This window comes from Oryctolagus cuniculus, chromosome 5, assembly GCF_051225735.1.
Source record: "Oryctolagus cuniculus isolate XC-2025 breed Fujian yellow rabbit chromosome 5, ASM5122573v1, whole genome shotgun sequence".
NCBI lineage: Eukaryota > Metazoa > Chordata > Mammalia > Lagomorpha > Leporidae > Oryctolagus > Oryctolagus cuniculus.
Window position 1 is genome coordinate 36,392,813 of NC_142871.1, and position 135,842 is coordinate 36,528,654.

Consider the following 135,842-nt stretch of genomic DNA (forward strand, 5'->3'; position numbering starts at 1 on the left):
CTTACGACAACTCTGACTTCTCTTTTCTTAGAGCCCTGACTTTAGAAAAACTGTAGTTGTAAATTCTTTCTTTGTTCCTTTCAGATATAAATGTTTTTAAAAGCTTTCTGCCAGTTTTATAACCTGGATCAGTCTTTCTGAAGGACCTAGAAGCCAACCCTCTTAAATTTAATCATCCAGGAAGCTATCTCCCTATCTTCCAGTTTCTATAGGAAGGTAAGATCCTAACTTCTGAGGATGCTTTTCTCCATGTTAAAAGACTAGCTTCTGTCATGAAAATATGAGAAAGTTTACTTTAACTTCCTGTAAGACCAGTTAACAAATGCGGATGGCCTGGAATTACCTACTCTTCAGCTCTTAAAACCTCTTGAGCTCTTTGTTTCAGTACAGCTCAGCTCAAACTGAGTTCTGGCCTCTCTCCCCTGTTATGATAGTCTTGAATAAAGTCTTTCTTGTCTTTAACTTTTGTAATACTTTGTTGTTTTTTTCTTTTAAAGATTTATTTATTTATTTGAAAGGAAAAGCTATAGGGAGGCAAAGGCAGAGAAAAGAGAGAGAGAGAGAGAGAGAGAGAGAGAGAGAGTCTTCCATCCGCTGCTTCATTCCCAAATGGCCACAATGGCTGGAGATGGGCCAATCTGAAGCCAGAAGCCAGGAGCTTCCTCCAGGTTTCTCGTGCAGGTGCAGGGGCCCAAGGACTTGGGCTATCTTCCATTGTTTCCCTAGGCCACAGTAGAGAGCTGGATTGGAAGTGGAGCAACTGGGACTTGAACCAGAACCTACAAGGGATGCCAGTGCTACAGGCAGCAGCCTTACATGCTACACTACAGAGCCAGCCCCCAAGATTTTGATTTTGACACAAAAAGATAGTATAAGCCGGCGCCGTGGCTCAATAGGCTAATCCTCCACCTTGCGGCGCCGGCACACCGGGTTCTAGTCCCGGTCAGGGCGCCGGATTCTGTCCCGGTTGCCCCTCTTCCAGGCCAGCTCTCTGCTGTGGCCTGGGAGTGCAGTGGAGGATGACCCAAGTGCCTGGGCCCTGCACCCCGTGGGAGACCAGGAGAAGCACCTGGCTCCTGGCTCCTGCCATCGGATCAGCGCGGTGCGCCGGCTGCAGCGGCGGCCATTGGAGGGTGAACCAACGGCAAAGGAAGACCTTTCTCTCTCTGTCTCTCTCTCTCACTGTCCACTCTGCCTGTCAAAAATTAAAAAAAAAAAAAAGATAGTATAGTATTCATTAGGTAGCCATTTCATGTAGCTGTCACTACATTTAACATTGAGCACTTACTTCTCACACACGTGACCTGAAGCTGAGTTGGCTCTACTTAAGGCTGTGGTTACTGGGGAAGGGAAGAAGAGAACTCAAGTAACAATGCAACCCTTTGAGTGTTCTATTTTTTTAAAATATTTATTTATTTGAAAATCAGAGTTACACAGAGAGAGGAGAGGCAGAGAGAAAGAGAGGTCTTCCATCTGCTGGATCATGCCCCAATTGGCCACAACAGCTGGAGCTGTGCCCATCCGAAGCCAGAAGCTTCTTCCTGGTCTCCCAGGTGGGTGCAGGGACCCAAGGACTTCAGCTGTCTTCTATTGCTTTCTCAGGTCATAGCAGAGAGCTGGATCAGAAATGGAGCATCTGTGACTTGAGCTGGCACCCATATGGGATGCCGGCTCTGCAGAAGTGGCTTTACCCATTACGTCACAACGCCGGCCCCAAGCATCCTATTTTATGTCCTTATATTCATAAAATTTTTGTTACTATAACAAAATCCTTGAGATAAGCTACATATAAAGAATAGAGTCTCATGGTTCTGGAGTTTCACAGTCCATGGGTCATGTCCAGTTGGTTTCTACCTCAGATCGGGGCAGCTGATGCTAATGGAAGAATACCTATGGAGCTTGGATCATATGGTGGGCCAAGGAGAAGAGTGGCGGTCTGAGAATAAAAAATTTTATAACCAATACTTTGAGAATTACTTTCTGAGGGTTCACCATGGATGATCTAAGGACCTCTTTATAGGCCCACAACATCAACCTCTTAGTACCATGGTCACAGGACTTTGAGGTTTAAATAAATTCCTATATGACTTCAAGGGCCAAGTTGTGTACAAACCTGAACAGTCACATTGATTCTTCCATTGATGGTACTGTGCTGAATGAGCAGAGTAACTAACTGACATTTTGCAAACTGAAGTCCTTGGTAAGATATGTGTTTCCTAGGAGTTTTCAGATAAGCCCTCTGTAGGTGTGGGGCCCTTCACTTTATCAATTAGGGATATCCAATCTAAAATGAAACAAATGACATAATTTTGTATCTCTTGTACTGAAGAAGGAAACACGGTGTTTGGTAGAACTCTTCAGGATCTGATGGCGACACATTCGCACTTCATAATACCACACTGGTCCATGCACTGGGTGATAAAAAATTCTTCCAGTTTTGTGTGGCCCTGAATGAGAAGACTGCAGTGGGTCTGGGGTACAGGATAAATGCCACATAGTGTAGTGATTTTGTAATGAATAAATTTGTAGTGGAAGAAGATCTAGTGTAGATTTTATAGGTGGCTCCACTGGGAGAAACACAAGGCAGTCCTTTGGGGTTCTGGAGTAAGATTGTGCTATTTGAGGTTAAGACAACTCTTGAAAGATGGCTGTGGTATGGTACTGAGCCCAGATAGTGATAGGATACTAGACTGTGTAACATCAACTGATCATGTACCTGAAACTACTTATTATTATGAGTTTGTTATTACGAGTTAAGTCTCATTGAGTCCTCAGATAAAAGTGATACATCTGAGACTGAATGCTAGCCAAGCCAGGAGACACACATGACCTCCATGAACTCAGAGCCCCCTGTTACTTAGCTGCCCTATACCAGTATCCCCTCTGCCTCACACTCAAGGTAATTAGAAAGGTGGTTTTACAGAGATCCTGTCTCTGCATGTGTGTTAACCAAAGATGAATTTCAGTTACGTTATAAGCTCATTTCGTGTTGGCCTTGCACAACTTTGTAGAGGGAAAATCTTCCCAATTGGAGTGGATTTGGATTTACCTGATTGATATTAACAGAATGAGACTAGAAAATTGTCCCATCTTAATGAATCTTCCTTAAAATTCACTCATAGTATTTTATTATTTCTATAGATGATATTTTTCTTAACTTTTACAGTTTTTCTTGTATCTTCATCTGCTTCCAGCTCAGAAGGCAATCCTCCAGGAATGGTATGCTTATTGTTTATACTTTCATATAAACAATTTAATTCACTCAGCAAACATTTATTGTTTTGCAGCTCATAGTACTGGTTGGAAAGGACACAGCACAAGCAGATTGATCACAGCCTAGAACACAGGGGAGCTCCAAGGAGACAGCAGTAAGTAAGGACAGGGTATGTGGGGTAGTTTCAAGTGGATTTTTCTTGCTTCACAAATTTAACCAGGACAAAGTACACCAGGGATTTGTGTGTATTCTTATTTTTGAAAGGGTCTAGAATGGTCTACAATGCTTATCTTGGTATTTTCTTCAGTAAATGCTGAAACAGTACCTACTGGCCTTAGATGTGTATGTGTGCTGGGGACAGGGGGACAGCATGATATAAATATCTGCTCCTATGTCTTCTCTGGAAAGATAATCTATGACTCTTCATTTCTAAGACATGCTGTTGGAGGGCTGGCACTGTGGTGTAACGGGTAGAGCTGCTGCCTGCGGCACTGGCAGCCCACATAGGCAGCAGTTCAGGTCCTAGTTGCTCCACTTCTAATCCAGTTCCCATCCTCAGCAGCGGATGGTCCAGGTGCTTAGACCCCTATACCCATGTGGGAGATCCCAAGGAAGCTCCTGGCTCTCAGCTTTGGACTGGGCCAGCTCTGGCCATTGAGACCATTTCAGCAAGTAGAAGATCTGTCTCTGCCTCTCTCTCTCTCTCTCTCTCTCTCTCTCTCTGTCTTTCAAATTAAAAATAAATAAATAACAAGTGAAAAAAAAAAAAAAGGAATGCTGTTGGTTTTTCTGATTGATTCACAATGATGGTAAACATTGGCCATGAAGATAAGCATGAATCTAAATATCCCAGCTCTGGAATTTAGAGGATTCGCCTGTCCTGAGCTTGCTTCCTCATTGATAGATCTTCTTAATTACTAGTAACAAGAACAGAATATTAATTCTAAACACCCATGTGAAAGGAATGTAAAGAAGCAGTTTGTTCAAATGTCCTATTATTCTGTAGCAACAGGTAATCTTTAATCTGTGCATTTGGATTTCTGCTGTCTTTATTCTTAGGGAGACTGGAAGTGATCAGTTCTCTTCAGAAGTTTTCTTTTTAAATTTTTTGAATCAGCAAAATGGCTCTCACAACAGAACTCACAGCTCTTCCTGAGCCCTCATTTATAATTATAAAATAACATTTTTAATACTGTATACAATAGCTAAATGGTCTTTCTGGTTAACAGAATTGATGATATGACCAGAAAATCAATGTTTCAAGGGTCTGTTTTGAAAATGTCTCAAATAGAACAACCTTATAGAATCCTGTATACTGAGAACATTTAGAAAATATGAAACAAAAATATTTAGCTTATTTACTGGCTCCTTGGTCTTCAAAATTTGAATACTTAATCTGCAGATTTGTTTTACCTCATGGTCGGTACAGCATAAAATGTTAATGAGAATATTCCCTTATTATTGCCATCTTTGATGCAGATAACGCAGGACAAGAACGAAAATTTGCCTTGATTTCTGATGGGTTTGGGAGCACTCACATTTGGTTCCTAACCTATTGAGGCCCAGTAGGCCCTTCAAAGAGAAAGAGAAGGAAAGAAGATCATGAAATGGCCTTTACATTTGCATAAGGCTTTGCCATTTTCAGACTATATCTCTATGTATTTTCTCTTGATGTAAAACAACCCTGTAATATAGGCAGGAATGAGAAAAAAAAAGGCTTTCCAGAAAAAAAAAAAACCATGATATTTTCAGTGAACATTAAATTACTTGATTTATAAAGTGTAGGAATACAGGTACTTCAAGAAGTTTATGGAGCAGTGAGCATTTGGTACAGTGTTTAGTTGACACCGCTTGGGACATCCACATCCCATATCGGAGTGCTTGGCTTGAATTCTGGCTACCCAGCTTCCAGCCCTGCTTTCTGCTAATGTGCATTCTGGGAAGCAGCAGATGATGCCTAAAGTACCTGGGTCCCTGCCCAGCTGGAGTGCCGGCATCCCATATGGGCACCAGTTCAAGTCCCGGTTGTTCCACTACCAGTCTAGCGCCTTGCTATTTCACCTAGGAAAGCAGCGGAAGATGGCCCAAGTCCTTGGGCCCCTGCACCCATGTGGGAGACCCAGAAGAAACTCCTGGATCCTGGCTTCGGATTGTCTTAGCTTTGGCTGCTGTGGCCATTTGGGGAGAGAACCAGCAGATGGAAGATTCTCTTTCTCTCCTTTGCCTTTGTTGTAACTCTGCCTTTCAAATAAATAAATAAATCTTAAAAAAAAAAAAAAGATAAATCCTGGCTCTGCCTTTTATTAGCTGTGTAACCTTAGACAAATGACTTAACCTCAGGCTGATTTCCTCATCTGTGAAACAGATAATATTTCAGGGAAGTTCAATGGTGTTTGATATGTTAAAATTAATAAACACTTAAGATTACAATCTACACATAAAATCTGAAAACAGAATATTGATTACTAGAGACTTAGAAGGGTGAAGGGATAAAAAGAGTAAGATTCGAAAAAAAAAAAAGGAAACTACATGTGTTTCATGTACTGTGACAAAGGTGTTAATATGAGATGTTAATAGGGGATCTGGGGTGCGGGTTTATGGGAACTCATTATGGTACTACCTCATAATTTTTGTTTTATAAATTTAAAATTACTAATGAAATATTTTTAAGAGATAAATTTATTTTAGCTCCAAAAATCTCTTGAAATCTATGCATAGATTTTCATATTTGCATTTTCCACGAACTTTTGTGTATCTGTCTAAAGTTGAAGAATTTCTAAAAACCTGAAAAAAAATCTAAAATACTAATATCCCGTAAACAGATCTAGTTTAAAAATGCTTTGTAAAGTAAATGGGAGAAATGGGGAAAAGTAGATAAAAAAGACACAGAAAAGAAGATATGTAGGATCAACAAGTCTAGAGATCTAATGTTGGTAATAAAATTATATTGTATCAGAGATATTTGTTAAATAAGTACCCTTAGCTACTATTGTCATAAAAATAACTATATTGGACAATAGATATGTTCACTTCCTTCACACAGTAGCCATTTTACTATCTGTATGTATCCCATCATATCATGTTGTGAACCCAACATATACAATTAAATAAATAAATAATAAAAAAGAAAATATTATAAACATAATTAATATTCTGAATGTAAAATGGCATATATGTTGTCTTTAATACTGGCATCAAAATAATTTTATTTTCAAATTAATATTAATGCTTCTGCTTTTTTCAAATATAAATGCTGTGCTGAAGTGACTATTCTTTGATCTTTAAATAGGGTATGGTATACCAAAAAAAGAGTGAAAAAGCAAATCAAGGGTGTTTCAGCTGACAAAAACCAAGCATAGAATCTTTAAAAATTGTAAACACATGAGGGGTTCACGATTTCCAGTTATGCATCAATTATGACAACAGCAATAAATGAAAAAACTCTTCAATGGGAATATTCAGTTAAACTGGGAACCTAGATATTAAAGATGGTTTCTTCTGTGTTCATCCCATGTTACTGGCAGACTTTCACAGTCATGACTCTACTTGATAAAAGTGCTTTCCTCTTGACCACCCCTGAAGCAAACAATATCATTTGGTCTTTAATTTTTGATGTCTGAGAACTCTGTTTCAATATTTTTTAAAGATTTTATTTATCTGACAGGTAGAGTTGCAGAGGGAAGGAGAGAGCCAGAGAGAGAGGTCTTCCACTTCCTGATTCACTCCTCAAATGGCCGCAAAGTCCTGAGCTAAGCCAGTCTAAAGCCAGGAGCAAGAAGCTTCTTCTGGGTCTCCCATGTGCGTGCAGGGACCCAAGTACTTGGACCATCCTCTGCTGATTTCCCAGGCCATAAGCCAAGAGCTGGATAGAAAGATGAACAGCCAGGACATGAATTGGAGTCCATATTGTATGACAGTGCTGCAGGCAGAGGCTTAGCCTGCTACACCCAGTGCTGGCCCCTCCATTTCAATATTTTAAAAACTACGTGAAACTCCACACAATACAGCAGTTGTCTTTTCATGTCAAGTAACGGAAAAATGCATGAAGACAAAAGCAACTAGGTATTCAGCAATATTTGTAAATAAACATGTATTTTACTAATACCAATTAAGCGTGTATTTTAAATAATAGTACATATATGTGAGTGACAGCATTTATATGGCTACCACTTGGGGGCACAAATGAATTAAATTACCTTTTTTTTTTTTTCAAATGGACATTTTGAGATTCGATAATTGTTTACAGCTCCTGTCTCGAAAGTTGAGGATAGTGCCTTTTTTCTTCATTATTCACTATTTGTAGTATATTTAGTAGTGTAGGGTTAATCTTATGCATATAAAGCAAACTTGTAATGGATCTTGCAAAAAATAAGAGTGGGAATAGGAGAGGGAGGAGGAAGAAAAGTGGGAGTGTGGGCAGAAGGGAGGGTAGGGTAGGAAGGTATCACTATGTTCCTGAATCTGTATATATGAAATTTGTATACCTTAAATTAAAAAGAAAAGAGCCAAAAAATACTTCTTTATAATAGTTCTGCAGCTTTCCCTTGGCCAATGCAAACAATTTGCAGCCAAACATCAGCAGGATTCAGAGACCAAGCTCAGGAATTTGTTCTATTGTCAGATTTTATTTTTCAGAGTCTTGCAGAATGGAATCTACTTCCAAGCTTGGTGTGCCTTGTTCCAAATATATGTGTGGCTCTGCAGCAACTGTATACATAGATGGCAAAGGCATTCATAGCCTATTTGGATAAATAAATGAGGTGCAGAAGAGAGGAGTAGCATGGTACTAAAAATCTAGTTAGTTAGTTCTTTAGGGAAAAAATTAGGACTTTTTGATCAAAAGACTTCCTTTATGAAAGGTTACAGAAAGAGTAGAAAAACTAAACAAGAATATATTGGAAGGATATTTTCCATGTACTGTGGTAGATAAGTGCTTGAAAACATCACTGGACAGTGTTTATTTTTACAATCAGTTCATTCAAAGTTATACTTTACATAATTCAAGGGAATTGAATAGTATATGCTTTGTAAGTTCTCCTAAATTGCTTTTCTTGCCATTGGTGAGTGGCAATGTGAAGTTCACATTTGGAATCAAGAGAAGAAACACACATCTTTATGAAGACATTGCCAACTTTCCATCAAGGGGACAAAACCTTTGAGCTATTTTCTTAAGGAAAGAGACTAAGGGGACTTTACTGTGATTGTTTGAAAGGTGGTCGAGAGTTTTCCTGGAGACTATGACGTGATCCACAGTTTTTCTGCTATGAAGAATGTTATATTCCTTTCATCTTCTTTAACCTTTATATGTTTTCCTCCTAGCTATGTTCGGCACTATTTGAAAGGTATTAATGCACAAATATAAAAACAGCTCACTCTTAAGTTTTTCCTGTTTCATCCACAAAACATTTACTAAGTAATGCTTAGATAACTATTTTTACTTTATTATCTTTCCTTTGCCATTCATAAAACAATTTATCACAGATCATCTGTGAAAATCATCTACCAAAACAAAGACTCAAGGTAGTGATTCAGACTTGAAAATACAAATCATCCTGTCATTAGCTTATCCAAACTCCTGTACTGTGAAATATTCAACAAATATTTGAATTAAAATGAATTAAAACTCACACTGAGTTTAAAATGTTTATCAGATGAGAAAATTGAGGTTATTAGCAGAATTTATGTGGAGTCATCAAAAAAATCTATGATAAATGCATATTATGAAGAAAACCATATAAAGATTTAAAATATTTTGTATCAAAATAAATATCTTTTTGGCCGGCGCCGCGGCTCAGTAGGCTAATCCTCCGCCTGGCGGCGCCAGCACACCGGGTTCTAGTCCCGGTCGGGGCGCCGGATTCTGTCCTGGTTGCCCCTCTTCCAGGCCAGCTCTCTGCTGTGGCCAGGGAGTGCAGTGGAGGATGGCCCAAGTCCTTGGGCCCTGCACCCCATGGGAGACCAGGATAAGCACCTGGCTCCTGCCATCGGATCGGATCGGCGCGGTACGCCGGCCGCAGTGCGCCGGCCGCGGCGGCCATTGGAGGGTGAACCAACGGCAAAAGGAAGACCTTTCTCTCTGTCTCTCTCTCTCTCACTGTCCACTCTGCCTGTCAAAAAAAAATATCTTTTACTGCCATATTTTCATGAACTTTTTGAAGTACCCTCATATAATGCCAGTTTGAGTATTCGCTATTTTGCAACAATCATTGGTTATATTTGGATCACTCTATGCATTTGCAATGTCTAATACAGTATCTGGTACAGAATAAGAACTGTTGAGTGTTCAGCACATTGGGCTTCGGACACCATGTCCCATATCAGAGTGCCTGGGTTTGAGACTTAGCTCCACTCCCAATTACAAGTTCCTGCTAATGCATAACCTTGAGAGATAGCAGGTGATGGCTCAAGTACTTGGGCCCACCACCCACATAGGAGATTCAGATGTAGTTTCTGGCTTCTGGCTTTGGCCTAACTCAGTCTTGGCTGTTGCAACCATTTGGAGAGCAAAGGAGCAGATGGAAGATTCTCTCTTTCTCTCTCCCTCTCTTTCTCTCTCTACTCCCCCTTCTCTCTCCCTCTCTGTCACTTTCTCTTTCACTCTCTTTTAAATAAATGAAAATAAATAAACCTAAAAGTAAAAACTTAAAAGTGCAAAATGTTAACTTGTATTGATCTAATTTTTAAATTTTGATTCAAATTATTTAAAAAATCTACAAAAGCCATATTTTTGTTCACAAGCTTATTCTACAATAACAAATTACATTCTTCAAAACTATAATGTGGGGCCGGCATTGTGGCTCACTTGGTTAATCCTCCGCCTTGTGGTGCCAGCACACCGGGTTCTGTCCTGGTTGCCCCTCTTCCAGTCCAGCTCTCTGCTGTGGCCCAGGAGGGGAGTGGAGGATGGCCTAAGTACTTGGGCCCCTGCACCCACATGGGAGACCAGGAAGAAGCACCTGGTCCCTGGCTTTGGATCGGCACAGCTCCGACCATAGTGGCCATTTGGGGAGTGAACCAATGGAGGAAGACCTTTCTCTCTCTCTCTGTCTGTCTATAAATCTACCTGTCAAAAAAAAAAAAAAAAAAACCTATGATGTAATGTAAAACCATACCTGCACTAACCACATTCTTTGCAAGCATAATCTCTTAAATGGAGAGGAAGAAACTCTAGTATTTAGAAAACACACAAGCTAAAATCATCTTTCCAGATGATTTTCTTTTTCTTTTTTTAGAAAACTTTTATTTAATAAATATAAATTTTGAAAGTACAACTTTTGGAGTATAGCAGTTCTTCCCCCAATAAACACCCTCCCACCCGCAAACCATCCCATCTCCTACTCCCTCTCCCATCCCATTATTCATTAAGATTCATTTTCAATTATCAGATGACTTTCAATCACTAGAAAGTTCCACACTTCATCTCTCTATAAAACCTTTTCAGGGGCAGGTGCTATGGCATAGTGGGCTAAGCCTTGGCCTGCAGCGCTGATATCCCATATGGGCACTAGTTCGTGTCCTGGCTGCTCCTCTTCAATCCAACTCTCCGCTTATGGCCTGGGAAAGCAGTGGAACATAGCCTAAGTGCTTCAGTCCCTGCACCCACATGGAAAACCCAAAATAAGCTCCTGGCTCCTGGCTTCAGATAGGCTCAGCTCTGGCCTTGTAGCCATCTGGGGAGAGAACCAGCAAATGGAAGATCTCTCTCTCTCTGTGTCTCTCTCTCCATCTGTAACTTTTTTTATTAAAATATCCTTGTAGATTCAAAAAAGTTTCAAGAGAAAAATACTGTGTTTACAATGCAAGCAAAATATACATTAAGGGAGATTTTTTGTCCCCAGAAATCTGGTAAATTAGGCAGGAGCTTTTATTTTCTCCTTTGTGTATTTTAGACAATTGAACACTGATCTTCAGTGTGGCAGAAATGCCAAGGTTCAAATGATTTAAAGAAACAAGTAGGAATTTAAGGAAAGAAGGTAAAGGAATCAGAAAATCAGAAAAGGATACTAAATGGGAAGGATTCTACACATTTTATTCATTTATCACTAACTTCTAAAAGACAAATGCTTTAGAACGACTTGAATGTAGTACCCTCCTACTTGGGAAAAGATTATACTTGCCTCTCCAGATCCAAGTGTTTATTTTTTGCACTTGACCCTAATTCCAAGTTAGCTGTGAGATTCTTGAGTAATCTTTTTAATCTATATCTGCCTCTTCAGAGAATAAATTAGTTGTTGACAAATCACTCTTTAAGACTTTGCCAGTAATAATAAGTTTTACTGCCTTCCGAAACCATGGGTAAAAGAAAGCATATATCAAGGGGTTCATAGCTGAATTATAATAAACACACCACACTAAAATCTCATAAACATAAGGAGGAGTTATGAAATTCATGTAAGCATCGATCACTGCATCAATAATATATGGTAGCCAGGAGACCAGAAAAGCTGCCACAGCTATCCCCAATGTTTTGGCAGCCTTTCTCTCTCTTTTTGATACTCTTTCCTTGTAAGTCTCTGATGAGGACTCAGCTTGGCTGGCTGTACTCTCTATCTTCCTAGCCTGATGCTTAGCCACCAAAAATATCTTACCATACATAAACACCATGGCAACCGAGGGTACAAAGAACAGAAGAAAACAAAGAAGAACCCACTTTTGATTCAAGGGAGCCTGACAGCCTCCTACACAGGTGAGTGCGACTACTAATTCCTCAATCCCTTCTTCATTGGCTCCAGTGTAAAAGATGCAAAAGCTGTAGGTGACAGAAAAGAACCAAGAGAGAGCAATGCATATTCCTGAGACGGACGCTGTGAACTTGGTTGGGTAAGTCAGAGGATCAGTAACAGCAATGTATCTATCAACAGAGATACAGCATAAATGCAATAAAGAAGCAAAACAGAAGGAAGTATCAAAGCACGTGTGGAATTTACAATAGCTCTCTCCAAAGTACCAGCAGCTCTCCACCGACCTCACCGTGCTAAAGGGCATCACGGTGACTCCCACCAAGAAGTCAGCACAGGCCAGGGACGCGATGAGAAAGTGTGTAGGTGTGTGCAGCTGCTTGAAGAGAAGGACAGCGCTGATGACCAGCAGGTTTCCCAGAACAGCCAGCACAGCCCCCAGACCAAGGACTGCATAGAGCATTGCCCGAGGGCCTGGTGAATAAGGGGTTTTAATGCAGGATCCGTTTACATTCTCATAACAGAACTCCACAGCTGCCATCTCGGGGGTACCGTCCTCCATTGCCTTCTTTCAGCTATTTTCAAGTTCCAGTCTCAACACTTTAAAATAAGAAGCAGATGACAATTTCAAAAGTTTCTGAAAGGGAAAAAATAATTCTCTCATTACAACGCCAGTAACTTTGAGAACAATTTTTTTGCATAATATTTTCATTTTGGTCTTTCCAAAAATATTCCTAGGTTTTTAATGTATTAAGAGTGAGGATGTGTTGCAGAAAGACATTAAAATATAGTTAAATACATTACTAAATAAATGGCTAACAATGCACTAACTCTTGTATTAATATAAATGTAACATATATATAATAGAGTGTAACTTGCTAATCAAAGAAAAACCACTTTGTGTGTGTGTGTTGCCTTACCTTTCGAAAATCTCAATTGAGACTACCTGAGTTGAGAAATAATTAGGCTACCAAAAGCTGAGTTTTATGTACTAACTTATGTCCCCAGAGTAACCACTTCAGTGCTAATGACAAACTAGATTTCATTTTTTCAAGAAGGAAGAAAGACATTACATCTCCTTTAAATTATAATCTCAGAGTCCCTGGAGTCTAGAGTGTGAAGAATGAGGAAGTTTACTCAGAGTAACTTTCAGCATACTCTGATAATAGATTTCTTTCCATGTTGCTTATATTTTCAGAGTTTGTCTTTTTTACCTATTGTGTTTATTCATGGTTTGGACAAAGTCAAATGATTTGAAGAACTATTCTTATCTAATTGATACAAATATCTTCAGGATAAAAGTATTTTCCAGGCGAATAGCAAGTTGTAGGTATCTAAAATCAATGAGAATTCATTAAAATAAGTAATAGCACTTGACCTTCTAATCTTTAAAAAAAAAAAAAAAGGTAGTGTGTTTTTTTTAAAACATCCTACAGAGGTAGGCAACCACTCAGAAGACTGGCATGGTGTGTTCAAGTTATCCATGTCCTAAGGTTCAAGTAGAGATCAAGTTGCTTTCTCTTGGGTGTTGAGTCTACTCTTATACAAAGGCATATGGTCTTAAGAAGGTTTACAAGGCCTGGTATTACAGCACAGCAGGTTAAACTACTGTCTGCAATACCAGCATCCCATATCAAGTGCCAGTTTGAGTCCTGGCTACTCTGCTTCTGATCCAGCTTCTTGCTAACGCATCTGGGATGGTAGTAGAAAATGGCTTACAGAGACTAGGATGGAATTCCTGGCTTCAGCCCCTCCCAGGCCCACCTATTGTGGTCATTTGAGGAGTGAACCAGCAGATGGAAGGTTTCTCTCTATATATCTTTCTCTGTTGTTGTGCTTTTCAAACAAACACATAATTCTTTAAAAATAGAGGCTTACAGAATTCACCTAACAACTGGGGAAAAGTAATTTTTACTTCATATAATAATGAATAAGTCTCACCTTGCATTTAAATCTTAATCTTTGCACTAGGGACTAGACTCTTGTTATTACCATTTGTCCCATGCCCTAAGCCTGGGTTCTGTTGAAAGTACAAGAGCCTATAAAGAGTGATCTGCAGCTGGCACCACTGCTCGATAGGCTAATCCTCCACCTGCGGAGCCGGCACCCCAGGTTCTAGTCCCCGTCCGGGGCGCCAGATTCTGTTCCGGTTGCCCCTCTTCCAGGCCAGCTCTCTGCTATGGCCCAGGAGTGCAGTGGAGAATGGCCCAAGGACTTGGACTGTACCCGCATGGGAGACCAGGAGAAGCACCTGGCTCCTGGCTTCGGATCAGTGCAGTGCACCGGCCACAGCGCGCCAGCCGCAGTAGCCTAGCCGCTGTGGGGGGTGGGGGTGGGGGTATGAACCAACAGAAAAGGAAGACCTTTCTCTCTGTCTCTCACTGTCTACTCTGCCTGTCAAAAAAAAATAAAAGAGTTATCTGCATACCTGCATGCATATAATTTTATCTCTGTGTCTAGACTCTCAGCATAGCTAGTCTGAGTGCTGACTTCTTCGAGGATTTTACTCATATACGTTTTGGAAAGCATCAGTGATTTTACCATTCTTCCACCCAAGCTTTACCATATATTTGTTGTTTATTGCTGCTTCAATTTTCACAGAATTCATGTTGGTAAAATGAAGAGCTCTTTTCAATCTTATTTCTTATTGTCTCCAATTAGATCCTATTAAGGAATGTTTCAGCCAGTTTCACAATGGTTTATATTGTTGTAAAAAATATTGAAACCCATGCATAGTTTTTTCATCACTGGGGTTTTCCGCTAACTTTTGGAGTGCCTCTTCATATTTTCTTGGTTTTGATGGAAATGCATTTGTCAGTTAGATATAATTTAATTAAAAATACTATAAATTATTATGGCTAAAAATAAGATCCCTAAAACACTGGTGGGAAAACATGAAGGAGTTTGGGACATATTGCTCATAATTTTTCAGCATTTTCTTATACTTCATTGAAAGTATTGCCATTCTGTTTTAAGCGGCCCCCCCCCCTTAGTTTCCTGGACTCTGCTGCCCCTTTGTGGTCAATCTGTGCAACACTAAACTCATCAGACAAGTGAACTCCAAACCAAACAGGGAAGTGTCTGTATAAAAACAATCCCCACACAAACACTTTGAAAGCATGCCAGTTAGGTAACTATCTACTCTTCTGTCCAAGTTACCCACACCCTACAAAAATCACTCAAAGAAAGGTTTTTGAACTCATGTCTTTTTTTTTTTTTTCCCCAGTTGTTGAATCACAGGATGTGCTCTGTTAAGATTTTTATGTCCTTCACTTGTAAGTTTTCAAAATACGCTTTTGAAATCAAGCACCCCAAAAGATTCTAGCATCCCAAAGAGCACTTTTGGATGAACACTGATCCAGGAGAAGTAGTATGGTAATAAATGAAAGGACTAAAAACTTGGAGTTAGAAGTATCAGATGCGTTGGCGCTGCGGCTCACTAGGCTAATCCTCTGCCTTGCGGTGCCGGCACACCGGGTTCTAGTCCTGGTTGGGGCGCCGGATTCTGTCCCAGCTGCCCCTCTTCCAGGCCAGCTCTCTGCTGTGGCCAGGGAGTGCAGTGGAGGATGGCCCAAGTGCTTGGGCCCTGCAGCCCATGGGAGACCAGGATAAGTACCTGGCTCCTGCCATTGGATCAGCCTAGTGCGCCGGCCGCAGTGCGTCGGCCATGGCGGCCATTGGAGGGTGAACCAATGGCAAAAGGAAGATCTTTCTCTTTGTCTCTCTCTCTCACTGTCCACTCTGCCTGTCAAAAAAAAAAAAAAAAAAAGAAGTATCAGATGCATTGATTCTACTTAACAAACATCTGTAGCAAGTGCTGAGAATACAGATAAAATCCTGGCCTGAATAAGTTCAGAGTCTAGTGTGGGAGAGGCCAAGTAAACAATTGCAATGCTTTGAGATAAGCAGTCTGGAAAGAGAGAGGTAGAGCATACATAGGAGAAGAAAGGAGCAGTACAGGAAAGGCTTTGGGCAAGTCAGGCTAAAGACATTCACTGTGGAAAGTTCTCCAGGCAAAGAGTTTTTAAACTGAGTTAGTAAGGACAGGTGGCATTCAAGTTGCTAATTTGTGTGATCCTGCAGATATTGACAAATTTTCTGGGCTTCAATTTAACACTCACATAAGAAAAAAATAAGTCATATACAAGTCAATTCAAAGTTATTTGAGTCTTTATGATGCTTTTCACTTTTCCTTGACAGTATGTTTACAGTTTAAAGTTGTTAGAGTGCATTTGTAAGAGATAAAATAACCAGTCCCAAGATACCAAGTACTGCCAACCCAGTGCTTAATGGTCTTGTTTATATGTGTGATCCACACATCCTATGAAAAGCATTTTGCAAGTCTTCCAACTAAAAGAGAATCCTAACTGCCCATTGAATTTCACCTCATAATCATCAACCAAACAGAAATATATAATACACTTTTGTTTAGTCCTTTCATTGATCATGAAACTTCAGTTAACTTGTGGAAGGTGCAATAGGAAAATAGGATGAGCTAATGTGAACTTAGGGGAGACATATCTGTGGTGGTACAGTGAAAACAATCAGAAAACAAGGGACAGAGGGCATCTGAGAAAAAGAAGTGATTCTCCACCACCACAATCTACACATTTCAGTGATTCTTCTTCGGTGCCCAGGGACACAATGCCACCTCCTTCCTGTGGTCCTATGCAAAGCGACACCTGCATGCATGATTGGGGTTCTTATCTTGCCCATGAGTCTTGTGAAGATCAGTTAAGGCTTACTGAGCACTTAGCTGGGTACTGTAAAGCACACTTCATATTGTTAACTCATGGAATCATCACAAGTGTGTAAAATAACATTATAACCCCTACTTGACATGTGAAAACTGAGAACACACACTTTGAGCAATTTATTCAAAACCAGACTGTGAGTGGCAGAGGTAGAGTTCCAACCTGTGTCCTTGTCTTCTATCCTTACTGGAAGTGAACTGAAGGCATAGACATTTTAGCCCCTTCTTTTCATTAACCACCTCTATTCAGTGGTTTATGAAATGTGACACACACACACACACACACACACACACATACACACAGAGGTGTTAATGACTTAAAGGAAAAGAAGTTGGAAGGGGGAGTGGTTAGCAAGTGTTGAAGAGAATGTTAGCTGAGATTGTAACTAGAAATATTCTACCATCAGCGGTATATCTTCTAACTTTAGAGTTAAGGATTAGCTGATTATTGTACAAAGTGCTGCAATATTTTTATATCTATTCTTTTAAAAACTGCGCATCAGGGGTGGGCATTGTGGCATAGCACACTAAACTGCCACCTGGGATGCCTACATTCCACATCATGGTGCCTAGAATCAGTTACCACTTCCACTTTTGCTCCAGTTTCCTGCTGATGCACACCCCCGGAGGGAGCAAATGACCTACCAAGTGCTTGGGTCTCAGAGAAACTCAGATGGGGTTTCTGGCCCCTGGCTTCAGCCTCCTTCAACCCTGGAGGTGGAAGTTGTTTTTGTGTTTTTTGGGTCTTTTTTTCTGTCTCTTTCACTCCCTCCTTCTATCTCTCTCTATAACTTTCATCTCTATCTCAGTCTCTCTCTCTCTCTCTCTCTCTCTCTCTCTCTCTCTCTCCTGCTCTGCCTTTAAAATAAACTTAAAAAAGATTAACACTTTTAAATATAGAGTGTCAAAGCAATTCAATTAGTATTCAACAAATTAAAGAAAAACTTTAATCTTACCATAACAAATTGAATCTGAAATCATTCTCTCTTCAACTGCTCTGAACAGAGATTTATTTTATCTCAGGGCCGACTGACGTCCTGAGCTATGGCATTCCCACTCTCTGACTATCTACATATCTTTTATTTATTTTCACATAGGAGACAGCTCTATTTATTTTCCCTGTGTATTTTGTTAAAGCAAAAACATTGAACAGTTTAGAAGTACATAAAATAGTTACAAATTTACAGTTAGCATTCATACTCTTCAGGTGTTGCTTTTTCTATTTTTTTTTAAATTGTATCATGTCACATATCGATTTTTATCTGGATTTTTAGAAAATTTATTTATTTATTTTGAAAGAGAGAGAGCGAGAAAGAGGGAACTTCCATCTGCTGGTTCACTCTCCAAATGTCCACAACATTAGGAATGGGCCAGACTGAAGCCAAAGGCGAGGAGCTCCAGCTGTCTCTCGTGCAGGTGGTGGAGACCCAAGCACTTAGACCATCATCTGCTGCCTCCCAAGATGTGCATTAATAGGAAGCTGGATCAGAATTCAAACCCAGCTCCCTGATATGGAATATAGCATCTGAAGCTGCAGCGTAAGTATTAAATCACAACATCTGTCCTGCGGCAGAATTTTTACATTTAATATATACAGATACCTTTGGGTGACAATAACATAAATCTAGTAACAGTAGCTATGTGTCTTAGTCCATTTTCTGTTGCTAACAATGTAATGCCACAGACTGGGTAAATTATAAAATCTAAGTCTATAAAAATAAGTAAATAAAACATTTCCAACCATAAAGAATCTAAAAGCCTAGAAAATTTGGGCAGTATAAGCAGCTTTCCCTTATTTTCTCCTTAGGAAATAAATGTAAACAATATAGAAGGAAAATTAACATTGTTCTTTAAATATTGAGTCGTTCTAAAATGATAATCTTTGTCACAGAAGGAAGCACCATTATTTACTAGGATTATAAACCAATTAATTGGCTGACATTTTGCGGCTGACTGTGGATTGGCATTTGAAGAAAGAAGGCCATTTTTACCAACTGCAATTTTACAGTTTCACTTCATCCATTACCATTTTGTTTTAAACAATTTTTGTGCTTAAAAACAAGGTTCCAATGTGTTCAAGTCAAATTTTTTTCCACAGTCATATAGTTAAAAAATGACAAAATGGGTTCCGGCGCTGTGGCATAGAGAGTAAACCCACTTCCTACAGTATTGGCATCCTGTAAGAGCACCAGTTCGAGTCCCAGCTACTCCACTCCTTATCCAGCTCCTTGCTAATGCACCTAGGAAGGCAGTGGAAGGTGCCCCAAGTACTTGGACACCTGAATCCATGTGGGAGACCCGGATTAAACTCCTGGCTCCTGGCTTTGGACCAGCCCAGCTCAAGCCGTTGCGGCCATTTAAGGAGTGAACCAATAGATTAAAGATCTCTCATGCTCTCTCTCTAACTCTGCCTTTCAAATAAATAAAACTAAAATCTTAAAAAAAGTAGCAAAATAAAGTTTTAACCTAGTTTAGTCTGATTTCAAATCCTAACCTTTGCTGCCATGTAATTTATTTCTGTACTTCACTATAACTTTTAGTGTTTTGCTGACTGAAATCAAAGTTTGCTGAGTTTGATACAATTCCCATTGTTTTTCTGAAAGATATCAGTAAAAACTCTGTGATTAATTCTAAACTAATATTAGGCTGTTATAAATGCATGTAATAAACCCAAATCAACATGAATGTCTTTTTCCTGATCTCTTTTTCTTTTCCTTTCAATAAAAACTCACTCTATTAAAAAAAAAAAAGTTTTATTTTGGTGCACAGTTCTGGACCAAGGTTGAGGGTCCCAAGATAGCCTAGTACATCACATGGTATGAGACAGGGAATGTGCAAGAAATCTAGCTAAATTGGCTTTTATAGCAGACCCACTCCTGAGATAATCCATTGGCTCACTAATCCACTAATCAGATGAATAGGATAATCCATTCATTAGGGCAGAGTCCTAATCACCTCTTAAAGGTCCTACCTGTGCTCACCTTTTGATATCTAATAATGGGGATCAAACGTCAGCATGAGTTTCAGAGAAACAAATCATACTCAAACCATGACACCACACTACAAAGATAATCTAATATGCAAGGCACTATATACTTTATTTTCTAATATTTATTTATTTATTTGAAAGGCAGAGTTATACAGAAAGGAGAGGCAGAGAGAGAGAGAGAGAGAGGTCTTCCATCCACTGTTTCACTCCCTAGATGGCTGTGCCAATCCAAAGCCAGGAGCCAGGAGCTTCCACGCAGGTGCAGGGGCCCAGGGACTTGGGCCATCTTCTACTGCTTTCCCATGCAAGAACAGAGAGCTGGATCGGAAGTGGGACAGCCAGGACTTGAATAGGTGCCCATACGGGATGCCGGCACTGCAGGCGGCAGCTTTACCCACTATGACACAGCACTGGCCCTGGCACTGGCCCTGGCACTATATATATATATATATATATATATATATATATATATATATTTATATATGTTTAAGATTTATTTTATTTATTTGAAAGTCAGAGTTACACAGAGAGAGGAGAGGCAGAGAGAGAGAGACATCTTCCATCTGCTGCTTCACTCCCCAATTGGCTGCAATGACCAGAGCTGCGCCAATCCAAAGCCAGAATCCTGGAGCTTCTCCAGGTCTCCCATGCGGGTGCAGGGGCCCAAGGATTAGGCCATCTTCTACTGCTTTCCCAGGCCATAGCAGAGAGCTGGATAGGAAATGGAGCAGCCGGGTCTCGAACTGGTGCCCATATGGATGCCAGTGCTTCAAGCCAGGGTGTTAACCAGCTGTGCCTTAGCCACGGCCCCCTGCACTATATACTTTCATCTAATCATTTATCTAATCCTCCCATCAAGTCCATATGGTATAGATAGCTCTCTTTACCAGATAAGAAAACTGAGGCACAGAGACGTGAACTGCCCCAGATCACACATCTATAAGTGCTGGAGCCAGAGCTGGGACCCAGGCAGTCCAACTGGAAAGAGCACATTTTTAACCATCATGCTATGTTCTGTTATCTTCATAAATGGGCACATAATTCATTGTTGTGTATGCAAGTGTTATTCATGAATCCCATTGATTTTTTTAACTTTTATTTAGTAAATATAAATTTCCAAAGTACAGTTTATGGATTACAATGGCTTCCCCCCCATAACTTCCCTCCCACTCACACCCCTCCCATCTCCCGCTCCCTCTCCCATTCCATTCACATCAAGATTCATTTTCAATTATCTTTATATACAGAAGATCGATTTAGTATATATTAAGTAAAGATTTCATCAGTTTGCACCCATACAGAAACACAAAGTGTAAAATACTGTTTCAGTACTAGTTATAGCATTACTTCACATTGGACAACACATTAAGGACAGATCCCACATGAGGAGTAAGTACACAGTGACTCCTGTTGTTGACTTAACAATTTGACACTCTTGTTTATGGCGTCAGTAATCTCCCTAGGCTCTAGTCATGAGTTGCCAAGGCTATGGAAGGCTTTTGAGTTCGCCGACTTCGATCTTATTCTGACAGGGTCATAGTCAAAGTGGAAGTTCTCTCCTCCCTTCAGAGAAAGGTACCTCCTAGTCCAAGTGATCAATTTCAGTTCACAATTGATCACATTGATAGGTCTAAGAGTCAGAGGGATCACACAAACAAGACTAGTGTCTGCGAATACTAACTGATAGAATAAAAAAGGGAAAGAACAATCCAACATGGGAAGCGGGATACACAGCAGACTCATAGAATGGCAGATGTCCTAAACAGCACTCTGGCCTCAGAATCAGCCCTTAAGGCATTCGGATATGGCTGAAGAGCCCATGAGAGTATTTTAGGCATGGAAAGCCAAGACACTCTGGAAAAAAAAAAAACCTAAATGAAATATCTCTGCAAGTGAGATCCCAGTGGAAAGAACAGGGAATCCACTGATATTTACTATTTTCATGTGTTTGCTATTTAAAGCAATATGGTTTTGTGTCATTTCAGCACATTTGTTTATGCATTTCTGTTAGGTAGCAAGAGAGACATTCGTCTATGTATGTGAGGGGGCAGAAGGAAATGGGAATTTTTGTGCAGTGGAATGAGGGAAGAAATGGAGAAGCAAGCCTTGGAAGCCAAACACACACTTTTTATTTATGTTTTTCATTAATATGAGAATAGACTTAATGTGCTTCATACATACAATTCTAAGAATGATACTTCTCTCCTTCCCCACCCCTTCATTTCTTTTTCTTTTAATTTTGTGATAAAATAATTTAAATGTACATTATACTCAAAGGTTTAATGCACCACTAAATAAAGAGATAGATAATACAGAGAAGAGATGGAGGGGGGGAAGAGGGAGAGAGGGAGAGGGAGAGGGAGGGAGGGAGGGAGGGAGGGAGGGAGAGGGAGAGAGAGAGAGAGATCTTACATCTACTGTTCACCCCCCAAATAGTTGCAATGGCCAGGTCTGGGGTCATGCTAAACCCAGGAGCCTAGAACTCCATTTGGATCTCCCATGTGACCTCCAACTGCTTTCCCAAGCACACTAGCAGGGAGTGGGATTGGAAGTTGTGCAGCTGGGACTCGAGCCAACACCCTTGTGAAATTCCAGCATAGCAGACTGTGGCTTAACGTTCTGTGCCACAATGCACCCTCTCCCCCACCCCTACTTTTTTTTAACCCCGTGATTAGTTGATGGGCATCTAGCTTGATTTCATATCTTAGCTACTGTGAATTGAGCTGCCATAAACATGGGAGTACAGATAACTCATTACACTTATTCCATTTCCTTTGGGTATATTATCAGGAGTGGGATAGTTGGGTCGTATGTTAGATCTATTTTCAGTTTTCTGAGGAATCTGTATATTGTCTTTCATAGTGGTTGTACTGCTTACTTTCCCACCAACAGTGTATTAGGGTACTTTTTTCTCTACATCCTTTCTAGCAGTTGTAACTTTTTGATTTTTGGATGACAGCCATTCTAACTGGATTGAGGTGATACCTCATTGTGTTTTTCATTTACATTCCCCTATGACTAGTGACCTTTAGCATCTGTGTGTATGTGTGTGTGTGTGTGTGTGTGTATATGTGTGTCTGTTGACCATTTGTATTTCATCTTTTGAAAAGTGCCTGTTTGTGTCCTTCGCCCATTTCTTAACTGGATTGCTTGTTTTGCTGTTGCTGAGTTTCTTGACCTCCTTAAATATATGGATATTAATCATTTATCAGATGCATAGTTGCAAATATTTCTCCTATTCTGTTGATTGCCTCTTCACTTTGTTTAGTGTTTCCTTTGCTGTGCAAAAGCATATTAGCTTAGTGTAATCCCATTTGTCTATTTTTGCTTTTTATTGCCTGTGCTTCTGGGATTTTATCCAAGAAATCTTTGCCTATGCCAAATATCATGCCACATTTTCACCATATTTTCTTCTAGCAATTTAATGGTTTCAGGTTTAGGTTTAGATTGTTTATCCATTGTGAGCTGATTTTTGTATAAAGTATAAGGTAAGGGTCTTGTTTCATCTTTCTGCATTTTGAGATCCAATTTTCCCAACACCATTTATTCAAGACGCTGCAGACCAGTGTTTGCACATCAAAGTCTTACCCCTTGATATGAAAACCTTGTTAGGTGGGTCCTATCCACTCCATGGGGGTAGGGGTAAGGGTGGGGGTAGGGAGTCTTAGAGGAATCCTCTTTGCCATTTGCCAGGGAGCTATTAGGTCCAATTACACAGTGCTGGAAGGAATTTTAGAAGTTCCACACCAGAAAGCCCTTCCCACCCAGCATTATCTCAAAAGAGATATCCGGTCTAAAACAGATGAACTCTCAGTTCTTTCCTGAGATTTCTAGTCTCACATCTGAAATCCTTTTCTTGTCTGAAGATAAGGACCTCTGATATATCCATGACCTATAACAGTCTCAGTGTTGATTTCTGATGGTTGAGTCGATAGACTGAAGAGTCAGTCTACTACACTTAAAACTTTACAGAAAGATTGCATCAATTTACAGAGCTGCCATACTAAGAGTGTAATCCATACCCATATTCCTAATCCTTGTTAAAGCTGAGTATTATCATTGTCTCTCACATGAGTGGTTTCTGAGGTCTCATAATGCTGGATTTCACCAGATCCATGAAATTCTAGAAAACAGTGATGGTTAAAGAACCATCCCTCCCCACCAACCATGTTTTGTGGACTAGGAAAGACAAAGAATGGCCCTTCCCTACTGTTCTTACTCAGACAAGACTCATACTGTCTCTGCTTGCTTCTTTGTGACAGGGCCAGACGTAGATCCTCCAAATTTCCATTCTTGGCATCATAAAAGATTGGCTGAACTTCTGATCTCCACTGATCCATAAGAACAAAATGCTTATTAATGAAGTCTCTGCTAATCAAGTCCCTAAATTTTGGATTATTTTCAGCCAGAGCTAGAAAACAGTACACCCTTCTTAATAGCCCATGCTGAGAATTAGATGGGCCTGGGGTAAAATTTCTCTGATCTATTGTGTGTTATTTTCACTTCTGTTTATCCTGCATGCCCACACCCAATTCTTTCCATTCTTATTTTCTGTTCTCTATAGACGAGAAATACTTTTGCCTAGCCCGTGAGACCCTTGCAGATCCTTTTCAAAAAGACTTATTTTGTTTATTTGAAAGGCAAAGCAAAAGAGACAGGGAGAGACCTAGAGATAAAAAGATTGCCCATTTGTTGGTTAACTCCCAAAATGACCATTGGTGGAGCTGGGTCAGGCTGAAGCCAGGAGCTTTTAACTCCATCTGGGTCTTCCACATGGGTGATTAGGGTCCAAGCACTTGAGCCATCTTCTTTTGGTTTCTCAGTTGTTTTAGTAGGGAGCTGGATCTAAAACAAAGCAGCTGGGACTCAAACTGGTCCTCTTAACCTTCTGTGCCACAATGTTGGCCTCCATTTGCAGAGCTTATGTTAAAGGGTTCTCTATTGCAGTAGTTTCTTTCCCCGATTATGGTAAACTTTCTGATTAAGTCTTTCCTTATAAAATCCAGATATTTTTATTTGACAAAACAAAAACAACAAAACATTATGTTTTACTTTTATTTCACTTACATTTGTGGATTTTTGTTCTACTACTGTTGATCAATTCAAACTCAGACACTACAAAAGTAAAAGGACTTTATTTGGAGGGTCTTAGGAATCACAGCTTGAGAGACACAGACCCAGATAGCTCTACATCAGGAAGGCAGGAAAAGTGAGTGCTTGTGTGTTAAGGAGGAAAAGAGACTGTGGTACTGACAGAAGAAAGAGAAAAGGATGTGCAAATAGAGTGGAAACATCCATCAAACAAGTTTGATGGCCTCCAGACATGCATCCAGAGGAGCCTCTGGGCCCAGTGCAACTGTCTTAGGGTCTTGACTGTTAAAGATACTGGAGGTCAAAGGGTGGAAGTAACCAAAGTTCACATTTCAGGCAGCAGCTGGAATCCTGCATAAGCTCTTTTCTAATCCCCTTTCCGTTCCATTTTGAGATGCTCTTTCAATGTTATTTTCATTGTAATTTTCCTTCTATTTTCATCATATTCAACTGTAATTATTGGCTACTTTGATTCTTTCCTGTGCAGTTTATAAACCGCCCCAGATGTACTTAGTTCTAGGTGCCTCCATGACTGCAGTCATTTGTTCTCAGGAGACCTCAGTCAACAGAGATCTTGCCTAATTAACACTGCTGGATGTCTTTCCTGTCCCACTTTGAGTCTGAGTTTCTGTGAAGCCTCCACTGTGCGCTCCGAGAGGTAATCACAGCTCTAGCACACAGCTCCTCACCAATACAACTCACAGAGAGGCTATATTTTCTCCCCGACTGTCCATCTCCATCCAGCTCTCCCACATGGATGGCAGAGGCTCAAGTACTTAGAACATCTTCTGCTGCTTTCACAGGCACATTAGCAGGGAGCTGGATCACAAGTAGAGCAGCTGGGACTCGAACCAAAGCTCATGTGGGATGCCACCATTGCAGAAGGTGGCTTAACCTGCTGTGCTCCAACACCAGCCCTCACCTCTCATCTATCCCTATACTTGGTTCTACTTTGGATCTGACTTTGCAGAGAATCTGGATAACACAACCTGGAAGTGTAGAGCACTTAGTGTCCCCAGGGTAAATTTTGTTTCAGAAGAATTAATGAAGGAAATTCCTCTTTCTTCTCCCCTTTCCCTCATACTTCACCAAATTTTGTTCAAAGTCACAGTGGTTCTATAGGTTGGTCTGGAAGGTGTCCCAATTCACTGATCACAGTGACTAAGCCATGTTTTCTTGAAGATAAGCCATTGTGTGTTTGCTCTCCCTTCTTCCTGGTTTCCCTTCCCTTATACCTTGCTTCTGCTGCCCTAGGATTACTGTAAAGCCTTAGTGTCCTTAGATAAAAACCACAGGAGGCAATTGTTTGGCACTAAGCATTAGCACTGGGCCCCAACAGACCAGGTTAAAAATCAAAATGGTGCTAAAGTTCACTAAGCTACTTATCTAACTTCTGAGATATGAGGATTAGAAAGAAACCAACCAAATTTCCCAAACAGGCCATTTTCATTTGGCTTGACAATGAAGTTCCCTTTGCTTTACTCCTTATATAAAAGAAGCAACCTGAAATAACCAGATGGCAACCACCACTTTCTGGCTGTTCTGTCTCTGTGTCCCCTCCTTCCACAGAAAGTAACTTTAAAGGGATCAATCTGTTTTTTGGTCGTTTGTTTCTGCTTTCTTCAGTCTTTCTCTGCCTATAAAACTAAACTTCTTCTACTTAGCCCACAGGAATACTTATTCCATTTTATGGAAAGAAATGTTGTCCAATTCTAAAGATGAAAGTAAAGCCAATCGAAATGTTTACATCTAAACTGTAATTCCACCCTTCAACAGTATAAAAAACTTTGCTTTCAGCTCTATTTTTTAGGAACTTGGAGTAAGAAGTCTGTGAGTCATCTATGTTGAGCCTTTGTAATTTTTCTTTTTTTTAATAGAAAGCTTTTATTTAATAAATATAAATTTTGCAAGTATAATTTTTGAATTTTAGCAGTTGGAAGACACATTCTTTTTTTTAACTTTTATTTAGAAAATATAAATTTCCAAAGTACAACTTTTGGATTATAGTGGCTTTTTCCCCCCATAAGCACCCTCCCACCCGCAACCATCCCATCTCCCACTCCCTCTCCCATCCCATTCTTCATCAAGATTCATTTTCAATTATCTTTATGGTATCTTATGCTGGCTCCTCTAGAGGCAGATGCAGGAAAGAACAAGAGAATTTAGGAATACTCACAGGAGCAGGTGACTAAGGAAGTGGCATGCAATGACGAAATACTATGGATAGGGTCTTGGCCGACACCAGCTTCAGCTGGATCCCACGGGGGAGCTCTGGAGTGCGTGTTGCCCCACAGAAGTGGCTCCTCCATGAGTACATATGATGCTCCCATATTCAGTTGCATTTCACCTCCTATCCCACAGCCCAGAGTTCTAGCAAAGGAGACACAAGCATGGTTGGAAACAGCACTAGACATCATGAAGATGTAAGTACCTTGCACAACAGTTCCTTGAATGGTTGAAGTGCCTCTTCCTCAAGTTCCTCAATCACTTTCTAACTCTCAAGTCCAACATACAACTTTCAATTTACTTGAACTTTCTGTGACCCAAAACATCATAGCCTGTTCCTTTTTTTTTGAAATGTTTTCCTTCACTCTCTAGTTCACCTTTTTCTGGTTTATTTCTTATCTCTCCCACTCCTTTTCAGGGTTTTTCTTTTTCTGTCCCTGCTGTTTCTTCCACACAAATAGTCCATAATGCCCCACACTTAAAGTAAGTAAGCTTTTCTCTTCCCATAACTTCAACTGTAACTCTGCCCAGAACTGTAGATCACATTTTCAAATACCTGTAAGACATCAGACATCTCAAACGTAGATATTCAAGAGTCCCATAATCTTGAAAATAGCATGTCCAAAACTAACTTTCTTGTCACTTTGTTCCCTCTTCTCACCACCTCCATTCTCAAACTGCAATTGCTCTATAGCAATCTTAGCGATCAGAGAGCTACATCATGTACAGTGCAGCTTCCCACATCAGAAGATTAGGAATTACCTTGTTTACTCTACATCTCCAGTTAATTTCAAGTCTTCTTAAGTATTTCCATCTGAAGCTTCACTCCTCAAATGGCCACAACAGCCAGGGCTGGACCAGGCTGAAGCCAGGAACCTAGAATTTCATCTGGGTCTCAAACATATGTGGCAGATGCCCAAGCACTTGGGCCATCTTCCACATCTTTCCCAGGCACATCAGCAGGGATGCTGGATCAGAAGTGGAGCAGCCAGAACTTGAATAGGCACTATATGGGATGCTGACATCACAGGCAGTAGCTTAACCTCTGTGCCATACCAGCCCCCAGCAGTCTTCTTAAATATTTCTCAAGTTGGTTTTCCCATCTTCTCCAACGAATTGGTCTTAGTGTAGTCCTTCAATATCTCTGATATACAACAGCTTCCTAAGTGGTCTCTCTCATTGCCCCCAACCCCCTCCATTCTCAATGTTATTTTTCTTTCATTTCCTCTACTTCTCCAAAGTTCTCTTCATGGCATGGAATTATCCATACCTTACACCCTTGACTAAATCCTTTAATGGTTCAACTTTTATTAGGTTGCCACTCAACAGGACATAGAGGCTTTTTGTTACATGAATTCCACTTGCCTTTTCAGTCTCATTCCCACCCAATTTATCGACTATGCTTTCTGTAAATAAATTTATTCAGGCATCCTAGAAATTTACTCTTGCCTATGATGTTATGAAGCTTCATGTGTTCTTCCTTTCACCCACAATGTCCTTTCACATTTCATGTTCCAACAAACTCTCACACTTTTCAAATTCTGTTATCACTTCCTCTGCACAATAAGGCAACTCCATTTCTGGGTTTCCACCACACAATGAACAGATCTCTACCATAGCATATTTTATCTGTCCTGGGAAGGACCTCCACTCCTTAAGCTCCTTTGAAGAAAATACTATATCCTACTTACCTTGACATCTGCAGTACTTGGCACGTGGCAGGATCTCAATGAACATTTTCTGAATGAATGAAACAGTAGGAAAGATTCTAAATTCTGAATTAGGCTATCTGGACCTGTGCTGTTCATAATTTGTGATTTTCGTATTTCTTTGGGTTTCGGTTTCTTTAATCTATGAAATGAGGAAGTGGCACTAGATTTTCCACAAGGGTCTCTCCAGCTTCAGGGGCTGTCACTACTGCCTACTATTTGAGTTCAAACACATATTTTGTCTGATCAGAGAATGTTTCATAACAATTTGAGAATATCAAAAAAGAAGACTTCACATATCACACACACACACACACACACACAAATAGAATTTCCACTATATCCCGAAAAGCAGATAATTTGGCTTTATTGGCCAATATTCCCAAACATTCACAATGGTCATATCTGAATCACACTGCCTTTAGGTGAGGGTGTGCCCTCTACTTGGCCAGGAAGCCCATCTCTTTGTATTATTTCCATCTCACAGAGGTAAAGACTAGTCCTGATGTATTCAGGGATATACATGTACATGTATAACACCAAACAGCCTAGAATTTTCTAAGTAGTACTAATTCAAAACATTTTGTGCTTAGTGTTTTGTTTTGCTTTTCTAAGTTACCCTAAACTTCTCACTTAATCTTATGATCTTTTTGGAAAACAATGTTGCCTTGATAGGAGCAAAGGCCAAGCCATTGTATCTTCTAATTAGTTTAGTAAAGTATTTCTCTCACTTGAAGCAACTGATGCTTTTCAGGTAATACTTCCGATTGAATATTTATTATTGGAGCATTCTCTTCCAGTTTTAAAGTCCACGAAGATTGCTTCTTGCCTTTCAAGGATGTTCGGACTGACTTGCGTGATCAAGAAAAGCTAGTCCACTGAGAGTACCCGGGGTGTTCCCCTGTCCCTTCATTGTTCCTGCAAGGATGGCGTATCTGCGTTTGCATTTTCGAATGGAGCTGTGCATTCGGTCTACGGCGGAGTTAAAGGTTAGGAAAGGAGACAGGGAAGAGCCTAAGGCGGGGGCAGGGTGAAGGCACAAATCCAGGGGGTTGGCTTCATGGGATGAAGAAGACGAATACCCTCCATTTCCTCCTCTTTTCTTCTGTATGCAGGCTAAGGCTTCCACCATTTGTATGCCCGCCTTCAAAGAACTGCCCCCTGCAATTTTGCTGGCGCTTCCATTCCTTCGCTGTGAACCAGAGGGGGCGGGAGAGGTTCTCTGTCACTCAGTCCCTAAAGCCAATGGGTGAGGAGCTAGCCCCTCTGGCCTCGCCTTCTTCTCCGGGTTACACTGGGAGCATGCGCAGTGGGTGTTCCTGTGCCGCCGCCCATCAGCTGAGAGTTGCAGCTGGGGGCTGTGGGGCCCCGGGGTGACAGCGGCCGCTGGAGGAGGAGGAAGCCGAAGTGGTCAGGGTAAGAGAGGCGTGGGGCAGGGGGCTCTGGCTGGGCGGCCGGAGTCGCGGTGTCCCTGCAGCGTTGCCACCTGCTCTGTGCGCTTGGTCCGCCGGCCGCCGCCCTGCGCTCTGCGGCAGACTCGCGGGAGGCGAAGGGCGGGTGCTGCCCGTGCTCCCGGAGCGCCGGCCGTCCCCAAGCCCCCCGGGCCCGTCGCTGGACCTGCACTCGCGGCCGAGGTGAGGCGGCTCGGCCGGCCTCGCCAGCTCCGTCAGTCCGGCGCTTGCCGGGTGGCAGCCGCCTGGAGCCGCCCAGGGCTGCGCTCCCGAGGCTGGAGAGACCAGACAAGAGACCTCTTCCTCCTTTTAACTTACGGGTCGACAAACACATGCTTGAAACTTCTCTTCCCGAAAACAGGGGCAAATGCTTGTGGTAGACAAACCCTAGACGTGTGTTCAGCGGCCCTTTGTGTTTGGCTTTGGTGACTTTGACATGCCAACTTTCTTTTTATTACATTTTTAAGGCCTTTGAAATCACAATATTTTAAGAATTCCGAGCACCTCCAAACCCCTCTCTTTCTTTAAATTTAGACAGAATGGGTTAATAGGAACATTGCTTTTATGATCAAATGCCGTGTTTTCTCTCTCATATTTCTGACATTTGCTTGGTTCTCACAGTTGTGTATTCGTTTTTTGTACCTCCGATCACTGTATTCGACACAGTTATATATAATTTAAATCTTGCCCGGAATCTGGAAGAAAAGGAAGTAATTATGAAATGCTGTACTGTTTAGTAATGTCGGAGGTGGGTGTTCCTTCTGCTCTGAGCTGCACCTGGGCAGAGACTGGGGGAAAAAATGTTCCACTACATCTGGTGTTGTGGATCAGCCTCAGCCTTGTGACAAGTTAGAAACTGGGCTGTAGCTTGAAAGTGTCTAATGAGTATCATTCACTTCTACAAAGTTTATGTCATTTTTCCTTCAGATGTTTTACTTATGCTGCAGATAACAAGTCAATTCTAATTTTAGTTATGTTCCCAAACTTCAGCCAAGTACTGGTAGTTGAAAAATAAATTATATAAAATATCTGCAGTAAGTCTGAGTGAGGCTTTCCTGTGATTCCATGTAATTTGAAAACTTAATGTGGGAAAAGTGAAAACAAAGCCCTTGGTAATGTGAACTAAAACTGAGTAGTGTAATGGCTCATCCTGTGGAGGTGGTGGCTTGAGGAATGCCTCTGTTGAGCAGGTGTAGAGATTACTAAGCCGTAGTGAGCGCTCTCACTTTCATTGAGCATCTATTGTGCACCTGGTACTGCACGTACCACAAGATGACAACGTTGGATATCTGTTGTGTTCCAAAGATGAGGATAGACATAAGCATATGCCAATTAAATAATTAGATAGTGATGAGTGTTAGGGAGCACTGAGAGAGAATGACAGAGTGGCAGGAGTGGTGAATTCTCATATCAGGCCTGGCTTTCTCTAGCATGTGATAGATAACTCCTGGGAAAAGTAGCCTGTCCCGTGCAGATCACGGGAAAGAGCATTCCAACGTTGGGAAATGGCATCAGGCACAAGACAACCATAACCTTGGGGCATCCTTTTGGGATCTGAAAGAGGCTTTGGAATCCAGTGCTTTAGAAATGGAAGTGTGAATGTACATCAGAATGCTTATGTAGAAGTGGCAAGAAAAGATAAGTTTATTTTGGTGCAAAACATTTTTGAAATTCACACATAAATTTTTTGTGATAGGTATTTTCCATGAACTTTCTGAAGACCCCTTATATATACTCTCAGGGTGGGTCCAAGTCTCTCAGAAGTAGGGTCATTTTATTCATTCGTTCTACAAATATTAATTGAGCACCTATTATGTACCTGAATTCTGAAAATCAAACAGTCCACACACATACACACACACAAGTTATTACCCCCATGACTCCGGGAACTTATGTATTGGCGCACAACGTGCAAAGAAATTCAGTATTATATGCTGGTGCTGATGATTGAGAAAGTGAAACTGACCACTTCTTTGCCCAGCCTAGATTTAAAGAACACGAGATCTATGCTTACTGGAATCTTAAAGGTTCTGCAGCATGGCCACTGGTAAGTGAGGACAGTGTTTGTCACCCAGGGTTCCATTTTGAAATTCCCTTTGTTCCTTTAGAAGCAGTCTGAGAAGACTCGTTATGAGTGCTGCGCTTTGATCTACCCTGCCCCTTTTTCTCTTTGTAGTGCCCAGACCTCGTATATCTCCACAAAGATAATTACCGAGGTGAGATCAGCATCATCCTCGCAGAACTTTCTGCAAGCATGGAAGTGGACGGTCCAGGAGCTGTCTGGGCTTTGGACACTAGCCACATACAATCTTTGAACCCTTGAGAGGTTGCTGTTATGACTCAGGGCTGAATTTTTCTTTTGACTTAATTGTAGTTTTAATAGCTTATGGAGTTTGTGACTACTCTGTTAGACAGTGCAGGTCCAGATAATGTTATGTAATTGTCAGTCTGAGGAATGAAACTAGGAATTCTAAATGGACTTTGAAAGGGATTCCATAAGAGTGCTTTAGGCAGTAGCAGCTTGAGCTAGGTCCTGAAAACAGATGTGGAAAGCAAACATTTGAAAAACTTGGCAACAATTTAACCTGTATGCGAAGTTCATAACCTTTTAGGTCAGTTTACAGTTAACTGTCTATTTGTGTGTGCCTGTTTTAGAGTAAAGTCATCCTTTTGGTCCCTTATTTCTCATATTTTACTCCAGAAGAACCAACCATTGTTGCCTTTTATATATTGCTTATTAGTAGAATAGGAGAGGAGTATGCTATTCAGTTGTATTACTGTGGCTAACTCACCTACTTATACCAAACCTATTTCCTCATCTTTAGAGTGGGTATGGCAAAACTTCTTAGAGGGCCTGCAAAAAGGTGGTAAATTTGACTTTTCTAATTGAGTGGGTTCACCTGTCTGTAATTTTGTTTTATTGGAAAGCAATATTATTTAGTGTTTTAAAAAAAGTAAACTATATAAGGTTTAGTTTCAAGTATTGACTCTTTTGCTGATCTTCAGCAAGTTAGTCTCAATTTCTTAAATCACAGTAATAATTATACTTAGTTCAAAGGTTTAATGTAAGGATTAACTGAAAAGTTGCTGGCACTGTGGTGTAGTAGGCTAAGCCTCTGCCCTGTCCCAGTATTCCATGTAGGTGCCGGTTAGTGTCCCAGCTACCCCTCTTCCATTCTAGCTCTCTGCTTATGGCCTGGGAAAGCAGTGGAGGATGGCCCATGTGCTTGGACCCCTGCACCCGTGTGGGAGACCTGGAAGAAGCTCCTGGCTCTTGGCTTTGGATCAGCCTAGCTCCAGACATTGCAGCCATTTGGGGAGTAAACCAGCAGATGATAGACCTCTCTCTCTCTCTCCCTCTCTCTGTAACTCTGCATCTCAAATAAATAAATAAATCCTAAAAAGAATTAACTGCAAAAATAAATGTAAAAGCCCTAGGCACGAGGGTCAGTATTGTGGTACAGCGGGTTAAACTACTGCCTGCAATGCCGACATCCCATATCAGTGCTGGTTCAAGTCCTGGCTGCTCCACTTCTGATTCAGCTCCCTACTGATGCACCTTGGGAAACAGCAGAACAGATGTCCCAAGTATTTGGCCCCTGCCACCCATGTGGGAGGCCTGGATGGAGTTCCAGGCTTCTGGCTTCAGCCTGGCCCAGCCCCGGTTGTTGTGGCCATTTGGGGAGTGAACCAGCAGGTGGAAGATCCCTCTGTCTCCACCTCTCTGTGTAAATCTGCCTTTCAAATATATAAAATAAATCTTTAATGAAAAGAAAGTCCTAAACATCATGATTAAGAAATAGTAAGTCTTGGGTAAATGTTAGCCATTATTATTCTTCTTTAATTTTTATTTATCTTTCTCTTCTATAATTTACAAATTGCTTTTCATTTTTTGTTTTTGTTTTTTCATTTTTATTATTTTTTATGAAAGACACAGTTACAGAGAGAGGTAGAGCCAGAGAGAGAGAAAGAGGGGTCTTTCATTCCACTTTCACTCTGCAAATGACTGCAACAGCCAGAGCTGAGCTAATCCAAAGCCAGGAGCCAAGAGCTTCTTCTGAATCTCTTATGCGGGTGCAGGGGCCCAAGGACTTGTGCCATTTTCTACTGCTTTCCCAGGCCATAGCAGAGAGCTAGATGGAAAATGGAGCAGCCGGGACTCGAACTGGCACCCATATGGAATGCCAGCGCTACAGGCTGGGGCTTTAACCCACTGTGCCACCACGCCAACCCCCACAAATTGCTTTTCATTCTTCACTCAAGACTGAGCTAGAGTGATCACCCAGGTGCCCCTTCCCTAATTTCCACACAGACCAAGAATAGCAGCCTCTTGTATAAATGAAGCCTAATTCTATCAGTAGAAAGAACATTCTCAAGGTTAGTTGCTTGAATGAAAAGAAAAGGAAGATTTGATAAATCCCTGGAGAGGCAAAAAAAGATAGCTTCTAATGAGAACAGTGAGAAGCTATCTTACTACGCTCAAATTGAGAAGACTATGATTTACTGTCTTTGGGGGTAAAGTGGGTCTCGTAAAGTGGATTTCAGGTGACTGTGATCTCTGATACCGATGAGGTTGGCGTACTCTTGGCTGATGCTGCCCTGCATATGCAAGAGCAGACTAGACCATTCCTCCCTGTAAGTTGGAAAAGCACTTGTTCCCTGATTGTGCATTATCTCCTGTTAATCGTGGCAGCAGCCCAAGTGCTAAGTGTCTTGCCCAAGGTAGAGATTTCTGGTTGTCACTTCCACTGAACAGGGAGTTGGGGAGTTCATGTAGCTTCAAAGACATGGAGACAATAGACAGAGTTTAGAATATTACTTGGAGGTATGGATATGAAACTCAATATGTGTTTAAGTTAAAATGGAACCATATGGATATAGAAGCCCCCAAGGGAGTACATTAATAAGAAACAGCATTTTCTCATTCCTTGTGTTTGTGTTGGCTCTTAGATCTAGTTGATAGAGGGAAAGGAGACAGGAAGAGGTCATTGTGCCAATAGATTATTGTCTTTATACATACAGTGGAATAAAAAGTGGCAATAAAAGGAACGAAGTACTGAAACATACTACAATGTGAATGGCCCTTGAAAACATAGTTGAGAATGAAGCCAGTCACAAAGAATACATATTGTATGCTTCTGTTAATATGGACTGTCTAGAAAAGGCCAAGCAATAAAGACACAAAGCAGATCAACAGTTTCCCAGGCTGGGGAAATTGGGGAGGAATAGGGCGTAACCACAAATGGATATGGACTTTATTTTTAGTGTAATGAAAACACTTTCAAAGTAATGTGATGATGGTTACACAACTTTGTGAATATATTTTTTAAAAAATTAAATTGTGTACTTTAAATGTGTGATGTATATGGTATGTGAATTATATCTCAGTAAAGCCTTTATTATTTTTTGCAATTGAAGAATTTAGAGATCCATTTGGTGGTTTTTAGTAGGCTTGGTATAGTGGTGGTCTCAATGAATCACCAGTTCTTGTCTTGTTCTGTGTGGGCCCCAACACTTCATATAGCTGCAGGCCCAAGTTCAAGGCTTCTTGGATGGGGGTTTAACCTTGCCCTGCTACAGCAATTCAGTTGTCTCAGTTGAGGTTTGAATTTACACTTTAATGTAATTTGTTTTGTGTCTACTTATAGGATGTGTTGAGGCCCAAAGGGCCCAGAACAGGTAAATGGGACCTATGGAGCAGTGAAAGGTAGTGGAGTACCTATGAAAGCTCCCAGGACCTGCAGGGCAGCCAGGCACATTCCACCAGGCACCAGGGTTCTGGGCATGGAACCAGCACTGTTCTGCTGGTCTCAACAGTTTCCTAACAAAAAAGCTATGGATTTCATTGTGGTCTCTTTTCCCATACCAGGGATCTCCTGTGGTTTCTTATTGCGGTATATCCAAACTCAGCCTAGTATCCAGGGCTCTTCCTCTTCACTGGCATTTGTTCTGTGTTAACAAGCATGGGTAGCTTTGGAATCAGAACCCTGGAATTGACTCCCATCTCCACCTTCGGGTGAGCTCTGCTATCTTGGACCAGTTACTTAATTTTATTCTTTTCTTTCTTTTTTTCTTTCTTTCTTTATCCATGTCTCCAGTAAAAGTTTTACTGAAATTAGAACTACTTTTAAATGTCATTATTTTAACTGACGCATAGAATAATACATACTTGTGGGGTACCACATGATGTTTAGATTTAATATGCATTGTACAATGTCCAGATCTGGGAAAATCTGTTTCCTCAAACATTTATCATTTTTTAATGGTGAAAACATTCAAAACCCTTTCTTCTTTTTTTAAGAATAATTGTACAGTAGTACACCAGAACTTAACTTATATCTAATTATAACTTAGTACCCACTAATCAACCTCTCCCCATCCTTCCTACTCACTACTCTCCCCAGCCTCTAGCAACCAACTGAGATCGACTTTTTAGATTCTTCACATGAGTGAGATCATGTAGTACTTGCTTTTCTGTGTTTGGCTTATTTTATTTATTTATTATTTATTTAAGATTTATTTATTTATTTGAAAGAGAGAGAGGGAGAGACAGAGAGTGAAAGAGGCTTCCCTTCTGCTGATTCACTCCCCAGATGGCCACAATGGCTGGGACTGTACAGGGCTAAAGTTGGGAGCCTGGAGCTTCGTCTGGGTCTCTTACATGGGTGACAGGGTCCTGAGTATTTGGGCCATTCTTTGTTTCCTTCTCAGGCATGTTAGCAGAACGCTGGATCAGAAATGGAACATTTGGGACTCAGACTAACATGCATGGGATGCCAGCATTCACAGGCAGACTTAACTCACTATGCCACGATGCTGACCCCTTGCCTTATTTTATTTATCATAATGACCTCCAGTTCCACCCATGTTATTGTAAGTGACAATATTTCATCCTTGTTTAAGTGACTGAATAATACTCCATTGTATGTATATATGTATATATATATGCATACATATATATGCATATCGTATTTTCTATATCCACTCATCAGTGAATGGACACTTAGATTGTATCCATTTTTTTAGCTGTTGTGAATGGTGCTTCAATAAACATTGGAATGCAGATGTTTCTTCAACAAACTGATTTCATTTCTCTGGATATATCCAGTAGTGGGGTTGCAGGATTGTATGGTAGTTCTCTTTTTTTAGTTTTTTTTTTTTTTTGTGGAACTTCCATACTGTTTTCCACAATGGCTGTACTAGTTTAAATTCCTACCAAAAATGTACAAGCGTTCTCCACATCTTCACCAACATTTGTGATCATTTGTCTTTTTGATAATAAGCGATCTGACTGGAGTGGGGTGATATCTCCTTTCAGTTTTGATTTGAATTTCTCTGATAATTAGTGATTTTGAACATTTTTTTCATATACCTATTGGCAACTTATAAGTCTTTCTTTGAAAAATGTCTTTTTAGACCTACTATCCAATTATTTTCCCTTTTTTTGTTGTTTTGTTATTTGAAAGGCAGAGTGGCAGAGAGAGACAGAGAAAGATCTTCCATGTACTTGCTCACCCCCCAAGTGCCCATCAATAGCCAAGGCTGGATGAGGCTAAAGCCAGGAGCCCAGGATTCAATCTGAGTCTCTGACATGGGTGGCTAGCACCTTCACGTGCTGCCACCCATCCTATGCATCACAGGAAGCTGAATCAGAAATGGATGAGCCAGAAGTCAAACCAGGCTCTCTGATGTGGGAGGCTTCTCAGTTGATGACCTAACCACTGCACCCTGTGGCTACCCCCAACTGTCCATTTTTTAATTGGGTTATTTGAAGTGTCGCCCCCACCCCATATAGTTGTTTACATTCCTGATATATTCTGACTGATTCCTTGCAAATGTATAGCTTGCACATCTTTTCTTTTGTACAGTGTGTTGTATCTTCACTCTCTTAATTGTTTCCTTTGGTAGAAGCTCTTTAGTTACATGAAATACTCTTTGTCTGATTTTGCTTTTGTTTCTTGTGCTTTTGGGGTCTGAGTCAAAAAATCCTTGCCCGTTGCTGTGTCCTGAAGTGTTTTCCCTATATTTTCATCTGTTCCTGAGTTTCAGGTTTTACATTTAGATATAAATAATTAAGCTTTATAAGCCATAGTTTTCTCAACATTGAAACAAGAATAATGCCTCCTGAGAATTAAATTAGACAGCCTGTGTGAAATACTTTTCATTTCACAAATACACAGTGAATGTTAGTCATTACTCTCTTCCCCTTCTGCATTTCCTCCGCTTGTCCCAGCCCTGGATCATCTTGTGTTTGTGTGGCTGAACACCTCTGCTTCCTTGGCAGATTTCCAACTGTGTGCACCCTTTCCTCCTGTTCTGGATGTATCCACCAATGTTGCCATGTACTTGCTTTTATTGTTCTCCAAGCCATTCATATCCAGGTATCCAAATCTTATGTTTCTGTTTCATAAATTCCTTCTCAACAAAAGTGATAGTGATATTTCTTTTTTGTCATTCTTGCCTAACATATGACTTTTTATTGGTTTATATTGCTTTGTGTTGTTTTTCATTACCAGTATTATCCTTTCTCCTTCGTGAAAAACTTGATTTGAACAGAGACTTTATCTTTTTGTTTGTTTTGTTTGCATCTCCTAAACACCTCGTTTACTGCTGGGCATGTATAGGCTCTCAGTGGAGAGTTCGCTTCCAAATTGACCACCACCGGCTTTGCAATATTCCAGTGCATAGTTGGTAAAAATGGGTGTTAAGAGTAGTTGAAATGTTTTGCTGTTCACAGTTGTATACACAAGGACGCCCCTTCACAACCTTCTTTCCAAACCCTACGTAATGGAGAGTGGAGTGGAGTGGAGTGAGTGGAGTGGAGTGGAGTGGGGTGGAGGCGAGTGGGGTGGAGTGGAGTGGAAAAGGAAGGAGCTTTGTCTTCACTCCCTGCCACAACATCTGAGCTTTGCTTTCATCGTGAGAAGCAGACTGCTGGGAAAGAAGAGTGGTTTGTTCTCCATGCTCTGTCAGGAAGGTGTGATGGGCATTTTCCAGGACATTCTCTTGCTTCTTAGGACTTGGCTCTGCTATTTTAGCTTTTCCCCTTAACATTAGATACCTGTGAGTCAGAGGTTCCTGCACTGTGTTAAATTAGGTATCATGAGCTTTCTGGGGCTTTCATAGGTCTGAAGCTGTGTTCCTTTTAAGGTCTTTAAATGCGTCTTCTGTGCTAAGGGCTGATTTAAATGTTAGAGAAAGACACATAGCATGCAGGGCTGTCTTACAGCTGTTTAGTTCAGGAGGAAATATAAGTATTAGACAAACTGATGCACAGAGAAGGGATTTAATAATTCTGCCTTGGAGAGATCAAAGAAGTTTATGAAGGGAATGTGCAATGTGGCACGTTTTAACCGTTACACTTGTTTAACATGACTCTGTCCTTTGAAGTCAAGTTTTTTTGACAGACATTAGAGTTTTGCTGGTTAATGCATGAATTTGCCATGCATTTGCCATGTTTGGTTGATCAGGTTTGTATTTATAACCTCCCGGATTGTTAATTCAGAAAATGTAAGCCTAAATCACTTTAAAAATATAGCTATTTGACTCTCTTTTATGTTCTTTAGGTGACTGCTGTGAAATCTGCACAGCCCACCAACAGCTGATGAAATTAGTGAATCAGCCATGTCTTACACTCCAGGAATCGTTGGGGACCCCGCCCAGCTGGCCCAGCGCATCTCATCCAACATCCAGAAGATCACACAGTGTTGTGAGTTGAGTTTCATGTTGACTCTGCTGTTTTTAATTCTGAACTGAATTTGCTGGAGGTTCCCAAAGGGACAGCTGTGCTTGTAGGAAGGAGGAGCATTCCTTAAGAACAGCTTTCAGAATGACTAAGGAATAATTATATTAGGCCAGGTGACATGCACTGTATTTTTCTGTACAGGCCAGAGCCAGACACATAAGGTATTATTTCACGAATGAAATAAAGATGCAAAAGGATAACATATATTAACATTTTCCTTAAAATTATCTAGTTCTAGATGAGATTATGAGACTTGTTGGCTCAATCCCATAGTTTACAACTGGAGAACACTGTTAAGAACATAAGGAACAATGTTTATTAAAAATGAAATCTGCCTAGATCATTGATCAGGTTAATTTTACAAAGGCAAATGCTTGGTATGTTATTAAGGAGCATGGAAGAACTAAGGATGGAATTTTTTAATCTATTGAGACAGCTATAATAGTAGTGATCAGAGACAGAAAATCAATAGGCTGATCCAGTGTGGCAGTTTGCTGGTAGTTATTACTCCTCAGAATATAAAAATTTTAAAAAATCATAGTAGCAGATTTGAGCTTATAGATTTTTAAAAAATTTATATTTGTCCCTAAATCATAGCTAACAGCATTCTGTAGATTCTAGTCATCTTGCTGTGTTTGACTATTTGGGGCATTTACCTGAACCCTTCAGAGTACATTAATCCTGTTGTTTTCTTCAGCTTAGTTCCCTAAGGCTGCTCTCTTTACCTGAATGCTATCACATGCTGAAATACAGAATGTTTTCAAATTACCATGCTTGGTTTCTTTATTAAATCATTAACTTCCCAATAGACTTTACACAAATATTTTAAGGGAAATGCCAGTTTGTTGAGGTAAAGGGAATAAAATTAGATTGCAGATGATTCAAAAAATGTATCACCATGTAGAGTTGTGTGAAATAACCCTTATTCTGATTTGAGGCAGTTCTTGTTTTCTTTGGCCATTCTTAGAGGAGCAAGGAAGTGAACAGTGTTGAAGTTTGCTGTCCACGGTAGACAATGTAGGCATAGGACATCAAAGGATGGTCAGAGGCACCAGCATGGACTCTCCCTAGCTCCTCTAGCTTCAGGTCTGTTCTGGTAGGAGCCACAAAAGAGCTTTTCCTTCTTATGGCTTCCATGGTACTGGTTAGAAATACTGCTGACAGGGGCAGGCATTTTGGCACGGTGGGTTAAGCTGTCTTTTGTTACCTAACATCCCGTATCAGTGCACTGGTTCAAGCCCAGGCTATTCTGCTTCCAGCCCAGCTCCCTGCTGATGTGCCTGGGAAGCTGCAGATGATGGCTCAAGTGCTCGAGTCCCTGCCATCCATGTGGGAGAGCTGGATAGATTTCCTGGCTTCTGACTTTGGTCTGGCCTACACTGGCTCTTGAGGCCATTTGGAAAGTGAACCAGCAGATGAAAGCCATCTCTCTCAGTCTCTGTCACCCTGCTTTTCAAATAAATAAATCTTTAAAAAAAAATTAGACAAGAAAAGAAATGCTGCTATTCTGCCTCAGGTGAATCTGGTTATTTGTATGGAAATGAGGGGAGCTTATAATTTAAATTTATATGTGTGGAAAATCAAGACCTTTGTAAAAGAAAGAAGGCCAAAGTTCTTCCCAAAAGTAAGACAGGCATCTTGTGCTGGAAAAGCTAGATAATGTCAGAGTGTCAGGAACTCTAGGAAAAGTATACGGAATGACTGTACTGTACCAAGATTACAGAAGTAGTAAGTGCTAGGTGGTATGGAAGTTACATGGGTTGGAGATTGTGTGTGAACTTGAACTAGAAGGAGGTAATGGTTAACTTAAATCAGGCCAACTCTGTAAGAAAGGTTAATCCAGTTGGATGAAAAATGATAAATTGGGCCAAAGATGAATATTCACGGTATGTCTGATAGCTAAGTGTATAACTACACTGTGATCCCGTGAGAACTTGGGTTGTGGGAGGATGGTGCAATAGCCCCTAAAAGTTCTAAGTGAAGAACGGAGAGGAAGACTGGGACTAAAGCATTGTTGTGTGTGGAACAGAAGCCATGCATTCTGTACAACCATAGTGGCCTCAAGTGTATGGCAGCTCCAAGTAGTCACACTCCAACTTGAGAATGAGGAAGGGCTTTTGAATAGATTGTTAAGTAGGGAAATGCCTCTCTCAGGAGGAGGTCTCTGTTGCTGAGCGACCCAAGATGATGGTCACATGCTTCTCAGATCTCTAAGAGCATTAAACATTGGAATAATGGTTCACATCAAATGGCTTTCAATGTTGACTTCAGGCAAGAAATAATTTGAGCACCTGCTACTTGCTAGGCACTGTTTGAGACAGTCAGAATCTGAAAGTAAACACAATCTATAAGGACAAGCTCTCAATGTAGTTTACAGTGTAGGAAGGAGCAACAGGTGGTTAAAACACTTCTAAGCACTATAATTTCCTAAGAGAGTGTCGTGAGAGCAGGAACCAGGGAGGCAGCCTGAATGATGTTGAGGAGAGACTGACAGTAAGAAGACACAGGGAAAGTACATTTCAGAGAGGATAATAGCTAGTAGTAAAATCCTAAAGCACTCCATAATCCAGAGCTTCAGGTATATAGAAAATATGGGAAAAAAGAGCAATTCAGTGTGGCTTCATTCAGACAAGAGTAGCAGGAGGGGAACTAAGAGAGGAGGGCAGGGAAGGGCCTCTGGGGCCTGTTGGCCATTTGAGGAGTTTAGATTTCATTCTGAGAGGGAGAGGAAATCATTGGAAGCTTTTAGGCAATAGAGAGACACAATCATATCTACACTTTGAAAAGCTTAGAAAGTGGATGACGGGGGAGGAGCAAAGTGACATTTTGGTTATTGCAGAGGTCTGCTGAGAGAGATGTTGGCTTGTACCAAAGTGATACAGGTGGGGATGGAGAGAAGGGACAGGTGTATTTTGGAGGCAGAGCCAGTAGGACTGCTGATGAAAGTGGGTGGCGTGGGAGGGAGAGTGAAGTCAAAGAAGACAGCACAGTTTTTGCATCAAGCAGGTGAATGATTGGTGGCAAGCATGTCCGTGATGGTGCAGGATCACAGGTCAGGACAAGTAGGAGAGAGTTTTATTTCAGACAAGTAGATCTTGAGATGTCTGTTAAATATCTTAAGTGGAGATATCAAACATCTAGGTTAGATGAGTTCAAGGTGGCTTTAGAATATAAGTGGCATTTAAAAGCAGAATTTAAAATAGTCATGATGACTAAGGACAATTAAAAGGGTTGGAGAAAAACAAAATGGCAGGGAGGTGGTGTTGTGGCACAATGGATAAAGCTGCCACCTGTGATGCCAGCATCCCATATAGGAGCAGGTTTGAGTCCCAGCTTCTCCACTTCTGATCCAGCTCCATGCAATGACTTGGGAAAAACAGCAGCAGGTGGCTCAAGTGCTTGGGCCCCTGCTACCGATGTGGGAAACCCAGAAAGAGCTCCTTGCTCCTGGCTTCCACCTGACCCAGTCCTGGCCCTTGCAGCCATCTGGGGAATGAACCAGCGAATAGAAGATTTTCTCTCTCTCTCTCTCTCTCTCTCTCTCTCTCATGCTCTCTCTGTCCTTCTGATTTTCAAATAAGTAAATATATCTTTTAAAAAAAACATTGGTGGGCAGGACTAGAGTATTTAAAAATGTCCAAGTTAGGAGGCAGGGAGAAAAACAACATTAAAGTCTTCCAGAAGGAGTGATAGATGGCCAGAAATAAAAAAATAAAGTTTCCAGAATGAAACTGTTGGATTCAAGAATGAGTGAAGCATCATCTGTCTAATGCTGTTGAGAGACCAAGCAAATGCAGAAGATTTGATTTGGCAAACTGATGACTTTGAAAAGAGTGTTCTCATATCCATATTCCAAATGTAGAAGGTGGAAGAACGAGTTACTCTTCTCATTTTAAAGAAACTTTCCAGAGTCCTGATTACTTCTGCTTAGGTTATTGACCACAAGGCTGCACCTACTCAGAATGCTGAAAACGTGTGTCAGCCAGACTTCAGTGTACTCATTAAAATTGGGGTTACTCTGTTTCAGAAAGAACAGATGACTGAGTATTTCATAGGCAGCTAACAGACTGTGCTGTGGAAGTAGAAGAGGGTCAAAGAAAGTGTTGGCATTTTTCCACAACAAAAGAAAGATTCTAGTGAAAATATAATTGCAAAAGAAAAGTCTTTGAAGGTGAGAGGGAATGGGAAATGGACCACTATTGAGGGATTTGCCTTTTGTTCACTGTACAGAAGCCAGGCTAAGTGTGATATGAATGGAAGCATGGTGGATCTGTGTTTAAATGGAGTACAAGAAGTCGCTGGACAGAGAATGGGAGGGAAAGTGGTTCATGGAAAGAACAGGAAATGGGTTACTTATAGTTTTGGACAATTGATAGGATGGACATGCTGGGAGGTAGAGTCAGGGGAACTGGCAGGTTGAGTACACATTTGAGATTTGGGATCATGAATTTAGTCAAACCAGGTACCACTGCATACTTTTTTCTAATTCTGAAATTCTGAGTCTAAACAAATGGAAGTTTAGATGCAGATAGAGTAAGTTACTGTTAAAAGTCTAACCTAACATCCGGGATGCATTACTGATGAGAACTGTGCAGAAATCACGTGGAAGTGAAAGGCAGAAGTGTGAAATTTCAGTTCGCCTTTTCCCCCCGTCTGGTAAGGCTAATAATATTGGGTGTGATTGAAAAAACAGTGCTTTGTACCGCATTTTGGTTCTTCTCTTCATGCTACATTTGCATCTTTTGAATTTGTGTCAGTATTTACAAAAGAAATCTAAATAGACCATGGTGTAGGTAAGGTAAATACCTTTGTGGTCAGAAGATGGATATCTGTTCAGCTGAAGCTAAAGTCTTCCTCAGTACCCCTATGGGAAAAGTTTATTTTCATACTAATTTGATCAGGTAAATAAGAACTTATAAATTATTGAGTTGACTGGTTTAGTTTATACTAAAAAAGAAAATAATAATGAAAAATGATTATTAATTATTGAAAGTACAAATAGTAAAATTGAAATTTTGTTGTCTTTACTAGTATTATATTATAGCAGTTATATTTTGCAGAGTAAGATCAGTAATACAATGTTTTTATACTGACGCCATAAACAAGAGTGAGTGTCAATTTGTTAAGTCAACAACAGGAATCACTGTGCACTTACTCCTCATATAGGATCTCTGTCCTTAATGTGTTGTTCAATGTGAATTAATGTTATAACTAATACTCAAACAGTATTTTACACTTTATGTTCTGTGTGGGTGCAAACTGATGAAATCTTTACTTAATATATACTAAATTGATCTTCTATATATAAAGATAATTGAAAATGAATCTTGATGTGAATGGAATGGGAGAGGGAGTGGGAGTTGGGAGGGTTACAGATGGGAGGGAAGTTATGGAGGGGAAAAGCCATTGTAATCCATAAGCTGTACTTTGGAAATTTATATTTACTAAATAAAAGTTAAAAAAAAAAAACAATGTTTTTAAATGTAAGCATTTTTGGTTAACTTTTTTGGTTAAAAATAATCCATAATCTTATGAATTTGCTTCACTGGGAAAGCATTTAAACTATATTATAGTAATATCATATTAAACAAAATATTTAAGTACTGTGAATGCTTATATATAATAATAATATGATAACTAAAATAATACAATTTCATTAGAATAAGTTAAATAAATATAACAAAGTATAGAGCTTTATTACTGAATCTTATGTGAATTTCTCTGTTAGCATTAATATAATTAAAAAAAATTTTTGTCCATTGGGACAGTGTCCTTTTGACTCCTTAGCAGAGTCTGCAAGACACTTGTCCCAATGACTGCCCATGGAATAAACAGTTTTCTATCATTGGCCCAACATAGCAGCAAATCTCTCTCAGCTCAGGGCTCCAGGCAGCCATCCCAGGTAGACCAAAGTTGGCACTCAAATAGAACTATGCATTACCATAGGTTTGGAAGATCCTAGTATACCTAAGAAGTCTTTACATTTAGTTCTGGAACTTTGATTTTGCATATTCATAAGTAACACTTTATTAGCAACATCTGAGAATAAAGTAGATGTCCATTTACCTCTTTTCATTCTTATCACATTTTCTTTGAGATTAGATCCTACCTGTGTTTAGTATAAGGATATGGAAGCTTTGGGCATTGAAATAACTGAGCCTAACATATAGATAAGTCAGAGTAGCACGTTTTCACAGGGCCATTCATCCTTGCCCAAACACGAACAACACAGAGCACACACAGAACTCATGTTTTTAACGAAGCTGAATAAATATGGTAAAACACATTATATAAGCAAAGTTAGGATATTTTTCAAGCTTTTAAAAATAGAAATATTTTGCACATAAATTATTAGAGTATAATTAATGAATTAGCTTCAAGAAATAGGATATTACCATTTCTCTGTAGCCCTTTGCAGGCTTATACCCCCTCAGCACTGTTCTTACGATAAACAATATCCTGACTTTTAACAACACTGATCTATTTTCCTGGTTTTTAAACTTTATGTAATGGAATTAAGTAGTGTGTTTCATATCGTGTTAGGCTTCTTTCTCTTGTGTTTATGAGACTCATCTATGTAATTGTTCATTTGTTGTCATTACTATGCATCATTCCATACTCCAACATACCATATTTTATTTATTCCATCTACTATGTGATCTTTCCATTTTCTCCTAATAGTTTTTGTTATTTACTCTTACAAACAATGCTTCAATGAACTTTCTTGTATGTTTATTTGTTGCCCATGTGAATAGCTAGGATTTGTGTTGTTAGTTCATGGGTTATCTGTACATTGAGTTTTAGTAGGTGTAGTTAAACAGTTTCCTAAAGTGATTGTCCCAGGTTATAGTCCCACTAGACAGTGTATCATAGTTCTTACTGCTCAAAATCCTTGCCAACATTTGGCATTTACATTCTGTTAAATTTATTAGCCATATTTTTGTCTCATTGTGGTTTAATTTGCAATACTCCAATTAGAATCAGATTTTTAAAAATGTAGCTAAGATAGGGAAAATCAGTGAGGCAAAGGGGAAGATTTCTCATGAGGCAAGCCATTTGTACTTATGCATCCACTTCCTGAAATCATACCCAAATAGCACAGTGAGCTTGAGTAAACTACTTAACCTTCCAGTGCATGATTTTGCTATATATACTTTTTCATGAGATGAATTATGGTCTTTTCCAAATTTAATAGACTATAATTCTAAGTAAAGTTTTAAAAAGTCCAGAAAGCTCTGCTGACATATTCAGGATTGTTCTTTTTATTATTAGGAGACCAAACTGCTCGTTTAGACCCATAATATATGCTTATAAAATCCTGTAGTAACAGGAATTCACAAGACCAGCTAGAATTCTACCAGCACTTATGTGTTATTTCTAAGTATTAGAAGATGGGACAATTGTGGACATAAAGATTTCTGATGTGAATTGTGTCACAATTAACAAAATTATTAATAAATTAAGAAATAGAAATAAGAACAGCTGATCATGAAGCATAGTTCTTGGAATAACATTTTCCCTTATTTATGTATTATAGTAAGACTTATCTCTGGTACTAATGAATATTCTGGCATTGAGTATATTGTAATGAATAATCTGAAAAGAAATGGAAAATGGCTAAAAGTTGAGTTCCTTTCTCCTAGTTTTATTCTACCCATCTCTGGTTGTTGCAGGCATTTGAGGAATGAATTAGTAGATGGGAACTCTGACTCTGACTCTGTTTCTCTACCTTCCAAATATAATAATAATAATAATAATAATAATAATAAATACTGTTGTGTTACATGTGCTTCTATGTATATTTGTATGTTTTCCAGAAAATTTGGGAAGACAGAACTTTCTAGAGAGGCAGAAAATATGAACCTAAGGGTCCAGCATTGTGTCACAGCAGTTTAAGCTGCTGCCTGAAACATCAGTATACCATATAAGCACTGGTTTGAGTGCCAGCTGCTCCACTTTCCATCCTGCTCCCTGATAATGCCTCTGGGAAAGCAGCAGAACATGGCCCAAGGGCTTGGGCCCCAACCACCTGTGTAGGAGACCCAGATGGAGTTCTGTACTCCTGGCTTCAGTCTGTCCTAGCCCCAGCTGTTTAGGCCATTTGGGGAGTGAACCAGTGGATCGACATTTTCTCTCTCTCTCTCTGTCTTACTCTCTGTCACTATTTCTCTCTTTGTCTCTCTCTAACTCTGCCTATCAAGTAAATAAAATAAATTATTAAAAAAGTATGAACTTGTGCCTGTATTGTGAATGTTAATAGGAGGTGACTGAAAAAGTACTTCTGTGACTCATTTGCTTCATGTTTTATCATTCGTCTCCTGTTGATTGGAGCTGTTAATTCAGCACAGATTTGTTTGAAATTGAGCAAATGTTCTTGGTGTTTTGGTGCTCTAATTAACTTCTCATGTTGTGTGTGTACTTGCCTTGTTTAGTAAGAAGGACCAGGATATGGCTCTTGTCTCCATAAAGTTCCTAGGACTTTGAGATGAAATATAAAGTTCCTATCAAAATGAGAGCCCTTTTGGGAATGAGTAGTGTTCTTTCAACTTGGGTCTGGTGAAGGGGACACTTGTTGCCCCTTAACAGTGGCTGCAAATAAAGGGGAACTGATATCATCAACAGCCCTATTTTTGGTGCCAGAGTAGGCTAATCTTTAAAAAGAGAGGTCCAGTCATGAGAAATTATGAATTTATTGAAACTATGTATTTTCTCAGGAATGAGAAATGTTTCCTTTTTTTCTGGGGTGGACTTTTGGTGGGAGGGGAAGGCATGTTATAGAAGAAAGTTGAAAGCTTGTCTCCCCTCTCTCTGGAACAATGTTTGATATACCTGCTCCTGATGTCACACATCTGCGAATATTTGGTTGGAGTGTGGAGAAGAACTTCAGTAGCTTTGATTTCATGGTTGCAATTTTCTTAATCCTAAGATGTTGACATAAAACAGAGATAGTTATAGAACTTAATATCCAATATTTTAGCAGAGATTGACAGCTTTTCTTCTCATCACTGACTTTTCCTGATGAACAGGAAAGCTGTTTTTGACTGCATGTGAGTGAGCTCCTTTTGTTTGTTTTATGAATGAAATCTTTAAGCTATGGCTCCAGGGTGCGTCAGAGACCTTTCTGTGTCACTGTTCCTATCTGAACCATCTCATTCCTCTGCCCTGAATGTGAACTTTCTTACTATCCCATATCCAGTCTGAGTGCCGTCCTGTTGATGCTACCTGCTACGTTCATCCATTTCTCTCCATGTCCTCTGTCACCGCCTAGGTCCAAGCCACTGCCAGTCTCTGGATGACTGCAGCCTCCTGATTGTTCTCCCTGCTTCCATTCCTGCAGACCTATGGTCTTTTCCATGTAGTAGTTTATTTGAAAGGCAGAGCAGCAGAGAAAGGGAGATAAGGAGAGAGAGCTTTCACCTGCTGTTTCACTCCCCAGATGCCCACGAAGACAGGAACCAGCAACTCCATCCAAGTCTCCTGTATGGGTGGAAGGGATCCAAGTACTTGGGCCATCATCTGCTGCCTTCCAGGTTGTATATTAATGGGGAGCTGGATCTGAAGCAGAAGTGGGACTCAATGCTAGGCACTCTGATATGGAATATGAGTGTCTCAAGAAACAGCTTAACTCACTGCACCACAACACCTGCCGCTGCTTAGTGTCTACTAAAATATTTTCTACTAACCATAAGTTCCTGAGAAAAGGTGTTTAATATGTCTCAGGTACAGAAGTATTTGTAAATAATTGTAATCATTCTTTTTTTTTTTTTTTGTGAAAGTGAGATCATACTGCATGTATTTTTGTGGTTGATTAGCTTTTTCTTCTATACTTGCTGGATAATTCCCTATTGTATACATGTGTCATACATCATTTAACCAATCTCTATTAATGAACATGGTTTCCTAAGGTTATATATTTAAGAATTGAGGAACTTAGTGATTTATGTTACTTCCCCACATTAATATTCTGAATTCTATATAGATAATATGAGATGCTGACTATATGTTAAGAATCTTTATATGTATACTTCTGTAGTACATTTATTTAAAAGTTCTTAGTTTTTTCATAATAAATAGTATCTTTGATTAGTAATTATATAACAGAGTAGCTTCTTTTTTTATTAAAATATGACCTGTGGTTAGTTGTGTAACAACCACTCACTGTACTCCGAAGCTGCTCCTCTATACATTTTAGTTGACCTGTTCCTGATGTGGGAATCAGACAGCAGGGTTTAGGCTTGCTGCATTTAGTTTTGATTTCCTGTAATGCTTTTGATCATTGTTGTCCTCATCACTTTGGTCCCTTTTTGTTATCATCTCTAATTACTGAAAAGTATTGTTCATTAAATAGTGTCCTTTGAACTTAATCCAAACTGGATTTGTTTTTCTCTCTCTCTTTTTCAAAAGATTTATTTATTTATTTGAAAGGCAGAGTTACAGAGGTAGAGGGAGCAATAGAGAGAAGGGAATGTTCCATTTGCTGATTAACTCCTCAGATGGCCATAATGGCTGGCTGGGGCTGGGCCTGTCCAAAACCAGGCACCGGGAGATTCTTCTGAGTCTCCCACATCGTTGGCAGGGGCCCAAGGACTTGGGCCATCTTCCACTGCTTTGCAGGTGCATCAGCAGTGAACTGTATTGGAAGCAGAACAGCCACGATTTGAAATGGTGCTCAGTTTAATTTTCCCAGGCTTCTTTCTTGAAATAGTGTTGGTATGATCATTCTCTGAAGATACCACCAATGCCATAACCAAGTAATGACCTTGAGAATGACCACCTAGTTCTCTGGTGGTAGTTTGATTTTCATCCCATGTAAAGTGAAAGAATTCTCACAGACATCTCCGACATCCCTGCCAGCCCCTGCACTGCTGTTTTCCTATTTGGTTGTGTGAGATCCTTCAGCTAAAATCCACCTGAGATCTGCTTGTTTGTGAGCACTCAGAGCGCTGCCTTATACGGGTCTTGTGTGCTAAGAGGGACAGAATAGCCTAAATACATCCAGTGGTTGCAGTTGTGCAGTATTGCCTACACACCCTGATTATTCAGTAATTTCTTTCTGAAAGATAAATCTACAATACTTTAAAAGATTTTTTTCTGTTTACTTACTTATTTAAAAGTCAGACAGAAAGACAGACAAATAGAGTTCCCATTCACTGTTTCAATCTTCAGATACCTGCAACAATCAGGGCTGGGCCAGGCTGAAGGCAGGGGCCAGGAACTCAATCCAGGTCTTGAACATGAGTAGCAGGAACCCAAGCACTTGAGCTGTTGTCACCTGCTGTTTCCCAGGTCTACATTAGCAGGAAGCTAGAATCAGGCACCAAGCCAGGAGTGGAACCGAGGCAATCCAGTATGGGATGCAGGTGTCCAAAGTGGTATTTCAAACGCTAGGCCAAATGCCCACCCCTCGGCTAGTGCTTTTTAACTGTCTCTAATTAACCGTTTATGCTTTGTATTCAGTAGTTTATGTCGAGAGCAGGATACATAAGGATCACTAATGTGGCTTTTTTTAAAGATTTTTTTTTAAGATTTTTAAGGCATAATGACAGAGGGAGAGACAGAGAAAGAGAGAGCTGCATCCATGTCTCCCATGTGGGTGGCAGGGACACAGGTGTTTGAGCCATCATCTGCTGCCTTCCCAGGCACATCCAGGACGCACGTCCAAAGCAGAATACCCAGGCTCCAACAAGCACTCCAGTATTGGAGGTGGGCATCTCAAGTATTGGCTTATCCCACTGCATCACAATGTCTGCCCCAACATTTGTATAACCAAGAATTGAAATAACCGATAAATAAGGCAGGAGTCCTGGTGGGCAGAATGGCATTGATACAGGAGGAAGTGTGGCATCATGAACCAAAAATGACTAACACTACACTAGGTGGCAAGGAAGGAGTCTGAGACTTCCTGTGACTTTGCACTTTCTTATGCTCCTGATCATTTCATTGTCATCTTTCAATTTTGTTTCTCTTTCTTTCCTGAGCCTCTCTAGTTTGTACCTTAGCAGTGCCTATTATCTGTTCATCTCTTCAAGGAGTTCTTTTGTGATCTTTCTTCAAAACTGCCATTGCCTCATTCAGTTGTTTCTTTGTTTTAATTTGAGTTCTCATTTTCACCTTATCCTCTCTGGAACAGCATTTGTTCCTGCCGTGGGTTAATTGTAAGGAGCTTCACGTTTCTTTCCCAGATTGGGGTACCGTCTTGCGTGGTTACTGTACCGTTTCTTTTTGCTGTGCATTGGAATGAGTTTAACTTTCCTGGCAGGAGATTTCTAGGAAAGGTCAAAGCAAGTGCCTAGTTTCTCTGCTGAAGAGCTCCTTTTGCATGGCCCGTGCTGTGGCATAATGAGTACAGACACCATCCGTAGTGCGCCTGCAGTGCCAGCGTGAGTCCCAGCTGCTCCACTCCAACCCAGCTCCTTGCTAATGCACCTGGAAAAGCAGAGGAAGATGGTTCAAGTCTTTGGGCCCGTGCACCTACGTGAGACCCAGACGAAGCTCCTTGCTCCTAGCTTCAGATGTACCCAGCTTCAATCATTTTGCTGCCATTTGGGGAGTGAACCAGCGGATGGAAAATCTCTCTCTCTGTCTCTTTTTGTCTCTGCAACTCTGCCACTCAAATAAATAAATAAATATTTGAAAAACAACAAAAAAGAGCTCCTTTTCCTCCTGATTCTGCCATGAAGGAGTGTTCCTTTTTGCCTCTGCCTCCCTGTACCTGACCTGGGAGAGCTGAGTTTCCTCCTCCATCCTGCGTTCACACCAGAATGCCACAGGCCCCCAGATGTGCCGCACTTCCTTCCAAGGCTGTTCCCTCCCTCAGAGAAAGTGGACAGCCTAGGGGCTCCTGTGTAGGTGCTGAGCCCCCCTTTTCCAACACCCTCACCTCTAGCAATATGCTTAGGTCCTTTGTGGCACATTTTTTGGGGGGGAGGGTGGGGAGAAAAACAGTTTTATTTTAGCTCCAAGTTATGGTATAAGGTTGAAAGACCGCAAGTTCTAGATGGCAGAGTCCTGAAGCTGTGCAGGACATAACATGGACTTATAAAGTGCCTCTAGGAGACAACAAGCTAGTTTGACTTTTATTGCAGACCCCCTGAGAGAACCCACTTATGTGTGTCCTCGGTCATTCTTGAGGGAGAGACCTAGTGACCCCTTAAAGGGACCTCCTTTTAATTTCTGATAATGGGAATTACATTTTCACAAGAGATTCAGATGGGATGAAGCAGGTGTCTTCCCTGGGTTGGTACTTAACAAATTCTTTCAATTTCTGTTTGCTATGGAAGATCCTTATTTCTCCTTCTTTCATAAATGAGAGTTTTGCAGGGTACAGTAATCTGGATTGACAATTTCTTTCTCTTAGGACTTGGAGTATGTCTCACAATTCTCTCCTTGTCTGTAGGATTTGTGATGAGAAATCTGAGTGAGTTTAATCAGGTTTCCTCTTAATGTAATTTGGTGTTTCTCTCAGGCACGTTTTAGGATCTTTTCTTCATGTGTTACTGAGGAGAGCTTTGCCACTATGTGTCTAGATGAGGATCTATTTTGGTCGTGTCTATTGGGAGTTCTGTGTACTTCCTTTTTTTAAACTTTTATTTAATAAATATAAATTTCCAAAGCATAACTTTTGGATTATAGTGGCTTTTCCCCCCCATAACGTCCCTCCCACCCACAACCATCCCATCTCCCACTCCCTCTCCCATCCTATTCACATCAAGATTCATTTTCAATTATCTTTATATACAGAAGATCAATTCAGTATATACTAAGTAAAGATTTCAACAGTTTGCACCCACACAGAAACAAAAAGTGTAAAGTACTGTTTGAGTACTAGTTATGCCGTTACTTCACATAGTACAGCACATTAAGGGCAGAGATCCTACATGAGGAGTAAGTGCACAGTGACTCCTGTTGTTGATTTAACAATTGACACTCTTATGACAAGAGCCTTGGGTGATTACTGATGTCACAAATAAAAGTGCCAATTGTGGCACTTTTGAAATCCATGAATATGAGAGGCTCTTCAAAAAATTCATAGAAAATGCATATTTTAGAAAAATTGCATGGATTTGTAAAAAAAAAAAAGTCGTACCAAGATGAATTAATTCTTCAATGCTTCCATGAACTATATTTTTTAAAGTTTTATTTGATTTATTTGAAAGGCAGAGTGAGAGAGATTGAAAGAGAATGAGGTCCTCCTGCTGTTGATTTCACTCCCCAATGACCATAATGAATCCAGGAAACTGAAACTCCATCTTCCTTGTAGGGGCAGGGACCCAAGAACTTTGGCCATCCTCCACTGGTTTTCTCAGGAACATTAGCCAGGAGCTAGATCAGAACCAGAGCATCTAGGACTCTAAGAGGCACTCTGATATGAGATCTGGCATCACAGACTGTGGCTAACCCCCCTGTACCACAATGCCAGCCCTCCATGAATTTTTTTGAAGTACTCTTGTAGATAATGAGCTTTCTTGGGTGTGATACCCAAGTCTGAGCATGGAATTCATTTATATTCATATGTACCTTATACACATAGGCTGAAGGTGATTTTATATGGTGTTTTTAATAATTTTGTGCATGGGGGCCGGCACCATGGCACAGTAGGTTAATCCTCTGCCTGCAGCACCGGCATCCCATATGGGCGGCGGTTCTAGTCCCAGTTGCTCCTCTTCCAGTCCAGCTCTCTGCTGTGGCCCGGGAAGGCAGTGGAGGATGGCCCAAGTGCTTGGGCCCTGCACCCACATGGGAGACCAGGAGGAAGCACCTGGCTCCTGGGTTTGGATCAGCATAGTTCCGGCCATAGCAGCCATTTAGGGGGGTGAACCAATGGAAGGAAGACCTTTCTCTCTGTCTTTCTCTCTCATTGTCTAACTCTGTCAAATAAAAAAAAAAATTTTGTGCATGAACCAAAGTTCATGATATGGAGTTTTCCAATGTGGTGTCACATCAGTGTTCAAAGTTTTGGAGTTGGGAACATTTTGGATTTTCCAATGAGGGCTGCTCAAGGTGAAGTGAATATTTGCTGGTGCCCTTTGGAGCTCTGCCTCCTCTGCCTCCCTCTGCAGTCTTCCTTGTTCTCTGCCCCACCCATACAGCTTCCCACCCAGGAGCTGCTCATTTCTGTTGCTTTTGGCTATATTTATACATTTTTGAGAATCTTTGTGTTTTAATTTTTCTCCATATCATCTGTATGGGTTTTCTTCTTCTTTTCCCTCTCTGTTCTACATGTCTTGAGGAGGGAAAAAGAGGGAAAATTCAGAAATAAGCTTCTCCCACGTTCCTATAAGAAGCAGAAATCCAGTTTCAGAGTTTTAGAAATGTCTGAGTAGTGATATCTTAGCAGTTAGAGAAATTAGGAGAGGTAAAGGTTTGGAAATCACTGCCATATAAACTGGAGGTGAGCTTGTAACCTGGCTCATCCTCAGCTATGTTGGAGAATTATTGGGCCATCCAGTGAGTGACAGGAAGGAAGCAGGTGGAGATCGCAGGCCAAACAGGGCATCGGGAGGGCTAGAATACTCGCAGGTGCAGGACTGCACCACTGCTGGTTACTTACCTGTTTGCTTCTTGCCACATCACACTCTCAAGGGGCCAAGTCCTCCACGGGGCCCTATCACTTGTTTCCAGACTGCCTCAGAGCGGATCAACAGAGCAGGTGCATGTGATGAAATGTGAGGATTACCTTTGCTAAGAGACGGCTTGTAATGGCCCCGCCATCTAGAAAGCCAAGTTCAGTGTTTACACACAGTTTTCAAATGATTTGTTTTTCTACTTTGTTTAGTTTTTGTCTTCAGACTTAGCTCTTTATTACTCTACAGTAACTTTAAAATGCTCCAAATTTTATCTTTGTTCCTTCTTTTGAAGTATCTGGAAGTAAAAACAGTGAGAAACTTGAAATTAAGTCTGTTGTAAATTTGAGATTCCTCCCGGAAGCAGGATGGGCCTGCAGGACTATGTGCCAGGAGGGAGAGCTCAGTCCCTAGTACCCTTGGTCCTGGGTTGAAGGCTCCTCCTGAGCCTCAGAATTAGAAACATCTAATTATTCTTCTCCTTCTCCTCTTCCTCCTTCTCCTCCTCCTACTCCTTACCCCCTCCTTCTTTTTATTCTTGATTTATTTGAAAGATAGAATTAGAGAGAGAGAGAGAGAAATCTTTTGTCAGCTGGTTCACTCCTCAAATGGCCACAATGGCCAGGGCTGGACCAGGCCAAAGCCAAGAGCCAGAAGCTTCATCTGGGTCTCCCACATGAGTGGCAGGGGCCCAAGCACTTGGGCCATCTTCCACTGCTTTCCCAGGTGCATTAGCAAGGAACTGGATTGGAAGTGGAGCAGCCAGTACTTGAACAGGCACACATACGAGATGCCTGTGTCGCTGGTGGTGGCTTTACCCGCTATGACACAATGCACTCTTCTGTCCCCATCTGAGCTTCTTGGTTTGAGACTTAACGATTAGAAGAACCTTCTCCATCTCCCTCCCCCACCCTTGTGATCTCTACAATCTGTAAAGCTTTTACTTGCAGAAGATAAGCATCCTGTGAAGGTCACAAGATAGAGCATGGGACACAGAACTTGTTGAAACAAGCCAATTATGAGGGTACTGCGAGAACCATATGGGAAATGCATGTTATGAAAAAATTATGCATGGATTTTTAAAAATTTTGCATGAAAATAAACTCATTTTTTCATTCCATTTTCCACAACTTTTAAAGTACACTCATATTTTACTATCATTATGGTTTTTGACAGAGTTTTTCCACTTGTGATAGGCTTTTTTGATTCTAATATACTTTTCTTGCTTTTCTGGTTCTTTGTAGTGTACTTTTCTTGGTTTTTCTTGATAAATGAAACATAGCAAATTCACTTGATTTTTTTCTCAGAGCTTTCTGTGTTGATATTTACTTATTTTTTATAAAGTCTTTTCTTTGTTTAATATTTATTTATTTGAAAGGCAGAGTGACAGAGAGGCAGAGGCAGAGAGAGAAAGAAAGAAGTCTTCCATCCACTGGTTCCCTCCTCAGGTGGCTGCAATGGCTGGAGCTGTGCTGATCCAAAGCCAGAAGCCAGGAGCTTTCTATGGGTCTCCCACTCAGGCAGGGGCCCAAGGACTTGGGCCATCTTCCACAGCTTTCCCAGGCCATAGCAGAGAGCTGTATTGGAAGTGGAGCAGCTGGGACTCGAACCAGTGCCCATATAGGATGCTGGCACTGCAGGCGGCAGCTTTACCTGCTATGCCACAGTGCCGGTCATATATTTACTTATTATTTATTTATTTATTTGAAAGAGTTACACAGAGAGAGGAGAGGCAGAAAGAGAGTGAGAGAAAGGGCTTCCATCCGCTGGTTCACGCCTCAAATGAACACAGTGGCCAGAGCTGAGTTGATCCGAAGTCAGGAGCCAAGAGCCTCTTTGGGGTCTTCCACACAGGGTGCAGAGGCCCAAGGACTTGGGCCTTCTTCTACTGCTTTCCCAGGCCACAGCAGAGAGCTGGATCGGAAGTGGAGCATCCAGAACTCAAACCAGTGCCCATATGGGATGCCAGCTCTTCAGGCCAGGGCGTTAACCTGCTGTGCTACAGCATTGGCCCCAATATTTACTTATTTTTAATAAACCACTTGATGTAAATATTTTCTAATGATATATTCTCTGTGCACCTTGTATTTTATAATGTACTTGGATTCTAACTCAATATAGAAAACTTTCTGGTAACAGCATCTGTATTCTCAGAGATCTGTGCCATTTCCAAAATATTTCTCTTATTTTAAATTTTATTTATTTGAAAGTCAGAGTTACACAGAGAGAAGAGAGGCAGAGAGAGAGAGAGAGAGAGGTCTTCCATCCATTGGTTCACCCCCCAGATGACCGCAATGGCGCAGCTGTGCCGATCCAAAGCCAGGAGCCAGGAGCTTCTTCTGGGTCTCCCACGCGGGTGCAGGGGCCCAAGGATGTGGGCCTTCTTCTACTACTATTCCAGGCCATAGCAGAGGGCTGGATCAGAAGTGGAACAGCCGGGACTCGAACCAGCGCCCATATGGGATGCCGGCGCTTTAGGCCAGGGCTTTAACCCACTGAGCCACAGCCCCAGCCCCTCCAAAATATTTCATGTATATCTTTTTTTTTAAAAAAAAATTTGTTTATTTGAAAGGCAGAATGGCAGAGAGGAAGAGACAAAGAGAGCGATACCTTCCATCTGGTAATTCACTTCCCAGGTGGTTACAATAGCCAGGGCTGAGCCAGGCTGAAGCCAGGAGCCAGGAACTTTATCTGTATGTCCCACATGAGTACCAGGGAACCAAGCACTTGGGCCATCTTCCACTGCCTTCCCAAGTGCATTAGCGGGGAGCTGCATTAGAAGCAGAGTAGCTGGGACTACAGTGGGATACCAGTGTTGCATGTGGTTGCTTAACCTGCTATGCCACAATACTGGCCTTTCATATATATCTTAATACTTCAAACCAACCTTCAACACAGGTAGAAAAATGTTTGATAAATGAGAAAAGATTTGAGTCTAAACCAAAATTTTTTAAAATATTTCATTTTCTCTAGTCCTTTTTCAATTATATCATTTACATGCAACTGTTGGATATATGTCATTGTCAAATAGTAGCTAAATTCTTTAATTATGGATTATAACTCTCTTGTGCCAATTGATTCTTATCATTGCTACAATTCTTATAATAAATCACAGATTATTAAGTTTTAGTGCTTTCCTCAAGCATGGTTCACATTAGTTAAGGTATGTTACTAAGAGTGTTCTTATTGTTCATTTCTGCTTTCCAGGAAAATAAACATAATCCACTTCATACTATTAGCTCATTCATTGACCTCTTAGCTATATCAAGTACAGCTGCTTGCCTGCATTATTCTCAGTTAAAGTTCATGACAGCTGAGAAGGTGCCTTCTCTGTACTTGACTGTTGTAACAATTAGAGCTCAGAGAAATGAGATAAAGTACCCAGTGTCAGCAGCTAAGAAGTTACATCAGTTTCCAAATCAGGGTGTCTGGGTCCAAGTTTACCTGCTGGTGTCTGTTAAATTGTACTTCATTTTCGAAGTCACCTGTCCAAGGGCTCACCAACCATAATTTTTTTTTCTGTGATTTTTTTTTTTTTTTGACAGGCAGAGTGGACAGTGAGAGACAGAGAGAAAGGTCTTCCTTTTCCGTTGGTTCACCCCACAGTTGCTGCTGTGGCCCGTGCACTGCGGCCGGTGCACCACCGCGCTGATCTGAAGCCAGAAGCCAGGTGCTTCTCCTGGTCTCCCATGCGGGTGCAGGGCCCAAACACTTGGGCCATCCTCCACTGCACTTCCGGGCCGCAGCAGAGAGCTGGACTGGAAGAGGAGCAACCGGGACAGAATCTGGCGCCCCAACCGGGACTAGAACCCAGGGTGCCTGCTCCGCAGGGGGAAGATTAGCCTACTGAGCTGCGTTATTACAACTCAGTTATTTTGGGTTGAGCAGCAGAAATGTTTTCTTCCTAAGGAGAAGATAGTCTTGCTTAGTTATGTGGAGTATGTGGAGCCAGTTACTGGAAGGTGCACTGTGTTGTAGGGACGGCCTTTGGTGCTTCTGCATCTTGGCCACTTGTTTGCCAGGCGGCATTCTCAAGAGCTCCCCACTCCCCTATGTGACATTACTTAGGCCCTGAAGCAACTTGTAACTAGGATTTTATGACAAAAGTATTCTTTTTCTTGAGAACACCACTAGATGGCAGCAGACCTTCATGGAACAGAATAGGTCCATCCATACCCGCATATCATACATAGTTCCTTCAAAAAACTATTCATTGTGAAAAAAATTCTAACATGAAAAGTTTTTTAATTTTCATGTAGCACGTATTTTTTTTCTTGAATTGGGTTTAGGCTAATTAAAATGGAATCTGACTATCCTATAAACTGGATGATGAAACGGACCATATATACTGGGCTTGAGAGAAGCTAGCAGAATTGTCATTTTTTTTCCAGATCATCATGCTCTCTCTACCTCTACCTCTCTGCCTCTACTTCTACCTCTAACTCCAGCTCTAAGATTATTTTTCTCAAGTATTTTTAACATAATAAAGCTGTGGCAAAAGACCCTGTGAGCCACTTTCCTACTATGCTTATCTTCCACAAGCAAAAGAATTTAGGAACTAGGCAGATTTTCAAGTAAAGAGACAAAGTGGTGACAATACAGCAATTGCAAAAAAATGTTTATATCCAATACAGTGGAAAGGTAACTCATTCTGTTTCCAAGTTACTGTGAGTGGCAGGTGAAAATAACCTACTGAAGACGGCAGCTACGGGATATAATCTTTTTGAAACTCACAGAAGTTTGACTCGGTGTATGTGTATGTTCGGTGGAAATTTTGTAATATTGTTAAATATTTTCTTAGATTGATTTAGTGAAGTGATGCATACTGAGCACACTCCAGTGACATCTGAGTTAACTTTGTGAATACAAAGTTAGAGTAAGTCTTCATAATACAAGGCAGGGATCAGCCAACTTTTTCTGTAAAGGGCCAGGTAGTGAATATTTTGGCTTTGCAGACCACATATGGTCTTTTGAATATTCTTTGTTTTGTTTTGCTTTGCTTTTTTTTTGTTGTTGTTAGCCTTTAAAAAAATACATTAGCCATTCTCAGCTTGAAAACCACATGAAGCCAGGTTGCAGGCTGCTGCAGACCGTTTGCTCTCCCCATTACAGGAGGTTAGTACAGTAGTATGTAAAGTGCTGTCTCTCAGTCTTGCCAGTTCATAAAGCCTAAAGAAATGGCAGCATTGGTTTCCTGATCAGTTTCTGTGGAGCAGAAGAACCCTCCTAACCCACCGTGGGCTGACACTGGGGGGTCTGCTGGAAACACCAGAGCATCTCCACCCAGCTTCGTCAAACTCCTTCTCCTGGTTTGTCCTTTGTTTGCTTTGTCAACTAACACACACACACACCCAGATTATGAAATCAGTATTTTAAAATAAACTTATCTCTTTTTTGAAGATTTACTTATTTATTTGAAAGGCAGAGTTAGAGAGAGAGAGAGACAGACAGACAATGAGAGTGAGGTCATCCATCCACTGATTCACTCCCCAAGTGACCACAACGGCCAAGCCAAAGCCAGGAGCCAGTAACTCCATTCAGGTCTCCCACACGAGTGGCAGGGACCCAAGCACTTGGGTCATCTTCACAGCTTTCTCAGGCACATTAGCAGGGAGCTGGATTGGAACTAGAGCATCCAGGCCTTGAACCGGCACCCACATGGGATGCCAGTGCTGTAGGCAGGGGCTTAACCCTCAGTTGCCATAGTACCAGCTCTTGAAATTATCTTTCAACAAGTCTTTTAGTTTGTTTTTATAGCACACTGAAAAATACCATTTTGAAAAACAAGAAATCAATGTCTTAACCCCAGCTGTTCCATAGTTACAGTTCCTCGGATGGATCAGTTATTCTTTGTGATTGTCAGCCTTTTTGTTTGTAAAATAGGATTGGACTGATGCCAACCCTATTGTAGCCTATATTATTTTTTCTAAAGTTAGTAATTTCAAGTTTTTGTTAGCATAGGCCATTTATCACCTGATCAGATGATGCCTTCAATTGTTCTGCAAGTGTAGGCCAGTGGTTAGTTTTCCTTGTGGCATTTATTAAATAATCTGATTAGTTCTTCACTTAATGTGACTTTTTTAAAGACTTTTTTAAAGACTTATTTATTTATTTGAAAGAGTTACAGAGAGAAAGGGAGAGAGAGAGAGAGAGAAAGAGAGAGAGAGAGAATCTTCCATCCACTGATTCACTCCTCAGGTGGCTGTAACAGCCAAGCCAAAGCCAGGAACCAGGAGCTTCTTCTGGGTCTCATAGGTGGCAGGGGCCCAAGCACATGGGCCATCTTCTGCTGCTTTTCCCAGGCCATTAGCAGGGAGCTGGATGAGAAGTGGAGAAGCAAGGACATGAACCAGTGCCCGTATGGGATGCCGGCATCGCAAGTGGTAGCTTAACCCATTGCACCACAATGCTGGCCCCTGTATCTTTCTTATAAAGCAGAAGCCATGAGCACTGAGATAAATACCTACCTCTATTCTACAGAAGCCCATAGCACAGCATTTTATTATCAACATACTTTTTGAAGGTAGGGGGGCAAAACTTTAATAAAGTCCTTAGAACACAGCAGTCCAATAAAATATGTTGAGGTTGAGAGGCAAGCAGCCATAAACTCAAAAGAGCAAACAAAATTTCTCCATCCTATGAAAAGAGAATGGACACCAACAACAGTTAAAAGAAATTTCTTTGAAACAAGCTGAATGACAGCAGTTGCTGTTGGCTGTGTGACTCCTCTCCAGGATTTGCACTCTTCACTTTGATGTGGAAGCACTGCTTATTATATCATCCTCAGTGAACAAAAGCTAGCCTGTATTTTGGAATATTTTATCATTCCCTTGATCCCATGAATAAATAATGACTCTAAAAAACTGCTTTTTTTAAATAAAAAGAATGAATGAATACGAGTGTTTTCTTTTTTAAAAAATTATTTTATTTATTTGAAAGAGTTACAGAGAGGGGTAGATCCAGAGAGAGAAAGAGAGAGAGAGACAGAGATAGAGAAAGGTCCTCCATCCACTGGTTCACTCCCCAAATGACCACAATGGCCAGAGCCGAGTTGATCCAAAGCCAGGAGCCAGAAGCTTCTTTGGGCTCTCCCACACCAGGTGCAGGGGCCCAAGAACTTGGGCCATCTTCTGCCTCTTTCCCAGGCCACAGCAGAGAGCTAGATCGGAAGTAGAGCATCCAGAACTAGAACTGGCGCCCATATGGGATGCCAGCACTGCAGGCTGAGGCTTTAAACCACTGCGCCACAGCACCAGCCCCAAAATAGGATTGTTTTCTCTCACTCTTGGAAATCTGAAACTTATTTCTACTGGATATTTCCATTACGAGAGGAGCTTTTTTCTTTCTTTTTTTTTTTTAAACTACAGTGGTCTGAAGACTGGACTGTGAGCTTAGTATGACTTTTAAACCCATGAGTCTTCATTTTAAATTTCTAAAACTACGGAAAAAATAATAGACTATTGAACCCATTACAGGGTTCTCCTATTGTTGACATTTTCCCACTTTTATTTGTTTTATAATTCTTGTCATCTGTGCAGTAATAATTTGAATTTATATCAGTGTCCTATAGTTTCTAGCATCCTTTGATGAATCTTTACCTGAATCAGTTACTCAGTAGATAACTGAAAACAATTTTTTCTAATTCTATTATTCCTTTCTCATTTTTTAAATAATATTTATTTATTTGCAGTTCAGTTCCCGAGAGAGAGAGCTCTTCCATCTGCTAGTTCTCTTCCCAAATGGCTCCAACTCAGGGCTAGGCTAAAGCAAAGCCAGGGGTCAGGAACTCCATCCGGGTCCAAGTATTTGAACCATCTTCTCTTGCCATTCCAGGAATATTAGCAGGGAACTGGACTGAGGCAAAGCAGCTGGGACTGGAACCAGCACTCCAATGGGATGCCAAGTTGCCAGGGGCGGCCTAACACTCTGTATCACAATATTGGCCCTTCCTTTTTCATTTATTAACTGTAATCCATTCACTTCATAATATAATATGTAATGGTTACAGTTATTCACGTTTGTGTCAATAAAGTGAACGTCTGTGTGCCACTGTGATCACATCTAGTTACTGTCTCAATGGAATCAGGAGGAAAATGATTTTCTGGATCATTAGTGTAGTTTTGCATATTAATAGTTCCGCACAATTTCTTCTTGAAAACTAACACATTTTGTTACTAATTAGAGTGAAATAAACCATTTAGTTTGTCTTTTTCCTGAGTGTTTTCTTTCTCTTCTGTCTTATTTGAGGTACCCAATAGCTTGTATTAACTTCTAAGTTGTTATTTATGTGACTCTAACATGTTAATTTACTATTTTAATAGCTGTGGAAATACAAAGGAGCCTGAATCAACTTGGAACACCTCAAGATTCTGCTGAATTGAGGCAACAGCTGTAAGTATTTAAACAACAGAGAAGGAAACCAACTTGTTGCTATCAAAATGTTGCTTTGAGAGTGTGTAGTGTTACCTTCCCTGGAGAAGACACTGGAAGGCTAACTTTCCTGCTGTTTTATCCAGACATTTAGGCAATTGTGATAAGGAAAATGTAGAACCAGTTTATAAACATACAAGTAGCTTTACAAAAAGTGGAAACTGTTAAGGGTTCAGTGGAGTAGCAGATTTATAGCTTCAGGAAATGTATCCATTCTTTGGCTGTAATGCATATTTTCTCACTTTAGGCAACAGAAGCAGCAGTATACTAACCAACTTGCCAAAGAAACTGATAAGTACATTAAAGAATTTGGATCGCTGCCTACCACTCCCAGTGAACAGGTATCAAGTTTTAAGACCCATGTTGATATGTGAAAGAAATCAAATGCGTTGTGGGATCTTTGAACTGTTAATGCTAGAGAGGAAATTAAGGGACAAAAAATTCTATTTGAGATTAGTTCACAGAACACAAAACTATATTTAATTGCTCAGGTAGTATCCTGTGGTTCAATAAAGCAAAAATTATTTCCATGCATTTGCCCTGGCCCATAATTAAGTCAGTACTCAGAAAATGCTTCCTGAATAATTGTTTCCTGGCCTTCCAGGACTGACTCCATGTAGCACACATAGTCAAGATGTGAGGTTGCTAGGGGCACGTAGTTTCTTCCTTACTTACTCAGTGCAAGTTAATCTCAAAATCCTGACCCAGTCTTTAGCGGGATGAAAACTTAAAGTGAGAAATCCAGCAGAATGCGCCGTCAGCCTCAAAGCAGGTAAGAGTGCGCAGAGCTTGAACATACTGTAAAAAAGTGACCTGGAGTGGTCAGGAAGGCCCTGTCATTGGAGAGTGAGTGACAGTTTCAGGATTGAGTGTGAGACAACTGTCTGAAGTTCTGTTGACCTTCAGGGCTTGATTCTAGCAGGCTCTCCCTCCTTTCCTGTAGCGTCAACGGAAAATACAGAAGGATCGCTTAGTGGCTGAATTCACGACATCACTGACAAACTTTCAGAAGGTCCAGAGGCAAGCTGCTGAAAGAGAGAAAGAGTTTGTTGCTCGCGTAAGAGCCAGTTCCAGAGTGTCTGTAAGTATTTTAAAAGGCATTGTAAAAGCGAGCCGGACAAGAGCTCCGCAGAAGTCTACCTTAGTGTGATTATACAGATAATGAGAATACCTGTCATGGAAATCAACAGCTGAATATTTATTTTATGGCTTTTCTGCTCAATTTTTAGCAGGGAGATGGTTTTGTATAACTTCTTGTTTTGTCCATGTCGTAGAACAAAGGATGATAGATTATATAAAAATATTGCAACAATTTCTCCAAAAAGATTAGGTATCAGGTCAGGATATTGAGTAAGTAGTATTCTCATACTGACTTGGTACTAAGGCTTTCCATTTGTGCATGTGCTGGTGTAGACAGCACTTTACTCCTGGCTTATACAGGGGTGATGGAGAGGAGCAGAGTGAATATTTCCTAAGAATATCAAAAATGAATATAAACCTGGGAAAAATAAATGAAAAAGATGACTTTCAAGTGGAATTTTGAGTTAAACTAATTTTCATTTCCCTCAAAAACTACACAAGTTGTTTCTTTTTCTTTAATGCAGAAATTCCTACACTACCTTAAATCTTAACCAAATAATATTTATTATTTGGCCCTTGAGAATATTCAATGAATTCCTTCTTGTTAGCCTAGGATTACTTGAAGCAGTTGACCTAAAAATATTAGAATAAGAACTTATTTTTCTACACAGACATGAACACACAAAATTCAGTTTAGATTATTAGGGAAAATGTGTTTTTTGTTTTTGTGTTCTTGATTTCTTTGCCTATTCTCAAGCCATCTTGTTACTGAATTATTCAGGGTGGTTTTCCTGAGGACAGCTCAAAAGAAAGGAATCTTGTATCCTGGGAAAGGTAAGAAATGCAAACATTGTGTATATTGAAAGATAATTTTACAAAGTTATACATTATAGTTCCTGGAACAATATTAAGTATATATTCAGTGTGCTATGTCATAAATATCCTAAATTATTCATACATTGAAAACAGATAAAAAATTTGAGAAATTTTCAAAATAATTAATTTTTTACAAACACATATTGACTTTTTTTTATATCGATCTATTTGAGAGACATAGAGTGTCCCCATTGACTGGTTCTATCCCCAAATGCCTGCACGGAGCCAGGAACTCAATCCCAATCCAGGTCTCCTATGTAGGTGACAGAAATTTAGCAACTTGTATCATCATTTGTTGTCTCCCTTGGCTGGAAGCTGGAATCAGTAGCTAGAGCTGGAAGTAGAACTCAGGCACTCTGATATGAGATGCAGATGTCTTAACTGGCATCTTAACCACTAGGCCAAATGCCAACCCCAGATTAACTTTTGACCAGATTATTTCTGTATGGGAACGCTAAGTCAACCAAAAATCCCAGTTGCCAAAATACAGCGTTCAATAATTAATTGCTCTTAACCCATATATGATAATACTAATGGAATGAAAATGAATAGACTTTGATTACTGTATCTGTTATATTTTTAGAGAACTTAAGTGAGCGATTATCTGACTTTGAAGAATAAAGTATTCTGGTTAGTATTTCTGAAATAGGAATTAAGTCCCATTGTCTTAAATACTAGTCTTTCCCCTTTCCACTTTATCTTCTTTTTATCAGCCAAACCCAGCCTCAAGTGCAGGTGCAGGATGAGGAAATCACAGAGGATGATCTCCGCCTTATTCATGAGAGAGAGTCTTCTATCAGGCAACTTGAAGTAAGCCTTGCATTGTAGAGTTGGGCTGCTCCTCTGCTCTTTGTGAGTTTGTTCTCTAGATTCTGGGATAACTCTGGGAGAGGGATCAAGAGAGAAAACCAAACAAATGTATCAGTTTGGTGGCATTTCTAGTAATTAGAATAATAATTTTTTTTAAAGAAAGTCTCTTAGTATTTGTGCTGAGATGAGCTATCCCAATATTTTTTTAATTCTGTTATATAAAAGTCACCTTAGTACTGAGAGTGTCAGTCTGTTCAGAGAACCTGGATGGCCTCCCGTGGAACACGGTACACCTCACACCAGAATGTGTAAGACTTTTTCCAGTGTCTTTAAAAGCATCTTGTTTCTCTTCAGTGTGTTTGATACCAAAGAGACCAAAGAGATTCAGGTCATATTTCTTGTGAACCTGCCTCATTCCTAGAAGGTGGGCTAAGAACAACTACAATGGCTGCAATTTGTTGAGGATCTTCCATATGCCAAACAGGATGTGATAAATTCTTTTTGTTAATCATCTCATTTACTCCTCATAAAAACTAAAAACGTTCATGGAAAACGGAATAAAAATATGTTTATTTTGATACAAAAAATTTTGAAATCCATGGGTAGTTTTTTCATTATGTGTATTTTCCATGAACTTTTTGAAATGAGTGCTGCTGTAGTTCACTGTGTCACTACCATTGTCATTTTACAGATGGGGAGACTAAGGCACATGATGAATATGTGACTTTTCCCACCCAACTGAGCAAAATATTAATAAAATTTTAACTTCCTTGTCGAATAGTAAAATTTGTAACTTCACCAACCTGTTGTGTATTCAAAAAATTTTTTTTTCTATTTGAAGGAGAAAGAGAGCACAAGAGTTGTAGCCAGGAGCCTACAGCTCCATCTGGGTCTCTTGCATGGGTGGCACTCGTCCAAGTCTTGGGCCATTTTTCCCTGCCTTCCCAAGCACATTAGCAAAGAGCTGGATCATAAGTGGAGCACCTGGGATTCGAACCAGTCCTCCAATATTCCAGTATTGTAGGCAGTAGCTTAGCTTGTTGCACCACAGTGCCACCCTTCCACACCCCAGGCATATTCGGCTATTTAATGTGAGACTTTGTGTTTATACTTAGCATTTTATTATTTTAAATTCTCAAACTGATGTGCAATTTTTTGCTAGAAGGCTGTTGTAAGACTGTTTTATGCTCTTCTAAGCAGATATGCTTGTGATAAAATTATGAGGTTGTAGGAAATCAGCTCTGTATCCCATGGCTCCTCTCTGGAAGAGATCTTTCATTTCCATCCTGCCTCACCTGACATATTTTTTTATTTATTTATTTATTTTAGAGAACTGGTGACTCTTGTTCAAAGTCTGTTTATTTAGGACTGCATAGTAAAGTAGTTTCCTGACATTTCCACAATTTATGTATTAAAGCTAGAGGCATGCTCACTTACTTGTTAGTGTTGGTTTGGATCTTTTTTTAACTTTCCCCTTTCGTGGAATAAGGACTGAATTTCTGATAGTTCAATGTGCCTTTTTCTCTTAGGCTGATATTATGGATATTAATGAAATATTTAAAGACTTGGGAATGATGATTCATGAACAAGGAGATGTGATAGGTAAGTCCTACTGATTTACATTTCACAGAGTAGAAATGTGCCAGCTACTTGTGGCAACTTTCTCAAGCACTAGTAACTGCTTCTTTTCCCTCTCTTTTCAATTCTCCTGGAATCAAAAGCCTAGTCTCTCCTGTAGCACAGTATCACCCTTGGCATGATCTAAACCAGACCTTGGATTTGGCTCCTCGTGTTTGAAATGACCAGCTTCCTTTATTTCAGAAGCCCCAAATTTAATCAGGGCCCAGCATTGTGGAGACCTTGGAAGGCACCATGTAACATCATTCCAGCTTCTTTCCAGAGCCTCTGGTTGCAGTTTTATCCCAATTTAGTTGTCATAACACCAGAATTTTGGAGAAACCTGCAGTGTTTGTAGTTGCATGCTGCCTTGTATTTTAGTTTCTAAGGAATGCTTATCCATTTGATCTTTCATTCTAATAGATTTTTGGTAAATTAGTTTAGTAATATTACTTAGATGCTAGGAATGATTTTTAAAATTATTTTTTAAAAAGAATCACTAAAAAATCTCTTAAGTTTTTAATGTAGTAGTTTTTCAATTAAGGTGTAATTGCATTGGTCAGGATCTTAGTCATTTTATCACTCTGAAATTAGCAGATACATCTGTGGGTATATCTAACACAGACAGTGATTTCTGAGTTTGGTTTAATTGAAATACTTGCACTGTTATTTTAACACAATTACTATTTGTACATTCTTATTATCCTCTGTGGCCCCAGTAAATCACAAGGTAAAATTCCGAAGTTCAATTTATTCATTCATCCAACAAATGTTTATTAAGTACTGTATGTCTGAGCGTTGAGGATTCAGTCAAAATTACAAAGCAGATAAAGGGCACTGCCTTCATGGATCTTATAATTGAGGAAACAGGGAGACAATTTTAAAAATAAAAAAAGTGGCAAATAAATGTTTTGTAAGTACCATGGGGAGAGCAAGACCAGGGTGGGCAATGGGATTACTGGGAGTGGAGGAGCTGCTGCTTTATGTAGGCTAGCCAGGAAATGATTGAGGGTGACAGATTAGTGAAGTATTCAGAGAGGCAAGGGGGAAAGAAAGAGAAAGTATTCCAAGAGGTTTGCAAGAGTGCCTAAAGCAAGGAGCAAGTAGAGATCATGCTTTAGGTTGAAGAGGATAGCATCATGCAGGAGCCTGAGCCAGTGTGAAGACTGTGGTTATTAATCATGAATGGGAAGCCATAGGAGGATGTGAGCAGAGGACTACTGTGGCCCAGCTTGGGTTGCCCTGGCTACTGGCTTGAGAATACACATTAGAGTGGCAAGACCTAAAGCAAGGAGACCAGTTAAATAGCTATTGTAGTAATCCAGGTAAGCATTCATGTTGACTTGGGTCAGGATAGAAGCAGAAAAGTGGTAAAGGAATTCTGGATATTTTAAAAAAGGTAGGGCCAAAAAAGGTTTACTGACGGGCTGGGTATAGGTGAGAGAGAGAGAAAATGAGAGAGAGAGAGAGAGAGAGAGAGAGAGAAAGAGAGAGAGATCAAGAATCACTGTAAGGTTTTTTTTTTTTTTCATTTTCAATTCTCTTTATATACAGAAGATCAGTTTAGCATATATTAAGTAAAGATTTCAACAGTTTGCACCCACATAAAACACAAAGTGAAAAATACTGTTTGAGTACTAGTTATGGCATTAAATCACAATGTACAGCACATTAAGGACAGAGATCCTACATGAGGAGTAAGTGCACAGTGACTGCTATTGTTGACTTAACAAATTGACACTCTTGTTTATGGCTTCAGTAATCACCCTAGGCTCTTGTCATGAGTTGCCAAGCCTATGGAAGCCTTTTGAGTTCACCGACTCAGATCATATTTAGACAAGGTCATAGTCAAAGTGGAAGTTCTCCTCTCCTCCCTTCAGAGAAAGGTACCTCCTTCTTTGATGACCTGTTCTTTCCACTGTGTTCTCACTCATGGAGATCTTTCATTTAGGTTTTTAGTTTTTTTTTTTTTTTTTTTTTTTTTTTTTTTTTTTTTTTTTTTGGCCAGAGTGTCTTGACTTTCCATGCCTGAAATACCCATGGGCTTTTCAGCCGGATCCGCATGCATTAAGGGCTGATTCTAGGGCCAGAGTGCTGTTTAGGACATCTGCCATTCTATGAGTCTGCTGTGTATCTCGCTTCCCATGTTGGATTGTTCTCTCCCTTTTTTATTCTATCAGTTAGTATTTGCAGACACTATTCTTGTTTATGTGATCCCTTTGGCTCTTAGTCCTATCATTATGATCAACTGTGAACAGAAATTGATCACTGGGACTAGTGAGATGGCATTGGTACATGCCACCTCGATGGGATTGAATTCGAATCCCCTGGTATGTTTCTAATTCTACCGTTTGAGGTAAGTCAGCCTGAGCATGTTCCGAATTGCACATCTCTTCCCTCTCTTATTCCCACTCTTATATTTAACAGCGATCACTTTTCAGTTAAGTTTCAGCACTTGAGAAGAATTGTGTATTGATTACAGTATTCAACCAAAAGTATTAAGTAGAACAAACAAACAAAAAATACTAAGAGGGATAACATATTAAGTTGTTCATCAACAGTCAGGGCAAGGGCTGATCAAGTCACCGTTTCTCATAGTGTTCATTTCACTTTAACAGGTTTCCTTTTTGGTGCTCGGTTAGTTGTCACCAATCAGGGAGAACATATGATATTTGTCCCTTTGCGACTGGCTTATTTCACTCAGCATAATGTTTTCCAAATTCCTAACAGGGATCACTTTTCAGTAAAAATTTAAACACCTAAGAATAATTGTGTGTTAATTACAGAGTTCAACCAATAGTACTAGAGCAAAAAAAAAATACTAAAATGGATAAAGTATTACATTGTACATCAACTGATCAAGTCAGTTTCTCATAGTGTCCATTTCACTTCAACAAGTTTCCCCTTTGGTGCTCAGTTAGTCGTCACCATTCAGGGAGAACATATGATATTTATCTCTTTGGGACTGGCTTAATTCACTCAGCATAATGTTTTCCAGATTCCTCCATCTTGTTGCAAATGACCGGGTTTCATTGTTTTTGACTGCTGTATAGTATTCTTTAGAGTACATGTCCCATAATTTCTTTATCCAGTCTACTGTTGGTGGGCATTTGGGTTGGTTCCAGGTCTTAGCTATTGTGAATTGAGCTGAAATAAACATTAATGTACAGACAACTTTTTTGTTTGCCAATTTCATTTCCTTTGGGTAAATTCCAAGTAGTGGGATGGCTGGGTTGAATGGTAGGGCTATATTCAGGTTTCTGAGGAATCTCCAGACTGACTTCCATAGTGGCTTAACCAGTTTGCATTCCCACCAACAGTGGGTTAGTGTCCCTTTTTCCCCACATCCTCTCCAGCATCTGTTGTTGGTAGATTTCTGAATGTGAGGCATTCTAACTGGGGTGAGGTGAAACCTCATTGTGGTTTTGATTTGCATTTCCCTGATTGCTAGTGATCTTGAACATTTTTTCATGTGTCTGTTGGCCATTTGGATTTCCTCTTTTGAAAAATGTCTATTGAGGTCCTTGGCCCATCTCTTAAGTGGGTTGTTTGTTTTGATGTTGTGGAGTTTATTGGTCTTTGTAGATTCTGGTGATCAACCCTTTATCTGTTGCATACTTTGCAAATATTTTTTTCCCATTCTGTCGTTTGCCTCTTCACTTTCCTGACTGCTTCTTTTAAAGTAAAGAAACTTCTCAATTTGATGCAATCCCAAATGTTAATTTTGGCTTTGACTGCCTGTGCTTCTGGGATATTTTCCAAGAAGTCTTTGCCAGTACCTATATCTTGCAGGGTATTTCCAATACTCTCTAATAATCTGATGGTGTCGGGTCATAGATTTAAGTCTTTAATCCATGTTGAGTGAATTTTTGTGTAAGGTGAAAGGTAGGGGTCTTGATTCATGATTCTGCACGTGGAAATCCAATTTTCCCAGCACCATTTATTGAATAGACTGTCCTTGCTCCAGGAATTGGTTTTGGATCCTTGATCAAATATGTTATCTGTAGATGTTTGGATTGATTTCTGGTGTTTCTATTCTGTTCCATTGATCTATCCATCTGTTTCTGTACCAGTAGCATGTTGTTTTGATTACAACTGCCCTGTAGTATGTCCTGAAATCTGGTATTGTGATGCCTCCGGCTTTGTTTTTGTTGTACAAGATTGCTTTAGCTATTCGAGGTCTCCTGCATCTCTATATGAATTTCAGCATCATTTTTTCCAGATCTGAGAAGAAGGTCTTCAGTATCTTGATTGATATTGCATTGAATGTATAAATTGCTTTTGAGAAAATGGACATTTTGATGATATTGATTCTTCCAATCCATGAGCATGGAAGATTTTTCCATTTTTTGGTATCCTCTCCTATTTCTTTCTTTAAGGTTTTGTAATTTTCATTGTAGAGATCTTTAACGTCTTTGGTTAGGTTTATTCCAAGGTATTTGATTGTTTTTGTAGCTATTGTGAATGGGATAGATCTTAGAAGTTCTTCCTCAGCCGTGGCATTGCCTGTGTATACAAAACCTGTTGATTTTTGTGCATTGATTTTATATCCTGCTACTTTGCCAAACTCTTCTATGAGTTCCAATAGTCTCTTAGTAGAGTTCTTTGGATCCCCTAAGTAAAGAATCATATCATCTGCAAAGAGGGATAGTTTGAGTTCTTCCTTCCCAATTTGTATCCCTTTAATTTCTTTTTCTTGCCTAATAGCTCTGGCTAGAACTTCCAGAACTATATTGAATAGCAGTGGTGAGAGTGGGCATCCCTGTCTGGTACCAGATCTCAGTGGAAATGCTTCCAACTTTTCCCCATTCAATAGGATGTTGGCCATGGGTTTTTCATAGATTGCTTTGATTGTATTGAGGAATGTTCCTTCCGTACCCAGTTTGCTTAGAGTTTTCATCATGAAAGGGTGTTGTATTTTATCAAGTGCTTTCTTGGTGTCTATTGAGATAATCATATGGTTTTTCTTCTGCAGTCTGTTAATGTGGTGTATCACGTTGATTGTTTTGCGCACATTGAACCATCCCTACATACCAGGGATAAATCCCACTTGGTCTGGGTGGATGATCTTACTGATGTGTTGTTGCATTCTATTGGCCAGAATTTTATTGAGGATTTTTGCATCTATGTTCATCAGGGATATTGTCCTGTAATTCTCTTTCAATGCTGCATCTTTTTTCAGCTTAGGATAAGGTGATGCTGGCTTCATAGAAAGAATGTGGGAGTATTCCCTCTTTTTCGATTGTTCTGAATAGTTTGAGAAGAATTGGAGTTAGTTCTTCTTTAAATGTCTGGTAGAATTCAGCAGTGAATCCATCTAGTCCTGGGCTTTTCTTTGTTGGGAGGGCCTTTATTACTGTTTCCATTTCTGTCTCAGTTATGGGTTATTTAGGTTTTCTATGTCTTCCTGGTTCAATTTAGGTAGGTTGCAGGTGTCCAGGAATCTATCCATTTCTGATAGGTTTCCCTGTTTGCTGGCATACAAGTCCTTGTGGGAATTTCTGATTATTCTTTTTATTTCTGTGGTGTCTGTTGTTACGTTTCCTTTTTCATCTCTGATTTTATTGATTTGGGTCTTTTCTTTTTTTAGTTAGTTGGGCCAGTGGGGTGTCAATTTTGTTTATTTTTTCAAAAAACCAGCTCCTCATTTGGCTGATTTTTTGTAATGTTTTTCTTGATTCAATCCTGTTGATTTCTTCTCTGATTTTAATTATTTCTCTTCTCCTACTAGATTTGGGTCTGATTTGCTGCAGATTTTCTAGATCCTTGAGGTGAATTGAAAGCTCATCTATTTGGTGCCTTTCCAATTTCTTGATGTAGGAACCTATTGATATAAACTTTCCTCTTAACACTGCTTTTGCTGCGTCCCATAAGTTTTGGTATGTTGTGCTGTTATCCTGATTTACTTCCAGAAAATTTTTGATATCTCTTTTAATTTCTTCTATGACCCATTGTTCATTCAGGAGCATGTTGTTCAATCTCCATGTGTTTGCATATGCTCTAGGGATTCCTGAGTTGCTAATTTCCAACTTCAATCCTTTATGGTCTGAGAAGCTGCATGGTATGATTTTAATTCTTTTGAATTTGCTGAGACTTGCTTTATGGCCTAGTATGTGGTCAATCCTAGAGAAGGTTCCATGTACTGCTGAGAAGAATGTAAATGCTTTCTGTGTAGGATGAAAAGTTCTGTAGATATCTGTTAGATCCATTTGGGCTATAGTGTCGTTTAAATCTACTGTCTCCTTGTTGATCTTCTGTCCTGTTGATCTGTCTATTTCTGAGAGTGGAGCATTGAAGTCCCCCAGTACTATTGTATTGGGGTCTAAGTCTCCCTTTAAGTCCCTTAACAAATCTTTTAAATAAACCAGTGCCCTGTAATTAGGTGCATATACATTGATAATTGCTATATCTTCTTGTTGTATTGATCCCTTAATCATTATATAGCGCCCCTCTTTGTCTCTCCTAACAGTTTTTGTGGTAAAGTTTATGTTGTCCGATATTAAGATGGCTACGCCCGCTCTTTTTTCATTTCTGTTGGCATGGTATATCTTTTTCCAGCCTTTCACTTTCAGTCTGTATGCATCTTTATTGGAAAGATGTGTTTCTTGTAGGCAGCAAATAGATGGGTTTTGTTCCTTAACCCAATCAGCCAATCTGTGTCTTTTAACTGGACAGTTCAGGCCATTAACATTCAATGTGACTATTGATAAGTGGTAACTTTGCCCTGCCATTTGCCAATGATATTTTCTAATATATGCTTTGAATTCCCTGTGATCTTTTGCTGTGAGGTTTCCTTCCTTTACCTTCTTTCATATTGATGACCATGTTTCTGTGTTTCTGTGTGTAACACATCTTTAAGCATCTTTTGCAGGGCTGGACGAGTGGCGACAAATTCTTTCAATTTCTCTTTGCTATGAAAAATCTTTATTTCACCTTCATTCACAAATGAGAGCTTTGCAGGATATAATATTCTGGGCTGGCAGTTTTTCTCTCTTAGTACCTGGGCTATATCTCGCCATTCCCTCCTAGCTTGTAGGGTTTCTGATGAGAAGTCAGCTGTGAGTCTGATTGGAGATCCTCTGAGAGTAATCTGACGTTTCTCTCTTGCACATTTTAGGATCTTTTCTTTATGTTTCACTGCGGTGAGTTTAATTACAACATGTTGTGGTGAGGATCTCTTTTGGTCATGTTTATTAGGGGTTCTATGAGCTTCCTGTACTAGGATGTCTCTGTCCTTCTCCAAGCCTGGGAAATTTTCTGCTAATATCTCACTAAAAAGGCTTTCTAATCCTTTCTCCCTCTCCATGCCTTCAGGAACTCCTAGAACCCAAATGTTGGTTTTTTTAATAGTATCCTGAAGATTCCTGAGAATATTTTTAGATTTCTAATTTCCTCTTCTTTTCTTTGGTTTGACTGTATATTTTCCTGTGCTCTGTCTTCTAAGTCCGATATTCTCTCTTCTGCTTCACCCATTCTGTTTTTAAGGCTCTCTAATATGTTTGTCATTTGATCTATTGAATTCTTCATTTCATTATGATTTCTTGTCACTCTCACAGTTTGATGTTCTACTAGTTGTTTCATTTCATTTTGATTCCTCCTTAATATTTCATTTTCGTGAGAGAGATTTTCTATCTTGTCCATTAAGGATTTCTGTAGTTCAAGAATTTGTTTTTGAGAACTTCTTCATGTTCTTATCAATTTTTTGAGATCCACTTCTTGCATTTCTTCTATGTCATCATCTTCATAATCTTGAATTGGGGTGTCTGTTTCATTTGGGGGCATCATAGTGTCTTCCTTGTTTTTGTTACCTCGGTTTCTGCGTTTGTTGTTTGGCATATTGGAGATTTCTTCACTGTGGTGCTTTTTCTCATTATACTGTGACTCTAGATTAAGTGGACTGTCTGCTTTTGATGGATCCTTAGAGGCTGTGATGGGTGTGGCCAGAGAGCTCTGTTTGGTTCTTCAGGGTTAAGGGTGTGTCAGAGGTGACTCACCCAGATTGTTCTCTTGCTCGCTCACTCTCTCTCTCTCTTTTTTTTTTTTTTCTTTTTGACTCAGTTGGGAAGTAATTCCACACAGCTGAGTGGAATTGAGAGTAGTTGATGTATGAAATCTGGCCCCTATGGGTATTCGTCTGCTTATTGCTGGGACCACACACAAAGAGTTTATGCAGCCCTCAGTATGGTCTCAAATTTCTCTGCAGTCTCTCACCAGGTTGCCCAGGTTACCGAGTTTGTGTACTCGGTGAGTTCTCTTGCCCCCCGTCAGATTTTCACAGTCTAAGTTCCTTAGCTCCACACTTTCACTAGGTCCTATCCTCCTGTTATTTCTCCCCACCAGAGTCAGGTTTTTCTGCTTGGCTAATGATGGGTGCCGCTTTACATACACAAAATGGCGCGTGCCACTTTACATAGGTAAAATGGCGCCTGCTCTTTGTTTTGCTCAGCTTTGTAAGGTGAGTGGAGAGAGAGGCTAATGTCCATGCCGGTTCCCCTTATTTATTCGATTTTTTTTCTCTCCTCCAGTCAGCCTGGTGAACTTTCCCCAGTGGGGCTTTGGCCTTGTTCTTTGTAGGCTCTTTCCGCCTTTCCCCGCCAATGTCTCGGGTTACCGTGGTTTTTGTCTCACCTCCCCTTCCAGCGCTGGCACGCAGACTCTGCGGCTCGGCTCCCATGGCTCGGCTTCCATGTGGTGGGCGACCTTGCTCTCCCCGTAGGTCCTCCGTGCCACATCCACTAGATCCGGAAGAGTTTCCTCTGCAATTTTTTCCTGAGCCTTTTCCTGAGGCTACAGTAACTCCACTTTTATTAAACTATCCTTTCCCGGACTATCGGTGCGCGCCCTCACTATTCTGCCATCTTGGCTCGCCCCCGGATGCAAGTCCACTGTAAGATTTTGACTTGGTCCACTCTCACTGGTGGAATTGCTATTTTCTTTTCTTCTTTTTTTTTTTTTTTTAAATCAGACCCTGACTTTATTTATTTATTTATTTATTTTTGACAGGCAGGGTGGACAGTGAGAGAGAGAGAGACAGAGAGAAAGGTCTTCCTTTGCCATTGGTTCACCCTCCAATGGCCACCGCGGCCGGCCCGCTGCAGCCGGTGCACTGCACTGATCCAAAGGCAGGAGCCAGGTACTTATCCTGGTCTCCCATGCGGGTGCAGGGCCCAAGCACTTGGGCCATCCTCCACTGCACTCCCAGGCCGTAGCAGAGAGCTGGCCTGGAAGAGGGGCAACCGGGACAGAATCTGGCGCCCTGACCGGGACTAGAACCTGGTGTGCCGGCGCCACAAGGCGGAGGATTAGCCTAGTGAGCCACGGCACCAGCCTGGAATTGCTATTTTCTGACATGGAGAATCTCTAACTAGAGCAAATTTTGCTGGTTGATATCAATAATTCCTGAATATGTTAAATTTAATGCTAAGTGAAGAAGAGAAAGATTCATGGACTGGTATCTTGAGTTGAATGATAAGGAATAGGATAAAGTGCAGAGAATGGAGAAGTTGGCTCTGCCTGAAAGTTCCTAACAAGAGGAGAGAAGTCAGAGCACACAGACCTTGCAAGTATTTGGTAAAGAGGGTCGTAGGAGATGCAGAAATGTCTTCTGATGCTTCCTGTTTCAATGAGCTGCAAATCGAAGTGCTGGCTCAAAGTGATAATGCCTGAGGAGGCATGTGGAGGATGCAGAGAGAAGAGAAAGTGTGACATAGCCGTCTAGGAGTTAGGGAAATGAAGCTTGCTTGGCAGCCATGACCGTAACATGAATTAAGTTCAGCATAAGGTTATTCTTTTTTGAATCCATGTTCAACTGCATGGATGCTGGTCAGATCTTTGTCACAGAAACATAGCTAGAGCAGGGGAGCAAGGGAGTTCAGGATGATTGAAAGAAACAATTGCTTGTTTAAGGTGAAAAGGAGAATGAGATAATGGAGTATGTTAGGGACAGTGAAAAGGGATTGGGATACTTGATGGCATCAGGTGTTAGAGGGAGTGAGCTGAGCAGGTGGTATTCAGAGAATTAGATCCTTGCCATTGTGATTATGGAGCAGTTGTAGTAATTGGTAATGACAACGTTTGGAATGTAACTATGAAAATGGGTAGCTGGGGTAACTGACAAAGTCTTTGCAAAAGCCATAGTCTAGGCATTGAGAGATCAGGGTTTTAAAAGGATCAGCCACTGAATATTGAAATCACCAATAAGCATCATAAAAGAAGTGTTGAAGAGAGCATCAGTGAATCAGTGTCTAAAAAGTTCAAGAATGACTGGAAAAGATCATGAAATTTATGGTTGTCTGCAACCAGGAGGCCAATCTGGATGAATTTAGCAAATCAACCATGAGCTTTAAAATGGAAAGTTGGTGGGGAGGAGGAAGAGGCAGGGGCTGTCATGTAAAAAGAGACCTCTGTTCCACCTGCATGCCAGAGGAGGGTGGGAAGGTGCTTCTGCCAGTAGAAGAGACCATGGGCCCTTGTGAAACCTAGGTTTCTGTACGAAGTAGATTGATGATGGCTGTGGAACTCTGTATTTACTCTAAATAAAAGTTATCAGAGGCTTAGTTAGCCAGATGCCAACTAGACAGTACACAGGTATTACACTCTAATCATTTAAAGTAGGTTGCATTTACAGACACAGGGTGAGAAATTTTACAAACTATCGTGATAATTTAATATTTAAAAATATACATAGGTGACCAAATTTTAGTGTTCAGATCTTTGGGAGGTGAGGGGAGGGCTCCTTCTGTTGAAATAGTATTCTTTGGAAAGTCAAGATACTGTTTTTTTCCAACATGGTGAAGAAAGTGTTTGTTAGTGAAAAGATTTCGCACATTGGTCTTGAGAAGGGAACAAGCTGTGATGTGTGAGACTGAGGCAAGCCTTAATGCCGACCCTGGTTTGGTCATTGCTTGGTGACAGTACTTCCCCAGGGGTTGCCAGGTTACACGGGAGTTGGCAGTGCCATGAAAATCACCAGGTTCTTTTCTTCAAATGTTTTATGTATTGCTTGAGTCACCTTAGAAGTAGGTAGAGGCCGGCGCCGCGGCTCACTAGGCTAATCCTCTGCCTTGTAGTGCTGGCACACCGGGTTCTAGTCCCGGTCGGGGCACCAAATTCTGTCCCGGTTGCCCCTCTTCCAGGCCAGCTCTCTGCTGTGGCCAGGGAGTGCAGTGGAGGATGGCCCAAGTGCTTGGGCCCTGCACCCCATGGGAGACCAGGATAAGTACCTGGCTCCTGCCATCGGATCAGCGTGGTGCACCGGCCGCAGCGCGCCGGTCGCGGCGGCCATTGGAGGGTGAGCCAATGGCAAAGGAAGACCTTTCTCTCTGTCTCTCTCTCACTGTCCACTCTGCCTGTCAAAAAAAAAAAAAAAAAAAGTAGTTAGAGAAAAATTATAGCCAGGTTTAAAAAATCTGCACTAACATTAACTTTGGATACTAAGCATACTTAATCTTACTTTGAATAAAATCTAGTGATTTATTACTGAGGCATCATCATACACATTTAACAGTTTTGTGGGTGTGTGTTTTGTTTTAAAGACAGCATAGAAGCCAATGTAGAAAACGCAGAGGTGCATGTTCAACAAGCAAATCAGCAGCTGTCAAGGGCAGCAGATTATCAGGTAAGGTCATCTGTAAAAAATTTTCCTATAACTCAGCCTTTTGTCAAGAGGTAAAAGGGTGGAGGGAGAGAGAGACAGACAGTTAGAGGGAACACATGTGCATGCATGTGTATAATCAGATTTAAGGTGACTGGAGATATTAAATTTTAAAATCTCATATAAAAGGCATCAGAAATATGCCTGTCAGTTTAAAATTGGTATTAGCCTGTATGGCCTCGGGGTTGAACCAGAGTTTCTGCAGGACACAGGAATGGGGTATTCAGTGTTTAGAGTCCTGAGGGTATAATTACTGAAATGTAGAGTTCATCAGTGACTAGGTTTGCATGTGGCTTTGTTTGGATTTTGGATTTTGGAGGATGTAGATGAATTTCCAGGTTTAAATTTCTTCTTCCTTGTGGACCCTGGACCTTAGGTCTCAGAGCTGCTCCCAAACTTAATTCCCAGAGGCCCTGAAAGGACAAGGAGAGAGTCAAGCAATATAGTGCTTCAAAAAGAGGCAGCTTTCCTTAAGTTCTACCTGGAAGTCTTGATAATAAACTTACTAAACATAAGTGTTTGCCAACTGTGATGCTTCTCGTTTGGATGAACTGTGAGCAAAAAGGAAAGGAATAAATTTTCTTGAAGCAGCAACACCCCAGGACCTAACATTATCCCATATCAGGGGAGCACCCCTGGCAACAGATCCACCACAGTGGCACACCTGTGGTGTCACCGTAAGGCACATGCTATTACCTGTCTGTCTGTGTAACCGAGTGGAGTCAGGAGAAAATATCTGTGCATGATGACATTGGAACGTTAGCAAAACTGTGTTTAATACATAAGAAGTACTCAGTCGAAAAATCAGATGACTATGTGGATACTGAAAGTATTCATGATTTTCAGGGTAATTCAAAAGTTACAAATGTATCTTTTGGTATATTTTATACTACTTCTAGTTGACCAAGTAAATGTATAAATGTTTCTGCTTTAATAAGAAAAAACAACTTCTACATGTTGGTGTGAGGTACACAAGCCATTAATAAAATAGAGACCTACAGCTGAGCCAAGAGTGGAGAATGGAACAAAATTCTTAATCTTTGTATTTTGAATATCAGCTTTATAATTGGGTTAGGTATGTAGTTTTTATTTGTATGGTGAGATCTGGAGTGCAGTTTCCATTAATATTAAACAATGGGAATGATTTGGAAACAAATTTACTTTAGAAAAAAGTTGGCAAACATTTATACCTGCTGGGATTTTCAGGAAACTTGTTTTTTAATATCAACTTTTTGATAAAGTTTAAAAATGTAAAACTTTCCGGCTGTTCTTCGCATTCATAGGTAACCTCAACCTACTGCTTAAGTCAGTAATTTTAAGTCTCTCTCTTTTTAAGCCAACCTGCAGAAAACTTACTAACAAAAATTTACTCTCTGAGTAAAATGTTTTGAAAGAGTAGTGCTCTAATGTATTTGACACATGTTTGAGAAACAAAAAACATACCCCAAAATTTGAGGGCAAATAAACTATTGATCTTACTCTACAAAAAATGAACCAAATTCTTTTCAGTTTCTATAGAGATACTCCACTAAATTTATGGCTTTTTATTTGTGTTTGCATCTGCAGCGCAAATCCAGAAAAACCCTGTGCATCATCATTTTAATCCTCGTCATTGGAGCTTTCATTGTTGGTCTCCTTATATGGAAGCTGAGCAGCTGAAGTTATCAAGGAGCATACTATTGCACTACATTGTCTATCACGTGGGGAGACTCCTGTAACCACTTTTTTTTCCAAAGCTGTTGCGTAAAGGACGGTTCCCATACTTTTTGTTATTTTTATGGAGGGCTTGGGGGTAGGGGGAGTTTCCTTTGAATTAAATCTGGTATTTTCTAATAATGAAAGTTTTTCTAAATATTGCTGGTATAACTCTCATGGTTTTCAATTTAATAACTGTTAGGTTTTTGCCCACAATGTATAGGCTTTTCATTTATAATTTATTTACCCTATTTGATTTAGTTTTTGGAATTCGTCAGTTTAAAGCTGTGTGTGTTCTGTGTGCATCTCTCTATTACTCTGTAACATGTACCCAAATCTGTACCAAAATCTGTAACATTAGTTTTGGTCTGGTTCACAAACAGCACAAATGATCTCTTTCACTTTTACTGTTTGTTTTCTTTTGAGACCCTTGTTTACTCTGAATGAAATCAGTGAAAAATATCCTATTATATCTCATACTCCTGATATGTACATAGTAAGCATTTGCTGTAGATTGTCTAGTAAAAATACTAAGGATAGATTGTTTTTACATATGGTCTATTTAAGTGTGATGTTTACAGAGAAAGTATTGTTACTATGAATGTTTAATGTAATGTGGAGAAAGAGTGTGAAATATTATCATACCAACATTTATTCTGTTTCAGTTCTGAAGATCCCAACTTGTTACTCCACTAAACTCTCTTAACAATACCATCTGGCTCTGCAGGCTATTATTTACCTTCCATTGGGACCTATAAGATAATGATTACTTGTGAATCTGTGGGTCAGAATTACTTTTGGGAAACAGCTTTCCCACAATTACTGGTTTTGAGCACCTAATTATTTAAAATTTAGTGTTTGTTGTATGTCATTTGTACCATCTTTCCTTAGAAAAGAAATTGGATGTTTGCCGATTTCCTTGCCTTTGAAAATCAATTTTGTTTTAACTAATCTGAATACTGTAAAGAAGATAATCTTAGTTTCTAGTTTGTATTTTATAAGGTTCTAATATAGCAGTTTCATAGTAAAGGCAGTGTTTAACACAACAAGCTGACACTTCAAATGGGAACAAATGAAACCCTAAGAAAGTTAATTGTGTCTTTGCAACCACAATAAAAGTGATTTGAAAAGTGTTCCAATAGGTCTGTTTCATAAGGCAGAAGTTACTTTCACAGAGCCAACACGTAGGTCACCTTTTTGTCTGTGCTACTTAGAGTCTCACACTGTAGGTGTAACCCCATGCACGGTGACCATTCCACATCTTTTGGGATCACTGCTTTACTCACAGTTCTTATTTTGGGGATCTGGACTAGTTTTGTACTAATTGCTAGAAGCTTCTTTGCATGTCAGCAAAACTCAGTTTGTTCCACAAAAGGAACTATGGAGAATTTTTTTTTTTTTTTTTTTTTTTGTGAATGAATGAGGAGTAATTAGAACTTTGAGGCACTGTGTTGCCGGAATCCAATTGCTTTAGTGAGCAGATGGGCCTTTCAGGGAGAATTCACACCAGTAACACCTGCTCAGTGGTCAGCAGAGGTCCACCAGGCCTGCTAGATTGTCTTTCTTTGTAAGAGCACCTCTGTTTCATGTGATAAGCTAGCATCTTCAGCTACATAGAAGTCCCAGTGGCTTCCACAAATCAAATTGTTTTATGTTGTTTGTGACAATTGCGCTTGATAGAATGTTTATTCTTATACAGCCAAGTGCATTTACTTCTGTTACTTCACAGTGAGTTCCCAGTAACAACCAGAGCATTTTTAAATATTATTTTTGGCATAATTTTAGTACTTTCATTTAAAATGAATTATTTATAAATTATTATTTAAAAATGATCATTTTTAATGTTTATTTACTTATTTAAAAGACAAAGTAACAGCGAGAGAAAGACATATCTTGCATCTGCAGTTTCACTCCCCAAATGTCGGCAACAGCCAGGTCAAACCTGAGAGCTAGAACTCCATCTGGGTTGGCATCCATCTGGATGGCAAGGACTCAGTTGCCGGAGTCATGGAGCTACTGCTTCCTGGATTGCACCATTAGCAGAAAACTGGATGGGTAGTAGAGTAACCTGAACTCAAACCAGGCACTCCAATATGGGATGCATTCCAAGTGGTGGCTCCTGCTGTGTTATAATGCCTGCCCCCTATTATTTTATTTTATTTTATTTTATTATTTTATTATTATTTTAATAGACACAAGAAACAATGACTTACAGCAGGAACTTTAGTGGCTTGCATTCTTTTCTCTTTTTGACACAGAAACTTTGAATTTTTTTTTTTTAGGTTTATTTTACTTATTTGAAAGGCAGAGTTAGAGAGAGAGAGAGAGATCTTCCATATGCTGGTTCATTCCCCAAATAGCCACAACTACCGGGGCTGGGCCAGGCTGAAGCCAGGAGTCAGGAACCCCATCTGGGTCGCCCATGTAGGTACAGAGGCCTAAGTACCTGGGCCATCTTCTACTGCATTGGAAGTAGAGCAGACTGTACTTGAACCAGCACTCATGGGATATTGGTATTGCAGGCAGGAACTTAACCTACTATGCCCCAATGCCAGCCCCTAAGAAACACTATTTTGAGTGGAAAATTTTCACGAAATACTTGGAATGTAAGAATAGTCTTCATTAGAAAAAAAAACTAAATGAAGTACATCATACAGAAACCTTTTTTGACATTTTCCTTAAGGTCAATTTTAGAATCACGTTGAAAGGGAAAGATTGCACTATAGAAAATAAAATCAGATATTTTCATGACCAACAGCATGTCAATCAGTTTGAGTCAAACTAAGGAAAATTCTTATCAAATGACACATCTGACCAACACAGATTAACTCTCCTCTTAAGCTGAATGATGGAGTGGCAACAGATATTTGGCCAATGTATTGGACATCAAATATTAGAAAATGTTTTGACTTTACAAAATGATTGATAGTAAAAGAATAGCGTGCTGTTTCGAGACAATGAGGCGTTATTCAGTAGGCAGGGGGTCATCTGTAAATGAAGTATAATGGATGGAGCTCAGTTGGACAGGACCCCATGAACACATTGTCTGGAGTTGAGTCAGTTGAGCATGCTCAGAGCCCAGCAGCATCTGTGTTGGTGACCAAAAAACTTCTCCTTAAAGAGGTTGCCTCTGGGTCATTCAGTGTCTTCACTGCTTTTGTTAAAAATGATAAAATTGCCGGCGCCACAGCTCAATAGGCTAATCCTCTGCCTGCGGCACCGGCACCTCAGGTTCTAGTCCCTGTTGGGGAGCTGGATTCTGTCCCGGTTGCTCCTCTTCCAGTCCAGCTCTCTGCTGTGGCCCGGAAGTGCAGTGGAGGATGGCCCAAGTGCTTGGGCCCTGCACCCGCATGGGAGACCAGGAAAAGCACCGGGCTTCTGGCTTCGGATCAGCACGGTGTGCCGGCCACAGTGCGCCGGCCACAGCGGCCATTGGGGAGTGAACCAACAGAAAAGGAAGACCTTTCTCTCTGTCTGTCTCTCACTGTCCACTCTGCCTGTCAAAAAAATAATAATAAAATAAAAATTTTTTAAAAATGATAAAATTGGGGCCGGCACTGTGGTGTAGAGGGTAAAGTCACCGCCTGCAGCACTGGCATCCCATATGGGCACCAGTTCAAGTCCCGGCTGCTCCACTTCATATTAAGCTCTGCTATGGCCTGGGAAATCAGTAGAAGATAGCCCAAGTCCTTGGGCCTCTGCGCCAACGTGGGAAGACTCAAAGGAAGCTCCTGGCTCCTGACTTTGGATCGGTGCAGCTCCCACAGTTGCAACCAACTGGGGAGTGAACCAGTGGATGGATGCTCTCTCTCTCTCTCTGCCTCTCCTTTCTCTGTGTAACTCTGACTTTCAAATAAATTAATAAATCTTTTAAAAATGCATAAATTTTGTACCAAGAAAGCTATGTCATGAGTGCCAAACTTCAGATTTTCCACTCAGTAGACTGGATAAAGTAGTGTGTCATGAAGTTGACAGGTGAACACTTTTTTCCCCTTCATGCTAATTTTAAATATTTCACACATCATTCAGGAAAACAAAAACTACTCAGTGCATTGGAAACATAAAGCTGTAGAGAGAATCTCTGGCATCAGAGGGTGGGAGAGAGAAGGTGTTTGCAGCACTGGAGCATGGACTTCTCAGGAAGTCCCATTTAGCTTGAAGACATGCAGGGCTCCTTCTCAGTCTGCAGCTGTGGGTCTCAAGGAGCTGTCACCCACATCTCAGCTGTTACTACCACCAAGCAGCAAGTGACTTGCAAAGGATCAGGCTGCTGTGAGGCCCCTGTGTCCAGTCCCTCCCCACACTTCTTTCAGTCACATTCTGAGGAAGGATGGCCTCTCATGGAAACACCTCTCATTGATCAACTCTTAACTTAGAGCCAAGAGGCAAAGGAGATTTGGGGAAATAGTAGTCTGGCTTCAATGCAATTCAGAGAACATTCTAGAAGGAGGAGGCAGTGGTATTGAAGTGACCATCTAGTATCATAGTGAACTCATTATGATATACAGAGGTAGTGTAAACCACAGGAAGTGGAAACCTCATCCTATTCTTTTCTCTTCCATTAGGGATTCTTCAATGGAAAAATTCAGAACTGCTGTTAGAGGGTAAGCAAGTTCATTTTATCAATGAAAACAGAGTCTCTGTGTATTATGATCTTGGAACTGGGGCCACCATTGTGGTGCAAAGATTATGACACTTCTTGTGTCCCTGGCATCCCATATTAGATCATCGGTTCTGATCTAGCTCCCTGCTAATGCTCCTAGGAAAGCAGCTGATGATGGCTCAAGTGCTTGGGCTACTTCACCCTACTTTGGAAAAACAGATGGAATCCCTGGCTCCTAGCTTGGCCTACTTCCAAACCCCAGCCCCAACCATCACAACCATTTGCAGAGTGAAACAGCAGATGGAAGATGTCCTTGTCCCTTCCTCTCTTTCTCTGTCACTTTTCTTTGGAATAATGGGGCCCCAGCACCCATGACGATTTTCTTCTATTCCTCTATTCCTCTCTTCTCCCCCTTCCCCACCCATCCCAGCCATTGCATTTGCTCAATAAATACTTGACATCATTTGGCACTGATGTGATGTCAGCATTTTGCCAGATTGCCACATGATTTAACAATAGGAAGTTTAAGAATAAACCAAAAGGATATGGTCCCTGGCCTCAGGGAACTCATATTTTGACATTTGGCTTATGAAATACTTTTGATGTGTTTAAAGAAAGGATATGGGCTGGCACCGCAGCTCAATAGGCTAATCCTCCGCCTGTGGTGCTGGCACTCTGGGTTCTAGTCCCGCTTGGGGCGCCAGATTCTGTCCTGGTCGCTCCTCTTCCTGTCCAGCTCTCTGCTGTGGCCCGGGAGTGCAGTGGAGGATGGCCCAAGTGCTTGGGCCCTGCACCCACATGGGAGACCAGGAGAAGCACCTGGCTCCTGGCTTCGGATCAGCACGGTGCGCCGGCCGCAGCAGCCATTGGAGGGTGAACCAACGGCAAAGAAAGACCTTTCTCTCTGTCTCTCTCATTGTCCACTCTGCACTCTGCCTGTAAAAAAAAAAAAGAAAAGAAAGAAAGGATATGATAGGTGGGAAAGGGAACAGGCAAGGGAAAAAAGGGATTGAGGCTAGAATTCACTTTTTCGAATAACTGACATCTGAACAAGTAACTGGATATCATTTTTTTTTTAGACATTTCTCTCCCTTATCTCAAAAGTGAATCATCCCAGTAGGGATTTTTTTTTAATTTTATGTAAGGTAAACAAATTTCATGTATTTGATGTATACAGATTCAGGAACATAGTGATACTTCCTACCTTACCCTCCCTTCCCACCCATATACCCACACTTCCTCCTCCTTCCTCTCTTATTCCCTCTCTTAATTTTTATAGTGATCTACTTTCAGATTACTTTATATTCATGAGATTAACCATACACTAAATAAAGAGTTCAAGAAATAATAATAAAAAAACACTGTTCTTCAACAGTAGAGATAAGGGCTGTAAACATGATTGGATCTCAAAATGTCAATTTAACTCCTATACATTACATTTTTTATATTCTATTAGTTATCAAAGTTCAGGGAAAACACATGGTATTTATCTTTTGGGGACTGACTTCTTTCACTAAGTATAATGGTTTCCAGTTGCATTCATTTTGTTGCCAAAGATCATTTCATTCTTTTTTATGGCTGAGGAGTATTCCATACTATATATGCCCCATAATTATCCACTTATCAGTTGATGGGCATCTGGGTTGGTTCCATATCTAAGCTATTGTAAATTTAGTTGAAATAAACATGGGGGTACAGATAACTTTTTCATATGCTGATTTATTTTTGTTTGGGTAAATTCCCAGGAGTGGGATTGCTGTGTCATATGGTATATATATTTTCAGCTTTCTGAGATATCTCCATACTGTCTTTCACAATAGCTGTACTAGTTTACATTCCCACCAACAGTGGGTTAGGGTGTCTTTTTCCCCATATCCTCATCAATGTTTATTATTTGTTGATTTTTGTGTAAGACCCATTCTAACCAGGGTGATATGAACATTGTTGTTTTGATTCACATTCCCTGATGGCTTGTGATCCCGAGCATTTTTTCATGTGTCTGTTGGCCATCTGAATTTCCTTTTCTGAAAAATGCCTGTTCAAGTCCTCTACCCATTTCTTAACTGGATTGTTTGTTTTATTGGTGTTCAGTTTCTTGAACTCTATTTTATAGATTCTGGACATTAATCTTTTTCCAGTTCCATAGCTTGCAAATATTTTCTCCTGTTCTGTTGGTTGCCTCTTCACTTTGCTGAGTGTTTCCTTTGCAGGGCAGAAGCTTCTCAGCTTGATGTAATCCTGTTTGTCTATTTTGGCTTTGATTGCCTGTGCTTCTGGCTTCTTTTCCAAGAGCTGTTTGCCAATTCCAATGTCTTGCAGAGTTTCCCCAATGTTTTCCTCCTGTAATTTGATGGTATCAGGTCATAGATTTAGATCCTTGATTCATTTTGATTTTTGTATAAGATGTAAAGGAGAGGCCTTGATACTTCCACACACAGAGATCCAGTTTTCCCAGCACCACTTTTTGAAGAGACTGCCCTTGCTCTGAAGATTGATTTTTAGCTCCTTTGACAAAGATTAGTTGGTTGTAGATGCATGGATTGGTTTCTGGAGTTTACATACTATTTTGCTGGCCTATGTGTCTATTTTTGTTCCAGTACCAGGCTCTTTTGATGATAATAGCCCTTAGTATGTCTTATTTTTTTAAAGATTTATTTATTTATTTGAAAGTCAAAGTGACACAGAGAGAAGGAGAGGCAGAGAAAGAGAGAGAGAGAGAGAGAGAGAGAGAGAGAGAGAGAGAGGTCTTCCATCCACTGGTTCACTCCCCAATTGGCTGCAGTGGCTGGAGTTGTGCTGCTCCAAAGCCAGGAGCTATGAGCTCTTCCAGGTCTCCTGTTTGGGTGCAGGGGCCCAAGGATGTGGGCCATCTTCTACTGCTTTCCCAAGCCATAGCAGAGAGCTGGATAGGAAGTGGAGCAGCCAGGACTCAAACTGGCACCCATATGGGATACCGACACTGCAGGCAGTGGCTCACCTGCTAAGCCACAGTGCCAGCCCCCCTTAGTATGTCTTGAAATCTGATATTATAATGCTTCCAGCTTTGTTTTTGTTGAATAAGATTATTTTAGCTATTTGGGGTCTTTTGTGTTTCCATATGAATTTTTACATCATTTTTTCTAGATCTGAGAAGAATGTTGTTGATATTTTGTTTGGGATCACATGAATCTGTAAATTTCTTTTGGTATTATGGACATTTTGATTATATTAATTCTTCCAATTCAGAAATAAGGAAAATTTTTCCATTTTTTTGTTTCTTCTTCTATTTATTCCTTTAACGTATTGCAATTTTCATCATAGACATCTTTCACCTCCTTGGTTAAATATTTTCCAAGGTACTTAATTTTTTCTGTAGCTATTGTGAATGGAATTGATCTTAGAAGTTGTTTCTCATCCATGGTGTTTTCTGTGTATACAAAGACTATTGATTTTTGTGTGTTAATTTTACATCCTGCCACTTTACCCAACTCTTATGAGTTGCAATAGGCTCTTAATAGAGTCCTTTGGTTCCCCTCTATAGAATCATGTCATCTTCAAATAGGGATAATTTGACTTCTTCCTTTCCAATCTGTATCCCTTTGATTTCTTTTTCTTGCCTAATGGATCTGGCTAAAACTGCCATGACTATATTGAATAGTAATGATGAGAATAGGCATTCTTGTCTGGTTCTGGATCTTAAGGGGAATGCTTCCAACTTTCCCTTTGCAATAAAATGCTGGCTGTGGGTTTGTCATGCATTACCTTGATTAAACATCATTCATTCTTAAGGACAAGCCTCTTGCTTATCCTATTTTCTCCTTATCAAGTAACTGAAATTTTTTTTTGGCTCAGTTAAAAGATATTAGAAAAGTGACAGAGAAGCTACTAATTAGAAGAGTGATCTGTGTAATGTCTCCAAAAAGGAGTCACTCTGGCTCTGCTGTTAGTGGTAGTGGCTGACTTCACTACTAAGTGTGTCCTGATAGTCAGAATAGATCTTCATAGTGCATATGCAGAATTACTGTTCCTAAAAGAACATTGGAAAAAAAGAAGAGAGCTAAGGGAATTTGAAATCTATTATTTCATCAGAACACATTCAAATGTATTACGTATACTACCTATGAAATATATATTTAACTTTTTAAATTTAACCTCATCCTGTCCCTTGGGAAATCCTTTTTTATAAATGAAAACAGAATAAAGAAAATCCCGTGAATGGCTCATGCTAATTTGTTTTTCTCATAATTCAACTATTATATTAATGTGCCAATGTTAATCTTTGGTTTTGGTATTTTTTGGTTAGGATAAAAATTATATAGTATCTCATTTTTAATAATAATCCTAATTTTAAATGCAGAGATAGAACTAAGTAACTGACACACTAGATAGATTTTTATAAACACTGTTGCTTCTGGCAAGTTTTTAAGAGGTTGGTCACTTAATTACGCAGAGTGGGATTCCTGTAGGTTGTGTGTAGGCATGGTATTTTTGCTTAAAATGCAAGTGGTGGAAGGCAAAACCAGATTTCCTGTGCAGTCGTTACGTACATAACACCCCTACTTGTTTTAGTGGGAGTCTGCTAGAACTGAACTGAGTCTTTAAATAAACTTGAAAGGACCTTAATTCCCACTTTGGCCAACCCAAAGTACAAATTTTTAAGTGTTTACTGTAAGTACTGTTAGACAGCAGTTGCTAACTCCAAAACCTGGTAGCATTGATGGAAAATGTAGAAATGTAGCTATGTCACCTCAACTAAGACTTAACTAATATATACTTTCTCTGTCTAGAGCCTGCTGGAAGTTTAACTCCAACTATTTAATGGTAGGCCTAAAATACCAAACTCACACTATTATGAAGAAAACCAGTTTTCTGGAAACTGGAGATTTAACCCAAGATTACAATGCAAGCTTTTGTGCTTTTGTTTTTGTTTTGTTTTGTTTTGTTTGGATAACTTGCAAAGCCACAGGCTTGATGGCAAAAACTCTTCAGGTGAAATGTGATCCCTGCATCAGTAATGATTTTGGAAACATAAGCCCATGCTTTAGTGCAGAATATTGTATTTATTTGTCTACTTCTGTGTGCTGTGTGCTTGGTCACTTTGAGTTCATTTCAAGGTGTTTACAGTGTGCCTGACCACATCTGCCCTCTAGTGCCAGCTGTAATGTTTCAACCTCCCTAAAGGTTACCATGGCTTTAACATTTAGTTACTATTTTGCAAAGGGATATATACCAAAAGTCAAAAAAAGTAATAAGGTTTGTCATATATCACTCATCTTAATTCTATCTTGGTTGATGCAGAAAAACATTTCTAGTTCAAAATTAGGGCTCCCCTGTTGTCTTTGTATTTTTTCCTGATCTGTAATCAAATATTTTTCTTACCAATTTGTAAATTTTCTGTTTTGTTAAATTTTAAATGTGGAATAAAAGCCAGCAACCAATACTTTGCTTTGGAATAATGTGGACATTTGAAGTAAAGAACCTATTCTCTATATAAAGTGTAAATATGTTTAATGCTGATATTTGAATTAAACGTCTATTTAAGATGGCTAGAGTCACATGCTGTTGTAAGATATTAAATAGATATTTCTCTCATGTACCTTTTACACAGTTGCTCCCAAATTAACATTTTATGGAACTATAGAACAGTATTACAACCAAAACATTGACCTAGATACAGTCAAAATAGGGAACATTTCCATAGAGAATATTCTCCAACACAAAGATCCTTCATGATGCATAGAAACACTTGTTTTGCTCAGATCCCCAGCCCCTTCTTAACATTTGGCAACCATAATCTGTTCTCCATTTTTTAAATTTCAATAATGCTATAGTAAGTAGGCTTTGGGCATTGGCTTTTTTCTTTCAACATAATTGTCTGGAGATCCACCCAGGTTGCTGTGCTTATTATGTCTATCAATAATTCCTTTTGTTAAAAAGTTTCATTTAATTATTTACTTGAAAGATGGTGTCAGAGGGAGATGGGAAGAGACAGAGAGAGATAAAGAAAGAGATCTTCTATCTGTTGGTTCATTCCCCAAATGGCTTCAACAGCTGGGGCTGGGCCAGGCTGAAGCCAGAGCCAGAAATTCTCCCATGTGGGTGATGGGGGCCCAAGAACTTGGACCATCTTCCACTGATTTTCCAGGCACATATGGGGTACTGAAAACACAGTGGCCGCTGAATCTGCTGTGCCACACACCAGTCCCAACAATTTTTTTTTAGTGTCAGCAGCAGTATTTCATGTTATAGATATTACTTTTATTGAGACAGTCACTAGTTTTTGAATACCATGAATAAAGTTTATATAAACATTTGTATATAGGTTTTTGTGTAAACATAGTCTTCAGTTCTCTGGGACACATGCTGGGGAAGAACATGTTTGGGTCATACAGTGTTGATTATTTAGTTGTTAAGAAATTGCAAAACTGTTTCCTGTAGTAGCTACACAATTTTATATTCCAACCAATGAAGAATTAATGGTAGTTTCTTCATGTGCTCGTCAGCATTTGGTGATGTCATTATTTTTTATTTTAGTTGTTCTGATAAGAGTCTAGTGAGCCTGCACTGTGGTTCTTACTCTTAACTAGGGACTAGTGATATTGAAATACTTATTTTTTATTTAATATAAAAAGAAGCCCTCATTTCAAATGTTTATTTTCCACCTGAATTTCTTCTTCACTGTTTCTTCTTGTCTTCCCTCCCTCTAATTGGACTTTTGTTACTGTTCACTTTTGAGTTGTTTTTTCAAATATATATATTTTAGATACTAGTTCTTTTTTGAATATGTGCTTTGCAAATATTTCCTCCAAGTCAGTAGCATGTATTTACAATGTTAATTGAGTCTTTCATAGAGCAAATTCATCCTTTTATGGATCATACTGTTTTTAGTATCAAGAACTCTTTGCCTAGCCCTAGATCCCGAAGATTATCTCTTTCACGTTTTTTTTTTCTTAGAGTGTTTTACATTTCTAGATCCATTTCTGAGTCAATTGTGTATAAAATGTGAGACTTAGATACAGGTTTGGGGCTTTTTGTTATGGATGTCTAATTGCTCCAACACCATATCTGTTGAAAAGGTTGTCTTTCCTCCATCAAGTTGCTTTGCTCTTTTACCAAAAATCAGCTGGACAAAAGTGAATTATTGGAAAGAAACCAGTGGGACATGTTTGTGTTGGTCTGCACCTGGGTTCTCTAATGTGTTCCATTGACCTATGCACCTTCACCAACACCAGACACTCTTGATTACTGTAATTAAGTCTAGAAATCAAATAAGTTGATTTATTCTACTTTATTCTTCTTTTCCAAAAAACTTAGCCACTTTATTTCTTTTGTCTTTCCATATAAACTTTATAGCAATTCTGTCTATATCTACACAAATATCTTGCTTGGATTTTGATAAGAATTTCTTTTTAACCTTTGTCAATTTGAGGAGATTTGACATCTTTACCATGTTGAATTTTCCAATCTATTATACCAGAATACCACTTAGTTTACTTAGATCTTCTTTATTTTTCTTTAATTGGTATTGTGTGGTTTACAACACATACTTTTTTTAAGATTTTATTTATTTGAGAAGTAGAGTTACAGACAGTGAGAGGGAGAGACAGAGAGAAAGGTCTTCCATCCACTGATTCACTCCACAAATGGCCGCAACGGCTGGAGCTGCGCCAATCTGAAGCCAGGAGCCAGGAGCTTCTTCTGGTCTCTCACATGGATGCAGGGAACCAAGGACTTGGGCCATCTTATACCTCTTTCCCAGGCGATAGCAGAGAGCTGGATTGGAAGAGGAGCAGCCAGGACTAGAACCAGTGCCCATATGGGATGCCAGCACAACAGGTGGAGGATTAACCTACTGTCCCACAGCGCCGGCCCCTACAACACATATTTCAGTACATGTTTTGTTAGATTTATATCAAAGCATTTCACTTTCTAGCTCCCTAGAGCTAGATCAAAAGTAGAGCATCCATGACTGGAACTAGTGCCGTATGGGATGCTGGCATCACAAGCAGTGGCTTAACAGCTTTGCTACAAAGCTGGCCTCCTGGCTAATGTTTTCCTAAAGATTTTTGCATGTTTATGAAAGATATCCATCTGTTGCTTTTTTTTTTTTTTTTTTTTTTTTTTGCTTTTTCCTCTTCTCCTTTTTTCTTCTGGTTTTGCTATCAGTAGTACCAGCTTCAAAATAAGTTGAGAAGTGTTCTGTTCTCTGATAGTTTTTAAAACAGATTGCTAATACATGGTGGGCCATTTTTTTAAAGATTTATTTATTGATTTATTTGAGAGGCAGAGTGACAGAGAGAGGAGGAAGAGACAGAGAAAGAGATCTTCCACCTACTGGTTCACTACCCAAATTGCCACATTCATATAGAATCAATTATGATAGTTTGTCTTTTTGTAAGAATTAGCTTATTTTGTCTAAATTGTCAGATTTATGTACATAGAGTTGTTTGGAGAATTCTCTTGTTTTACTTTTGATGTCTGAAGTGGTATCCCATTTCATTTCAGGTATTGTATATTTTTATAATCTCACATTTATTATTTGTAAACCTTGTTAGAAGTTTGCCAGGTTTATTAATCTTTATAAAGAAGCAGCTTTTTGTGTTATTGATTTTCTATATTGTTTTAATATTTTCAACTTAACTGATTTTTGCTTATATTTATTACTTATATTATTTCACTCCTATGGGTTACTTGACCACTTTTTAGAATTGCGTTTTAATTTATATTGCTTTAAAAGAGTGTATCTCTTTGTGTATTATTTTAGTGGTTGTTTTCAATATTGCATTATAAATATGCAGCTTATTACATCTATAGTATCTCTTATCAGTGCTAACCAAGAATAGACATCTGGGGCCAGTGTTGTGGCTTAGCAGGTAAAGATGCCATCCGCTACACTGGAATCCCATATGGTCACCAGTTAGTTAGTGTCCTGGATGCTCTACTTTTTTTTTAAGATTTATTTATTTATTTGAAAGTCAGACTTACATAGAGAGAGGAGAGGCAGAGAGAGAGAGAGAGAGGGAGAGAGAGAGAGAGAGTTCCTCCATCTGCTGATTCACTTCCCAATTGACTGTAATGGCTAGAGCTGCACTGATCTGAAGCCAGGAGCCAGGAGCTTCTTCCAGGCCTCGCACGTGGGTGAAGGGGCCCAAGGTCTTGGACCATCTTCTAGTGCTTTCCCAGGCCATAGCAGAGAGCTGGATCAGAAGTAGAGCAGCCGGGTCTTGAACCAGTGCCCATATGGGGTGCTAGCACTTCAGGCCAGGGCATTAACCCACTGCACCATAGCGTCAGCCCCAGCTGCTCCACTTCTGATCCAACTCCCTGCTAATGTGTCTAGGAAAGCAGTGTAAGATGCCCTACTTACCTGGGCCCCTACACCCACGTGGGAGACTTGGATAAAGCCCCTGGCTTCTGCTTTTGGCCTCGACCAGTTCTTTTTTTCTTTTTCTTTTTCTTTTTCAAGTGTTATTTATTTATTTGAAAGAGTTACACTGAGAGAGGGAGAGAGAGAGAGAGAGAATCTTCCATCTACTAGTATACTCTTCAAATGGCTGCAACAGCTGGAGTTGGGCCAGGCTGAACCCAGGAGCTAATAACTTCTTCTGGGTCTCCCATGTGAGTACAGGGGCCCAAGCACTTGGGCCGGCTTCCACTGCTTTCCCAGGCATACTTGTAGGGAGCTGGACAGGAAATGGAGTAGCCAGGTCTTCAGCCAGTGCCCATATGGGATGCTGGCATTGCAGGCAGCAGCTTTACCCATTCCACCAGAATGCCAGCCCCATGGCCCAGTTCTGACCATTGCAGCCACTTGGGGAGTGAACCAGTAGATGGAAAATCTGTTTCTCCCTCTCTTGACTGCTTTCAAATAAATAAATCTTTTAAAAATAATGTGTCCCTTTCCCTCCTGCATTTTTAATTGTCTGAAGTGTCCCTCTACAAACATTTAGAAACACATTACTGTTATAATTTTTCTTGAACCATTAACGTAACTTAGAGGACTCAAGAGGAGAAAACCTTACTGTACTTACAAATATTTGCTTTTATTGGATGCATTCGTCCTTCCTGGGAACTCCTTCATTTATCATATTCCTTCTGTTTAGAGAACTTATTTTATCCTAATACTGCTATTGTTGTTATTGCTCTGTTGGAAACAAATTCTCTTAGTTTTCCTTCATCTGAAAATGTGTTGGTTTTCCCTTCTTTCCTGAAGGATGCTTTCCTTTGATATATAATTCCAGGTTTATAATTCTTTGTTTCAGCACTTGAAAATTGAATAATCTATCGTTTTTTCAAATTAATTTCCCTATAAATGTCAGTTGTCTCTTTTTTCTTTATTTCTTTTTCTGTCTTTAGTTTTTAGAAGTTTGACTGTGATGTATTTTGGTGAAGTTTTCTAGTTTATTGTGTTTGAGGTGTTCACAGCTGCTTGAATCTTTGTGTTTATGTCTTTTGTCAAATTTGGGAAGCATCATTTCTCCTAGCACTTTTTCAACCCTGTCTTTTTTCTTTTTTCCTTTGACTGTTGAAATGAGTGTTAGGTCTCTATTATAGTACCATACATCTCTCTCTATTTGGCCTTGTTTTATCTATTTTTTTAATTTTTAAATTATTTTTTATTTATTTGAGGGAGAGAGAGACAGAGAGCTTCAGTCTGCTGATTCACTCTCAAAATACCTGCACCACTGGAGCTGGGTTAGGACTGGAACCAAGAGCCAAGAACACAATCCAGGTCTTCCTCCCATGTAGGGGACAGAAATCCAATTACTTGAGCCATCACTGCTGCCTTACAGGGTGCACATTGATAGGAAGCTAAAGTCAAGAACAGAGGTGGGAACTGAATCCAGTTACTCTGATGTGGAATACAGGCTTCTTAACCACTAGACTAAACACTCACACCCCCTTCTGTCTATGTGCTCTCTGTTATTCAGAGTGGGTAATTTACATTGCTTTTACTTCAGTTTTATTGATTATTTCTTTTTCTTTTTTTCTTTTTTTTTTTTTTTTTGACAGGCAGAGTGGACAGTGAGAGAGAGACAGAGAGAAAGGTCTTCCTTTGCTGTTGGTTCACCCTCCAATGGCCGCCGCGGCCAGCCCGCTATGGCGGGCGCACCGCGCTGATCTGAAGCCAGGAGCCAGGTGCTTTTCCTGGTCTCCCATGCGGGTGCAGGGCCCAAGCACCTGGGCCATCCTCCACTGCACTCCCAGGCCACAGCAGAGAGCTGGCCTGGAAGAGGGGCAACCGGGACAGAATCCGGCGCCCCGACCGGGACTAGAACCCGGTGTGCCAGCACCGCTAGGTGGAGGATTAGCCTATTGAGCCGCGGCGCCGGCCGTGATTATTTCTTCTGTATCTTCCATTCTTCTATTGAAACTATCAATTACATGTTTTATTTTACTTACTTTGTTTTTCAGTTCTGAAATTTCTGGCCCTTTACAGAAAATGTTTGCTAACCCATGGAGTACAGAACTATGATATGGTAGAGATGAGCAAATTAAACAAAAGTTAGTTTCTTTACTAAAATAAAATATACATAACTTAAAGTGATTAGGAAAACATAAAAGACAAAAATAACAAGAAGTCTATATAAATAACTTTATACCACATTTTATAAAACAGATAAGATTACTGGGTTATTTGAAAAAGGCAAATTACTAAAACGATAAGATGTAGTTAATTTTTACTTCTAGCAGTGTGGTTGATGAGGTATGCACAATGATAATTCTGCTAAAATACAATTATTTCTTGGATAAAATACAACACACGTATATTTAGCTCATTTCTTGTATCTTTAAAAAGCAAGATAATCACTAAAAGCTGTTACAAATGTCAGTGGGCTACAACCAAAAATTATTGGGAAACAGGAAAAGACTGTGATTTAACTATGAACTTTGGGCAAAATGAAGATACTGAACTTACGACTTTTATACTGTGGGGAGCAGCTCGGACTAGACTAAGTTACTGGAATTAAGACTTATTCTATGCATCTGCTCTCCTCTGTGGGGAGCAGCTCGGACTAGACTAAGTTACTGGAATTAAGACTTATTCTATGCATCTGCTCTCCTACAATATGGCGCTGGGAGAGGAGAAAACAGCTTCTACCCAGCTGCCTCCAGTTCAACTAATAAACTGTAGGACTTGCTCCTGATTGGAGGAGAGCAGCGTACTCGGCGTGTGGGCAGCCGAGTTAGGATTGGCAGAGGAGGACTACAAAGGAGGAGAGAGACGGCATGCACCAGTAACATCTATGGGGAACATCTAGCTGAAGGAACACCTGTGCAGCCCCCGAGAAGAGCCGGCCGGCGGTGTGCCGCTCCCCTGCGGAAGTGGGGAATGCGGCCAGGGGGAACTGCCCTTCCACGGAGGTGGAAGGGATAGTAGCCAACCCGGGAAGAACCAGCAGCAAACCCGGGGAGGGCCGAGCAGACGAAAGAACAGCGCAGGGTCCTGTGTCGTTCCTCCACGAAGAGGGGGAGCGACATATACAAAATCAGGAATCTTTAAAAATAAGAACACAGTAACAGGTTGGTGGACTCTGATGGTTACTCTAAAAGGTGAGCTAAAATGCTCTCTGAAAGAAACGCTCTCTTATTGATACTTCTACTTTTATTAATGATGAGGAAACAATCAATTTTGACTGAGATACAGCAAATTTAGATAATGAAGGAATTCATATATTCTTTTGGTAGAAATGGAATAACTATTATGAAATGCTTAGAAAAATAAGGTATGGATGTGGACATTTGGATCAATGGTTAAGTAAGATGCCACTTGGATGTCCACAGCTCACATCAGAGTGCCTGAACTGGAAATCCAGCTTTATCTCTTACTCCGGCTCCCTACTCATGCACACATTGGGAGGCAATAGATGATGGCTGACACTCCTAGAGGATACCTAAATTGAGTTTCCAGCTTTTGCCTAGTACTAGACTGGCTACTGCAGATATTTGAGGAGTGAACTGGTGGATGGTAGCTTTCTCTATCTATGTCTCTTAAGTAATAAATAGCTAGCTGGATAGCTAAATAAATAAATAAATTTATCTTTTAATTACATTTTCCCTTAACTTTAATCAATTTCCCTTTGTATTATAAAAGACAAGTATCTAGAAAATATGTATGAGATTATGATACATAAATAATAGAATGAGTAGGTCTAGTACTTGTTAATTGGAGTCACATGGAGATGATTTTTGAGAAATTCCAGAAATCATCAAAACAGAAATCCACATATACAAGAAGCAACATGTACAAGTAGCATAAGTAAAAGGAAGCCAACATAGATTCATTATAATGAAACATCAAAAAAAGACAAAAAGATCATGAAAGCAGCAAGAATAACAAAATATTCATGTGTAAGGGATGACAAATTGAAATGACACTTTTTTTTAACTTTTCAAAGTACAGCTTTTGGATTACAGTGGCTTTTTCCCCCCCATAACTTCCCTCCCACCCACAACCCTCCCCTCTCCCACTCCCTTTCCCATTCCATTCACATCAAGATTCATTTTCAATTCTCTTTATATACAGAAGATCAATTTAGTATATATTAAGTAAAGATTTCAACAGTTTGCACCCACACAACACATTAAGGACAGAGATCCTACATGAGAAGTAAGTGCCTAGTAACTCCTGTTGTTGACTTAACAATTTGATACTCTTGTTTATGGTGCTGGTAATCACCCTAGGCTCTTGTCATGAGTTGCCAAATGCTATTGAAGCCTTTTGAGTTTGCCAACTCCAACCTTATTTAGACAAGGTCATAGTCAAAGTGGACGTTCTCTCCTCACTTCAGAGAAAGGTGCCTCCTTCTTTGATGGCCCGTTCTTTCCACTGGGATCCTACTCACAGAGATCTTTCATTTAGGTGTTTTTTTGTTTGTTTGTTTGTTGCCAGAGTGTTTTGAATTTCCATGCCTGAGAAACTCTCATGGGCTCTTCAGCCAGATTCAAATGCCTTAAGGACTGATTCTGAGGCCAGAGTGCTATTTAGGACATCTGCCATTCTATGAGTCTGCTGTGTATCCTGCTTCCCATGTGGGATCATTCTCTCCTTTTTCATTCTATCAGTTAGTTATTTGCAGACACTAGTCTTGTTTATGTGCTACTTTTGGCTCTTAGTCCTATGATTATGATCAATTGTGAACAGAAATTGATCACTGGGACTAGTGAGATGGCATTGGTACATGCCACCTTGATGGGATTGAATTGGAATCCCCTGGCACATTTCTAACTCTACCATTTGGGGTAAGTCAGATTGAGCATGTGAAAGGACACTTTTCAATGACAAAAAGTTAAGCTGAAAGAAAGCTGAATATCTTCAAGGTACTAAATGAAAATAGCTGTTAACCTAGAATGAGTAGTAACCAGTGAAATTATCTTTTAAGAACAAGGATAAAAGAAATATATTCAGGAAATATTAGAAATAAAGAAGTCAATAGATAAAATAAAACATGCCATGGAAAGCCTTAATAATAGACTTGGCAAAGCAGAAGAAAGAATATCCAAACTAGAAGACAAATCTTTTGAAATACTATAGTCAAACAAACAAACAAACAAAACCAAGAAACAAATAGAAAACTTAAAAATAGTGTTGGAGATGTATGGGATAGTATCAAATGACCCAACATACAGGTCTTAGGAGTGCCTGAAGGTATGTAAAGAGAGAATGTATGAAAAGTAAAACAACTACAGAAAACTTCCCCAATTGGAGAAAAAAAAGGGACATCCAAACAGAGGAAGCACATAGAACTCCTAACAGACATGGCCAGAAAATATTTTTATCATGACACATCGTAGTCAAACTCTCCAAAGTAAAACATAAAAAAAGATTCTAAAATATACGTGAAAGAAACACCAGATTACTTTCAGAAGCTATTCAGTTAGATTTACAGCTGACTTCTCATCAGAAACCCTACAGGCTAGATATAGTTCAAGTCTTGAGAGAAAAAAACTGTCACTGAGACTACTGTACTTTGCAAAGCTCTCATTTATGAATGAAGGCGAAATAAAGACCTTCCACAATAAATTAAAGAATTTTTGCCACTCACCTAGACTTATGAAAGATGCTTAAGGATGAGCTACACACAAAAGCACAGAAAGATAGCCATCATTATTCAAGAATGTGAGGACAGAAAATCCTCTCAGTAAATGTACAAAGAAATTAAAAGTAAATAATAGGAATATTTATGGAAAAACTTCAGGGCCAAGTCGTTTACTTATCAATAGTCACCTTGAATGTAAATGGCTTCAACTCGCCAGTTAAAAAATACAGACTGGCTGAATGAAAAAAAAATCCATCTATTTGCTGCCTATATAAACACATTTTACCAACAAAGATACATACAGACTGAAAGTGGAAGGATGGAAAAAGACATCCCATGCTAATAGAAAACAAAAAAAGGCAAGTGTTGCCATCCTAATATCAGACAAAACAGACTTTAATATTAAACTATTAAAAGAGATGAAGAAGGGCACTATGTGATGACTAAGGGATCAATTCAACAGGAAGATATAACTATAACAAATATGTACACACCCAATTACAGGGTGCCTCACTATTTAAAAGAAATGTTAATAGATCTAAAGGGAGACATAGACTCCAATATAATAGAAATGGGGGGCCGGTGCCACAGCTCACTAGGCTAATTCTCCACCTGTGGCACCAGCATCCTGGGTTCTAGTCCCGATTGGGGCGCCTGTCCCTGTTGCTCCTCTTCCAGTCCAGCTCTCTGCTGTGGCCCAGGAAGGCAGTGGAGGATGGCCCAAGTGCTTGGGCCCTGTACCCACATGGGAGACCAGGAGGAAGCACCTGGCTCCTGGCTTCAGATCAGCTCAGCGCACCGGCCGTAGCGGCCATTTTGGGGGTGAACCAACGGAAAAGGAAGACCTTCCTCTTTGTCTCTCTCTCTCACTGTCTAACTCTGCCTGTCAAAAAAAAAATAGTAATGGGGGACTTCAACACACCACTTTCATCAATGGAAAGATAAACCTGACAGAAAATTAACAAAGAAACAACAGAGATAATTGATGTTATGGACCAAATGGACCTGATACCTACAGAACTTTTCTCTCCACAGTTGCAGAATACACATTCTTCTTATCAGTTCATAGAACATTCTCTAGGATGGACCATATGCTAGACCATAAAGCAAGTCTCAACAAACTCAAAAAAATCAAAATCATACCATTCATCTTCTCTGACCACAATGGAATGAAAGTGGAAATCAGCTACTCAAGAATTTCTAGATAATATGCAAAACATGGAGACTGAACAACACGCTCCTGAATAGACAGAGGGTCATAGAAGAAATAAAAAGAGAAATCAAAAAAAATTCTGGAAACAAATGAAGCTGACAAACATCATATCAAAACTTATGGGATAGGTTGGCGCCGCAGCTCAATAGGCTAATTCTCCACCTGTGGTGCCGGCACACTGGGTTCTAGTCCTGGTCGGGGCGCCGGATTCTGTCCTAGTTGCCCCTCTTCCAGTCCAGCTCTCTGCTGTGGCCAGGGAGTGCAGTGGAGGATGGCCCAAGTGCTTGGGCCCTGTACCCACATGGGAGACCAGGAGGAAGCACCTGGCTCCTGGCTTCAGATCAGCTCAGTGCGCCGGCCGCAGCACAGTGGCTGCAGCGGCCACTGGAGGGTGAACCAACAGTAAAGGAAGACCTTTCTCTCTGTCTCTCTCTCTCACTGTCCACTCTGCCTGTCAAAAAAAAAAAAAAACAAACTTATGGGATACAGCAAAAGCAGTGTTAAAAGAGAAGTTTATAAAGTCATTGCCTACATGAAGAAATTGGAAAGGTACCAAATAAATGAGCTATCAGTACATCTCAAGGATCTAGAAAAACAATAAACCAAATCCAGAATTAGTAGAAGGAAAGAAATAATTAAAATTAGAGAAGAAAACAAAATCAGAACAAAAATTATAAAAGATCAGTGAAATGAAGAGCTGTTTTTTGAAAAAAAAAAAAATTGACACACCAATGGCCCAACTAAAAAAAGAGGGAGAAGACCCAAATCAATAAAATCAGAGATGAAAAAATGAAATGTAATAATAAATAACACAGAAATGAAAATAATCATTAGTAATTACTACAAAGAGATGTATGACAACAAATTGAGAAACCTAGAAGAAATGGACAGATTCCTATAACCAGGATGGCAATTGTATCAGTAATAAAGACCCTCCCACAAAGAAAAGCCCAAGACTGGACAATTTCACTGCTGAATGCTACCAGACATTTAAAGAATTAATTCCAATTCTGCTCAAGGTATTTAAAACAATTGAAAGGGAGGGAATCCTCCCAGACTCCTTCTATGAAGCCTGTATCAACTTAATTCCTAAGCCAGAAAAATATGCTATTCAAAAAAGAGAACTATAACCAATTTCCTATTAAATATAGACATTAAAATCCTCAATAAAATACTAGCCAATTGAATCCAATAACACAACAGAAAGATCATCCACCCAGATAAAGTGGAATTTATCCCTGGTATGCAGGGATGGTTCAACATCTGCAAATCAATCAATGTGATACTGTACATTAACAAAAACCATACAGCTATCTCTATAGATGCAGAGAAAGCATTTTGACAAAATATAACATTCTTGCATGATGAAAACCTTAAGCAAATTTGGTATTTTAGAAGGAACATTCCCCAACACAATCAAGGCAATTTATGAAAAACCCATAGCCAGCATCATTTTGAATGGGGAAAAGCTGAGAGCACCCCCCCTAACATCTAGGACCAGACAATGATGCCCACTCTCACTATTGCTATTTAATAAAGTCCTGGAAGTTTTGGCCAGAGCCATGGCTGAGAAATAGGTTTTATGATCAGTTCCATTCACAGTAACACCAAAAAAAATTAAATACCTTGGGTAAATTTAACCAAGGATGTCAAAATGTCTACATGGAAAATTACTTACACTAAATGAAGAAATGGAAGAGAACATTTAAAAATGGAAAAATTTTCCATGCTCATGGATAGGAAGAATAAACTTCATCAAAATATCCATCCTACCAAAAGTAATTTACAGATTCAATGCAATCTCAATCAAAATACCAATAACAATCTTCAGAAGTCTAGAAAAAATGATAATAATGGGCCTGGTGCCGTGGCTCACTTGGTTAGTTCTCCACCTGCAGTGCAGGCATCCCATGTGGGCACCGGGTTCTAGTCCTGGTTGCTCCTCTTCCTGTCTAGCTCTCTGCTGTGGCCTGGGAGGCCAGTGGAGGATGGTCCAGGTGACTGGGTACCTGCACCTGCATGGGAGACCAGGGGGAAGCACCTGGCTCCTGGCTTCAGATCAGCGCAGCACCGGCCGTAGCGGCTATTTGGGGAGTGAACCAACGGAAGGAAGACCTTTCTCTCTGTCTCTCTCACTGTCTATAACTCTACCTTCAAATAAAAAAAAAAAGAAAAGAGAAAGGAAAAATGATGTTTAAATTCATATGGAAACACAGGAGACCTTTAATAGCTAAAACAATCTTATATAACAAAAACAAGCCAGAGGCATCACTATACCTGATTTCAAGACATACTACACTGTGGTTAGCAGCCTGTTACTGGCACAAAAACAACTTGCTAGACCCATGGTACAAAATAAAAACTCCAGAAATCAGTCCACACATTTATAACCAACTTACCTTTGACCAAGGTGCCAAAATCAATCCTTGGATCAAGGACAGTCTCTCTTTTTATAAAAAAAAATTTTATTTATTTGAAAGGCAGAGTTACAAAGGAGCAGAGACCTAGAGAAAGGGAGGTCTTCCATGTGCTGGTTAACTCCTCAGGTGGCCACAATGGCTGGAGCTGTGCCAATCCAAAGCCAGGAGCCAGGAGTTTCTTCTGGGTCTCCCATGAGGGTGGAGAGGCCCAAGGACTTGGACTATCTTCTACCTCTTCACCAGGGCATAGCAGAGAGCTGGATCAGAAGTGGAGTAGTCAGGACTCGAACCAGCACCCATATGGGATGCTGGCACTGTAGGCAGAGGCTTTACCAGGTAAGCCACAGCGCCATCCCCAAGGACAACCTCTTTAACAATGCTGTTGGGGAAACTAGATGTCCATGTGCAGAAGTTTGAAACCAGATCCATACCTAACACCTTACATAAAAATCCACTCGAAATGGATCAAAGACCTAAATCTATAATCTGATACCATCAAATTACAGAGAAATTGCAAGACATTTCATAAGCAAAGACTTCGTAGACAAGTCCCCAGAAGCACAGGAAATCAAAGCCAAAATAGACAAATGGGATTACATCAAACTGAGAAACTTCTTCACTACAAAAGAAACACTCAGCAAAGTGAAGAAACAACCAACAGAATGGGAAAAAAAGTTTGCAAACTTCACAACTGATAAAGGGTTTACAGCCAGAATCTACAAAGAGCTCAAGAAATTCAACAACAAAACAAAATATCCAGTTAAGAAATAGGCAAAGGACTTGAACAGACATTTTTCATGAGAGGACATTCAAATAGGCAGCAGACACTTGAAAAACTGCTCAGGATCACTAGCCGTCAGGGAAATGCAAATCAAAACCACATTGAAGTTTCACCTCACTCCAATTAGAATGGCTTTTATACAGAAATCAACACATGACAAATGCTGGCAAGGATGTGGCAGAAAAGGTACCCTAATCCACTGTTGGTGGGAATGTAAACTAGTGCAGTCACTGTGGAAGACAATATATAGACACTTCAAAAATCTGAATATAGACCTACCATATGATCCAGCCATCCTATTCTTGGGAATTTACCCAAACCAAAAGAAATCAGCATATGAAAGTCTTATATGTACTCCTATGTTCATTGCAGCACAATTCATAATAGTGAAGATATGGAATCAACCCAGGTGTCCATCAACTGTTAACTGAATAAAGAAATTATGGTATATATACACTATGGAGTAACACTCAGCTTTAAAAATAATGAAATCAGCTGGCACCGCAGCTCAATAGGCTAATCCTCCACCTGAGGCGCCAGGACACCGGGTTCTAGTCCCGGTCGGGGCACCGGATTCTATCCTGGTTGCTCCTCTTCCAGTCCAGCTCTCTGCTGTGACCCGGGAATGCAGTGGAGGATGGCCCAAGTGCTTGGGCCCTGCACCAGCATGTGAGACTAGGAGAAGCACCTGGCTCCTGCCTTCGGATCAGAGCAGTGTGTCAGCCGCAGTGCGCTAGCCGCAGCGGCCACTGGAGGGGTGAACCAACGGAAAAGGAAGACCTTTCTCTCTGTCTCTCTCTCACACTGTCCACTCTGCCTGTCAAAAAGAAAAAGAAAAAAAATAAATGAAATCCTGTCTTTTGCAACAAAATGGACACTACTGGAAATGATGATATTTAGTGAAATAAACCAATCGCCAAAATACAAATATCATATGTTTTCCCTGATCTGAGGTAACTAAACTAGAGTACCTGAAACATAATATATTGGAGTAAATTAGACATTATAAGATTCAATGATTATTGTAGCTCTTGTCTCTTTAATTAAGAACAGTGGTTTTTTTTGTTTTGTTTTGTTGGTTTTTTCTTTTCTTTTTTCTTCATACCATTTGCTAAAATCTTTTACTTAGTGTAAGGTTATCTATATGATCTAAGTAAACTGAAAATAGGTATTTGTAAAAATTAAGAGTGGAAAGGTGAGAGGGAGGTGGAGGGAGGGTTAGAGAGTGGACAGGAGGAAGGATAAGGGAATGAAATGTCATTATGTTACTAAATCTATATATATGAAATACATGAAACTTGTTTAACAAATAAAATTAAAAAAAAAAAAACTCCACTATACAATAGGTGATATCCTATCTTGGGATCTCTTCTTAAAAACAAAAGCTTGGTGTCAAATGTCACAAAATCCTTCTTGGATGTCTCCTCAGCACCAAAAGCAGAATGGCTCTCAGGTTTCCCTGTGGAATAGCATCACTCTTCTATTGGTTAGCAGCATATGCTTTGGGGGAATGGACTCCATCCTAACTCTAGAGATGATGGGTATTACTCGACATCAATTGGTGAGCTTAGTGACATTGTTTTTGCCTCAGTGATTGGTTTAGTCATGGGCAGAAATTGGTTTAGTCATGGGCAATGTGTGAAATGTGGTCCTTTGGGTTTTAAACCATACGCTAGTGAAGCATTTTATTACTATGAGGGAAGATACAGCTTCAGAACTTAGTATTCACTTAGTGCTTAATAAAAGTGAGCTCTGAGAACAGTTAAAATCTTACTCAGCAAATTCCAACACTAGCGATAATGAAATAGTTGATAGCTTCCACACTTAATAAAAAATACAGATTATCTCTGAAAACCTCATTCTGGCATCCAGGAAGACTTTTGTTTTCCTAATCAGGAATTTTCATTTCAGTAAAGCACAAGACAATGAAAGCATTGAATAAAAGGTTTCTTTCAAACATTTTTCAATCGACAGTTTTTCACCCCAATCAACATGATGCCCAGAGCCTTCAGAAACACAAGTAACTCTGTGTTCTGACCAAGTACTTGGCCTCAGGAAGATGAATGATCAGACCTACTCACCATATGATTATAAGGGTCAGGTAGTTTAAAAAGAAATTACAATCTGAATTGAAGCAAGGATGAACAGTGTTGCTATTGAGCTACAAATCCCAGCTAATAAGCATAACCTTGTAAAGAGAGGTTAGTGTTTGGGAAACTGCATGTTCTTGCAGAAGGGCAAAGCTTTTGCAATATAAATAGTTGTCAGGGTACTAGCTTTCATCTTTGATGCCTTACCCCTCTGAGTTTAGGGTTTTTGTATCCAAAGCTAGACTGAGGATTTTAGTCACTCCAAATGTTGAAAAGATTGTAATGACAATCCCACATGTAATTCAAAATAAAATTTATTTTTTTCCAAGTGTTACAAAACTCATATGAATACTGAGTTTAAAATACTTTTTCTAAGTTTTTGGTTTTTCAAAATACTAGCTAAATTCATCAAATCTGAACATTTCTTAGTTATTTCTGATTCCTCTATTTTGCTTATGGCCTAAATGCTTACTTGGCATGTGGATAATAATTCAACATTGATTGCATTACAATTATCTGCTAATCTTTCTGTAACTTTCCAAATATAGATGGAGAGGAAGAATGCTATTTCAAAGAGGAAGTTTATCATTTATGGCAAAAAATTGTTTTGATTTTGGCTCCTCTAGACTTATTTTTTTTACTGAACAGATCTAATGAGGAGCATCCTTCATCCTCAATGTATCCTTTTCTCAACAAAGACAGTGCAATAGGAGATTTAGGAAAATAATGTAGGTCTTAATCAAGGCACTCCAGAATGTTTGGTTAAGATTAAATGTGATTGCAGAACACACACAGGTGGGTAAGAATCATTGTGATTCACTGCAGTTCCAAAAATCAGATTGCTTTTTGCTCTGATAAAATTCAGTTTCCAAGATTGAGTACAAAGTGCCTCAGAGAAGCATTTTTGAAGAAGAATGCTTGAAGATCTACTCTTTCCTCATCCTCAGAGCTGTTTGTGACTTGTAAAGTTTTCTTTCTTTTTTCTTTTGAAGACATTTAAGAGCAAATTAATAGATGAACAGTTCCTGCCTAGTGATTTCTATATGATGTTTAACTATTGTTATTATTATGATTTTTAATCTCAAAACTTCCTTGCACTCTCTGTAGCAGAAAGAAGTCGACTCTTTGTTGTAGAGGGGAGTGATTGAATAATTTTAGTATATGTGCTGCCGAAGCGAGCACAGTGATTGAATAATTAATTGCAAAATGTTCACCTTCACCAAGGAAAACAAAAATCTGAGTTCCATATTAATGTTTTGACACTTTTATCTATTTTTTGTTTCTCTACTTAAGACTATTTCCAAATTTGATGCTGTAATTATCTTCTATATAATGATAATATTATTGAGAAGCTATTGCTCTTTTTCAATGAAACATAATTCACTATTAGTAAATAATGACACATACAGGCAAACAAATAATGCAGGGCACAATTTTATGTGTTGAATAGAATTTAATTCACTTTAAAATATTATGCTTTTCTCTGGATCATCAATTATAACAAATTCTCTCAAATTCTTAGGGGTTTTACCCTGGTAATTTTTTAAAAAATATTTATTTATGTATTTCAAAGGCAGAGTTACAGAGAGGCAGAGGCAGAGACAGATTCAGAGAGGTCTTCTATCTACTTGTTCACTCCCCAAATGGATGCAGGAGCTGGAGCTGTGCCAATCCAAAGCCAGGAACCAGGAGCCTCTCTTGGGTTTCCCACACAGGTGCAGGAGCCCAAGGGCTTGGACCATCTTCTACTGCTTTCCTAGACCACAACAGAGAGCTGGATTGGAAGCAGAGCAGCCAAGACTTGAACAAACTCCCACTGCACTGCAGGAGGATTTTACCTGCTATACCACAGCACAGGCCAGCCCTATTGATGGCTTTTTGGGAACACAGTTAATAGAGAAAGTCCAAATAGATCTTCAAAAGCAGTATTTTTTTTCTTTTCAACTTTTATTTAATAAATATAAATTTCCAAAGTACAATTTTTTAATTATAGCAGCTTTTCCCCACATAACCTCCCTCCTACCTGCAACCATCCCATCTCCCACTCCCTCTCCCTTCCCATTCTTCATCATGATTCATTTTCAATTATCTTTATGTACAGAAGATCAACTTAGTATATACTAAGTAAAGATTTCAACAGACTGCTGCAACAAAGACACACAAAGTATAGAGTACTGCTTGAGTAGTAGTTTTACCATTAATTCTCATAGTACAACACATTAAGGACAGAGGTCCTACATGGGGAGCAGGTTCACAGTGACTCCCGTTGTTGATTTAACAATTGACAGGGGATAATTTGTATTACATTATAATACTCAATTAGAGATTCTCAGAAGGAACAGGAACATTATAATTGAGCCACAATCCCTCTTAGTTTTCACAATTACTCTAGTACCCATTCCTGTTCTCTCCTTTTTAACCGAGAAAGAGATAGTTTCCTTCTACTAACACTCTCTTCAATGTGTATTGACTTCGATTCCATAGCTGATACAACCAAAGGGGAAACCCATGCTTCTTTCTCCTTACATTCCCATATAAGAAAAAAATGCTCTGGATGGGTTAGATAGGCAGGGAAGATTTTATTCAGGACTATCGCAATAAGGATCAAGACCATTGCAATGAGGGAGAGATTGAACTGAACCAGACACTGAAACTAAATCAGGAAGGTTTTAAGTGTTCAAGTTCATGAAAAAGTACTGGAGGATATTGGAATGGTGGCTGGTAAATGTTGTTAGACCATCTCTGTTTGCTAATTGAGAATTGAAGTTTACTGAACTTAAGTTTCTTCTTTCTAACAGAGATGGGGAGATAGGGAGCTGTTTTTCTTGATGATTACACTTCAAAGGAATACTCCTAGGTCCTTGGGAAAAACATTCCTGAACGGTAAAAGATTTCAAAGGGATAGAGAGAGAATTTATAATTTTAAGTTTTCTAAGGTAAATGATCTAAGAGAAGGGACCTATAGATTAAAAAAAAAGCTGCTTAAATTTTAGTCAAGTTGAGGAGAAGATTCAAACTTCTTAATCAATAATTGCTACCATTTGTGTGCAGGTACTAGGCTAGATGTTTTGCTTACATTTAATGGCAATCTTCCCAACAACCCTTGGGGTATACTGTATTATGACCATACTTTCCAGCTGAGGGTGTCTAAGGTTCAAAGAGTTTAAGTAATTTAACCAGAGTCACACAGCAGATAGGTGTTAGAGCAAGAGCATGAACCTTGAGAGTCTGCTGGTCTTCATGAAATCATAATTTTAATCACTAGACCACTCCACTTCATCTACACTTCTATTGAGTCTTCATAGAACTGGCAGGATCATTGCTAAATACTTCCAGAGAAGTTGCTTATATAAAGATTTTCTCTTGTCAAGTCATGTGACAAGAATGTCCTTTTTCACTATGGCATCTTATTTACCTATCTGAACTCCAAGGTATGCAATAGCATAAACTTTTTAGTCTCAATTTTGGTAAACAGCAGTTGATTTAGTTCTATACTTGGTCATAAGGAGAAATAATTTTAGTAGAAAAATGAGCAAAGACTGGATGAAAGCATTAAAAATATAATGTTGGAATGTTAAATTGATTTAACTTCTAAAACACAAATTAATGTAATGTACCAGAATCTCATGTGATCCAGAAACTCATTTGGCAAAATACAACACTCTTCATGATAAAACATTCAATAAACTGGGAAGAAAAGGAAACTTCTTCAACCTAATATAAAAGGCATATTCAAAAAGCTTAAAGCTAATACCATCTATGAAGTGCTTTCTCTCTGAGACTGAGAATATGGTGAGGGTGTCCATTCTTAACTTCTGTTTAATGTTGTATTGATTTGGGACTTTGGAAAATGGACAGAAGTGAATTCTTGCTCATATTATGCTTTTCATTTAACCTGTTTGTCATAATTACTAATAATTATCATTGTAATTAATACCATTTAAAGATATGAAAATCAATCAAGTACACTTTATTTTTATTTCTTTATTGAGAAGGTGGAAGGGGAAGAGAGAGAGAGAGAGAGAGAGAGAGAGAGAGAGAGAGAGAGAGACCACTCCTATCCCTGGTTAACTCCCCAAATGCCTGCATCATCTGAACCTGGTCCTGAGCCGAGGCCTGGCTGAATACAGGACCTGGAAACTAAAATCAGTTCTTCTGTGTGTGTGGTAGGAACCCAATTACTTGAGTATTCCCAACTGCCTTCCAAGGTCTACATTGGCAGGAAGCTGGAGTTAGGAGTTGGACCTGGGAATCAAACCCAGAGACTCCAATGAGGAACATGGGCATTTTAACTGGTGACAGCTACTAGGCTAAATGCCATCCAGATAAATATCATCTTCAATGACTAGCATTCAAAGCTTGCTTAATATAGGACAGGCATTGTGCTAAAAACTTTTCATAGGTTATCTTATCTAATCTCCATAAAAACTTTGGGAAATAGCTATTATTTTTACATTATTTTATAAGTAGTAAATCAAGGCTAAGAAATGTATCCATGATCACATTGCTAACTAATGTATGGAAAATTGTGAACACAGACATTCTGAGTCTGAATTCAGTTTCCTCACTAATGTTCTCTGCCCCATGTCTAGATAAAGATCACAAATGCTGCTCCTCCTAGTGATTTTTAATGAGAGTCACAAAAGTGAATTTCTCTTGGATCACATTCTATCTGGCAGCTCCAGCTTTTATTGTGGGCTTCATCTCTATTGCTGTAGTTTGAGTGATGGCGCTCCTCAAAACTTCATGATGAAACAATTTCCAGTGCAACACTATTAATAGGTGTGGCTTTTGGGAGGCTGTGTGCTCATGAGATTAGCCACCTTATAAAAAGGCTTAGATGAAGAGAGTGCTCTCTTGCCCTTCCATCCACTCCTCCATGTGAGAACACAGCATTTCTCCAACCAGAGGCAGCAGCAAAGGAACCACCCTGAAAGCAGAGACCAGGCTCTTTCCAGATGCCAAACCTACCTACCTTGATATTGGATTTCTTAGCCTCCAGAACTAGGAGAAATAAATTTTTACTATTTATAAATCACCTCATCTCAGACAATTTGTTATAGCATACAAATGAACAAAGATATCTGTTTTTCAAGATGTTTATTTTCTTTCATTCTTAAAATTTCCCTCCGAACAAACTCCCATAGTTTTCAGTGACATTGTTGCTTTAATCATCTTGGATGAGTCTTGCCATCTTAATATTCCCTTAAGAATCACCCTTGCATTAAGATAAATGAACATCTATATCAGCTTTTGCAGGTCTGTTACTATTCTATTGCTATTTTTTCAAGGCCGTAAACATCTTGTTTCTATAAGGATAATTTATTGTAAAATAGAATTCTTAAAATCACAGACTCAATATAGCATGGGAGAAGTTCCAGATGTCACAGAATTACCAATATATATTTGCTGTGCTAGACACCTTTGGTAGAACTGTGTGTGATATCAGAAAGATCATCTACCCAAATCAAGTGGGATTTATCCCTGGTATGCAGGGATGGTTCAACGTTCACAAATCAATCAATGTGATACACCACATTAACAAACTGCAGAAGAAAAACCATATGATTATCTCAATAGATGCTGAGAAAGCATTTGATAAAATACAACACCCTTTCATGATGAAAACTCTAAGCAAACTGGGTATGGAAGGAACATTCCTCAATGCAATCAAAGCAATTTATGAAAAACCCACGGCCAGCATCATATTGAATGGGGAAAAGTTGGAAGTATTTCCACTGAGATCTGGTACCAAACAGGGATGCTCACTCACACCACTGCTACTTAATATAGTACTGAAAGTTTTAGCCAGAGCCATCAGACAAGAAAAAGAAATTAAAGGGATACAAATTGGGAAGGAAGAAGTCAAACTATCCCTCTTTGCAGATGATATGATTATTTAGGGGATCCAATGAACTCTACTAAGAGACTATTGGAACTCATAGAAGAGTTTGGCAAAGTAGCAGGATATAAAATCAATGCACAAAAATCAACAGCCTTTGTATACACAGACAATGCCTTGTCTGAGAAAGAACTTCCAAGATCAATCTCATTCACAATAGCTACAAAACAATCAAATACCTTGGAATAAATTTAGCCAAAAATGTCAAAGATCTCTACAATGAAAATTACAAAACCTTAAAGAAAGAAATAGAAGAGGATACCAAAAAATGTAAAAATCTTCCATGCTCATGGATTGGAAGAATCAATATCATCAAAATGTCCATTCTCCCAAAAGCAATTTATACATTCAATGCAATACCAGTCAAAATACCAAAGACATTCTCAGATCTGGAAAAAATGATGCTGAAATTCATATGGAGACACAGGAGACCTCAAATAGCTAAAGCAATTTTGTACAACAAAAACAAAGTCGGAGGCATCACAATACCAGATTTCAAGACATACTACAGGGCAGTTGTAATCAAAACAGCATGGTACTGGTAAAGAAACAGATGGATAGACCAATGGAGCAAAATAGAAACACCAGAAATCAATCCAAACATCTACAGACAACTTATATTTGATCAAGGATCTAAAACCAATTCCTGGAGTAAGGACAGTCTATTCTACAAATGGTGCTGGGAAAACTGGATTTCCACGTGCAGAAGTATGAAACAAGACCCCTACCTTACACCATACACAAAAATCCACTCACATGGACTAAAGATCTAAATCTATGACCCGACACCATCAAATTATTAGAGAACATTGGAGAAGATGTCCCTCCAAGATATAGACACAGGCAAAGATTTCTTGGAAAAGACTCTAGAGGCACAGGCAGTCAAAGCCTGAATTAACAACTGGGATTACATCAAATGGAGAAGTTTCTGTACTGCAAAAGAAACAGTCAGGAAAGTGAAGAGGCAACTGACAGAATGTGAGAAAATACTTGCAAATTATGTAACTGATAAAGGATTAATAACCAGAATCTACAAAGAGATCAAGAAACTCCAAAACAACAAAACAAACAGCCCACTTAAGAGATGGGCCAAGCGGGGACCCTTGAGATCAGCATGGTGTAGCCACAGATGCAGCCTGAAGCAGATGTTTGTTTTCTTTCTTTCTTTTTTTCACTTTCACATTAATCTGTAGAAATTTCCTGGTAAACCTAAGGAACTTTTTCATACTTTAAATTCTTTATATGCTGGTTATTTTTATAAAAGGATATTAACACAAGTTAAAGTCTTTATATTTGAAACTTGACAGAGCTCACCTCTTCAGACATAAAAAAGAAATTATTGGGGGTCGTGGGGAAAGGGGAGAAAGAAAATAAAGGGCATCTATTAATAATAAAAAAAAGAGATGGGCCAAGGACCTAAATAGACATTTTTCAAAAGAGGAAATCCAAACAGCCAACAGGCACATGAAAAAATGTTCAGGATCATTAGCCATCAGGGAAATGCAAATCAAAACCACAATGAAGTTTCACCTCACCCTGGTTAGAATGGCTTACATGCAGAAATCAACTAACAACAGATGCTGGTGAGGATGCAGGGAAAAGGCACACTAATCCACTGTTGGTGGGAATGCAATCTGGTAAAGCCACTATGGAAGACATTTTGGAGATTCCTCAGAAAGCTGAATATTGCCCTACCACATGACCCAGCCATCCCACTCCTTGGAATTTACCCAAAGGAAATTAAATTGGCAAATAAAAGAGCTTTCTGCACCTCAATGTTTATTGCAGCTCAATTCACAACAGCTAAGACATGGAATCAACCCAAATGCCCATCAACAGAAAATGGATATATAGAATGTATAGAATACAGCAGTAAAAAAAAATGAAATCTGGCCATTTGCAACAAAATGGAGGAATCTGGAACACATCATGCTGAGTGAAATAAGCCAGTCCCAAAGGGACAAATATCATATGTTCTCCTTGATTGGTGACAACTGACTGAGCACCTAAAGGAAACCTGTAGAATTGAAACGGACACTATGAGAAACAATAACTTGATCAACCCTTGTCCTGACTGTCAAGGAGCAACTTACTATTTTATTCCTTTTAGCATTTTTTGTTCTAATTAATAGTATTGGTTGAACTCTTTAATTAACACAAAATTATTCTTAGGTGTTTAAATTTAACTGAAAAATGATCCCTGTTAAATATAAGAGTGGGAATAAGAGAGGGAGGATATGTACTGTTCGACACATGCTCACTTGGATTTATCCCTAATGGTAGAGCTAGAAACGTGGCAGGGGATTCGAATTCAATCCTATCAAGGTAGCATGTACCAATGGCATCTTACTAGTCCCAGTGATCAGTTTCAGTTCACAGTTGATCATGAAGATAGGATTAAGTGTCAAAGGGATCACATAAACAAGACTAGTGTCTGCTAATACTAACTGATAGAATGAAAAAGGAGAGAATGATCCAACATGGGAAGCAGGATACACAGCAGACTCATAGAATGGCAGATGTCCTAAACAGCACTCTGGCCTCAGAATCAGCCCTTAAGGCATTGAGATCTGGCTGAAAAGCCCATGAGACTATTTCAGGCATGGAAAGCCAAGACACTCTGGAAAAAAAAAATAAAAAAATAAAAGCAAAACAAAACAAAAAACCTAAATGAAAGATCTCTGTGAGTGAGATCCCAACGGAAAGAATGGGCCATCAAAGAAGGAGGTGCCTTTCTCTGAAGGGGGGAGAGAACTTCCACTTTGATTATGGCCTTGTCTAAATAAGGTCAGAGTTTGTGAACTCAAGAGGCTTCCATAGCCTTGGCAGCTCATGACAAGAGTCCTGGGTGACGACTGACGTCATAAATAAGAGTGTCAATTGTTAAATCAACAATGGGAGTCACTGTGCATTACTCCCCATGTAGGATCTCTGTCCTTAATGTGTTGTACTATGCGAGTTAATGGTAAAACTAGTACTGAAACAGTACTTTATACTTTGTGTATCTGTGTGGGTGCAAACTGTTGAAATCTTTACGTAGTATATACTAAATTGATCTTCTGTATATAAAGATAATTGAAAGCGAATCTTGATGAAGAATGGGCTGGGAAAGGGAGTTGTAGATGGGATGGTTGCAGGTGAAGGGAGGTTATGGGGGGGAAAGCCGCTATAATCCAAAAGTTGTACTTTCAAAATTTACATTTATTAAATAAAAGTTTTTAATAAAAGAACTGTGTGTGAGCAAGGCGTTGGTTGGGTATAGTCTCAAACATGAAGGTGGTGCTAGCTCTGTCACATGCATTAGTCTTTACAAAACAAATGTAATTTTAGAAAAAATACAATTGTCAAGTGTGATGGACACCTGCAGCTGATCTGACCAACTGTGTTTGGTTTTTTCCATCTCTTTCCTAGAGCATAAAAACTTTTCTGACTTATAGTGAATTAATAAAACACGTGGGTCCAGATGGAATGATATTAGCTTTCCTCTACTACATCCCAGATGCTTGAAGAATTTCTTGAGAATTTTGATGTAATGTCACAGATGCTTTGAAGTGGCCTTAAGAGCCCCTGTGACACTTCTTTTTGATTACAAATGGAATCATCCCCTTAAGAAACTGGTTATGCTATGTTTTTCTTCTGAAACAACTGTCACAGTTTAATAATAAAACTAAAAGCACATTTGCCATTTGACCAGCATCTCAACCTGTATCCCAGAACTTGTGAAATTTATTCCAGGAAATGAGAAAAGATGCTATACTACCATGGTAGTATGTTAATTGCCACATAATAGCAAACACTTAGAAGTTATGCCTGACATAGTAGAATAGTTGAATATCTACTTGATTGTACATTATATGAAATTTACAAAAATATAATGATTTTTATGAGTAAAAATAGGATACAAAATGATATGTTCCTTTTGCTAAGAACAATTATGTATAAGAAGGAACAGACCATCCAGAACAGATTCTTCTCTGACACCTACTTTTTCTCCTGTTTTGCCAATACTGCTGTGAGTTCCTTCTGGAGGTATTACTCAGGATAGTGAAAAACGGTCAAAACTATAGTTAACCACTCTTGGTGTCACCTTCACAATGTCAGGAGTATGTGGACTCATCTTACCTCTCAAAAGACACAGAAATTGACCACCCAGAAAAATGTAGACAGGGAATTATTACCATGCCCTGAAAAAAATTCAAGTACTTACGCAAGAAGGTCGAGGCCACATTTTATCTGATCACTTAAATTGGGAATTCTTGAAATATAGTTTTCAGACCATGAATTGAAATAAATTCAATAAATTGTACTTGTTAAAAATGCAGGTTTAGGGTGGCCAGCACTGTGGTATAGTAGGTTAAGCCTTTGCCTGTGGTGCTAGCATTTTATATGGGTGCTGATTGAAGTCCTGGCTGTTCCTCTTCCAATCCAACTCTTTGCTATGGCATGGGAAAACAGCGGAAAATGGCCCAAGTTCTTGAGACCCTGCACCCATGTGGAAGACCAAGAAGAAGCTCCTGGCTCCTGACTTCAGATCAGCTCAGCTCCAGCTGTTACTGCCATTTGGAGAGTGAACCAGCAGATGGAAGACCTCTCTCTCTCTCTCTCCCTACATACCTACCTACCCACCTACATCTGTCTGTAACTCTGCCTCCAAAAGATATAAATAAAATTTTTTAAATGCAGATTTTTGAACCTGCACTAACCCACAACATCAGAAGTCTATGTGTTTGTGGTTTGAAAATCTTTGTTTTAACGACCTCCCCAGGAAACACTACAGGACTAACTGTGCTATTCTATCACGTTCTCGCCTTGATTGCCTCTGTGCCACTGGTGCTGGGGCTGTTTCTGCCCTTGGACCATGCTTCCCTGATTTTGCACATCATGTTTGCTATCTGAGTCCCTAACACTTGTGGATTTTATACTTCTGCTTTCCCACATGCTTTCCAACACTGTTTGGCTTTAAAAAGAAACCCTATTGAGAAGTATTCTGCTGCATCTATGCCATTTAGTATGTGGACACCATCCTCTCTATATCTTTAGTGCACCCCACCCTGTCCTCAGCCCTTCCACTTCTGAGACAGGCATGAGAATCATGAAGGATCATTCATTCACCAATGCCTTTCCCACCAAAACATCACCATTGCCTGGGTCACACATCTCTTGTGATGTGTCTCTCCCAGCCCGACTCTGTGTGGGAAAGCAAAAACAAATAAATTACGTGGTAAAGGTATCTCATTTTTATTTTAATTTATCAAAGTATTAGGAAGATTCACATAACTTCCAGAAAAGTCTTTCCTATTTTTATGTTGGACCATCCATCCAACAATAGTATTTATTTAAAAGAGAGACCAATTATATTTCACAAATTTTAAGTTAACTTTACTTTTAAGGTCTTTCTGTAAAAAACCAACATCAGTGATCTTTTCTGTTTGGGGAAAAATGAGAAAACTCTTGCTATTGATTTTCTCCATCTCTCTTCCATTTTAGGGGAAGACCAAAAATAAAAATCAACATGAAAAAGAAAGCAAGATACTTTTATTTATCTGGGCATGAAAGGACATATGAGGGCCCTTCAAAAAAGTTTATGAAAATGCATGTTATTAAAAAACTATGTAGAACTTAAAAAGTTTAGTATTGGTAGACCTGAAAATTTGTTTTAACTGGTTTATAATTTTGAGGGCATTTGTGTGATATAGTTTTAAGCATATTTTTATTTAAAATAATCAAGCTCATGCAGGATGAATGCAGTAAGCCTTTGAACCAAAATTAACATACATTTTAGCTTCAAATACATTATTGTGATTGACCTCTAAAGCAGAAATTAAAACATTGAATGACATGCCTTTTCTTTATTCCTAGTCAAAAAGCTTAATAAAATGTCTTTTAAAAAATTGTAGTTCACATTAACTTACATCTAATTTGACTCAGCTCAATACAGGTAAAATGAAAATAGACAAAGAAGAGATTTCTCAGGGAAAAAAAAAATATGATTAGTTCAGTAAATAGCATACCTAACACTGAAAAATACATTTTAAACCAATAAATGACAGTTAATAGACATTAAGTATCTATGTTAAAACCACAGAGGATGAAATATTAGAAAATACCAAATTTGCTTCTCAAACTTTTACCATTTAATGTTCTAAAAATACTTGAAATAAGGCAAAGTTTACTATTTACAGTCTTGGCCTAGTTTGTTTAAAATAATATTGTACAGTGGTGATTGCGACATCATTTGGCTCTATTTGAAGAATGAATATAAATGAGCGACTTTTGATGTTTGAAAAATCAACATTGTTTATATTTAAGAAAATTTGTTACAGATCTTTAAAAGATTTATTTTATTTAATTGAAAGGCAGAATTACAGATAGACAGGGTGAGGAAGAGGTCTTCCATCTGCTGGTTCACTCCCCAAATGGCTGCAACCACCAGAGCTGTGCCAATCCAAAGCCAAGAGCCAGGAGATTCCTGTGGATCTCCCATGCGGCCGCAAGGGCCCAAGCATTTGGGCCATTCTCCACTACTCTCCCAGGCTATAGCACAGAGCTGGATCTGAATTGGAGCAGCTGGCCCTTATGGGATGCTGGCACTACAGACAGTGGCTTCATCTGCTACGCCACAGTGTTGGCCCCCACAATAGATTGTTTTAAACAATTAAATTGTTGTAATAATTACAAAATACTTAAGTAAACACTATTCTATGTTCATGTTACTTTTCTTCAATTATATTTTTCTTAAAGTTCAATAACTATAAACACTCTAAATAAAGTCGTCTGTCAAGAGCAGGCAACATTCATAATTCTTATTTACATTTTAATTAAGTTCAAAATATTTCCCTACTAAAGATCATTTTAAGAGCTAATAAAATCATTAACAATTAGTAGGTTCGTAATTAGGAAGGCAGTTATGAATACATTAACCAACTGTATCCAGAATATCCAGAAAATATAGAAACATATAAATACTCAGTTATTCTATTGAATTTCTAATTTAAAATACGACATTCAATCTTATGTACTATACAGAATACAATATAGATGTGAATTTTTACCAATGTGAACTTGGAATTAAAAATAGGATGGGGTTGTGTACTTAGGACTTGAGTTTTATGTTTATATTTTTCCTCTTTATTCCCCAAATATTTGAATGAGTGATATGTAAGAAATCAATACATATTTATTGTTTCCAACTAGGAGAGAGAAACTGAGTGAATATAATTAATGAAGTATCCCAGACACCCATAATCCAGGATTCCAAGTACAGAAGAGACAGGCGTAGTACTAAACAGGTGTTTGATATCAGTAGGAGTAGGTATAAGGAACTCCCACCCCATGGTTCTAATCAACCCTTTCATTCTATATTTCAAAAAATGTCCCAAAGGGAGAAAAGATGAACATATTGTTTTCCTGTCAGGTGTATGCTTGATGGAAGCAGGGACCCAGAGATTACTTGGTTACTTCCAAGGAAGTCCTTGGGCTTCTATTACTTGATTCTAATTCTTGATTACTTCCAAGGAAGTCCTTGGGGTCCTACTTGTGTCTCTGGTCTTGCCTTATAGCCTTTCCCCTTTTCAACTGCAATACTCCATCTCTTTCACAACTTTGCTACTTCTCAGGGTATAAGTCATAAATGAATAAAGAGAATCAAGTTCCTCTTCGTCACTCAAGTTTAGGAATTCTCTGAGTTAACACAATTTTAATCTCCTCCCCTCCACTGAGACCTGAGTCTCTACTCTCAGAAGCTCTATTCCCTGTAACCCAGAAAGTGTTGCTGAGTATGCTAGTGTCTGTATAAAATTCTGTGCTAGTTCATATTAAATTTAGCTTAGATTTCTCAGGAGGTCATAGCCCAAATCCCTACTGAAATAACAAATGGAGGCACAGGCACACTGGAAAATTTTTCTCCGGGAAAATTGCATATACTTAGGTTTTATACAAACCAACAAAAAGATGTTCCATGTTCCAAAAAGATATGAGCCAGATAGCTTTATCTTATGACTATAAAGAGAACAATGAATGGAGGACGTAGCCTGCTTTTCTCCCTCTCTGTATTCATGCAGGTGAACACACATGCTCCTATTTCTCCTTGTGTACACTCAACAACTTTCTACCTAGTGAGCTGAAAACTCATTTCAGAGCAAGTCTCAGTAAAACTGTATTATGGCTATCTCAAAGGAAGGGACCCTTGGGAAGCTTCATATGTAACTGAATTGTAAAAATTTATTTACTCTTCTGTTTAATGTGACAATAACAATGATGGTAGCCCCATAATTAGAACACACTGGGAGAAATCAGTCCACTCCTTTTTGAATTTTCATATTATTGTGATTAAATACTCTTGAGAGTTAAACATTTATTTTATTTTTGTAGACAGATCATTATTGCTTCCAAGTGATTTTTTATTTTTTCTCGCACTGTTCCACCACTCTCGTGGTTAAATTATAAATTTCCTGTGTAATGGCTGGTTTCATGTAACATGTGGAGCTCTAACTTTGACTTTCCTCAATGAAATGGCAGCCTCGTGGCCTTTTTAAAACATCCATATGCTCTAAGAGCCAGAAAACCCCTCCACACTCCATCCAAGTAAATATTTCCTAGTGGTATTTCCAAGGATGATATTGCTTCAATTAAAACATCTGTTCCTTTACATTCCTTTTAATACAATAATTGGCCCTGCTTTGATCAGTGCCTTGCTGACACAATGAAAGTTTGTTAAGAGGAGAGCAAATAATAGGTCTTATTAAGTCACCTTATGGTCATTTGGAAACCAGCATATCCTCTACTTCAATAATTATAGCAAACACAACTTTATTTTAGTGAAGAGTAACCAAAAACATACTATTCTGTGGTATTTAATATAAAATAAAAGACAATGTTGGCTAAGTGTGCAATAGTAATAAAATCCAAAGACTTTGTATTCCTTTTTCTTTTTGAAGCATCCCAGTATTCCTTTGTTGTGGTTTTTAAAATTTTTATGGGGATCAGAGCTCACATTGTCCAAGTGTAAAATTAGGAAGGTGAGGGAGGAAATGCTGAACTCAGCTAGAAACATGCATCTATCTCTCTTTTCCCATTGCAACGAATTGAAAATGTTTGTTTACATAGAAGTGATTATTCTGTTAGAAGAAGTATCAAACTTAAGTCAACACAAGTCCTGCCTAGAAAAATGAGAAACTCTGGGAATTTGAACAACCAAAGTTTTCAACAATTACAAGCAAAATGAGTACTGTGGATGACATATGCCAGCCAGATAAGTACAAATACTGCATGTGCTCTCTCATTTGTGGAAGTTTAAAAAAATTCAATTTGGGGCCACATTGTGGCACAGCAGGTTAAGCCACTGCCTATAATGCCAACATCCTATATGAGCACCAGTTCAAGTGCCGGCTGCTCCACTTCCAATTCAGCTCCCTGTAATGCATCTGAGAAAGCAGCAGAAGAGTGACCCAAGTACTTGATCCCCTGGCACCCATGTGGGAGACTTGGATGGAGTTCCTGGCTCTTGGCTTGGGCCTGACCCAGTTCCTACTATGTGGCTCTTTTGGGAGTGAACCAGTACACAGAACATTTCCATCTCTCTCTCTCTCTCCCTCTCTCTCTGTAACTACCATTGAAATAAAATAAATAAATCTTAAAAAAATAAAATAACATTTAAAATAATCCATTTGAATTTAGAATAGTGGTTATTAGAAGATGGGAATGGTGATGGAGGGGAGTAGAGGTTTATCAGTGAGTAGAGGTTTGTTAGTTAACAGGTATCAAAGCAGTTAGAAGTAACAGGTTCTAGTGATCTATAGCTCAGTGTGGTGACTATAGTTCCATTAATGTTTTATATTCTGTATGAAGAAATTTAAGAAAGATTGAAGAAAGGAGTTTGTAGGTGCCAAACACAAAGATAAGGAGACAGAGGTGCTAACTGTCATATTTTATGAGTCATCAGTTTATACTATATGCAGATGTGGAAATGTTGCGCTATATTGCACAAATATGTAAAAGCATTGCATGTCCATAAAAATAATTTTTTAAAAGAATGAATGAGAGGAGATCATGGTGCACACCACGCTAAATGGGGATAACTGGAACTTCACAGTCATGAAAGCTTTGAGGATAATACAGTATAATAGGAGAAGGTCTTATTAAAATAATCTGACCAAAGCTCATGCTTTAATTTCCTCTGCACTTTGATTCATTTCATAAGTATTTATTGGACACTTACTATTTGCCAGGCACTGTTTGTGTGTCCTGGGACAGTAAACAAATCAGACTAAAATCCTTACCCTTAAAGAATCTGCTCTAGTTGACATATAGATCATAAAAAATAAAATTATTAATACATTCAACTACAATAGCTAGTAAGCGGAGAGGATGGAAGGAGGATAGGAAGCAAGTGAGAAAGCCTGGAAATTTCAGGTAAGGTAGTAAGTACAAAATCCTTGGGGCAAGAAGGCATGTGATAAGTTTACTTCATCGCTGGTATCTTTTTTTCTGAGAAAATAGTGGACTAAAAACTGGTGAACATTTCCTTGAGAAACGTTTAAGTGCTAGATGCCATATAATAAATGCTACCTGTGTTCGATTTCTATTGTTAAATAACAAATTTCCTCAACTTAATGATTTACAACAATAATAAGCATTGGTTTTTCCCACAGTTCTTTTGGGTCAGGAGTTCAGGAGCAGCACAGCGAGAAGATCCTTCCAGTGTGGCTCATTCACATGGTTGGAAAGAGTGGATGCTGGTTGTTAGTAGAAACCTTAACTCATCCCCATGTGGCCCTATCCAAAGGCTGCTTGACTGTCCCTAAAACGTCCCATGAGAGCATGGGGCACTGTGGCAAAAAATGTCCTGCATGAAGGATCTTAGTGGGTGAGACTCCAGTGGAAAGAAGTGGTCATTAAAGAAGGAGGAGAGAACTTCCATTTTGCTTATGGCCCTGTCTAAATACTGATGGAGTTTGTGGATTCAACAGGCTTCCATAGCCCTAGGCAGCTTATGTCAAGAGCCTCAGGTGACACTGACATCATATATAAGAGTGTTAATTGTTAAATTAACAACAGGAGTCACTGTGCGCTAACTTCACATGCAGGCTTCTGTCCTCAAAGAGTTGTATTATAAGAGTTAACAGCCGACACCGTTGGGGTGCCCGGTTCTGTCCCAGTTGCTCCTCTTCCAGTCCAGCTCTCTGCTGTGGTCCGGGGTGGGGGGCAGTGGTGGATGGCCCAAGTGCTTGGGCCCTGCACCCACATGGGAGACCAGGAGGAGGCACCTGGCTCCTGGCTTCAGATCAGTGCAGCACGCCTGCCATGGCGGCCATTTTGGGGGGTGAACCAGTGGAGGGAAGGCCTTTCTCTCTGTCTCTCTCTCTCTCACTGTCTAATTCTAACTGTCAAAAAAAAAAAAAGTTAACAGTAAAACCTCTTCTCAAAGAAAAAAAAAACATGAGGATGATTTCCTTTACAGCAAAGTGATCCAAGAGAGGCTAATATAGAAGCCGCTATGTTTCTTTGAGCTAATTTTGGAAGGAAAGCACTCTCATTTACATGCTATCCTAACCGTTGCATGAATCAGTCCAGATTCAGTATGAGAGAGAACTCCACAAAGATGTGAATAATAGCAAGTAAGATCATTGACAGCTGTCTTAAAAACTATAAAACACTGCCACAAAAACACAGTTGTACGCTGGAGAAATACAGAAAAGCAAATAGAAAAACCTAAATGCTATAGTGCTAAAGAGTACTGAATTAACAGTTACCTCAAGGGATTTGCCAGTCTCTGTGCTCCTGAATTTAAGGATTAGTCTGCTAATCATAGCGGTTATTACTAAGGTTAAACCCAGAAATACAGAAAATTGGAATTAAGAGTAAACACTGTAACTGGAAGCCTGAAAGTACTATGTCTATAGGAAAAAGGAACTAGAAAAATCTGCCCATGAGAGAGAAAACCAATAGGGAGTCTCATCTACATTGACTTGTGTCCTGATTGGGGAAAAAAAAAAAAAGTGTCCCTAAGGATCTGTTGCAATAGCCAGACCTTCCCATGTTTTGGGGTTGGATATATACCATGCACAATTCAGGAACCCTGCACTGAAATAGAGAAAGTGGTCCTGAGTTGGTGGTCTTGGGATGCCTCACAGAATCAATTACACATCCTTTCCGAAGGAAAAAAATCTTAAAGTTGTGGTTTCCAAAATTGCTGTGTAGTAAATGCTTAGCAAACATGAGAACACAACCCAAAATTTTAAATTATAAAAGGAAACAGGCATTAAGAATGAGAATTAAAAGGAACAATAAAAATCAGAATTGAACATTCAGAATTTTGGATTAAAGTTTTGTTAAAATAAGAATGTAATGTAATTCATAAAAAGTAGGAGAAATAAAAATGAAATAAACACGTAAAATAAGGTAGATTGGAACAGAAACAAGAACAATAGCAACCATGAACTAGGAATAAGTAATAATGAAAATATAATTTCATTGGGATATCTTACTTATAACATGTCAGAGTGAAAAATAAAACATATCATTTTCCCATAAAGCTGGACAAAACACCACTTCATTAAGTGCAGAAAAGCATTTGACAAAACCACAAACCACTACTAATTTATGATAAAAATATCTTAACAAATGATAAGGAAACTTCCTCAACTTAATAAAAGGCAACTATGAGAAAATTGTGGCTAACATCATACTTAATTGTGAAAGACTATTTCCTTCTTAGGATCAAGGCAGTGATGTCTACTTTCATTACTTCTATTCAGCATTGAATTGGAGATTCTAACAAGAAATAAAAGGCATCCAGATTGGAAAGGAAAAAGTAAAAATACAGTTATTCACAGATGACATTATTCTGTATTTAGAAAACTGCATGGGTCCACAAACTAAAATTATTAGGACTTGATTGGCTCTGAGATCATATACCAAGTCATCCTTATTTCTATTAAAGTAGCAATAACTTGAAAAATAAATTAACAGAACAGTTTCATTCATAATATCATCAAAAGAATTATTTGATAAAAGAAGTGCAAAAATAGGTACGCTGAAAACCGTAAAACATCACTGACAAAAGTCATAGATCTAAATTAATGGAAAGACATTTCATATTCATTGATTGGAAGATTAAATATTTAGATGATAATTCTCTTCAAATTCTCCCTAGCAGAAGAACTACAACAATTAGCAAACTCACCTTAAAATATATATGGACACGAGGAGAATAAAATTGCTAAAACAATTTTGAAAAAGAAGAAAAATGTTGGGGAACCCAGAATTCTTCATTTCAATAGTAGCATAAAACCACAGAAGCCAAGCCAATGCAGTTTTGTCATTAAAAGTAGGTCTGTAGATCAATGAATCAGAATTTGAAGTCTTGAGGTAAACACTGACATTTATAGACAACAGATTTTCCATAAATGTACCAAGGGATCTCCTTGGGTCATAAGAGTAGCTCCTTCAAAAATCACTGCTGGGAAGCTAGCTTTGCAGCATAGTGGATTAAGTTACTGCCTGCAACACTGGCATTCCATGTGGGTACTGATTCATGTCCCAAGGCTCCACTTCTGATCCAGCTCCCTGGTAATGTGCTGGGGAAAGCAATGAAAGATGATCCAAGTGCTTGGGCCCCTACCACCCACATGGGATACCCAGAAGGAGTTCCAGGCTCCTGGCTACGGTGTGTCCCAGCTCTGATGATTGCAGCCATTTGAGGAGTGAACTTGCAGATGGAAGATCCCTCTCCCTCTTCCTCTCCCTCTTCTCCTCCTCCTTCCCCTCCCCATCCCCTACCCTTTCTTCCTCTCCTTTTCTCTCTCCCTCTATAATTCTGCCTTTCAAACAAAATAAATAAATTTAAAAAAATAGTGCTGGAACAAATACAGAAAAAAAGGAATTTGATTTTGACTTCACAAAAAATCCAAAAAATAGTTCAAATAGATTATGTACCTAAATGGAAGAGGTAAAATTCTTAATTTTGTCTCTTATGTTGTCTGTACTTTCTATTGCCTCAGCTATGTAGAGTATTAGGCATGTCTTTACCCCTAAAGCTCTCCTAGATGTATAAAGCATTTCAAACCCCTCAGGTCCTTTGCCTGTGTCAATTTTTACAAGTTCCGCCAAAGCCTTCTATTCTGAGCCAGCGTAGATTGGGATTCTTCTGATTACTGAGCTGTTTAGCTATCCCTCCCTAACCTCAGGAGGGTGTCTCTTTGTCTTTTGTGTTTGAGAGCCAGCTTCATAGTTAACTAATCATTTTCTTGTTCCAGCTTATTCCTGAGAACAGATCTGTCAGAGGTAAGCTTTTGAGATTTTCCAAGTATAAAAATTCATGATTTTACCCTCATCATAACTGCTAATTTATCTGGGTATAAATTCTTAGTTCAGAAATGATTTTTCCTTTCTTATTTTTTATTTTTTTAAGATTTTTATTTTTTATTTATTTGAGAGGTAAAGTTATAGACAGTGAGAGGGATAGACAGAGAGAAAGGTCTTCCTTCCTTCCGTTGGTTCACTCCCCAGGTGGCTGCCACCGCTGGAGCCACGCCTATCTGAAGCCAGGAGCCAGAAGTTTCCTCCAGGTCTTCCACGCGGTTGCAGGGGCTCAAGGACCTGGGCCATTCTCCACTGCTTTCCCAGGCCACAGCAGAGAGCCAGATTGGAAGAGGATAAGCTGGGACTAGAACTGGCACCCATATGGGATGTCAGCACTAGAGACAGAGGATTAATCTACTGAGCCACAGCGCAGGCCCTCTTTTCTTGTTTCTTAAAGATTTATTTATTTTATTTGATAAGGTTTATTTATTTGAAAGTCAGAGTTACACAGAGAGGGAAAGAGAGGCAGAGAGGAGAGATTTTTCATCCTCTGATTCACTCCCCAGTTGGCCACAATAGATGGAGCTGCGCTGATCTGAAGCCAGGAGCCAGGAGCTTCCTCCAGGTCTCCCACGTAGGTGCAGGTGCCTAAGGACGTGGGCCATCTTCCACTGCTTTCCCAGGCCATAACAGAGAGCTGGATTGGAATGAAGCAGCCAGGACTTGAACTAGCACCCATGCGGGATGCCAGCACTGCAGGTGGCAGCTTTACCTGCTACACCACAGCACTAGCCCTTATTTATTTTATTTGAAAGTCAGAGTTACAGAGTGGTGCACCTGGGACTCAAACCAGCACCCATATGGGATGCTGAGTCTGCAGGCTGGGGCTTTAACCTACTGTGCCACAGTACCAGCCCCTTTCTTTTTTGAAAATTAAAAAAAGAAAACTTTTTTTAAGATTTATTTTGCTTAAAGTTACAAAGAGAGAAGGAGAGGCAGAGAGAGAGAGGACTTCCATCCGCTGGTTCATTCCCCAATTGGCCGCAACGGCTGGAGCTGCATTGATCCGGAGCCAGGAACCAGGAGCTTCTTTCGGGTCTGAAAGTTGGGGAGTGAAATGCCAAGTTCTAGGGCCTGCTGGGACTTGCACACCAGGGTCTTCATGGGAAAGAACTTGGCAGTCTTGCTGAGGAGTTCCCAACATCAAGTGTCTCTAGGCGGAGTAGATTCTCCAGAGAATAAGTTCTCCAGGGAACAAATTTTTTTTTAAAAAAGTATTTATTTATTTATTCATTTGAAAGGCAGAGTTACAGAGAGGCAGAGAGAGAGAGAGAGAGAGAGAGAGAGAGTCTGCCATCCGCTGGTACACTCCCCAGATGGCTGCAATGGCTGGAGCTGAACCGATCTGAAGCCAGGAGGCAGGAACACCCACATGGGTGCAGGGGCCCAAGGACTTGGGCCATCTTGTACTGCTTTCCCAGGCCATAGCAGAGAGCTGGATTGGAAATGGAGCAGCCAGGACTCGAACTGGGATGGTGGCACTACAGGCGGCGGCTTCACCTGCTACGCCACAGGGCCAGCCTCAGGAATAATCTTCTGTCTTCTGTCTGGAAGGTTGAAGTCTGCTCTCAGAACTTGGGGAGCAAGTGCAGCTTGGCATTTAGCATTTATTTGACATTCAGCATTTATTCACTCCCCCACCCCCTCCCCTTACAGAATTCAGTGTGGCTTGCTCTTCTCTCCCTCATTGAGAGTTGCTATGTCACCCTTTCTGCAGGTTCATGTTCAGTTTGTGGTGGGAATAGAATAGGGTCACTTAAATGGCTGAGTGGAACAGATGGGACGATTGGTTGCCTAACTGCTTCCTACAGTTTTCAAACACTTCCTGTTTTTCATATCCTCCCCACTTGGTCTCCATGCTACTTCATTCGGCGATTCTGTGATTAAAGCATCTTCCTCTTGGACTTTCTCTATTTTTAGGGTAGGGTTTCCAAGGTAGTTTTTTTTTTTTTTTTAATCACGTGTGCCAAGTGAATTAACATAGGTCTATAGACTTTATAATTCAGTTTGCTGCTCTTTCTCACCTTCCACTCCATTTTTCTTTGTGGGTTTACAGCTCTGAAAACTTGTATTATTGGGTTTCAAGAGACAGTCCAGGCAAATCATGCATTCAATAGACCACCTTTATTGAGAACTTGGTTATAGTGTTCCTTATATCTTTAAATGTTTCAGAAAGTCTTCATAATCTAAATTAATTACTCAGAAACACAAGGGAATGTCAAAAAGTTTGTGGAAATGGAATTAAAAGGTAAATGTGGGGGCCAGCGCTGTGGCATAGTGGCATCCCATATGGGTGCCAGTTCAAGTCCCAACTGTTCTACTTCCAGTTCAGCTCCCTGCTATGGCCTGGTAGAGCAATGGAAGATGGCTCAAGTCCTTGGACCCCTTCACCTGCGTGGGAGACCCAGAAGAGGCTCCTGGCTCCTGGTTCCTGGTTCCTGGCTTCCGATCAGGGCAGCTCTGGCCACTGTGGCCAACTGGGGAGTGAACCAGTGGATAGAAGATCTCTCTCTCTCTCTCTCTCTCCCTCTGCCTCTCTTTCTCTCTCTGTATAACTAACTTTCAAGTAAAATAAATAAATCTTTTTTTTTAAGAAAGTAAATGTGGGAAGTGTTTGACCTAGTGGTTAAGATGCTCATGTCCCATAATGAAGTATCTGGATTCCATAACTGGCTTTGCTCTTGATTCCAGTTTCCTGCTAATGCAGACCACGGGAAGCAGTGGTGATAGCTTAAGTAAGTGGGCCCTACCACCCATATTGGAATCTGGATTGAGTTTGTTCAATGCCAGTTTGGGATGTTGTAAGCATCTGGGGAGAGAACTAGTGGGTGGGAACTCTTTGGCTCTTTCTCTGTGTCCCTCTGCCTGTCAAATAAATGAATAAAAAATAAAATGTTTACTTTGGGGCCAAAATTTTTGAAATTAATGCATAGTTCATTTATAATTCTTATTTTCCATGAACACCCTTTATATGCATGAATTTCAAGGCTGATTCAGGGCAAGCTTGGTAGCTCCTGGTAAGGGGAGTTATGTTTCCAGAGAATGTATGATCAATATAACCATGTGGAACCATCTTTCCCTACCACACCCAGAAATTACGTTTCTTTTGATCTCAAAGGAAATTACTATCTTTTTCTTGATAAATGTATATAAAAACACATCTTGGGCTTTTCTCTATCTACACATCTTACAAATATTACTCTTATTTTATTTTTGAAGAGTAGATATTGAATAGTGATTTAGTGAACTTAGCAATTATAGAGCAATAAAAAAATGCCTGAACACATTCACATTTTAAATTCCAAGAATTGACAAATTCAAAATGATTTCCTAGGCTCATAGACTTTGTGTTTCAAATTTCAGTCAAATGAATAGCTGTCTCAGAACCCTTTTAGGATCTGGAGCTTCCCACTGGGTCAGAGGTCAACACGAGGCAGCTCACAGAGGGCGAGCTTTGCGGGTGATGCCAAAATGCTTAGGGGAAATCTGCAAGCCTGTGAGAAGCTCTATTCATCCAAGTCAAGTTCAAGGGCCTCAGGAAGTCCCCACTCGAGAGACAGAGGAATACAAAATACATGCCCTTTGGTACCATGAGTAACTGCCCATAATGCCACTTGCAGGCTCAGCCAACAGAGCTGGTGAAAAATTGACATTTAGGGTCAAAACTGCAGGTTTGGTTAGTGTGCTGGAAAGTTGTGTTAGGCCCAGATCATCCAGGAAGTTTGGGTGGGGCCCCTTCAGCCCATCACACTTTCCCTTCTCCTTTGATGTTGTTTGCCCTGGAACGCTTCACCTCTGTATTTATGGCAAACAACATAGTCGAGTAGACGATTTTTCTCGTAACCGGGTTATTGGAGTCAGGCGAGGTTAACAGGACTCTTGCATGCTTTTAATCATAGGTTTTTTAAACATTTTCCTCTGCTTCCCGTATTTCACTTTTAGTCACTGCTGCTGCACTTCTCTGTCTTTTTACCCTGCCTCTCTAGTATCATCTAATTCCAAAAGGAATTCTGCCTTGAATGAATTACATATGTGTGGGATGGAAACAATAGGGAACTTTCAGAGTGTTTATTTGCAAATGTGAATTTGATGGATAAAGATGGAATCCATTTCAGCTTCTTGAAATGAAATGTATTTGTTATGTAAGAACCGGTGTAATTTGTGAGGTAAACAACAAAAACAATGGCTTCACTAATTTACCAGGCTTTTCTTTTAGAGAAATCATTTCTAGGAGTGAACAAGAGTTTTTTTTTTTTTTTCCTAAGCTCGTTTATTTATTTATATATCACACACTGAAATAGCATTTCCTAGTGCTAAGCCTTAAGGACTTTACAAATTTAAGCTCATTTGATCCTTATAATCCTATGAGAGGGTGAGTTACTCATCTTCTTTCCACGTTGAAGGATAATGATGAGACGCAGAGAAGTTAACTAAATTCAGAGAGTTGACACAGATACTAAGTGGTAGAACAGAGATTCAATTCTAGGCAATCCCCAATTCTAAAGTGCATGTTCTTCCTTTTCTAAAAAATTGAAATTGAAACCATATCTCATTATCTACAGGTATACTTTACTTATGGAAACTAAATAAGGAAGGAGGAAAGAAAGGGAGAGGAAGATGGACAAGAAAAGAGAGAAGGAAGAGAGGGAGAAGGGGAAACAGAGAGCAGAGAAAAGAATAACAAAGATCGCTTTCAGCAAAAATTGGGCTTCTTAAGTTCAACAGCTACATTTAAAGGATGCAGCAGTTGAAAATGCTTCCAACGTCATCTTATACATGATGCAAGGAAAAGTGCCTGCATTTGAAAACTCTGAAATGATGCATTAAATCCTGAATGTGCTTTAAATAAAACTTCATTTTCTGAGTAGACTGTGACTGCGAGAGAATAGACTATTTTATTATAATTTTTAGGGTAGTTGGAAGCTTCTCAATTACTTAAGAAAATATGCATAGAAGAAAGATTTCAGTTTCTACTAAGTTCCTAAAAATTGTTTTTTGCTTTAAAGTGTAGACTCAATAACTGGGCTTTAGCTCTTGCAAACATGACTTAAATAGATACCAGAAAGATGCTTTGTATGTATGCTTGTGAAGTCTGTTTCACAATGGAGATGGATTTTTGACTTTGTGCCTATGTGTGTTGCAGTAGCGGTGGTCTGGAGAGTGGTGTCGGGCTGCAGAGGGGGTGAGGCTGGGCAGTGAAGCTGGAATAGTGAGACTTAGAAAATGATTGTGAATGTGTAGATCTATTTGAATAAATGTAAGAGACCAAGAGACTGAGAATACTTAACACAAGAAAGCCAGTGATTGATCATGTCCCATACATACTCAACTATCCATTTGGCTGACTGAATTTTCTTCCTAGTAAGAAGGTGTGGTAAATTTAATTTATAAATTTAAATCTATACTTTGGAGAATCACAAGAAGAAAGGCAAGGGCATTTCAGACTTTGATGAACAATGGACTCAGGCCTATTTCACTGTTTCTTTACTGCTTGAACACATTATTGCTTTTTGATGCTTTAAACTTGTGTTTTAGCTCCATTAAGAATATCTTGGTACTGTTCTCCCTTACATAAATATTCTTCCCTCATTTTTTTGCTTTGTTTTCATTATGTTTATATAATTCCTACCACATGAAGAAGACACTTCCACATTTTATTTAGGAGAATGGGAGCCTGTATTTTGTTATTGCTTTTTTTTTTATTATTTTTTTGACAGGCAGAGTGGACAGTGAGAGAGAGAGAGAGAGAGAGAGAGAGAGAAAGGTCTTCCTTTGCCGTTGGTTCACCCTCCAATGGCCGCCGCGGCCGGCGTGCTGCGGCCAGCGCACCGCGCTGATCCGAAGGCAGGAACCAGGTACTTATCCTGGTCTCCCATGGGGTGCAGGGCCCAAGGACTTGGGCCATCCTCCACTGCAGTCCCTGGCCATAGCAGAGAGCTGGACTGGAAGAGAGGCAACCGGGACAGAATCCGGCGCCCCGACCGGGACTAGAACCCGGTGTGCCGTTGCCGCAAGGCGGAGGATTATCCTAGTGAGCCACGGTGCCGGCCTTATTATTGCTTTTGAAAGTGTTCAAAATAAGAAAATAAGATTTCCTAAGTTGTTTTATATTTTCAAAAATATCTTCCATATTCAACTTAAAAGAAGGAAGGAGACAGCTATCAGGTTTGTAGCTATCTACACTTTGATTCATTCTCTAACAATTCATGAGTTACCTAGTTTCCTTGAATATAAGCTCCATGAAGAGACAAAATGACTTGTTTGAGGTTGTATCTCCAGTGTCTAGAACCTAATAGGTACACAATAGGTCCTCAAAAGTGCTTTTGAATAAATGAATGAAGTAGCATCCTGGAATGCAATCTAAATTAAGAATTTACAAACTTCAAACAAGCAAAATATATCAAAAGATTAATCCTAATGAATTAAAGAGGTGTTCTTTCACATGCTTATGTAAATTTGATAGTTTTTAAGAGAGGATTTGGGGCCAGCATTGTGGTGTACTGGATAATGCTGCCACCTGCAATGCTGGCATTCCATGTGGGCACCTATTTGAGTCTCAGTTGCTCCACTTCTGATCCAGTTCCCTGCTATTGTGTCTGAGAAAGAAGTGGAAGATGGCTCAAGTCCTTGGGTCCTTGCACCCAAATAAAAGACCCAGATAAAGCTCCTGACTCCTGGCTTCAGCCTGGCCCAGCCCTAGCCATTGCAGCTATTTGGAAGTGAACCAGCAGATTGAAGATCTCTCTCCCTTTGTCAGCTCTCCTCTTTCTATAACTCTGACTTTCAAATAAATAAATAAAATTTTTTTAAAAGAGAGAGGTTTTCCTTCACAATACACTTGAAATTTTTTGTTTGCTTTTTTAGAAGTTCTGTGGTTACATGAAAATCCATTTACAAACTTTTAATTATTTGTAAAACTATGATTATTAATAACTTCCAGTAGCTATTCATAAAGGCTCAAGTAAAAAACACAATATTTTCCATTTATAGAATGCATGTTGCAAATGTTTCCTTGTCTGAAATGTTTAAGTACTATTTCTTAAAATTTTTTAAATGTTTTTTTTCTAGAAAAATGCAAAGCCATCCTGAATAATCAATTGTGATTATTGTGTTCTGTTTTCTGTTTGAAGCATCCAGGCCCTCCTGGATTAGAAATTCTATTAGGGGATGCCACAAACTCACCAAGTTAGAGCAGTGGCCATACTTGATGGAAAGATACCTTGAAACAGGATATCCAAGGAAGGTAGAGTTCTAGCAGACCAAGATCATTGAATTCATGTTGGAAAAACTCTGATATTCTATTGACACGCTTGTCCCTTGCATTCTTACATTTCCCCTACATTTTTTTAATACTTACTTAGAGGCATTCAATGTACTGCTTTTTCTTGTTTTCTTTTTTCCTCTCCTCAGCCACTAAAGAAATACATGGGATTGACATGACCTTAAAAGCACATTTTTCAGGTAATTTATTCCTATTAAAGAGTTCATTTGCCTAATTGGTAATGCAGAATTAACCAGAAATAGGCTTTAAGATTGATTATAGTGTCTGTTTGTTTAACTAAGCCACTCTCAAATAACATGCAGTTTATCATTTGATATTTGTTCTTGCTCATCTTGATTTAAAGAATCAAAATTAATGTTCCTTCTTATCTTTTTGGGAAGTGGATGGATCCAAGAATTTCTGTAAGACTGAATTGAGATGTAACTTTCACAGAGAAAGAAAGAAGGGAGCAGAAGATGCTCTCTATGGGCTGGCCATTTGGTGGTAGCGCAAAGGTTTTCTCACATTTCAGCTCAAAGCCCCTTTCCTTGAATGCTGGTGCCTCTTAAATGTTCTTTATTTTTAAAATATTTTCAAATCAAAACATTGAG

General features: G+C 39.6%; 2 protein-coding genes across 2 annotated transcripts; one reads left to right on the top strand and one right to left on the bottom strand.

The window, feature by feature from the left end:
* Positions 1 to 11,276: 11,276 nt before the first annotated feature.
* Positions 11,277 to 12,523, bottom strand: TAAR9 (trace amine associated receptor 9). The gene has a single exon (XM_002714737.3). The coding sequence runs from the start codon at positions 12,452 to 12,454 to the stop codon at positions 11,408 to 11,410; it is 1,047 nt and encodes a 348-aa protein (XP_002714783.3). The 5' UTR covers positions 12,455 to 12,523; the 3' UTR covers positions 11,277 to 11,407.
* A 17,443-nt stretch (positions 12,524 to 29,966) lies between these two features.
* Positions 29,967 to 82,713, top strand: STX7 (syntaxin 7). Its single transcript, XM_002714821.6, has 10 exons — positions 29,967 to 30,076; positions 39,678 to 39,820; positions 63,741 to 63,810; positions 64,097 to 64,190; positions 64,793 to 64,930; positions 65,711 to 65,763; positions 66,519 to 66,615; positions 68,145 to 68,217; positions 79,767 to 79,849; positions 81,452 to 82,713. The coding sequence occupies exons 2-10, from the start codon at positions 39,736 to 39,738 to the stop codon at positions 81,542 to 81,544; spliced, it is 786 nt and encodes a 261-aa protein (XP_002714867.1). The 5' UTR covers positions 29,967 to 30,076; positions 39,678 to 39,735; the 3' UTR covers positions 81,545 to 82,713.
* The last annotated feature ends 53,129 nt before the right edge of the window (positions 82,714 to 135,842 follow it).

What these genes read in the sequence shown, in the direction of transcription:
- TAAR9 (XM_002714737.3), bottom strand. Translation starts at nt 12,454, where the DNA reads ATGGAGGACGGTACCCCCGAGATGGCAGCTGTGGAGTTCTGTTATGAG.
- STX7 (XM_002714821.6), top strand. Translation starts at nt 39,736, where the DNA reads ATGTCTTACACTCCAGGAATCGTTGGGGACCCCGCCCAGCTGGCCCAG. An exon ending in AATCTTGTATCCTGGGAAAG is followed by an intron (nt 65,764 to 66,518) that starts GTAAGAAATGCA and finishes TCTTTTTATCAG; the next exon opens with CCAAACCCAGCCTCAAGTGC. An exon ending in TGAACAAGGAGATGTGATAG is followed by an intron (nt 68,218 to 79,766) that starts GTAAGTCCTACT and finishes TTTGTTTTAAAG; the next exon opens with ACAGCATAGAAGCCAATGTA.